This window comes from Eubalaena glacialis, chromosome 14 (assembly GCF_028564815.1).
Source record: "Eubalaena glacialis isolate mEubGla1 chromosome 14, mEubGla1.1.hap2.+ XY, whole genome shotgun sequence".
Taxonomy (NCBI): Eukaryota; Metazoa; Chordata; class Mammalia; order Artiodactyla; family Balaenidae; genus Eubalaena; species Eubalaena glacialis.
In genome coordinates this window covers 61538421-61682599 of record NC_083729.1, presented here as the reverse complement: position 1 = coordinate 61682599, position 144179 = coordinate 61538421, and the positions used below count along the sequence as shown (strand labels likewise).

Genomic DNA, 144179 nt, shown 5'->3' with positions numbered 1-144179 from the left:
ATACCAGAGAGGAGTGTACCAGAAGAAGCATGCCAGAGAAATCAAGTATAAGGGTAGAATAAAGACATTTCTGAGACACACAAGGACTTAGAAAATTTATCCTTTCTTAGAAAGTAACTGGACTAAGTGCTTCACAAAAGTGATTGAGTAAACCAAACCAGGATCCAAATAAAGGATCCAAACTAGGAGAGACGTGAAGGAAAGTCCCAGCTATGCACCAAATTGAGAGAACTTTATCTTCTCCCTTCAGTTCAAAATTCCATCTTGGCTATCATATTTTTAATTTTATAGAGCACTTTCCCCTTCTCTGATTGTTTCTTTCCATAGCATCCAATTCTTATTTCATGGGTGCAATCTCCTTTCTTATCTCTTTAAAGATCCTAATCTTTAGGTTGGTGCAAACCTAGAACCAGACCAGATCAGAGTATGAAGAATGAGATCTAACAAAAGGAAAGGCAAAAACCACATGGTCATCTCAATAGACACAGAAAACACATTTGACAAAATTCAACATCCATTCATGATAAAAACTCTCATCAAAGTGGGTATAGAGGGAACATATCTCAACATCATAAAGGTCATTTATGACAAACTCACAGCCAGCAAAATACTCAATGCTGAAGAGCTGAAAGCCTCCCTGCTGAATTCAAGAACAAAATAAAGATGCCCACTCTCACCGCTTTTATTTAACAAAGTATTGGAAGTCCCAGCTAGGGCCATCAGACAAAAAAAAAAAAAAAAGAAATAAAAGGTATCCAAATTGTAAGAGAAGAGGTAAAACTCACTATCTGCAGATGACATGATACTCTATAGAGAACCCTAAAGTCTCCACACAAAAACTACTAGAACTAATAAATGATTTCAGCAAGGTAGCAGGATACAAGATTAACATACAGAAATCTGATGCACTTCTATACACCAGTGATGAAATATCAGAAGGAGAAAGTAAAAAACAATCCCATTTAAAATCACATCAAGGGAAGAGATATGGTGATATATGTATATGTATAGCTGATTCACTTTGTTATAAAGCAGAAACTAACACACCATTGTAAAGCAATTATACTCCAATAAAGACATTAAAAAATAAATAAATTAATTAATTAAATAAAATCACATCAAAAAAAAAACAAAAACAACACTAGGAATAAACTTAACCAAGGAGGTAAAAGACCTTTACACTGAAAACTATAAAACACTGATAAAAGAAATTGAAGATGATTCAAAGAAATGGAAAAACATCTCATGCTTTTGAATTGAAAGAATTAATATTGTTAAAATGGCCATATAATCCAAAGAAATCTACAGATTTAATGCAATTCCTATCAAAATACCCATAACATTTTCCACAGAACTAGAATAAATAATCCTAAAATTTATATGGGGACTTCCCTGGTGGCACAGTGGTTAAGAATCTGCCTGCCAATGCAGGGGACACAGTTTTGAGCCCTGGTCCGGGAAGATCCCACATGCTGTGGAGCAACTAAGCCCATGAGCCTCAACTACTGAGCCTGCACTCTAGAGCCCACGAGCCACAACTACTGAGCCCGCATGCCACAACTACTGAAGCCCACACACCTAGAGCCATGCTTCGCAACAAGAGAAGCCACTGCAATGAGAAGCCCACTCACCTCAACGAAGAGTAGCCCCCCACTCGCCGCAACTAGAGAAAGCCCGTGTGCTGCAACAGAGATCCAACACAGCCAAAAATAAATAAATAAATAAATAAATTTATATAAAAAAATTTATATGGAATCACAAAATACTGAGAATTGTCAAAGCAAACCTGAGAAAAAAGAAAAAAGCTGGAGGCATAACCTTTCCAGACCTCAGACTACACACAACAAAGCTACAGTAATCAAAACAGCATGGTACTGGTACAAAAACAGAAACATAGATCAATGGAACAGAATAGAGAACCAAGAAATAAGCCCATGCTCAATTAATCTATGACAACTAAGGCAAGATTATACAACGGAGAAAAGAGAGTCTCTTTAACAAGTGGTGCTGGGAAAGCTGTACAGCTATACGTAAAACAATGAAATTAGAACATTTTCTCATATACAAAAATAAACTCAGAATGGTTTAAAGACCTAAATGTAAGACATGACACCATAAAACTCCTAGAAGAGAACATAGGTGAAACATTCTTTGACATAAATCACAGCAGTATTTTCACAGATCAGTCTCCCAAGGCAAAAGAAATAAAATAAAAAATAAAAAAATGGGACCTAATCAAACTTAAAAGCTTTTGCACAGCGAAAGAAACCATTAACAAAATGAAAAGATAACCTACGGAATGGGAGAAAATATTTGCAAATGATGCAACTAACAAGGGGTTAATATCCAAAATACATAAACACCTCATATAGCTCAATATCAAAAAAAACCAAACAATCCAATAAAAAAATGGGCAGAAGACCTAAATAGACATTTTTCCAAAGAAGATATACAGATGGCTGACAGGCACATGAAAAGATGCTCAACATTGCTAATTATTAGAGAAATGCACATCAAAACGACAATGAGGTATCACCTCACATGGGTCAAAATGACTACCATCAAAAAGTCTACAAAGAAATGCCAAAGAGAATGTGGAGAAAAGGGAACACTTGTATACTGTTCATGGGAATGTAAATTGGTGTATCCACTATGGAAAATGGTATGGAGGTCCTTTAAAACCTAAAAATAGAACTACCATAAGATCCAGCAGTTTCACTCCTGGGTATATATCTGGGAAAAAAAAGTGAACACTCTAACTCAGAAAGATACATGCACCCAATGTTCACAGTAGCATTATTTACAGTAGCCAAGATATGGAAGCAACCTAAGTGCCCATCAACAGCCTATTGGCTTAAGAAGATGTGATATATATATATTGGAATATTATTCAGCCGTAAAACAAAACGAAATTTTGCCATTTGCAGCAACATGGATGGACCTAGAGAAGATTATGCTTAGTGAAATAAGTCAGAGAAACACAAATACTATACATTATCACTTATATGTGGAAGTAATACAAATGAATCTATATACAAAACAGAAACAGACTCACAGACATAGAAAACAAATTTATGAGTATGGGATTAACAGATACAAACTACTATACATAAAATAGATAAAAACAAGGATTTACTGTATAGCACAGGGAATTATACCCAACAGTTTGTAATAAGATATAATGGAATGTAATCTGCTAAATAAATAAAAAACAGGAAAAAAAGAATGAGGTCTAGAGAAAGGAAGTCTTAAGGAAAAAATGAAATTGACAGATTCCTGCATTTGTTTAACACATCTGAGAAACTGGAAAAAATCAACCATACATTAATAGAAAATTAAATATACGAAAGAAACAATCTTAGTTTATCTTTTGGCTGAAAGGCTAATCATATTTACCTAGTCATAATAATATAAAACCTCACTACTGATTTAACTAAATATTGAGATAAAAATCTCAATTGAGAGGATGGAAGAAGTCAAAATAGAATACATAGAAAAGGAGCTAAATCCTCATCTTCATTTATTAGTTCTCAATTTATCAAAAAAGCCATTAAATCATTTAAATCAAGAAGTAGTTATCAAGTATACTTTTTAGAAAGACAGAGGTAAATACTACTAGGAAAAGTTGCAAGAGTTGAAAGTAGTTGCCTCCCAGGAAATAAACAAGCACTCAAGAGGAATGTGTCCCACATTTCTGTAGTAAAATTTTAAGAATCGATTTATTTTTTCAATGATATATATTATTACTTTGATGTTGAAGTAACATTTAAAACATAATTTATTGGCTAATTAAACTGGAAGGTTTTACAATTCCTTACATCAGTACTCAGAGCTGTTTCCTCTTCACTAAGCAAGAGAGTCTTGTACTCAATACCCCAACAACCATGAGGAAAACTCTTCTTTTATTTGTCTTTTCAATTTTTTCATCAAGGTGGGACTTCCCTGGTGGTCCAGTGGGTAAGACTCCATGCTCTCAATGCAGGGGGCCCAGGTTCGATTCCTGGTTGGGGAACTAGATCCCACATGCATGCCGCAGCTAAGGAGTCTGCATGCCGCAACTAAGAAGTCTGCATGCCTCAACTAAGTAGGCTGCATGCCGCAATTATGAGCCTGTGTGCTGCAACGAACATCCCGCGTGCCGCAACTAAGACCCGGTGCAGCCTAAATAAATAAATACATAAAATAAATGAACATTGTTAACAAAAAAACACAAAACAAAAAGAAGTTTTGATCAAGGTCCATTTTCTGTCTTTATTCTCTCTTTCTGTTCTGATCATTTTTTAGAAAAACACTTTTAGGGTCCTGAACCAAGATGGCGGAGTAGAAGGATGTGCTCTCACTCCCTCTTGCGAGAACACCAGAATCACAACTAGCTGCTGGACAATCATCGACAGGAAGACACTGGAACTCACCAAAAAAGATACCCCACATCCAAAGACAAAGGAGAAGCCACAATGAGACAGTAGGAGGGGTGCAATCACAGTAAAATCAAATCCCATAACTGCTGGGTGGGTGACTCACAGACTGGCGAACACTTATACCACAGAAGTCCACCCACTGGAATGAAGGTTCTGAGCCCCACATCAGGCTTCCGAACCTGGGGGAACAGCAATGGGAGGAGGAATTCCTAGAGAATCAGACTTTGAAGGCTAGCGGGATTTGATTGCAGGACTTTGACAGGACTGGGGGAAACAGAGACTCCACTCTTGGAGGGCACACACAAAGTAATGTGCGCATCGGCACCCAGGGGAAGGAGCAGTGACCCCAGGGAAGACTGAACCAGACCTACCTGCTAGTGTTGGAGGGTCTCCTGCAGAGGCAGGGGGTGGCTGTGGCTCACCGTGAGGACAAGAACAGTGGCAGAGGGGGTTGTGGGAAGTGCTCCTTGGCGTTAGACCACCCAGAGTTCGCCATTAGCCCCACCAAAGAGCCCAGGTAGGCTCCAGTGTTGGGTTGCCTCAGGCCAAACAACCAACAGGGAGGGAATCCAGCCCCACCCATCAGCAGTCAAGTGGATTAAAGTTTTACTGAGCTCTGCCCACCAGAACAACAGCCAGCTCTACCCACCACCAGTCCCTCCCATCAGGAAACTTGCACAAGCCTCTTAGATAGCCTCATCCACCAGAGGGCAGACAGCAGAAGCAAGAAGAACTACACTCCTGCAGCCTGTGGAACAGAAACCACTTTCACAGAAAGACAGACAAGATGAAAAGGCAGAGGGCTATGTACCAGATGAAAGAACAAGATAAAACCCCAGAAAAACAACTAAATGAAGTGGAGATAGGCAACCTTCCAGAAAAAGAATTCAGAATAATGATAGTGAAGATCATCCAGGACCTCGGAAAAAGAATGGAGGCAAAGATCGACAAGATGCAAGAAATGTTTAACAAAGACCTAGAAGAATTAAAGAACAAAGAGAGATGAACAATACAGTAACTGAAATGAAAACTACACTAGAAGGAATCAATAGCAGAATAACTGAGGCAGAAGAACGGATCAGTAACCTGGAAGACAGAATGGTGGAATTCACTGCTGCGGAACAGAGTAAAGAAAAAAGAATGATAAGAAATGAAGACAGCCTAAGAGACCTCTGGGACAACATTAAACACAACAACATTCGCATTATAGGGGTCCCAGAAGGAGAAGAGAGAGAAAAAGGACCAGAGAAAATATTTGAAGAGATTATAGCCAAAAACTTCCCTAACATGGGAAAGGAAATAGCCACCCAAGTCCAGGAAGTGCAGCAAGTCCCATACAGGATAAACCCAAGGAGAAACACGCCGAGACACATAGTAATCAAAGTGGCAAAAATTAAAGACAAAGAAAAATATTGAAAGCAGCAAGGGAAAATGACAAATAACATACAAGGGAACTCCCATAAGGTTAACAGCTGATTTCTCAGCAGAAACTCTACAAGCCAGAAGGGAGGGGCATGATATACTTAAAGTGATGAAAGGGAAGAACCTACAACCAAGATTACTCTCCCTGGCAAGGATCTCATTCAGATTCTATGGAGAAATCAAAAGCTTTACAGACAAGCAAAAGCTAAGAGAATTCAGCACCACCAAACCAGCTCTACAGCAAATGTTAAAGGATCTTCTCTAAGTGGGAAACACAAGAGAAGAAAAGAACCTACAAAAACAAACCCAAAACAATTAAGAAAATGGTCATAGGAACATACATATCGATAACTAACTTAAACGTGAATGGATTAAATGCTCCAACCAAAAGACACAGGCTCGCTGAATGGATACAAAAACGAGACCCATATATATGCTGTCTACAAGAGACCCACTTCAGACCTAGGGACACATACAGACTGAAAGTGAGGGGATGAAAAAAGATATTCCATGCAAATGGAAATAAAAGAAAGCTGGAGTAGCAATACTCATATCAGATAAAATAGACTTTAAAATAAAGAATGTTACAAGAGACAAGGAAGGACACTACATAATGATCAAGGGATCAATCCAAGAACAAGATATAACAATTATAAATATATATGCACCCAACATAGGGGCACCTCAATACATAAGGCAACTGCTAACAGCTATAAAAGAGGAAATTGACAATAATACAATAATAGTGGGGGACTTTAACACCTCACTTACATCAATGGACAGAGCATCCAAAATGAAAATTAACAAGGAAACAGAAGCTTTAAATGACACAAAAGACCAGATAGATTTAATTGATATTTATAGGACATTCCATCCAAAAACAGCAGATTACACTTTCTTCTCAAGTGTGCATGGAACATTCTCCAGGATAGATCACATCTTGGGTCACAAATCAAGCCTCAGTAAATTTAAGAAAATTGAAATCATATCAAGCATCTTTTCTGACCACAACGCTATGAGATTAGAAATGAATTACAGGGAAAAAAACATAAAAAACACAAACACATGGAGGCTAAACAATATGTTACTAAATAACCAAGAGATCACTGAAGAAATCAAAGAGGAAATCAAAAAATACCTAGAGACAAATGACAATGAAAACATGATGATCCAACACCTATGGGATGCAGCAAAAGCAGTTCTAAGAGAGAAGTTTATAGCTATACAAGCCTACCTCAAGAAACAGGAAACATCTCGAATAAACAACCTAACCTTGCACCTAAAGGAACTAGAGAAAGAAGAACAAACAAAACCCAAAGTTAGCAGAAGGAAAGAAGTCAGAAAGATCAGAGCAGAAATAAATGAAATAGAAACAAAGAAAACAATAGCAAAGATCAATAAAACTAAAAGCTGGTTCTTTGAGAAGATAAACAAAATTGATAACCCATTAGCCAGACTCATCAAGAAAAAGAGGGAGAGGACTCAAATCAATAAAATTAACAATGGAAAAGGAGAAGTTACAACAGACACCGCAGAAATACAAAGCATCCTAAGAGACTACTAAAAGCAACTCTATGCCAATAAAATGGAAAACCTGGAAGAAATGGAAAAATTCTTAGAAACGTATAACCTTCCAAGACTGAACCAGGAAGAAATAGAAAATATGAACAGACCAATCACAAGTAATGAAATTGAAACTGTGATTAAAAATCTTCCAACAAACAAAAGTCCAGGACCAGATGGCTTCACAGGTGAATTCTATCAAACATTAGGGAAGAGCTAACTTCTCAAACTCTTCCAAAAAATTGCAGAGGAAGGAACACTCCCAAACTCATTCTATGAGGCCACCATCACCCTGATACCAAAACCAGAAAAAGATATCACAAAAAAAGAAAATTACAGACCAATATCCCTGATGAATATAGATGCAAAAATCCTCAACAAAATACTAGCAAACAGAATCCAACAACACATTAAAAGGATCATACACCATGATCAAGTGGGATCTATCCCAGGGATGCAAGGATTCTTCAGTATATGCAAATCAATCAATGTGATACACCATATTAACAAATAGAAGAATAAAAACCATATGATCATCTCAATAGATGCAGAAAAAGCTTTTGACAAAATTCAACACCCATTTATGATAAAAAACTCTCCAGAAAGTGGGCATAGAGGGAACCTACCTCAACATAATAAAGGCCATATATGACAGACCCACAGCAAACATCATTCTCAATGGTGAAAAACTGAAAGCATTTCCTCTAAGATCAGGAACAAGACAAGGATGTCCACTCTCATCACTATTATTCAACATAGTTTTGGAAGTCCTAGCCACGGCAATCAGAGAAGAAAAAGAAATAAAGGAATACAAATCAGAAAAGAAGAAGTAAAACTGTCACTGTCTGCAGATGACATGATACTATACATAGAGAATCATAAAACTGCCACCAGAAAACTACTAGAGCTAATCAATGAATTTGGTAAAGTTGCAGGATACAAAATTAATGCACAGAAATCTCTTGCATTCCTATACACTACTGATGAAAAATCTGAAAGAGAAATTAAGGAAACACTCCCATTTACCATTGCAAAAAAAAGTATAAAATACATAGGAATAAACCTACCTAGGGAGACAAAAGACCTGTATGCAGAAAACTATAAGACACTAATGAAAGAAATTAAAGATGATACCAACAGATGGAGAGATATACCATGTTCTTGGATTGGAAGAATCAATGTGAAAATGACTATACTACCCAAAGCAATCTACAGATTCAATGCAATCCTTATCAAATTACCAATGGCATTTTTTACAGAATTAGAACAAAAAATCTTAAAATTTGCATGGAGACACCAAAGACCCCGGATAGCCAAAGCAGTCTTGAGGGAAAAAAACGGAGCTGGAGGAATCAGACTCCCTGACTTCAGACTGTACTACAAAGCTACAGTAATCAAGACAGTATGGTACTGGCACAAAAACAGAAACATAGATCAATGGAACAAGATAGAAAGCCCGGAGATAAACCCACACACCTATGGTCAACTAATCTATGACAAAGGAGGCAAGGACATAAAATGGAGAAAAGACAGTCTCTTCAATAAGTAGTGCTGGGAAAACTGGACAGCTACATGTAAAAGAATGAAATTAGAACACTCCCTAACACCATACACAAAAATAAACTCAAAATGGATTCGAGACCTAGCTGTAAGACTGGATACTATAAAACTCTTAGAGGAAAACATAGGAAGAACACTCTTTGACATAAATCACAGCAAGATCTTTTTTGATCCACCTCCTAGAGTAATGGAAATAAAAACAAAAATAAACAAATGGGACCTAATGAAACTTCAAAGCTTTTGCACAGCAAAGGAAACCATAAACAAGATGAAAAGACAACCCTCAGAATGGGAGAAAATATTTGCAAACGAATCAACAGACAAAGGATTAATGTCCAAAATATATAAATAGGTCATGCAGCTCAATATTAAAAAAACAAACACCCCAATCCAAAAATGGGCAGAAGACCTAAATAGACATTTCTCCAAAGAAGACATACAGACGGCCACGAAGCACATGAAAAGATGCTCAACATCACTAATTATTAGAGAAATGCAAATCAAAACTACAATGAGGTATCATCTCACACCAGTTAGAATGGGCGTCATCAGAAAATCTACAAACAACAAATGCTGGAGAGGGTGTGGAGAAAAGGGAACCCTCTTGCACTGTTGGTGGGAATGTAAATTGATACAGCCACTATGGAGAACAGTATGGAGGTTCCTTAAAAAACTAAAAATAGAATTACCATATGATCCAGCAATCCCAGTACTGGGCATATACCCAGAGAAAACCATAATTCAAAAAGACACATGAACCTCAATGTTCATTGCAGCACTATTTACAATAGCCAGGTCATGGAAGCAACCTAAATGCCCATCGACAGACGAATGGATAAAGATGTGGTACATATACACAATGGAATATTACTCAGCCATAAAAAGGAACGAAATTGGGTCATTTGTAGAGACGTGGATGGATCTAGAGACTGCCATACAGAGTGAAGTAAGTCAGAAAGAGAAAAACAAATATCGTATATTAACGCATGTATGTACCTAGAAAAATGGTACAGATGAACCGGTTTGCAGGGCAGAAATTGAGGCACAGAAGTAGAGAACAAACGTATGGACACCAAGGGGGAAAGTGGGGGGGTGGTGGGGGTGGTGGTGGGGTGAATTGGGAGATTGGGATTGACATGTATACACTGATGTGTATAAAATGGATGACTAATAAGAACCTGCTGTATAAAAACATAAATAAAATAAAATTCAAAAATTCCAAAAAAAAAATGAAAAACACTTTTATTGAGGATGCTCTGTATATACTGATACAAAAAGGTCTCTATGATACACTGTCAAGTAGAAAAAGCAATGGAAGAAAACTGCAAATATATCTAAGAAGGAGAAAATGTAAATCTATTTTGATATGGAACTGCATGAAATATCTCTGGAGGACAAGCAATAAACTGGTAATAATGACTACCCAGGGCAGGCAAATTGAAGGAATAGGAATTGAGGAGATGAAGAACAGGGGAAAGAGGGAGCCTTTCCATTGTATACTGTTTTTTAACTTTTTGATCTTTAACTCTGTGAAATGATTGCCTACCTGAAAATAATTTTTAAAAATTTAAGTTATACCTCTTTATCTTGGTGTAAAATTAAAATATAATAATTTTCAATATTTGGGGAAATAATGAAAATACAGAAAACAATACCCCCAAATCCCATCTCTCCAGAGATAAAACATTTTGATGTACATACAGTGCAATCTTATCACATATTTTGAACTTGCACACTTACTGCCAACCTGAGAGCCTACTTGCCAGTCTTTTAATCCTCACAACAGTAAATCTACTAACCTATAATAAGATTATAGAGGCTCAAATAAAATAAAAAGGAGTAAACCTTGTGGATAAGCAGGGACACTTGAAAACTCCCCATTCATCTCTAGGTAGTCAATGATTATTTCAGAGATAGAATGGTTTCAGTGCCTAGATATGTGAATATAGCCTTTCCTTTTTCCTTCTTGCAGTCTAGCACTATACTGTGCAGAAGAATTTCTCTCCAAGTGGCAAGCCTGAATCCAGTATTATCTTCACTACAATTCAATCTTTTTATACTTCTTTTACCCAAAATGGGATAATATTCATAAATTTAAAGAAGTTGTTCTTTTCTACCCTGATATTATGACCATTTTCTCATTTTGTCAAATTTCTTCCACAACATGATTTGTAATGGTTGTATAGATTTACAACATGATTTGTAATGGTTGTATAGATTTACATTGTATTAATATACAGTATGAATTATTATATTCTATGATTTAAATTATTTTACCATTTTCCTTTTTAGGGACAATTAGTTTTTTCAAAGTTCCATCATCATAAACAACATTGCAACAAACATCCAGTAACTAACCCTGTGTACATATCCATTCCTTAGAATAAGGAATTTATTCCTTAGAATAAATTCCCAGAAGTGGAATTGCTGGGCCAGATGTATCTAAAATATTAAAGAATTTTCATAAGTATGAGTGATATGCCTTCCAAAAACCTAATTAACTCTTAATGGGAAAGAAAATAAAAGGTACTTAGGGGAAATGACAAAGGATGCTTTACTAATTCGATCTGTGTAAATCCCCAAATCTCAAACTGCAAAATTTTGCTCATGTAACATGTCAAAAATTCAAAAAGAAGTTGACAGCCTTGACATCAAACCACAGCTCTTACATGAATGCTGCAAAGAAAATCTTGAGGCCTCAAAGAGAGATCTCTATGATAAACTCTTCTAGGAATGACATATCACTGAGAGATGACATAAAGACTTAAGTTCTCAAAATCTTCCAACTTACTGCCATTAAAAAACTCCAGCATTTAATGTTAGTTATTGTAATATTCAAAATTATTATAGTATTTTATCATCACATCCCCTTCTTTTTTTTAAATAAATTTATTTATTTTATTTTTGGCTGCATTAGGTCTTCATTGCTGTGCGCCGGCTTTCTCTAGTTGCAGCAAGCGGGGGCTACTCTTCGTTGCGGTGCGCGGGCTTCTCATTGCAGTGGCTTCTCTTGTTGCAGAGCATGGGCTCTAGGCACGTGGGCTTCAGTAGTTGTGGCTCGCGGGCTCTAGAGCGCAGGCTCAGTAGTTGTGGTGCATGGGCTTAGTTGCTCCAGCATGTGGGATCCTCCAGGACCAGGGATGGAACCCGTGTCCCCTGCATTGGCAGGCAGATTCTTAACCACTGCACCACCAAGGAAGTCCCAACATCCCTTTCTTTAAGGAGAAAATGCTGTAATAGTCTCTGCTGGTGCTGACATTTCAATGGAGAAAAATAACATTTTTTAATAAGCCCCTAGTCTCCCAAATTGCATATTCAACACTATTAACACCATTCCAAATTTGGAACCTGGGTATTTAGCTGTGGGTGCAACAGGCCTAAGTAAATTCGGAAAAAAGTAATCTTTCAAAATTGATGATTCAAACAATATACATTATTTTTTCTGTATTTGGCAAAATTTCTTCAACGATAGATAGTGGTATTACCATAAAATAATAAAGCTTAAACTTATTATTTAAGAAACAAGTGTCACTATTGCATTCCGATGACTACAACTGACATCAAAAACTATTTTTGGGTGAGATACAGCATAGTATACAATTCTAGAAATCATAATGAACATAATGTAACTTTTTTCAAAAAGAGCAATCCCCAACAAATTCTTTAAACCATTCTATTCTCATAGATCAGTACTAAATAAGTTTTCCTGGCCACCACAAAATGTCCCCAGAAGCCAAAGGTAAAGGTTCACTACACTTATAGCTCCCTCAACTCCCCTCCCTAAAATACACTTAAAGTTCAGATAAGAAGTCACTCAGAATCCGGACAACTATGGGCGGCCAAACACAATCCAAGTACTTTAAGCATATGCAAAAAAAAGATTTACAGAAAAGATAAATTAAGGGTTCTTTTTGATTTTACAAGAGAATCCACAGAAGCTTTCGCAATTTTAAAGGGTGTTTAAAGGGCTTACACTTTTCCTAATTACTGAATAAAAGAGAGAGGCATTTCTATTTTCCAACTCCCTAATAAGAACAAAAATTTCCGTATTCGACAATCTCCAACATGCCCTCATTTTTAAAAATCCACAATCTGAATCTCGGAAGGAGGCAGTCTAAATTCCAGCACCTTTTTCTCAAGCCAGCAATCCCTTTTCCTCATCCTTACGGGCTAAGAAATAAGCATTCCTTTTTGATTCAAACTAACCCACGGGGGCTTGGAAAAGGGCAAAGCCGACTGAAACAGTGCCACCAGAACTTGGACCCGGAAACCAGCGCCGAGAAGCATGACACGCGTTTGCAAAATGTGTTTCATTCTCTTCACTCCCGGCCCCCATCAACTCGCAACAAAAGCCACAGGGATTGGGAGAGGGCAGTACAGTACTGGTATTGGATTGTCAGAGCAATTCACTTAATTGCTCTAAGGACCAGAGACAGACTCAGGCCACAAAGGTGAAAAGAAAGAGCCGATGCTGCTACGAAGTGCCCCCCAGACTGAGACTTGAGCAGTGTCGTCGTAACAGGTGTGCAGCTCGGCTTCCTGGGGACCCTTGGAACACGCAGACCGCTGCGATCAACAGCTGGGCGGCCGTCCGCTCCTGGGGACAGACCCGAGTCCGCAGCCGAGGGGGGCTGCGGGGCGTGGCCGATTTCCCTCCGCTATCCAGTGGGAGCCGGGAGGGGGCGTACGCTCTTTTTACCCCATTCCAAAATCTGGAGCCTGGGTATGCGGTTGCGGGTGAAAACAAGCCTAAGCAAACTGGGGGGAAAATCCCTTAAAAATGATGGCTCCAAAAAAAAAAAAAAAGATTGATGACTCAAAACGGTACGCAGGGTTTCTTTCTTTTATTTTTCTGTACTTTGAGACGCATGGTTTCTTTCCTTTGTTTTTTTGTACTTTGAGAAATTCCTTTAATGAAAGAAACGTATTGCTCTAAAAAAAAGCTCAAAACGTGTTACTTAGAAAACAAAAGTGTCGGTTTTGCCTTTAAACGACTACCTTGATATCAAACACTATTTTTGGCTGAAATACAGCATATTATGCAATTCTACGGTGTAATTTTTTAAAAGAGAAATCTTTAGAAAGAGCTTGAGTTCATCCGAGCTATTTCATTGACTTCAAGCGAAACTTAGGCTCTCTGGCGACCCCTCCTCACCCCACCCCCACCCCAATACCCCGCAGTGCAACGATTATTTACATAATGGGGATCTCCTAAGACCCGCCCGGGCAGCGCCGCGTCCACGGAGCCTGTCCAGATCCGAGAAGAGCTACTGGGACAGCGAAGTCGAGTGACAAGTGCCCGAGAGGCGTTCCACTGCTAGCCGACCGGCTGGGCGCCTCCGCAAACACAACTTGCTTAGCGCTAAAGACGAGACGACTGGAGAGTGACAGTCACCGGGTGGAGTGGGGTGCGGGGTTCAAACCCCGCGACGCGACGATGCCTTGGCTCGGACCCTGCCGGCCTGCCCGCCCCTGCCTACCCACCCACTGCCAATTGCCCCTGAGCACAGAAAGGGGCGGAGAACCCAGGAAGCGCTCACCGCTTCAGCGAGTCCGCAACCGGCGGCGCCGCGGCTGTCGCGGAGACGTAGCTCGGCACCGCGGCCCCAGCTGCCGCCCGGGTTGTAGCCCCGGCAGGAACGCGGTGCCGGGGCATCGCCGGAGGCGCTCCTGCAGCATGCGCGCAGCTCTCCGCGCTCCGCGCACACCGCCCCTTCGGCCCCAGGGCGCAGGGAACCGCGCGGCGGGGCCGCTCACCCCCGAGGGCGGCCAATGGGCGCGGAGCGCAGGAAGCCAGGGGCGGGGCGGAGCGGACCAGGCTTCCCAGCGACGCCGCGGGCTCCGAGGTCCTCCCCCGCCGACCAAGAGGCGTCCAGGTCTCCACTTGACCCGGCTTGGAATAGTGGGTTTCAGATCTATGAATGTCTAAGAAGTGCGGGACACGTTTTTGATTTTGCGGGGTCTCTTTCTTTCCCTTTTTAGACAAACATTTCTTCGTGTGCTGTTTATAGAACACCTATCGAGGCCCAGCCCCAGTGCTTGCGGACGCATGACAATGGGAAACAGCCCCCACTTTAGAGGGTCTCCCAGTCAGTCGGGTGCAGAAGGAAACAGGTAACTAGGGGAGCCCGCATGGGGTGCATTCCAATATCAAAAGTCATGTTTTGCAATGGAGGAGAGGAGAGCATGGGGGAGATTTAGGCCAGGTGAGAGCTAAAGGGCATGATACCCTGGAATTCTAGTGGCCATGATTCACAGTGGAGAACAGTCCACGCATCATTTTCTTTTTCTTTATTCCTTAAAGACGACTAGATAGTATATGTGACAGTTAATTTTTCAATAGCGTCAAAAATATATGATATGCAATGAAAGGAAAGTTTCCATCATCCACTGCCCCTGGTTTTCTTACCTCTGAGGCTACCACTGTTAACAAATTTCCTGCGTATCTTTTCAGAGAGACTCTGTGATATATATATATATATATATATACACACATATATATATATTCATTACTCTTCCCTCAGTCTCCTCTCTCCCTCTCTCTCTCACACACACACATACACACACACACTGTACTCTACACAGTTTTGCCACCTTGCTTTTTCTTCACTTACCACTATATCTTGGACAACTTTCATTGTTTTTAATGACTGCACAGTATTCCATCAAATTGTTGTTTCAATTATGCTCCTACAGCAATTTATCAGGGCACCTGTTTCACCACATCTCTTTGTACAGTATTTATCAAACTTAATTTTTTGAAATTTCCTTTCTGTAAACATTCTGTTTGTATCCTTTGCCCATTTTTCTATTCAATAATGTTAGTCTTTTTTCTTAATTGTTGGAAATATATATATTTGGAGATAGGGCCTTTAGAGAGGTAAATAAGGTGACATGAGGTCATGAGGGTGGGGACCTAACCTACTATGCCTGGTGTCCTTGTAAAAAGAGGAGGAGACACCAGGGATATGCGTGTACACAGAAAAGGTCATGTGAGGACACAGCAAGAATGTGACCATTTCCAAGCCAAGGAGAGAGACTACAGGATAAACCAAACCTGCTGATACCTTGTTCTGGGACTTCCAGCCTCCAGAACTGTGAGAAAGTAAGTTTCTGTTGTTTCAGCCACCCTGTCTGTGATATTTTGTTTTGGCAGCCCTAGTAAACTAATACAGCAAGAATGCGGAGAAACTAGAACCGTTTTATTTATTTATTTATTTTATTTATTATTTTTTTTACACATACTGGATTTGATTTTTTTTTTTTTTTTTTTGGCTGCGTTGGGTCTTCGTTGCTGTGCATGGGCTTTCTCTAGTTGTGGTGAGCGGGGGCTACTCTTCACTGCGGTGCACAGGCTTCTCATTGCGGTGGCTTCTCTTGTTGTGGAGCACGGGCTCTAGGCGCACGGGCTACAGTAGTCTTGGTACGTGGGCTCAGTAGTTGTGGCTCACGGGTTCTAGAGCACAGGCTCAGTAGTTGTGGCGCATGGGCTTAGTTGCTCCGCAGCATGTGGGATCTTCCCAGACCAGGGCTCGAACCCGTGTCCCCTGCATTGGCAGGCGGATTCTTAACCACTGTACCACCAGGGAAGTTCCCTAGAACCCTTTTACACTGCTGGTGGGAATGTAAAATGGTGCATCCACTTTGGAAAACAGTCAAAGAGTTAAACATAGAGTTACCAGCAATTGCACTCCTACATATATACTCCCAAATAAATGTACGCACAAAAACTTGTACATGAATGTTTATAGCAACATTATTCATAGTAGACATAAAGTAGAGACAACCCACATGCCTGTCAATTGGTGAATGGATAAAGAAATATGATATATTCATGTAATGGAATATTATTCTTCAATAAATGAAGGAGTAATACATGCTACAACATGGAAACACCTTGAGAACATTATGTTAAGTGAAAGAAGCCAGTCACTAAGGACCACATATTATATGATTCCATTTATATGAAATATCCAAAAATAGGCAAATCTATAGAAACAGAAAGACTAGTGGTTGCCCAGGGCTGGAGGTGGATAAAGGGACTGGGGGTAATGACCAGAGGTACAGGGTTTCTTTGTGGGGTAATGAAATGTTCTAAAATTTATTGTGGTGATGGTTTCATAGCTCTATTTGAATATACTAAAATTCATTGAATTATATACTTTGAATGGATGAATTATACGGTATGTGAATTATATCTCAAAAAAAGTGTTAAAAACAGAACCAATACACAGACTTCACTAAACAAGAGGTCACAGTATGTGACCAAATATTTCATACATGAAGAAACTCAGAGAAGTTAACCTTGGGGAAATGATTAGCCTTACTGCAAGGCTAATTGAAAATACAAAGGAGAATATTGGCAGAGCTAAGAAAAATGGCTAAACTCCTAAACTGATAAAATTATTTACTAGGACAACTGTTTTTGAAAGTACTGAGGCAAAACACAAGACCTATGAAATTATTCATATTTGTTCCATAATCCACATTTGGGGATACCTCAAAATAATCCAAATGAGAAAAATCAATTTTTACTAAATGTTTATAGCAATACTATTCATGATGCAAAACAAAATAAAACTGGAAATAACTCAAATACATGATAATTGGAAGGATGTTTAGTAAAGTAGCAAACATGGACTGCATTAATGAATGGGAAAAAGTACATGCAAAATAATGAGAAAGTAGAATACAAATTAGTTTCTAAACTCTAATGACTGTACATAAATACATGTATACTGTTGAGTATAAAGAGGAGGAAATTTAGTAATAAATGGGACCAGAATTCTTCTTAGAAAAAAAAAAAACTGTGTTTGGGAAAATATCCTGATAAGCTGTTTCTGGTATAAGGTGAGACTCTGAAAACATGGGTGTGAGCAGAAGCCCTAGCAACACAAGAAAAGCTGCTCTGCCTGGAAACACGGGGGGAATTTATTTTTGCTCCTGTGAGAGAGTGAGAGAGGAGGGAGAAGAGATGGGCCAAGCAAGGGAGGGATGGGAGAGAGGATTTGAGAGGAGGAAAAGTCTGGGTTGCTGCATTGACTAAAGGTTGGTGGGAAGTCTCTGGTGACTGGGTGGGAAATGGGACTTTTAAAGGAATAGGAGTGTCTAATATATAAATTTTAAGTTGTTTTCTCAAATCTGAAAACCTCACTAAGGCTCTGTGTGAATGGAGTTTTGTAGAAACTGAGGAAGAGACTGAAGTTGAGGCAGTTGGAATAGTGAAAGGACAGCACCTTTGGATACAGAGGCTCAGGGCCAGGGAAGATAGAAGAAAGTGAGTCTCTCAGAAATTATCGGTAATCTTGGGAATGGCTCTACATGCCCAGATTGGATGTTTGGGAAGACCTTATTTAGATTACAGAGGGAAGGGAAGCTCTACCTGACGTGCCTTACATAAGGATGAGAAGATAACATGAAGTAAATGTAGGTGTTTTACGTTTAGGAGAGGCTTAGATGTATGAATTTAAAAAGAAAAAATTCTCGTCTGTTCTAACAATATTGAACCCTATCCACTGACTAAAACAGAATGAATGGATCATGGCTAAGCCCCTGCCACAGCAAAAATCCAGTGGAAGTGATGTTCAGGTACACTGTGGATAATGGCTGGGGGGAATGGAAATGAATAGGTAAGATGGAAAAATTAACATCCATTCTCTCTTGGCAGCAGGACTGGAAGGGATGTAGTTGGGCTGTCCAATTTTAGAAAAATTGTTCTGTGTGTTTGTTGAAGTGTTATTAGAGCAAAAACGTGATCAAATGTTCAAGAACTGGTCTGTGAGAAAAGTTCACAGAGAAAAGAATTAATATTGTAAATGACTCTCAGTGGGCACATCAAAGTTCTTAATTGCCCAACTCCAGAATTCATCGTTTCCACTGACTTAGCCAGAGGAGGGTTACTAACCAGCCCAAATTGACAGATAGATGGCAGGTCTGTGGCACAAGGCCTAGAGGTGATTTTGCCAAGGTTATAGAGCAAGCCAGAGGGTGAGCTGAAAATAGAACTGTACCTCACGCGCCCATGCAGGCTATTTGATAACTTGTGTACTGTCAGCAAAGAGTTAAGGAATGAATGTCCTGGAGGGGTTAGCATAGCTTTATGGCTAAAGGAGTCTTGCTCAGCAATTGCAAATGTAACTTGACAACGGTGAATGACCTACCTAATCCTATAAACAGTAACAACCTGAGCACTTAAGCAAAAGTTTCAGAAAAAAAAAAATATTTTCTCTCTGACGACGGCAAAATTTTTTAAATGCACAGCTCCACTATCAGGAAGCCGCTACTTGTACAATGCTTAAACTGCAGAGACCGTCACCTTTGATCCTCCTCCTCTCAAGACTAAACTTCCAAATAACTCTCAACACTGTAATACCAGCAAGCTTACAGGATCTCGCGGAAGTGTGTAAACGTTTTCATAAGCGTAGGATTTTCTGGAGACAGATAACTTTCTGTAAGTTTCCTTACTGAATTAGCAGAACTGGAAATTAGAATGGCACAGTCAGATAGTTAGCGCTCCAGGGCTTAGCCATTAAATTTATGTCTCTAGGTACTCAGGCCATGGAGGAATTGCTCAGCTAGCTGCTATGCTCATATTTTTAGGCAAACAACAAAAGCTAGTACCACTGGTTAGGTGACTGTTCTCTAGGGTAGATTCTTATATTGCACTGATCTAGTCAACAGAAAACTTCAAGAATTTATGTTTCATGAGTGTTGTTAATCCCATTCCCACTTTTCAGAAAGAGTTCTTTGTGATGATTGCTGTGTAAAGTGGGTTAATACTTTCGGTCCAGCTCTAAGTGCAAATGTCACAAACAGTCCCAGACTATGGATTTCTTGACTGCTAGTTTCTTCCCCTTCATATAAGAGGCTGCACTATTACTGCTTCTACTCAGTTCTTCTGTTGTGCCTTCTACAAGACCCTGACCAGAAGAAACATAAAATCAAAGTGTACAGTAGAAGAAAGGAAGTGATAGGTCCAGCAACTATTTCTCAGAGAGCTCTCACTTAACTGGTAAGCATGGCGGAAGCCAATCCCCTTTCAATAGCATAGCATCATATTTGAAAGCATCTTACAGAGGCTCCATAAAAAGCAGGAACAATGGAACTACATGGATAAAATATATATCAAAATATCCACCAATAAAATCAGGGTTATTAGAAATGTTACCTTTTGCAGGCAATATTTTATTAATATGTTAATAACTCAGTTATTGTGAGGTGAAGAAATAATCCAAACATTCAGATTTGCATGAAGTTTTTTGCTCCTTCAGCCTCTTTTAGCATAAATATTTTGGCTGCTACCATTTTTTCCCCTTTTAAGCAGCACAGTGACATAGGTTAGTACATTTCTTAGTTAAATACATATAAATACACAGGTTAAGTACATTTGGGGTGGGAAGTAGATGTAGCTTAATTCAGAATGCCTTTTGAGCATTCTTAGCCATTCTGTCTAAATTCTGGTAATATTCAGGATTTGCCTCTGTTCACCAAAACATAGGCTATGTTTCACAAAGAAGGTAAAAAATGTGAGAAACTCCAAGGGGTCAACAGTGTGTCTGGGATGCTCCTCTGCTCATTTCCACTCCCTCCCTTCCCACTTGGACCCATGCTCTGTTTTACAGTCCTGTTTTATTTTGAACCCTGGTTCAGCAATTTCTGTCTGCACAGTTCCAACATATGGACTATTTTAATTGATTCATGTGTTCATCCATCCATCTATTCACCAACAGTTTTTACACTTTAAGGAACATAAGCATTCCCTGCCCTTAATAAGGCTTCAGTTGAATAAGGGAGATAGCCAAGTGACAAGGTAAGAATATATGAAATGGACCGAGCAAGCAAGGGAACCTGTTGTTTGTTCTCGCTCCTCCCTGCTGTAGCAGGGACCTCAATAAAGCCTTGCCTGAATTTCTTGTCTGGCCTCCGGTCAATTTCTATTGATTGGGGAAGGCCAAGAACCCTGGTCGGTATCAGATTTATGGCGCCTAATGTGGGGCTGTTGTCACCTTTTGGGGAGAGGATCTGGGCATCTCCAGGACCACTGAATGCAGCTTCCCCAAGGGTGACAAGTGGCAACCTGAACCTCTTGTTTCAGCATCACTGCGTTTGGTAAGTCTGCCTTCCTGGCCCCTGGGGGCCTCAGTACCCTCATTCAGGCAATGCTTTTCCCCTCCCCTTTGTCCTTTTCCCTCTCCTGATATCTCTCTGCTTCTCCTCTCTCGATCCTCTTCTACTTCTGTCCTCTCCTACTCTGTCCTCTCCTTCCGGGAGAGTGGACATCGGGCGGCTACAGCATCACTCCTCTCAGCTTGTGAGACCATGCTCCCTCTGGCCAGCAATGGCTCATCTTGACGGGTGACAAGCAGAGGTGGGAGAGGCTCGCCTCATACCGTGCAGACCCTGGTCCAGCAGGCTCTCCCTGATAGGAGATTTATGAGAGTGATAGAGGTTTAAACCTCATATCTCGTAGTGGCTGGAAGTCCTATCGTCCCAGTAGCCTCACCTTTATTTTCCTGCTGTCTCTTTCTCTTTTTCAGTCTTATCTGTCCCTCCTCCCTTTACCTCTCCCTTGATCCTTTTTTTAAAATTTTTATTTTTATTTTTGGCTGCGTTGGGTCTTCGTTGCTGTGCGCGGGCTTTCTCTGGTTGCGGTGAGCAGGGCTACTCTTCGTTGCGGTGCGCGGGCTTCTCATTGCAGTGGCTTCTCTTGTTGCAGAACACAGGCTCTAGGCACGCGGGCTTCAGTAGTTATGGCATGTGGGCTCAGTAGTTGTGGCTCACGAGCTCTAGAGCACAGGCTCAGTATTTGTGGCGCACAGGCTTAGTTGCTCCGCGGCATGTGGGATCTTCCAGGACCAGGGCTCGAACCCGTGTCCCCTTCGTTGGCAGGCGGATTCTTAACCACTGAGCCACCAGGGAAGCCCTCCCTTGATCCTTATACCTGCACTGCCGTCCCCTTTATCCTGAAAGCTTCTTGTTTGTGCCTTTAAGTTTTTGTCATTGGTATCTTTGTTTTACGTAGTTTTGTCTGTCCACCTGCTTCTGCAAGTCTCTGCCAAAATTGTGGGCATGGTGGACTATTTAAACCTTGAAATATAAATGCAGCCCACACTGCCTGAAACTCCAACCTTGGGTTACTTGGTGGGATTTTAAAGAACAAACTAAAAACGACAGGAGCTTGCATTTTTTCCTCCTCTGCTTTTGCAATGTAACTATTGTGCCTGGGTTGGAAGAGCTTGCATCTCTCTCCTCTGCCTTTGCAGTGTAACTATTCTGCTTGGGCTCTCAGGAACTACCTGATTCTTCTGTAGTCCCCCAGACTGAAGAAAAAAAAAAAAAGAGCCATTTTAAATTCAAGCAGGAAAACTATGAGGTCTCTGGTTCTGTCTGTCTTCATAAAAAAATTAACTTGTAAATGAGCTGTATTTAATTTGCTTAAAGGAAATCAAGCACTTATATACATTCTCAGAAATATAAAAGAGGCTCACCAGAATACATTTCAGGTTCATGTGATCTGGGAAATACTCAATATTGAATTAATACCTGGTATTAAAGCTAACTTAAGCTTGTGGGTTTAATTAATACAGACCTGTATTTAGAGCCATCAACATTAAGTATAATACTTTTATTGTACCTAGGGTTACTGAAGTCAGTAAGTGCATATTGTTTTTGTTATGAAATTTGTCAATAGGGAAAATTACCTGATATGATTAACTTATTAAGTAAATGTAACTGGCATAAGAACTTTTTGGTAAACTCTATAGGAATAATTATGTTTTGGAAACGTCCATCTAAATCAGTCCCTCCAAATTTTGGTAACTTTAAATTAAGTTAAATGATAGGAAGTCATTGAATATCCAGACCATTTCAAATAAGATAAAATGTTGAGAACATTAATTGCTAAACAGGTCTAAATTTACCTACTTTTGTCTTCTTGTGAGAGGGAAACTAAAGCTCTTTGGTGACACCTTGAGATGTTCTCTACCAATCTATAGAACGCTAATGAAAAAGACAGTTCATGGTTGCTTAAGGAAAGTAGGATGTGTCAGAAAAGAAGTTATGAGGAATGGAAATATATTTTGTTGAAAGGAAAAAAAAGGTGATTTTGTCCTAAAGCTGGCTGTTTCTAAATGGAAAGAATGAGGGATAAAGTATGGCTACAGAAAGTTGCAGAAGGTTCGCAGAAAAGGAACATTGAGAGAAGAATTTTGTATGTGGTCAGGATTTTCTAAGGTTGGATTAAATTTAATTAGGTAAATGGATTTTATTAAGAGTAGGCTGATGCAAGACTGGATTTGCTTTCTCTCTCTCATAAGAGAACAAAGTTTTCCTGGAATGCCGCTTTTGATATCAGATTGTGTGAGTTTCTGTGCCTTTAAGTGATCTGTTTTTATTTTTGAAATCTTTTTTTTTTTTCACCGTAGCTCAAGGAATAATTGCTTCACAGTGACTTATGATTCTATCTGACCAGGTGTTTTAAAACTTTTTGAGATTTTTGACAGACTTCCCGAATATCAAATTCTAATTGAAATTCTTTTGACTTCCAGTTAAATTTGGGGAGCTTCAAGGGGCCCCTGGAATATCCCAAAGAGAGATCCTAACCTAATTGGGTTCATTTGGTATGTTAAATTATATGGGCAACATTGTCCAAACTCACTGTTGCCTATGTGAGATGGAATCTTCAGGCTCTCCCCAATTTTATCACAGCCACCAAAAAGATAAGGGAAAGGGTATTGGGTTCTTCTTGTGTCTAGTCTCTCAACTTGCTCTATGTCCAAAAAATCCCCTGTGGGAATACTCCCACCTCTAGGCCCTCAGGTCCTGACCCCCATGGCATTTTCCATTGCACTCAACTCCAATTCCTCCAGGAGTTCCTTTTTGCACCTCTAGGACCCTCTTCACTCCAGGCCTTGGCAGCCTATACCTTGTTACAGACTACCTATTGGGCTGGCCACTTCCAAACAGCCCATATCCAAGCAGCCCACATCCTAGGCTTTGTAGATGTTCAGTCTCGAGGAATACACCCCAACACAGGGAAAATTGTTACAGGACATAAGCTTTATAGACAACAGATCCCCCTCAAGGAGAGCCCTGGCAATGCACTAGCACTGGTTCAAATGCCCCCTATCAGGGACCCCTTGCACGAGGGCCTGATGACAAGAGACATCTGATTAGGCAATGGGAGAGTAGAGGATGCTCAAAATCCCATTAGGTAAGAAGGGAATTCGGGGGACACTCTGACCCCCTTCCAACAAAAGCCTCCTGGTAAAATGTCTCTGAGATGCCAGACTTCACTTCTAGGAGCGCTCTTGGTTGCAGGTTACTCAACATGGGAGGATCCTCTTCTAAGCCAGAAGAAACACCTCTGGAATGTATCCTTAAAAATTGGAAATTTTAAAAATAGATGGGCTGAAAAGGGAAAAACTTAAACTCTACTGTCACACTGCCTGGCCTGTATATAAGTTGGGGGGATGGAGAAAAATGGCCTGAAAATGGGCCTCTAAATTACAATACCATCTTGCAATTGGATCTTTACTGTCACAGATGGGAAAATGGACTGAGGTTCATTATGTCTAAGCCTTCATGGTCCTTTACCAAAACCCCGCTCTAGGCAGCTCCTGTAATCAAAAGCCTGGGGAATCAGAAAGCACTCTTGACATTTTAGATGATCTCCTTCTAACCTTCCCCAATTCTCAGGGGGGCAAACCAAGTTTCCCCTGCTTCTCTAGAGCCATCTCCTTCTCCAGAGCCTCCTACTTCCCCAGAGGCACCTACTTCTCCAGATCCCTCTGACGGGTCCCAAACTCCACCTCCCTGTGTCCCTTTATACCCTCTGTTACCCCAGGGAGGAGAGACTAGTCCCTCCAGGGTAACTTGTAATGGAACTTCCTATCACCCAGGATCGGGAAAATTATGCCCTCTTAGGGAAGTGGCAAATGGTGAAGAGACAATCGGAGTACATGTGCCCTTCTCTTTAACTGACTTAGCCCAATGCAAAAAGAGAGTGGGCAGGTTTTCTGAAGACCCCAGTAAGTTTGTTGAAGGGTTTGAGGCCCTAACTCTGGCCTTTGATTTAACTTGGAAGGATGTCCAAATAGTCCTATCTACTTGCTGTACCCCTGAGGAAAAACAGAGAATTTGGGCAGCAGCCCAGGGGCACGGGCTTGCCCAGCTTGCCAGGGACCAATCCCAACATTTTGTTATGGGTGGAGATGCAGTCCCAAATCAGAAGCCCTGTTGGAATTATAATTCCTGAGAGGGAACAGAAGTCAGGAAGCACATGATCCAATGTGTATTAGAAGAGATGAGAAAGTGTATCAGAAAGCCAGTTAACTACGAAAAGGTTAAAGGAGTGACCCAAGAAGAAAAAGAAAATCCAACCCTCTTTCAGGGGCAGCTTGTGAAGGCTTTTAGAAAATTTACTAACATTGATCCATCCACTCGCAAGGATCAATCCCTGCTGGGACAACATTTTATCAGTCAGTCCGCCCTTGATATTAGGCGGAAACTCCAAAAGTTACAATTAGGCTTACAAACCCCAATGCACCAACTCCTAGAGGGCCTTTGGGGTATTTAATAATCGAGATCAAGCTGAGGAGGAAGAGAGAACCTGATGTAAAAACAGGCAGGCCAGCGCTCAAGCTAAACTGATGGCCATAGCTGTCAGCCATGCCTTGCAACCTCAGGACGACCCAAGGGGGCCAAGGAAGTTTAACCAACCGCCTGGAGGTAAAACAGCAAGGGGGAATGCTTCAAATGTAAGTCAACCAGCCACTGGGCCCAAAAGTGCCAAAAGGAACCCCCTGGTCCATGCCCAGTCTGCAAACAAAAAGGTCATTGAAAGTGGGATTGTCCTCAGTCCTGAAGAGGAAAGAGGGCTCCCACTCCTAAGACAGCCATGCTGGACGACTGAGGCAGCCCGGGGATTCTGACGGTTCCCCACAACGAGATGTCTATCTCCATCGAGGAGCCCCGGGTGATCCTTGAGAAAGGTGGCAGGTAAGAAAACCAGTTTTTTAATTGATATGGGAGCCACTTACTCTGTCCTGATCTCTCACACTGGGCCTGTTTCCTCCAAAAGTTGTACTGTGACTGGTGTTGATGGAAAGCCTTCCACCCGTTTCTTCACTGGCTCACTTGTCAATTTGAACAGCATTTGATCTCACATGGCTTTTTAGTTGTGCCTGAGTGTCCTACCCCACTACTGGGAGAGATCTTCTGGGCTGCCTCGGAGCCATATTATGATTAGGAGGTCCTGAGCAACCCTTTTTCTTGATTCTGACTAAGACAAATCAGCTGGAAGAACAAGGTCCTATTAACAGCCATATTCTACACACAGTAAACCCTGCAGTTTGGGACAAAGGAATCCCTGGGAAGGTTATAAACGTCCAACCTGTAAAAATTAGCCTTAAGCCAGAAGTTGCTTATCCTAACAAGAGACTGTACCCCATAAAGTTGGAAGCAAAAAAAGGTTTGCAACCCCTCATAGATAAATTCTTAAAACATGGCCTCCCAGTGCCCTGTCTGTCTCAATGCAATACCCCTATTCTGCCCATTGTTAAGCCAAATGGGGAATATCGAATGGTACAAGACCTTAGAGCAGTAAATGAGGCAGTGGTCCCTATACATCCCCTTGTGGCCAATCCTTATAATATATTAGTCCAGATTCCTGGAGATGCCAAATGGTTTACTGTGCTTGATCTCAAGGATGCCTTCTTTTGCATCCCAGTTCATCCCTCATCTCAGTATCTATTTGCCTTGGAGTGGACTAACGCCCACACAGGCCAAATGCAACAATACACCTGGACAGTATTGCCTCAGCGGTTTCGAGATAGTCCACACTTGTTCGCCCAGGCCCTAGGAGAAGAACTAAGGGAAATACACCTAAAAGAAGGGGCCATTCTGTAGTACGTAGATGATATATTAACATGTAGCCCCTCCATGGAGCCTCAGATCAAAATACCACTGAAGTCCTTAATTTCCTTGAGACCCGGCGTGACAGGGTCTCCCAAATAAAGGCACAAATCTCAAAACAACAGGTTAAATATCTGGATATATTATAAGCCCTGGAAGTCGACACTTATCTCCAGATAGAAAACAAGCTATATTAGGCCTAAGCACCCCAAAGACAAAAAAACATCTTCGTACTTTCTTAGGTGTGGCAGGATTTTGCAGAATTTGGATTCCAGAATTCGGACTAATGGCTAAGCCTCTATATGAAGCCACTAAAGACCCAGATATAAAACCATTACTTTGGATTGGGGAACAAGAAGAGGCTTTCAATAATATCAAACAGGCCCTCACCAGAGCTCCTGCTCTGGGTGTCCCCAGTTTTAAAAAAGCCATTTATGTTGTACGTAGCTGAAAAACAGGAGACAGCCCGAGGGGTCCTTGTACAACAGCTAGGAGAAGCTCCTCAACATACAGGCTATTTTGCCAAACAACTAGATTCTGTGGCCCGAGGTTGGCCTGGCTGCCTCCAGGTGGGAACTGCCACCGTTTTATTAGTGGAAGAAGCTAACAAGCTTACCTTTGGACAGCCACTGGAAGTCCAGACCCCTCATCAAGTACAAGGGATTCTGGAGATTAAAGGCCACCACTGGCTAACTGGAGGCCGCCCTACTAGGTACCAGGCTTCACTCCTTGACTCCCCAGAACTAACATTCAAAACTTGCCACACCCTCAACCCAGCTATACTAATGCCGGCGGAAAAGCCCAGAGCTAACACATTCCTGCCTTGAAACCCTTGACCATGTTTATGCTGTAGGCCTGATCTAACAGACCAGGCCATAGAAAACCCTGAGGAAGAATGGTTTACTGATGGCATACTGTTATAGAAGCAAAACCTTTGCCACCTAATACTTCAGCCCAGAGGGCTGAGCTAATAGCCCTAACTCGAGCCTTAACCTTAGGGAAAAGAAAATATAAACATATGTACAGACTGGAAATATGCCTTCCTTGTTTTACACGCCCATGCAGCTATCTGGAAAGAAAAAGGACTTTTAAATCCAAAAAAGTCCCCTGTAAAATATGGGGCTAAGAGCTTACATCCCATAGAAGCGGCTCAAAAGCCAAAACTAGTAGCAGTCATTTACTACCACGGGCATCAAAAGGAAAATTCTCAAATTACTCAAGGGAACAACAGGGCAGATCGGGAGGTAAAGAAAGCAGCCCTGATGCCCATACCAAGTAGAAACCAACATTGAGAAAATTCGACAGCAAGCCACTTGGCTTCAGCAAACAAGTAACCACCAATTCTTGCTATTCAATATGGGCGGGGAAATTGAAAACTCGCTCTCTAGTTTGTTCTCTTGGATACCACAAGGTGTAAAAAACTTTCTGGCAGGAGGTTTTCATTTTCTTCTAACCCTTTTCTTTTCAGTCATACTGATTTATGCCATATTTCACCTAGTACTCCGCTGTCTTTCCTACTGTTGTAAACCTGTGAGTAAGACTTTTCGGTCCAAGAAGGAGACCTGACACCAACAGGTCCAGACCGTCCATTCTAAAAATTGAGAAACATGTGAAACTTTAGCCCCGAGGTTAACAAAAATATACACCAAGCAGAATGGCTTTTTGGCAGGGGCAACATCGCCCCCTGTCTGGTCAACAGTTAAGGAAGCCCTCCCAAAGTTACCCTGGTTGCTTCCCTTTCTAGGCCCTTTAATAGCTATTGTTGTTGTTCTCCTTTTTAGCCCCTGTTTGTTTAACCTTTTGATTAAGTTCATGTCTTTTAGACTCCAACAGTTTGAAGTAAGGCTCATGATGGCTCAGGGAGTTCAACCTAGGTCCCTACAGGTCCTTGGAACAGTCAGCAAGGGACTTCTACACCTCCAAGGTAGGCTAGGATCTGTGGCCCCTGTCCAGCAGGAAGAAGTTTCAGAAGAGACCTTCAGCCTTTACCCCTTAAGAATAAGTGTGATGGGAATAAAGACACAGACCTACTAGAGAACGGACTTGAGGATATGGGGAGGGGGAAGGGTAAGCTGTGACAAAGTGAGAGAGTGGCATGGACATATATACACTACCAAACATAAAATAGATAGCTAGTGGGAAGCAGCCGCGTAGCACAGGGAGATCAGCTCGGTGCTTTGTGTCCACCTAGAGGGGTGGGGTAGGGAGGGTGGGAGGGAGGGAGACGCAAGAGGGAAGAGATATGGGAACATATGTATATGTATAACTGATTCACTTTGTTATAAAGCAGAAACTAACACACCACTGTAAAGCAATTATACTCCAATAAAAATGTTAAAAAAAAAAAAAAAAGAATAAGGGTGTAGGGACTTCCCTGGTGGTCCAGTGGTTAAGATTCCACGCTCCCAATGCAGGGGGCCCGGGTTCGAACCCTGGTCAGGGAGCTAGATCCCCCATGCCGCAACTAAGACCCGGTGCAGCCAAATAATAAATAAATCAATAAATAAATATTTTTTAAAAAAAGAATAAGCGTGTAGAGCCTCTCAGCAGGGAGTGAGACAGGCTGGGACCCGGGACCCTTTGCTGCAGTGCTGCAATGCTTGCACGTGCTGTGCTCCAGCAACAGAATACAAAGAAACTGTATGGGACTAAAAACAACTGCATGCATGTGCAGTTGGAGCAAATTCTGGACAAAAGATACAAAGAGACCAAAAACCCAACTACCGCTTTTGAAGAGCCAGGAGAAAAAGCAGGGTGCTCGGCGTGCCCCCTGCACACAACACCACCTAAGAGGTGGGCAAAACACCTAAGCCACCCCTCTGGCCTGACCCCTGGACACACCCCTACCCTCACCCCATGTAAGGAATAAGCTCACCCCCCCACCCCACCCCCGCCTCAGGGAGCGAGCAAGCAAGGGAACCTGTTGTTTGTTCTCGCTCCCCGCTGCTGCAGCAGGGGCCCCAATAAAGACTTGCCTGAAAAGAAGAAAAAAAAAAGAATATGTGAAATAAGTGCTAGAGGTAAGCTGTGGGGTCAGAAAGACTTAAGTTCACATCCAGCTCTGCCATTTACTAACTGAGTGACCTTGATTATTGTTATTGAACCTCACTGAGTTTCAGGTGCATTATCTGGGAAAATGAGTGAGGCAGCTATCTTTGAAGATGGCCCTCAATGACCCTGCTATTCATGCCCCTGTGTATCTGCTTCTCTTGAATGAAGGCTGGACCTAGTGACTTGCTTCTAACAAATAGAATACTGCAAATTTTTTTTCCATGATGGGGATTCAAAAAACAGACTTTCACCTTACTGGATTTTTCTCTATTGCCTCCTTAGCTTACATGCTTTAATGAAGCCAAGCTTCCATGTCAGTGAGCCCCACGTGGCAGAGAACTAAGGGAGGCCTCCAGCCAAAAGCCAGTGAGGAACTAAATCCAGCCAACAACCATGTGAGTCAGCCTGGAAGCAAATCATTTCCCTCTTGAGGCTTGTGATGACCGTAGCCCCATTCGATACCTTGACTGCAGCCTGTGAAGCAGAGGATTCAGCTAAGCCAGCCCAGACTCCTGACCCACAGAAACTATGAGACAATAAATAAGAAAGAGACTGGGGAAGGAACATAAGCACCCTTGATTCTGGGCAGCTTCTGAGAAGGGCAGCTGAGGACCTATATCACCTTAAGCCCGTGAAATTTGGGTTATAGATGTCTTAAAGGACGAGCAGAGTTCTGACAGGCAAAGAAAAGTAAACAGACATTCTAAACTGAGAGAACAGCACAAGGAAAAATTCAGAGCTCTGAACATAAATCATTTCTTTAGGGGAAAGCAAGTCGTCTTGTGTGACAGGACAGGAGTACAAACTAGTTAATACTTCCTACTCTGATTCTGATTTAGTCCCTAGAGCAATGATTCTCAAACTTTTTGTGTCAGTTTCCCTTTACACTCAAAAAATTATTGGTGACCTTGGGGACTTCCCCAGCAGTCCAGTGGTTAAGACGCCGGCTTCCACTGCAGGGGGTGCGGGTTCGATCCCTGGTCGGGGAACTAAGATCCTGCATGCCGCACGGCGTGGCCAAAAAAAAAAAAAAAAAAAAATTATTGGCGACCTCAAAGAGCTTTTGTCTATGTGGATAATATCTTTTGAATATTTACTGTATTAGAAATTTAAATGGATAAATTTTTAAATGTTTAGTTTGAAATGATCTAAAATAACAATAAAAATGTTAACATAAGTAGCATATTTTTATGAAAATTAACTATATTTTCCACAACACGACAAAAATAAGAGAGAAGAGTGGCATGCTTATTTATTTTTGAATATCTTTTTAATGTCTGGCTTAATAGATGACAGCTGGGTTTTCATATTTGTTTCTGCATCAATCTGTTACAATATCACACATCACATGGCCTCTGGAAAACTGTGAGAGAATGAGAGTGAAAAAGGCAAATCATGTTTTTGTATTATGAAAATAGTTTTGATCTCCCAGACTCTTTGAAAGAGTTTGGGGGACCCACAGGGGTCCCTGGACCACACTTTGAAAATCACTACCCTAGAGCTTTTCCTGAGAGAAAAAGCCAGAATTTACAAATATAGGAATGATGATGATAATAGTAATATTACTGATAGCTAACATTTATTGGGTGCTTACTATGTGCTATTCTAAGCACTCACAAAAACCTAAGAAGTGGTTACAATGATACTTTCCAGATATGGAAACTAAGGGCAAAGAAGTTAAGTAACTTGCCCAAGTTTACATAGCTAGTAAATGGTGGTGAAGCTGGGATACAAATGCAGGCAGCCCTGGCTCCAAAGCCTATCCTAACCACTGCACAATCCTGCCTCTGTAACGGACAAAGGCCTGCAGTGAAATGACAAAGGGTTGAGTCATCCCACTCATCCACCCCTTCTCCCTCCTCTCCCTGCCATTTTCGATTTCAATGCTCTTTTCTCTTTCCCTGCCTGTTTAGGGAACTCTTGTTTCTTTTCATTCTGCAGTAAGTCCTTATCCATTGCCTGTTGTTCATTATTCCCACCACTCCACAGAAACTGCTCTCTCTTGAGGTACCATCGACCTTATAATTACCAGATTCAGTGGCCAATTTTCAGTCTTCATCCTCCTTGCTCTTTAAGATATGGGATATGATTGACCATTTTCTTTTATATTAAAATGTTCCCCTCTATTGGTTATTCTGACACCAGACACTTCTATTTCTTTTACCACTTATCCAATAAAGAATTTTTTAAAATATTCTTTACAAGGTCCTCTTTCTTGGCCTGAACTGTAAATATCTTCATTCCTCAGTGTTCGGTCCTAGGCCCTTCTTTCTTCTCATTGTATAACTTCTCCAACTGCCACATCATTCACCTCCATGGCTTTAATTACTAAATATATACTGTTGATACCCAAAGACATTATTTACAGCCCAGCCCTCTGTCATATGTCCAAATGATGCCTAGACATTCCTCAGACATCTCAAACTTAACCCATCCAAATCCTAACCATTATCTCTCCCTTCAAACTGGCTGCTTATCCTGTGGTCTCCAACCCGGGGAATTACACCACCATCTTCCGTGAGCCAAATGATCTAAAATGACAATAAAAATATATTAACATAAGTAGCATATTTCTATGAAAATTAACTATGTTTTCCGCAACACAACAAAAATAAGTGAGAAGAGTGGCATTCTTTTTTATCTTTGAAAATCTTCTTTTACCTCACCCTTAGGATTTGCCTCAGGGTCCAGTAAGTCCTGAAACATTTCTGAAATGTTCTAGCCCAGGCCCTCCTCTTCTCCCTCCTGGATAATGATACTGACCTCATTAGTCGTTCACTTCCTTCTAGTTCTGCTGCGGGCAGTTCATCCACAGCAGCCAGAGTTGCTGCCCAACGTGGCTCTAGGTACCATCACTCCATTGCAAGCTCTATTATTGGGGCTGGCTGGAGTTGTGCAGCACTGAGGCTTTGTATGCGATACTGTTGGAATGTGCCTTCTAAATCCCAGGCGTGACCATGTTACTCCATAGCCTGAAACCACTTCCATGATTCCCTGTTGCCTTCAGATTAAAGCCCAAACCCCGACAGTGTCCAGTTATTAAACTTACTGGTGTAAAACAATAACCATTTTGTTAGACTTGTGGATTCTGTGGGTCAGAGATTTTGGAAAGGAGGAACAGTTTGTCTCTGCTCCTTGATGTCTAGGGCCTCACCTGGAGGTGTCTCCATGGGCAGTGACTGGGCTCATTCATTCGCGTGTATGGTGCTTGGGCTGGGGGAGAAGATTAGGACTGATGACTAGAGCACCTAAGCCCAGCCTCGCCTCGTGCTTTGGTTTCCTCTTAGCTTGGCAGCCTCAGGGTAGGAAGATTTCTTACATCATTTCAGAGTTCCAAGAGCAAGTGCTTCCACAAGGTGGAAGGTACACAGCCATTTATGGCAGCCTCTGAATTCACACAGTGTCACTTCTACTACATTCTGCTGCTTATAAGCAAACTAGTCCAGATTCAAGGAGAGAGGACATAGACATCACCGCTCAACTGGAAGAATGTCAGGTCACAGTGTAGATGAGCGTGTGAGATGGGAGATATTGTGGCCGTCGGTAGAAAATACAATCTGCCACACAAACTACACCAAACGCCGCCCACAAGCCCAGTCACTTCATTGACTCATCTCATTCACCTCACACATCCGATCCAGCAGCGTATCCTGCCAGTTCTGCCTTAAAAATATATCCAGAATCTAGTTACTTCTCAGCATCTTCACTGCTGCCACCTGGTTCAGGCCACCATCATCCCTTGTCTTACTGGTCTCCCTTGCATGCCTCTTGCTCCTCCTGCAATTTATTTCCCACCCAGCAACTGAAGAAATCCTTTTAAAACGAGGTCAAATCACCTCAGAGTAAAAGCCAAAGTCCTTACAATGGCCTACAAGGTGCTACACGATCTACATTTCCACTTACCACCCTCACCTCATTGCTTACTACTCTCCCTCCCCTACTACTTTCCAGCCATGTGAGCCTTTTTTGCCTTCCTGAAATGTGCCAGGCATTTTTCCATCTCAGGACTTTTGTACTTTCTGTTCCTCCTAGTTAGAATGCTCTGCCCCCAATTATCCTTCACTTCGTTCAGATATTTACTCGTGTCACCTTTCGAGTGATAGCCTCCCCGCCCAGGGCCACTGCATATAGTTGGGCTCTGGCCAAAGGGACAAATAGGTCCTAAAATCCAGCCTCAGTACATGATACGCAGGAGGCACTCAATAAATATTTGTTGGATGAATGAACAAAAGAACAAACTATTAAATCAGACACATATGACTCCTAATTCAGTATATATCCTTAAGGAGGAAGGGCCATTTCTTAACTTCATCTAGAGCACCTTCTCATGGTGTCAGGGCCTCGCATTATTATGCAGAGCTCTGTTGGTTTCTCTCCCCTTATTTGGCTTACAGATTGTGCTCATTCTGGCTTGCTGAGAAAAGGAAGCCCGGTGCCTCTTTATGGCCCTTCCTCAGTTGCACAAAGCCTTGACTAAGGCTGTGGAGATTACTCTAATGCTCTTAATGATTGAATTATATTCTTAACTCAAAACTACATCTTCCTTGGTTTCTACAAGGGAGCAGGAAAAGGGGTTGTATTATCCTTGCTAAGAAACAAGATTATTCTAAACCATGCTATTGGGTCAACTGGTTAGCCATCTGGAAAAAAAAATTGTTGGATTTCCTACCTCTATTCCTAAATCAAATGGATAAATTCCAGGTTATTTTTGCACTTAAATGTAAAAAATTGAAACTAGTACAAAAAGAAAATACAGTGAATATATAGATGAGAGAGATGTTTCTAAGCATACAGCAAAAGTCATAAATCATAAAGGAGAATAGATACGTTTGACTTACACTGGAATTTAAAAAGCTTCTATGTGGGCATTTAGGAATAAATACAGGTGAGGTAGATTATAAAGTAAAATAAGAGAATGATTAGCACAAAATTCTATATGATGATTACCTTTGGGGAGAAAGTTACCCAGCAATTTTGTTTCTATAAATTATCCTTTGGAATGAACAATACAAATTTCTAAAGATATATTTGCAAGAGGGTTAATACCAGTATTTTTATATCGGAAATAACACACAAAAGTTCATTAATAGGGAACTGATTAAATAAGTTTATGACATACATACTAACACATATATTAAAGATGATATTAGTCTAGATACATTAACGTGAAAAGATGCCCACAATATTTTTTCAAATGAAAAAAGGAAATTAGAGAACATCATGTGTATAGTGGTCCCATCTGTGTGTGTGTGTGTGTGTGTATGTGTGTAAGTGTGCATGTAGTTAAACTAAGAGAGAGGCATGTGGAAGGAACTATTAATAGCGTTTATCCTTGGTATTTCTGGACACGTTTGGCTTCATTTTCTTAGTTTTCTGAATCATTGGATGTTTATTAACATAACATACAATTTTCTCAGTAACAGTTTTTAAAATTTGAAAAATATTAAAATAATATTTTCATTAATTTAAAAATAATTAAATATATCTCATTCCTGTCCACCCAGGATTTCCATATAGCCTGAGAAACGTAGCACTCCCTGCACTTTTCTCTTTCTCTACCTTGAACCCATGCTGCCCACCCCCACCCCCCCAAACACACACTTGTAAGTTTGGGCCACTGTGTTGCATCTAGTTTCTTCTGGTAGAACTACATAATTTCCTGCCCCATAACTAGAGCCATTCTGAAAACCCCAGTTGGCTGGACTCAGGGCATACTGCCCAATTTTTGCATCAGAAAGAATAATTGGGTGAAAGAAACAAATTATTCTAAAACATAGAGAATATTACTCAGCCATAAAAAGGAACGAAATTGGGTCATTTGTAGAGACGTTGATGGAACTAGAGACTGTCATACAGAGTGAAGTAAGTCAGAAAGAGAAAAACAAATATAGTATATTAATGCATATATGTGGAATCTAGAAAAATGGTACAGATGAACCAGTTTGCAAGGCAGAAATAGAGACGCAGATGTAGAGAACAAACGTATGGACACCAAGGGGGGAAAACGGGGCGGGGAGGGAGGTGGGGTGGTGGCAGGATGAACTGGGAGATTGGGATTGACATACATACACTAATATGTATAAAATAGATAACTAATAAGAACCTGCTGTATAAAAAAATAAAACAAAATAAAATTCAAAACAATAAAAATAAAACATAGAGAATAGCACAGAAGGGAGTCTAACCCTACTAAATGTTAAAATGTACAATAGAGCAGCTATAGTCAAAATAACACAGTATCCTTCTGTAAATTAGACTGTGATGAATGGAACAGAAGTATGTCAAAATTTAGTACATAACAAAAAGAGACACTGAAATAACTGAATAAGGATTACTTAATAAATGTTATCATGGTAAGTGGTGTATAGCCCAGAGTAACTTCCAGATGAATGAAAGAGTGAAATACAAAAAAGTAGTAAAATATATTAAAAAGCAATGAAATAAAAGAGAAATTAGCATCAGATCCTGGAAGGAAAATCCTTGTAAGCATTGATGCAATAAAATAAATCTGGCCAGCCAATCAACTCTATGAAATTAAAAAATTTTCACTCAATGCAAAATGATATTACTAAATTGCTGTACTTGAAATATATGTGTAGCAAATATGACTAATAAGGAGTTAATATGTACACCAATCATATCATTGGGTATATATTAAATACATCAAAACCTCAACACCTCTATAGGTAAATATTTTTAAAACTATATACAGTGAAAAGATGAAGGAAAGTTTTTTTTTAAATTTTTATTGGAGTAGCTATTATATAATTAGTGCTATGCTTGCCATTATGTGAGAGTACAAGATAATCACCACCATCAAGTAAGGGATCTCAGGGTGACAAGATTTATACACATGTAATACCTAAATAGCCATCCCAGGCTTAACACAATTTACAGGCCAAAATAAAACACACCTGGTAGCATGTACCGTAAAAATTTGAGGAATTTCAGGAATTCCTGTTCAGATGATGGAAAACCTCAAAGAAGAATCTTGGAAAGCATTAGCTTTTTTTTTTTTTTTTTTTTTTTTTTTTCAGCATTAGCATTAGCTGAAACAGGAAATTTTGCTCCTTTGGGCGAAGGGGCAGGTGGAAATTGTGGAGACCACAGTTTATTCCATTCCCATTTGTATGTCCTCTCTATGCCCCATAAAGTCTGAAACCTGTTGTTGTTCTTATTTATATTTTGGTCTTTTGCACTCACTGTGTGCTCTTCAAAGACAAGAACCAGGTCACATTCACCAGTGAGTCCCCAGCACCAAGTCTGTAGCTGGTATAGAATAAATGGTCAGTAGGTAGATGCTGAATGGAGGGATGAATGGATGAGGCAGCATCACCTAGATCTGAGCTCTTGGAGACCCACAGACCATTCCTGTTCTTACCTCCTTCCTACATTTCCTGTTTAACTTTCCTCTCTACCATATAAGTATGCTTAATATATATGTTGTTTGCCAGGATACAAGATGCAAATAAGTGCTGCGGAAGTAACAAATTAGAGTCACTTGTCCTACCTATTTCCCTAGGCCCTGAAGTCCTGGCTCTGCCAAGGGCTCCCTGCCCAGGGCCAGAAGCTGCTCTCTCTCTTGCCAGCTTGCTGTGCTGACAGCTCTAATTGATAAATGAACAGTCTGTGTTTCTATGTAGGCGAGAGGTTCTCAAAAGAGTATTTGGGCTCCTGCAACCCCAGGAAGGGAACACGATATTGTGTAATCAGAAACTACCACCTCAGCAGAAGAGGTCAGCCCTGGATTTTCTATTACAGGTGGGGTAAATTTGGAACCTGGAGGCATTCTTGGAATTTTGGTTCACAAAGTATTGTGGAACCCTTCTGATCATTGGGAATGTGGACGAGATTTGCTCTCAGAATGCAAGTTCCTATATAAACATAAAGGCTTGAGAAAGATAAATTGGGTAGTGGTGGTGTTTATGGGCTCATATTCACAACATGAATCTTTAAAGTTCATCCACAAATAGATACTTGTTGGACATGTGCATGTGAGGTAGAGAAATCAAGAATTCTAAAACATGACCATTAAAGAGGTGGCAATTTTATTGAGGAATAAATCAGGCAGTCACAACATGTAATTAAAAATGCCAGGCTAAAAATAAGGATCACGTAATAGATGCAAGCACTCAGGAGAAGAAAAAAATCATTACTCCCAATGTGCTTAAAGTAGATGAATTTGCAAATGAATATTTAGATCATTGAAATCAGGATAGACCTAGGAAACTTCTGGAGAAATTTGGAAACTATCAATATTTTATCAGCCAGCTCTAACCTCAAGTTTATTCTGCAAAATCTCTTTATGTTAAAGACCTTTGGCCAAAAGTTTCTGGTCAACACTAATAATTGATAACATGTTCACCCACATAGTCTTGATTTCTCATTAGTATAATCATTTATTACATAGTTGTATTTTAGTTTCTGATTGATCCATTTATAAAAGCTAATGTTTTAGCCTTCTTGTTTTTAACTTTTATTAAGAAAAATATTTAAACAGAAAAGTAGAAAGACTAGTATACCGAACAGTCATATTCTCATTACTTGAGTCCAAAACTAGTTAACATTTTGTCGTATTGACTTTACCAATATGTATATATGTGTGTATTGCTAAACCATTTCAAAGTTAATTTCAGTTATCATGAGAGTTTATCCTTAAATATTTCATCTTGTAGCTCTAAAAAATTAAGAATATTCTCCCTATTAACCACAATACCACCATTACACCAACAAAATGAACGATAATTCCCTAATGCTAACATCTAGTACACATTCATATGTTCCCAACTATTCCAAATGTATTCTACAGCTGTTTTAGCTTGTTTTTTAAATGCTCATTGAAATCATCATTACCATTAAATTACTACTTTTAGTATCACTTGTATTCTTAATTACATAATATCCCCTCCTATTTTGTGTTAGGCTTACACCTAACACAAAAGAACTCTGGGTATCTCAGCCCTCTTTACAAGTCCTGGCTAGACTCCTTTCCCCATTTTTGGCCTTTGTTCCTCACTTTCCTTTCACCTGGCTTCAAACTTTTAAATTTTGTCTGATTTTTGTCATCTCTCCGACCTGACACCATTGCCATCTTCAGTCTTGGCTTTGGCTCTCTTCTGGACTGCTTTTGGACCCTGCTTTGGATCTCTTTCTCTCAGCTGTTCTACTTTACTTGACCAAACCGGTGCCAACATTGGCCAAACTATGCCGCTGAGGTCTACTGGGGTCCCCATCTAGGGAGATGGGACACTTTTGCATTTAGCTTATGGCGGGTGGGTTAGAGGGGATTTCAAGCACCATGGAGGATCCGATGATCATAGTTCAGCCCATGCCAGTCTTGCCCTGTCTTTGCTGTTGCTGACCACTCTTCCATGGCCTCATTCCTGCTCCTATCTCTCCATCTGGCATCTTCAAATTGATGCTTCATTGAACTGTATGTTTGGTACTATGCTCCAGGCTCAACTACAAAAAGGGTTTTTCTGCATTCCAGTTGTACTTGGGCAGAGTCTTCCTTCTTAGAGTAGATAGAGAAGGGCCAGATCAGGACACACAGGTGCCCAGGGAAGCTAATGATTTGATGCTCCATTAAATCAATGCTTAAGGAATATTTGTTTGATGTTGCTTTAGAGGAAGAGTTATGCACTGTGTGGAGAGGCATGGAGAAGGACTATAGGTGTCACATACCACTTGCACATTTGACTCAACAAAACAAAGGTTTGCAGTTAACTGGCCCCACTCTTCTTAAAAAATAGTTGGAGAGAAGAGATGAGGCAATATTGCTGAGGTTGAAATGGAGGGAGGGGCAGGGAGAGAGGACAGTGACCCATATCACTTCATTCCAGCTGTTCCTGGGGCAATGTGTCCAAAGCCAGCTACTATTAGTCCCATGATGCCCACACTCTCTGCGTCCCTTGGCCTCTCTAGACAAGACCAACAACCAGAGCATCTCCTGAAGGACACATGCCTGCTATCCACCAACATTGCTTGGCCCCATGGAACCCCAGCTCCCCTGCCACTTGAATGCCAGAGATCCCAGATGTATACAACCTACAGGGAGGCTGAGGAGCTGCCCCGTTATCACCACCCTCCTTAGTAAAGTGCCCAGTTGAACTTGTGCCCAGCCTGAGTTCTTGCCAAGCAGCTGCATTCCCTCTTCTAGCCTGAAGCTGAAGCTCTTCTCACAAACCCTAACACCGATTTCCCAGCAAGACTCCAATGATCTTTGTAAAGAACTCCCACCAAGTCTACCAAGGCCTCAACATAATTTATCATCATATCTAGGGGCATTGATATTACTAATGCTCATTCACTCCTTTCCTACTCTGAAAGCACCACAGTTGACTCATTCAGAAGGCAAGGTGATTTGTTAGGTCCCTGAAAGTTGCTCTATAATCCAGATGCTGCAGGCTTTAATCTCTGCCCTGACCTTAGCCAGTCTGGTATTTCATAGACTCTTAGCTTATTACAAAGTTATGGGGGCAACTGTATCTCATGGGGGATGTCAGGTCTGGTAACCTCAACTCTGTGCCCATTTCTCATGGAAGACAACCCCAGTGAAGGTCAAATATTATCCCAGGAAATGGAATTCCAGCCTAAAATCAGCTTTTAGTCACGGTTTCCTAAGGGACCCACATCTGAGGCTAAGACACACATACCATCATAGCCTGTAGCAGCTGCCACACGCAGGGAGCTCTGTTCACACCAGGCAGGCCGCCTCTTTTTAATGCTCTGAGTTTTCAATCTCATACACTCTAGACAGCCAAAACTGCCTGTGTTCAAGGAGCATGTGTTCAGGTTGATGCTCTGTCACCGTGCTTCTTGGCTAGCTTTAACTAGCCCTGAATATAGCCTATAAAGTACAGAATCAAAAATGACATCCTGTGCATTACCACTATGTGAGACTTTCATCCTGAAGTCAAGGAATGTGTGGGAAGCGTGAGGAATTCATGCATCCTTTCCAACTCCCAGCGCTTCCTTTCATGCTTCTGACCAACCTCCTATCGTGGACATTTTCCATATTAACCCCTATCTGTGCCTCCACAGCCAATCTGTTAATCAGTGAGGTCATCTTCCTTCAGAGTCATTTGACTTCTGACCTAGCCGCCAGTTCGCCTCCCAGTTTAGAAGGGTACATCCTTGTCTACCTGAACACTGCCCACCAAACACAGTGATGACCAAACAGAGCATCTCATTCAAAGGCTCAAAGGAAACCTACTATCACCATCAGGGTGCCTCTGCAGAGCTCCTCGTCCCTGCAGGGTTTATGTTCAGCTCTCTAGTCAGAGCACTCCCACCATGTTTCCACATCCCCCTGCACTACCAACCTGCATAGTCATGATGCTTCAACTACTCTCATGTCCACTTGACCTGGAGCCTTCAAATCCACCAGACCAGCCTGTGGGTCAGAACTGAGAGAATAAGAAAGACAAGGATTGCTCACTTCAATTCGGTTCCTTCCCTAGGAATTAACTAGCATCCTCAATTTTACTTCCAACCTGTTTTCATCCCAGCTCTCCTCAGCTCTTGATTCTTGACTTTGCCATCATCTGAGGCTCTGTTCCTGCCCTTTGTGTCCACTGAATGAACCTGGTTTTCTGGGCTTGACCCATCAATTTATTAAAGACTCGGCCTTGTACTCACTGCTCTGGTACATCAGCCATGATAGGTAAGGTCAGACTGTGGTAACAAGCAATCCCAAGATCTCAGAGCCTTAATATAACAAAAGTTTGTCACTCATACTCTATGTCCAGTGTGAGGTGGCAGGGGGCTGTGCTCATCGTAGTTACTCAAAAGACCCAAGCTGATGGAGGCTCCATCTCAATACCTGTTACATGATCACTGTGGTAGGAAGAAGATGCTGGCTCGTCAGACGCCTGTTCAGAAATAACACATATTGCTTCCATTTACATTTCATTGGCCAAAGCAAATCACATGTCCATGCTTAACTTTAAAAGAGAAGGAAAAGTACAATCTACCATGAGTCTAGAAAAAAATACTGGAGTATTTGTTAATGATCTTAACGAGAGGCCCAGGACCTTTGCTATGGCCCATTTGGTTGTCACCCCTAGTCAAGGCCCATCCAGTGCCCCAGGCCCCTCTGTCTCTCTTTGTTCTTGGAAGAAATTTCCATTCTTTCACCCCTATTCACTCATCCTACATTGGCTCTACAACCTGGCTCCTGCTCTCTGCGTTTCCCCTGAGATGAGCTCCCAGGTATATGATCCCTACTTTTGCCTCTCATTCTGGTCTCTACCTTTTGGCTTCAGCCCACATAAAAATCAGAAAGACTTGTTCTGCCCACATGTCATGCCTGGAACCCACCAAAGCTAGACTAGTCCTTGTCTGTCCCCCTTCTGACAGTGGAGGTTTAGCTACTCAGAGGCCCAGACTTGCAGCTGGAGGACAAATACCAAAGCTGTGTCCAAGGAAGGGTGCCAGGGCTGAGGAACTTGGCCAAATCTAGCCATCATGCAAGGAGCCAGAGCCAAGAAGTAGGATCCTGAGACAAGGTCAGGGAGCCGGGGAACATGAGAGCAAAAACCAACAGGGTGAACACTGCAAATAGAAACTCCGTAAACAGGGTCCCATATTCACACACACCTTATGGGTTTCTAATTAAATCTCTTTAATCAAATTAATGCCTATGCATGTTTCACAAAATCAGTTGGTTTTCCAAGGCTTCCAATGAAAATCACCAGTCCCCTCCTCCATCCTTGAGGCAACTTTATCAACCTTTTAACCTTTTCTTTTGATGTATCCTCATGTATTAGTAATTTGGTTATATATTTAGTCTTGGGTTTTTTTTTTTTAGTTTTAGACTATCTATTTAGTCTATCTAATGCCTTTCCACTGTGAAATAAGGGGAATTAGCTCTCTTATGCCACTCACTACATACTTTCCCTCTCCCCGTCTTCCCAGTGTGAATCCATATTCAGTGCCAACATGATTCTGACTATGTAAATATTGTCATAGAGGCAACAGGGCATAATAAGAGTAAGAACTCTGGAGATAACAGTATCTGGATTTGAATCCTGCCTCTACCCCTAGCTGTGTGTGATAGGCTAAATAATGTCTCCTCAAAGATGCTGATGCTCTAATTTCCAGAACCTGTGAATATTTTACTTTACATGGTAAAAGGGACTTTGTAGCTGTGATTAAGTTAAGGATTTTGAGATGGAGCAATTATCCTGATTACCAGGTGGGCCCAGTGTAATCACCAGGGTCTTATTAAGAGGAAGGCAGAAGAATCAGAGTCAGAGAGAGAAGAGGTGAGGATGGAAGCAGAAGTCAGAGGGAGAGAAAATGCTACACTGCTGGCTTTGAAGATGGAGGAAGGGGCCACGAGCCAAGGAATGTAGGTGGCCTCCAGAAGATGGAAAAAACAAGGAAATGGGCTCTCCCTTAGAGCCTCCAGATAGAACGCAGGCCTGCAGACACCTTGATTTTAGCTCATTGAAACTTATTTTGGACTTCTAGACTCCAGAACTGTAAGATAATAAATGTGTATTGTTTTAAACAATTAAGTTTGTGGTAATTTGTTACAGCAACAATAGGAAATGAGCACACTGTGTGACAAGGTATTTAACCTCTTTGTCAAAGATTTCTTATTGGCAAAATGAGCTACTGTGAGGATTAAATGAGTTAATAAATGTAAAATATTTAGAATAGTGCCTGGCACATAGTAAGTGCTATGTGTGTATTTGCTATTATCGTTTGTAGCTAAGCCACCAAGAGTAGTATAATTATGTGCCTTTTCTTTTGTCTTTTTCTCACACTTATAATTCCCTCTTCTATGAATTTATCATTAACTAATCCGCAGCTATAAAATTGCCTGTTGATATGGCCATACATATAGCTGACATATCCATTCCATTTTTTTCTGGGAGACATCACTCCTGGAGTCCCAATTTCTCTTCTTCACTGCAAGCAGGTTGCTCTCTAGGCCTGTTGCACAGCTACTGCCCCTTCATTGTCCTTCTCGGGATTCCCTTCATTTTTCTCTTCTGTTAGGTCTCCCGCTTTCCTTGGTTCTGCGTCTTCCTCTTCCTTCTTCTTCTTATTATGTTTTTAATTAATTAATTAATTTATTTATTTATGGCTGTGTTGGGTCTTCATTGCTGTGTGCGGGCTTTCTCTAGTTGTGGTAAGTAGGGGCTACTCTTCGTTGCAGTGCGCAGGCTTCTCATTGTCATGGCTTCTCTTGTTGCGGAGCACAGTAACCTCTGTGGAAAACAGCAGTTCCTCCAAAAATTAAACATAGAATTATCATATGATCCAATAATTCTGCTTATGCGTATATACCCAAAAGAATTGAAAGAATGAAAGAACTTGAACAGATATTTGTACAATCATATTAGCGTTACTCACAATGCTCAAATTCTATTCGCAGATGAATGGATCAACAAAAGGTGGCATATATATATGCAATCAAATACTATTTAGTTTTAAAAAGGAATGAAATTCTGATGCATGCTATAATGCTATACAACATGGGTGAACCTTGAAGACATTATGCCTACTGAAATAAGCCAGACACAAAAGGACAAATATTGTATGATTCCACTTACACGAGGTATCCATAGTAGTCAAATTCATAGAGCAGAAAATAGAATGGTGATTTCCAGTAAGTGAGGGAAGGGGAGGATGGGAAGTTATTGGTCAATGGGTACAGAATTTCAGTTTGGGATGATGAAATCATTCTGAAGATGGACAGTGGCGATGGTTGCACAGCGATGTGAATATACTTAATGCCACTGAACTGTATACTTTTTAAATTTTTATTTATTTTATTTTTGGCTGCATTGGGTCTTCGTTGCTGCACGCGGGCTTTCTCTAGTTGCGGCGAGCAGGGGCTACTCTTTGTTGCGGTGCGTGGGCTTTTCATTGCGGTGGCTTCTCTTGTTGCGGAGCAGGGGCTCTAGGAACGAGGGCTTCAGTAGTTGCAGCACGTGGGCTCAGTAGTTGTGGTTCGTGGGCTCTAGAGTGCAGGCTCAGTAGTTGTGGTGCACGGGCTTAGTTGCTCTGCAGCATGTGGGATCTTCCTGGACTAGGGATTGAACCCATGTCCCCTCCGTTGGCAGGTGGATTCTTAACCACTGCGCCACCAGGGAAGTCCCTGAACTGTATACTTAAAATGGTTAAAATAGTAAAAATTTGTTATGTGTATTTTACCACAGTAAAAATAAAAGAAATACCCTTAAAGAATGAAGATTTATCACTAGGACAGCAGTGGGATGTGGGGAAGGGTTGGTGGACTCCTCTTGTCTCCCTCTCTCCAGATGACACCATCCCCTATAACTACATGACTGGTTATTGTCTCCTTTCTGTCCCTATGGACTCCTATCTAGTCTGTATACTACCACCAAATATCCACAAAGCTACCTCCCCCTTGTCTTTTGGCTTCCATAGTTTCTGATAAGAAGTCTGATATAGTTCTTGTCTCCCCCTCCCCACCTCCACCATGTGATGTAACTTTTTTCTCTATCTGCTTTTAAGACTTTATCATTAGTGATATCCAGTCACGAAGTTATAAGAGACAGTGTCAGTAGTATGGAGGGAAGCAACAAGAGCCCACCAACTCTTCCCCACATCCCATTGCTATCCTGGCAATAAATCTTCATCCTTGAAGAGTATTTCTGATTGTGCAAGGACACCATACTGACCCGAAGACTCTGTTTTTCAAAGCTGTGGATCATGTAAGTCCCTCTCTCACTATACACCTGAAGCCACCTTAGGAAAATAAGCAGTGGAGGGTATGGGGAAGTCATCCTGGAGACAGATTTTTTTTTCTAAAAGAGACGTGTTTCTTGTAAGATCTATTTATTTAATCAGATAAAGCTTAAAACCAGAGTACACAATCCTAAAAGGATACATACCTAATAACCCAAGTTGGAAATGCAAGAAGCAATATGACTAGTGATTCTAGAGTTGTGCAGCATAATGGCCCTGGGGATAGTACCCTCTTCTCTTTTCTTCACCTTATTCATGTCTCTGTTCAATGCTCCTTCCTCAAACAGCTCTTAAACTATTAAACCTAAAACAGCCATTCCCTTAACCATTTCTTAACCCTGCTTTATTTTTCTTTGTAGTGCTTAGTCAAAGCATATTTTATTGTTTAAAATTTTTTTTTAAATTTTATATTGGAGTATAATTGATTTACAATGTTGTGTTAGTTTCAGGTGTACAGCAAAGTGATTCAGTTATACATCATATACGTATATCTATTCTTTTTCAAATTCTTTTCCCATTTAGGTTATTACAGAATACTGAGTAGAATTCCCTGTACTATACAGTAGGTCCTTGTTGATCATATATTTTATATATAGTAGTGTGTACATGTTAATCCCAAACTCCTAATTTATCCCTCCCCCCCCCCGCCACCTTTCCCCTTTGGTAACCATAAGTTTGTTTTCTTAATCTGTGAGTCTGTTTGGTAAATAAGTTCATTTGTACCCTTTTTTTAGATTCCACATATAGTGATATCATATGATATTTGTCTTTGTCTGACTTACTTCACTCAGTATGATAATCTCTAGGTCTATCCATGTTGCTGCAAATGGCATTATTGCACTCTTTTTTATGGCTGAGTAACATTCCATTGTATATATGTGCCACATCTTCTTTATCCATTCATCTGTTGATGGACATTTAAGCTGCTTCCATGTCTTGGCTATTGTAAATAGTGCTGCAATGAACATTCAGGTGCATGTATCTTTTTGAATTATGTTTTTCTCAGGGTATATGCCCAGGAGTGGGATTACTGGTTCATATGGTAGCTCTATTTTTATTTTTTCAAGGAACCTCCATACTGTTCTCCATAGTGGCTGTACCAATTTACATTCCCACCAAGAGTGTAGGAGGGTTCCCTTTTCTCCACACCCTCTCCAGCATTTATTGTTTGTAGACTTTTTGATGATGGTCATTCTGACTGGGACATTTTATTATTTATTGGTTACTTGTTTATTGTCAGTTTCCTCAGCTAAAGAATAAGCACCCTGGGTGCATCTTCATTGTCTTGTTCATATCATATACCCAGAGCTTAGATCAGAGCCTGGAACATCATAGCATATGCTCAATAATGTTTGTTAAATGAATGAATTTATTTAATTATTTATGTATTTACTTAATTATTATATTTAATATATTACATATATTTATTTAATTACTGTATTATTTAATGAGCTTACTTAGCTGTTCTTGTCATTTTTATCATGTATCCACTCATTTTGCAGTCACTTACTAAGCTTCTACTTTGTGTTATGTACACAGTTAACATGAGAGGTGGGGAGAGACAAAGATGTGTAAGGATTTCCATAAAGAAATCCCCACTTCCTGAAGGATAAAATTCAAAGTCCTTCTCAAGCAAAGATTGGACACCGTAAATCCAAGGGGATAGTAAGGTTTTATACATTTTTTAACATTCAGGAAGCTAGATTTGTCTCTAGAAATGTGAAGAGTGCCTCTGCTTCCCTCCAGCCCCTCCAAGGAGCCCAACTCCCCAAATTTCGTCAACGGAGGGCCGCACCTTGTCCCAGTCAGCCTTGCTCAAAGCTCCTCCCTTGGTAATTGACAGCTGGGGGGAAAACCACTGAGGCCCGCCTCCACGCCCCTCCGTGCTAGGCTGAGTGGCGCAACCCAGTGGGAGTGGCTGCTGGCTCAGCCAATGGAAGAAAACGGGAGCAAGGGCCTGTGTAAACAAATCCAGAGGTGCTGCGCCTTGGGCTCCTCCCCCACGTGGGGGCCCGAAGGATCCTTGGCCCAATGCCTATACTGGATTAGCGTAGCGTCCTTTCAGCCAATCAGAGCTGGTGTCTCTCTCAAGGAGGTGCTCCACCCCGAGGGGAAGAACTCAGGGAGCGAAAAGACAGACATTAACACCAATCAGAAGCTGGAACTTCTGAGGGAGTGGGCGGGAACTGCTTCACATTTAGACCAATAAGCAGCACACGTGCCCTTCTAGGTGACTGAGCGGCATCCTCGTTGGTCCAATAGACGAATGGGGCGGTGCCCAACAACCAATGGCTTGGGTTCGGGGGCGGGGTGAGGACCAGTGTGCAGTAAGAGGTAACCTAGCGAGTGATAGCGGCGCTCCTCGGGTGCTGTGGCTCACGCTTTGGTACTACAGGCCGAGACTGTTCTGGCGACGTCGACCTCTGCGGCGACGGCTCAGGTTCTCGGAGGAGTAGCAGAGTACGGTCTGGAGGAGGGGCTTCTGGTCAGCCCAGGTGGGCTCGGGCGCCCGGGCTGCTGGGGAGGGGACCCGCGGGAAGCGCCGCTCTCCCGGCTCTGGGGGCACCCTGCGCCTCTCTTTCCGCTGCCGTCGGGGCTGTGAGGGGTGGGGCGCGCCTCCCCGAGCTCCTGTGAGGAGGGTAAGCCGGCGGGTCCCACGTCGTGGCCCTCGGCGAGAAGGGGCATCCGCCGGGGTCAGTCCCTGCCCTTCGGGGGCGCTAGGCGGTCTTTAGTCCCTTTTTCCCCGCACCGGCGCGCTATTCTTCCTCAGCCCCCAACTTCCCCGACCCCCACTCAGCCCCCTTCTAATACTCGGACTGAAGTCTCTGGCTTGCGAGTCCCTCTACTGCCCGTGTGCAACACTGCCAGGCACATTGACCAGTGCTGCCTCCTGCCGTCCTCCTCCCGGAGGTGGGAAGGGGGAGGAGTTGCGCATTTTCGCCCCTCCCCCATTCGCGGGTCCCCCTGCATTATTTGCGTTTCTTAAACTCTCTGTGCTTCCCGCGTTACTCTAACCTTCATTCTTGATACCTAATTTGAGTTAGGGACCTTGGCCACTTGTCTTCATCCTTCCCTTAAGCGAGTGAGCCCTTTACTCCCTCCCATCCCGTAAATTTCATCTTTATCTCTCATGGAAACTAACATTTTCTACATGCCCCTTCCAGGCTGCTGGAAGGTGAACGCAAGAGAGGCAGAATACACTGTACAGGGAGCTTTTCAAGGTTGGGGACTTTAATCGGTTTTGTTAATGATAACCCATTCTTCCCTTCCTGAAAATGGCATTGATCATTATATCCTTTCTAGAATCTGTCCCATTATAGTTGTTTTGGTGATAATTTTTGAAAATGCAAATGAGAAGGGTTTACTGGAAGCCAGAAAATTTAAAATGTATCATTATTATTTTTTAAGTAGGTAGAATTGGATTATACTTTAAACAACTTAACTGGGGTGTCCGAGAGTTTGCAGTGTAACTAAGGGCTTGACCACCCTACTTTGTCATGAAATATAGGACATGCTTTAGCTGTATGGCGCTATGTGATTTGATCACACCCAGCCTATGGATAATATAGCATTAAATCTGTTTAAAAACAGCACTCTCTATTCCCTTTTCACAGAGAATTTGTATTCACCTTCATAGTATATCAGTTTGGGTTTCAGTAGGGTTGGTTGTAGCCATATGTTTCTAGATAAAAGTATAAATTATGTTGTGCCTAAATAAAATATGCCAAGAATTTTATGGGGAAAAAGTAACATCATATTCAGTTTTGATTGAGACTTAGAGTTTTGAAAATATTAATTTAGATGTTGGACAGTGAGGATTTTGTTTGAGGAGATGGAGGAAATGGAAGTACTGGGAGAAGCCTGATAGGTCCTTTACCCTGTGTGCAGGGGGGGAAGAGGGAAGAAAGAAAACACACGTGTACAAAGCCTAGTAGATTCTAACTGTGCTTAGTTTCATGACTTTACATAAATCGCAGTTGTTTTTCCTAGTTCTTAGTGGGGAAATGTAAGCATTGAGTTTAACGTCACGTCCACTGTGTTTTGGCCAGAATTTTGCAAGCTTTTGTGAAAAATTCTTATTGTTTTCCTTATCCTATTTGTGACATATTTATCAATATGCCTCCTTGTATTTTACTATGTTAAGACTGTATCTTGTATATAAAGAAATAAGTCTAATAGAGTGAATTAAAAGGAGTCTTTACTCTAAAGAGGCAGCATTGTCTAAAGGACCATATGTTTGAGCCCCGTTAATACAGAAAATCACACTGAAAAGAGGAAGATCTTAAAACTAACAAATGTCCAGATGTCTAGAACAACAACAAAAAAATTATGACAGAATTATTAGCAGTCATCAACTAAAAGTCCTATGAGTTGGTCACTATTGTGAGTTGGTATAAGGCTGCAGTTGGAAACCAAAGTTCAGTCTTTTCAGGTGTGTTTGTGCTTAGTAATTACTCGTTTGCAAATTTAGAGCACTATAGTTATGATTTCTTCCAGAGACCTTGTCTTTAAGGAGCTCATAGTTTGATGGAAGAGAGACCTGTAAACCAAGAATTAAATGCAGAGGGAGAGCTTCTGCAGTATAAGGTGTGTACAGGGCAAAGAGAAGCACTGTGGCCTGGTGTTCTGTCCTCATCTCCTACTGCTCTAGACTTTCTAAAGTGCCATTTCCCAAACTACCTGTTTATTTCACATACCTGGGCCTTTCTCTGTAGGTACTGTTCTCTCTTCTTGAAAGCCTCTTCCATGTCTTATGTGCCTGGTGGGGTTGTATTTCAAAATCTTGAAGCCTCCCACTGCCTACCCTCCATCCAAATAATTATTTTCTGTATTTTTTTGTTACCTTGTTATAAGTAATTACAGTTGATTCTCATTCATGGTGATTATGATCTATAAAATCACGCAGAACACTAAATTAGTGAATATTGAACCATTGCTCCTAGGGGAAATATGTACATTTCTCACATAGATTTAATCTTAAATCCTAAATACAACTCATCCTGGTAGATTCTATTTCTTTATTTTACAAAAGAGAAAATGAGGTGCAGAAGTGTTAAGTGACTTGCCTGAGGCCAACCGCTAATAGGTGCCAGAGTTAGGATTCAGACCCTACTGGCCCATGAGCCAGAGCTTCCTGCACTACACTGCACTGCCCCCTACTGTCTGTGTCCTTAGTCATCCCCATGAGAGCTGAAACTAAAAAGCAGAGCACTGCCTAGTTCGACCTTAGCTGGGAACGTGCTCAGGAGTGACTCAAAATTTTTGACACTCTGTGCATGTGCATGAATGACTGTGAAAGCATCATCAGTACTGATTTGGGGGTTACAAATAAATTTTAGCAAATAAGCAAATTCACAAATACAGGATCCACAAATAATGAGTGTCAGCTGTACTTGTAAATAAGCCCTGGAATCTATTTCATGGTAACTTTCCCTGCAATCCACTGTAGAATGTGCCTTTAGCTTCTTTGAGAGTTCATTCTCTTATTCATTTGTTCAACAAATATTTATTAAGCATTTACTATAAGCCAGGCTCTGTTTTAGACTGTGGTGAACAAACTAGCGATTAGGCTGCTGCCTGGGACTTCTCTGCTGGTCCAGTGGCTAAGACTCACACTCCCAATGCAGGGGACCTGGGTTGGATCCCTGTTCAGGGAACTAGATCCCACATGCTACAACTAAAGATCCCACATGCCGCAACTAAAGATCCTGCGTGCTACAACTAAAGATTCCATGTGCCACAACTAAAGATCCCGCACCGGCAACGAAGATCCCGTGTGCTGCAACTAAGACCTGACGCAGCCAAATAAATAAATAAATATTTTTTTTTTAAAAAGCTGCTGCCCTTACAGATGTTAAATTTGAATAAGAAAGACAGACAGCTAACAGTCTGGAGCTCAGGAGAGAGGTCTAGTTTGGAATTAGAGATTAACTTGACCAAGGTGAAAACCTTTGTGGTCCCTCCCACTTCACATCCCCTAGCATACTGATTTCCAGAACATTTCTGTTCTACTCTGCATACACTCTTTTGAGCCTCTCTACTTGTTATTAGTTGATTTTGAGGCCATTTACCCATGTAACTGGCAGGATATTCTAGAAGAATCATACTGATCTGGTCTTTAATTTCTGCCTTTGCCACCTACCAACTGAGTGACTTTAGTCAAACTGTTGAACTTTTAAAGCCTGTTTCCTAATTTCAAAAGTGGTGATCTGATGTGCTAGGCCCTTGTGGGTTGCAAGGAAGAGACACACATATTACTTTTGATGGTGAGGGTTTAATGTAAACTAGAATGGGATATCATCTTAGCCACCATATTGTCCCTTGGCCCTAGTGCTTTCACAACCTTACAGAACAATAACTTAGCAGTATTTAGGATAGGATTTAAGCTCTGGAGACCTACCTTCTTTTACTTTGTTCACCCAACCTTTGTGTTTTCTAAGAGAGAGTATCTGATTGGATTGGTTTGTCACCTTCTAAAATGGAGAACCCCTGTTGAGCAGAATATTGAACCAGGCCATATCCTAGGTGATCTCCCTCAATTTCAACCTGTAGATTGTTCTTAGTTAGAGCTCTGAGTCTGGTCCAGGAGTTTGTGGCCAAAGAAGTAGCATTAGTTTCATGTATTATCTATGACACAGACTGTAGCATATACAAAAAGAACCCCTTGGAGACAGTTTCTTCAGAAAACAACTGAATATAGAGTGGTCCTTAGAGTTTTTCGTGGACTTCTGTCCAATTCAGATACCTATCTAACATGGTCATAGACAGTGTTTAATAAAGCACCTAACAAAGTACCTGACACACGTCAAATATTGTATAGATATTCCTTTTGGTATTGCATTTAACATTATTATAGTGTGGTTATTTGTTCACGTGGCTGTCTTCCTTACTAGACTGTGCTCCACGCGAGAGGCTTAACATCTTCATCCTCTATCTTTGGCACTTAGTTCAGTGCCTGATACATGGTAATAAATGTACAAATGTCTAACTTGAGGAATTCCCTCACTCTTCCTAAAAGGATGGAAGGATAGGAAAGCTTCCCAGAGAAGGCATTGTTTAAGCACATTCTTAAAGAATGAGTAGGAATGTTTTCCAGGTGAATAAAACCTTGAGGCAGCAATCCAAGTAGGGACTAGCAGGTGCAAAGGCAGAGATATAAAAAGATAATGCAGTTTACTGTATGCTCCTGGTAGATTAAAACAACAAACAAAAAGCAAACAAACAAAAATCACCTCAGGAAAAAACTATCAGTGGGCTCGGCCAGAAGACCTGTCACACCTGAATTAACTATGACCACAGCTGCTCAGTAATGGATGCAAATTTTAGGGAGAAAGTGTAATATTCTCAAGTTGTTGGCAGGGTATCAGTAACAGTTTAGAAATACAAATATTGACTTTTGGGAACTATTACACTGTAGTGAAATTGTTTACTTCATCATGAAGTTCATATGTGTCCTACACTGTTCAAGGTGCTGAAAATGTAATCAAACTTATTCTCAAGTGGCTCACAAGCTAACAAGGAGACAGATGGATGAACTGATTTATTATGTAAGTGAAGTAATAGAGATATGAATAAAATGCTATCTAAACCAGGAGAAAGGAGTATTTCGTGATATGGAACACTGGGGGAAGATTTCTCAAATGAGGTGGTTTTTTTTTTTTTAAGTCTTTATTGAATTTGTTACAATATTGCTTCTGTTTTATGTTTTGGTTTTTTGGCCACGAGGCATGTGGGATCTTAGCTCCCTGACCAGGGATTGAACCCACATCCCCTGCATTGGAAGGTGAAGTCTTAACCACTGGACCGCCAGGGAAGTCCCAAATGAGGTGGTATTTGAGCTGGGCCTTGGTAGGTAAAGAAGTAGGGGTGCACTATACTGAAAATAAGGACTTTATGAAGATAATTTGTGGTAGGAAAGATTTAAGAATTATCCATATTTGCCATATCTGTTTTGGGCGTTCAGGTAATAGTTACATTTATTCAAGCAGTTTCTCTGAGCATAAGATGTGAATAGTTACGCCATAGTAGAATTTTGTGTCAAAATAAACTGGGTTAAACAAAGGTTTCTGAAATGCAGGACATCTCTAGAGCCTTTATTATATTAATGTCTTTTGTGAAGCATGCCTCTCCAAAAGGGCTACGTTGTATTTAACCATGGCTTCTCTCCCCATCCCCACCCCTGCAGCATACCTAAACATCTTTTGGAACAGGATTACATGAGACATAGTTTGAGGAATGATGAATTAAAATATATTTTTACCAAACCAAGATTTATCGGTAGTCTCCATGTCCACTGTAAAATAGTGTATAATTCTATAATCTTATAGAAAAGAAGGAGAGACATTTGGAGAGAAAGAATACATTCTAGCCAAAATATCATCATCTTGGTCAATAAGTCCCAAACTTAAAAAAAATTGTTATATGATCACACCCTCCCTTGAAAAGTATGGCTTATTCATATTTTGAAATTCTCTAAGGTGATCAGAGACACCCTGGGGCGTGGCAGAACTAGAGCAGGAGTCCATGGTGGTGGCAAAGGCAGAGGTCATTTTGGAAGTGGTACTCTTCCACCTTGAGAGAATGCTTCTTTTATTATGCATTCATTTTAGGCCATGTTAGACATATTTTGCCAGATGGGTAATTTATTTAAGAGGATACTGAAAATCCACACCCTCTTCTGACTCTGGAATTTTTGGGGTTGTATGCCAGTGTTCTCTTTTCAATAAGATTTGGTTATATGAGCATTAATTAATGACCTTGCTGTATAATTTTAATTCATCTGTCAAATTCTGATGATGTGATTGACTCCCAAGGTATTGTTAAAATTAAGGAAGCAATGATCATGTTTTTGATAGCTCACTGAATTTGAAGTCAGAAGATCTATGTTTGAGATTTGTCACTGCCAACTTTCTATTTGAATGACCTTGGGCACAGCTGTCTAACCATCTGTGGCCTCCTTTTACATTTTTCTTCCTTTCCCATTTTGACAAAATGAAAGTACATAGGGTTAGTATAAGAATTAAATGATGCATATAAAAATACCTTATGAACTCTGAGGCACTATGCAAATAAAAGGCAGACTGAAGGAATGGAATGTATCCAACTTAATTTTCATTAACATTTTATTTTTAGTTTTTAATTTTGTATTATAGAAATAATACGTATTTACCATTGTAAAATTAGAAAGCATTGATAGGCAAAAGGAGGGAAAAGCTACAAAGCACTTCATAGATCTACCATACTGAGATGATTAACATTTCGATGGATATATTTGATGGATGTGTGTGTCTGCATTATTTAAAAGAAATGGGTTCATCTTGGGTGTTTTGTTTAGTCACTTTACTTTTATAAGTCCCCTAAGAGTACATTTGCTTGGTTCAAGGAATTGTTAAGTCTTTTGCTACATATTGCTGTATATAATGAGAACTATAATACGAAAAGGAGCTGACTACTCAGCCTGGTGAACGTAGGACCTTGTGGTAATCTAATATCCTGCACCACTTCAGGAGCTTCATGCAAGGCACATTCAGAAATGAACTTGATATATGTACATAGTTATGCTTGGCATTGTTTGTAATAGCATGAAAAGGATGACTCCAGTGTGTCAACAGGAGCTGGTTAAATAAACCTTGAAACATCCAAATCATGGACTATTGTATAGTTGTAAAAAGAATGAGGAAGAGAGAAAGAAGGGTACAATAAGAATATACATTGCTTATAATTGCAAAAGAAATTCTGAAATGATATATAAGAAACCAATGAAAGAAATAGGAGTGGGAATGGGATTTTGCCATATGCCCTCATATATATTTTATATATTAAAAAAAGTTTTGAGTCATGTTTTTGTATTACCTTTTCAAAAAATGAGTGAATGAATGAATGAAATGGAGTTAGGAAAAAGAGAGAAGAAAAAGGGATCTGAGGTGCTGCCCATCTCTTTGGTACCAGGTGAATACATAGCAACAGTAGAAAAGATTGGAAGAGAGGCCCCAGGAAGGAGTGGCAGCCTTGTTTTTCTTCTTTTACTCAGTTTTGTATATTTAAAAAATATTTTGAGAACAATGAAACGATTTGAAACTGTCAAATGGCAGTACCCATTGCTTCAATAGCTGCATTGCTTTCTTTTTCATATTCACTTATAGTATTTTTTCATATGCATACATATTATTTTTAATTGTATTTACACTTTTAATATTTCTAAACTTATCTAATTGTATTTTTTCCATGTTGCTATAGGAGGATCTTTAAAAAAAATGAAGGTAGGGCAGTTTTATCTAGTGCACATCCCCAAAGTGGTCTAATCTACCTCAAGGGGCAGGAAATTCAAGCCCTCTAGTTTATATGTGACATACATACATGAGGAAAAATAAGAAAAGGAAAAGATTTGAATATGTATCAATGAAAATAGCATTTCTCCTTGATTATAAAAGAAAGCACACTTTTTTTATAATAATACAGAAAACAAAATATAAAGAAAAATATCTTTAATTTTCTACCCCAAACATTCTATTTTTTGCTTTTTGGACCTTTTTTATGCATATAAACTTAAAAAAAAATAGAATTATATATATATTTCTCCCAACTATTGAGATGCTCATGTAGTTTTTTTTCCTTTGCCTGTTAATATGGTAAAATACATTTTCATATTTCTTAATTTTAGACCATCCTTGCATTTCTGGGCTGAACCCTATTTGATCAGAACTTTTTTGTTTTGCTTTATTTTTAAATACATTTTTAAATAAATTGCTTGACTTTATTTAATCCTGTTTTATTTGAAATTATATGTTTGTAACATGGAAATTGGCCTGTGATTTTCTTTTGTGTTATTTTTGTTCTGTTTAATGTGTTGAGCTACCTGTATACTAATCATTAGAAGGTTCTCTTCATTTGTCTGTGTTCTGAAGCAGTTGCATGGGGATTACCTTCTTTTTGAAAGTAGATACTTTGTGGACTATAGACTGGTCTTGCACACCCTTTAAAATGCATTAAGGGAATTCTCTAGCTGTCCACTGGTTAGGACTCCGTGCTTCCACTGCAGGGGACACAGGTTCTATCCCTGGTCGGGGAACTAAGATATCCTGAAAGCCGCGTGGCGCAGTCAAAAATAAATACGTAAAATAAAATGCATTAAAATCAGGGGAAGTGAAGTTTTAACATAGTGATTGCAGTGTAAACAGAAGCAAAACAGTGTAATTATCTAATGAGAACTTACTTTTGTTTGATAGTGGTGTTCTCAGTGTCTTTTTGCTACCAAGGCTAGTGCTGAGGTTACACTCACCATCTGAGGGTTTACCAGATGTAACTGTCTAGTTCTGAGGTGTTGCACATATACTAAATGTGCCTACCAGGGCTCTGCTTTATCCCCACAGAAAGCAAGAAGTAATGCAGTAAAAATCTACCTAGCTAGAAGATTTTGAAGAATGGGGTATTTTGGTTTAATTCTATTAACTTTGGAAGTATAAAGGTGAAAAAAATCCTGAAGTTTAACTCCCTGTTGAATGCAGTTCTAATATGTAGCAAATAATTCCACTTTTCTTCTTTAGTAAGTTTGATATCTTCAGACCTAGTTGATGTTTTATTATAGAATCACTAAAGTGTATTAGGCGCATATTTGAAGATCCTTTTTTAGAACTTTAGGTCTAAGAGGATGTAAATGGTATTGCATGAAATCAGGCTGGGTGGGAACTGATGCCTGGTTAGTATCTATTTCAGACTAAATCTCTGATTGCTGCTTGTGTTGTTATCTAACTCATTTAAAATAAAACACATTGGGTTGAGGGTGGGAGTTGTGAGGAGAGTATGTCTTTTAATCGGATGTCTTTATTTCATATCAAGATAGGATATACAGTACCCCTGCCTTTGGACCTATAGAAGGAAGCACGTTTTTCTACTTGCTGTAGACCAGTGGTGCTTCACAATCACATTGCTGGGCCCCACCGAGTTTCTGATTCCACAGGTCTGGGCTGGGGCCTGATAATTTGCATTTCTAACAAGTTCCCAGGTGATAATTGATGCTGCTAGGCCAGGGACTAAATTTTGTGACCAGTTGCTGTATACTAACTGTAAATTCTAGAAATCTGGTTCTAAAAGAAAGCTAAATTTGGTCTGGGAGTATAAGAAGCGCACAGGTTATGGGGCAGATCATGAAAGATTCAACTCTGCTGCTGCTCAGCATAGTGTTTGAGTTCAGGTAATGAGCAGTATACAGGGATATGACACAATTCTTGTTTCATGATTGGAAGTCCTAGCCAAATATCAAGTGAGAAATTTTGTTTCATTTACAGAGCTTAGAGACCAGGGGATTCTGGTCAAATAGGATTAAGTGATTAATCCCATGAGAATGGGGGTTATTTATATGTCCCTTTTGTCTTTCCCACTTAACCTTTAGCCTTGCTTTAGAAGGGCCTGATATTTTTTTTTAACTGGGAAAGAACTTTGAGTGCCTATTAAATTGAAAGTTTTTGTGTTTTTAAAGATATTAGCTATATTTAGTCTTAACATTTTTTAAACAGTAATTTAAGAGAATAAGAGAAACTATTTTTAAAAAAGAGAGAACTCACTGAAATTATTTTGTATGTTGGAGAATATCGTCTGCTTCATAAAACATCAAGCATACTATGGATTTTCTTTTTTTTTTTTTAGTGATTTGTCATTACATCATTTGAGGTAATACTAGTAATTCTTATAATCCCTCTGAAGATGAAAAATGAAGGCCAAGGGCTTCCCTGGTGGCGCAGTGGTTGAGAATCTGCCTGCCAATGCAGGGGACACAGGTTCGAGCCCTGGTCTGGGAAGATCCCACATGCCGCAGAGCTCCTAGGCCCGTGAGCCACAATTACTGAGCCTGCGCGTCTTGAACCTGTGCTCCGCAACAAGAGAGGCCGCGATAGTGAGAGGCCCGCGCACCGCGATGAAGAGTGGCCCCCACTTGCCGCAACTAGAGAAAGCCCTCGCACAGGAACGAAGACCTAACACAGCCATAAATAAATAAATAAATAAATAAAATTAAAAAAAAAAAAAAAAAATGAAGGCCAAAATCATAGACCTGGCACAGAAGCTGGATACAGGAGACAGCTATGTAGGAATAGATAGATGTACACACACATTTACACACACACACACACATAAAATACACATACATACACATATATATTTTTTAAATGGTTATTATTGTTATTATTTTAACTAAGACAAAGATACCTGTGCTGAACTTGGGCCTCAGCTCTGGAAGCCACACCTTTTCATGAAAGAGTTTTCCTTCAACAAGTTTCTCTCACTTGTCTGCTACCTAATTTCTGTTGTTCCACTGCTGACACCCTCGGTTTTAAAGTTGACCAGCTGGTTCAACATCGACTGTTGGAGGAATAACTGGTGTCATACACAGCAGGTTGGGCAGACTCCCTACTTGGAAACATTCCTGTTTTGCTCCCACCCCCACAGAGGAGAATTAGGAGGAGAAAAAGGAGAGGAGAACTAGATCTTACAGACCAGGCCAGTGGTTCTGAAGCTTGTTGCACAGCAGAAACAAGCCACTAGCGTCCTAATGCACAATATAGATTTGGGCTCCCCCCCCCAGACCTTCTGAATCATGATCTGCTAGAACGGAGCCTGGGGGCTGCATTTTTAACAACTTCCTGAAGTAATTTTATGTAGTCAGCTGGGCTGTATGCCTCAGACCAGACTAGTGCTGGTCCTAGGTGAATTTTCACCAGCCATGGTAAAAGTAAAAAAATTAGGACCACGTAGTGTTTTTCATAAAATTGCATTTATTAATACAAAGAATTGTTTTTTGCATTGAATTAAGGCCTTCCTATGTTTTTGGATGTTAAAATATCCCTTTATAAAATTATGTTGATAAGGATGTTTTCTATTACCCTTATTTAGTTAAAACAAATTGCAATCTTATGCTCTCCTCAAAATACTTGTGAAAATTTCCTAGTCTGTGAAATCCTAAAGATTGAGTATCTCTGATCTGATTTCCATTTTTGGAAATTGTTTTTAAAATACTTTGGAATACAGGTCCATAGAGGGTCCAAAATCTTTGGCTAGATAAGTTTTTTTTTTTAATTTAATTTTTTATTTATTTTTGGCTGCGTTGGGTCTTCGTTGCTGTGCTCAGGCTTTCTCTAGTTGCGGCGAGCGGGGGCTACTTTTAGTTGTGGTGTGCTGGCTTCTCTTGTTGCGCAGCGTGGGCTTCAGTAGTTGTGGCTCACGGGCTCTAGAGTGCAGGCTCAGTAGTTGTGGCGCATGGGCTTAGTTGCTCTGTGACATGTGGGATCTTCCTGGACCAGGGCTCGAACTTGTGTCCCCTGCATTGGCAGAGGATTCTTAACCACTGCGCCACCAGGGAAGCCCTAGATAAGTTTTAGAATTCAGAAATTTTCAGATTTTATAGAGATCCTTTCTCTGTATGTTATGTAATGCCTGAGGGGGTCTAATGCAGAACCCTTAGTCGCACACATTAATATTTCTGAGCAAAACAAGTATTCACACTAAGTAAGGTAAATTAAGGCTATATATAGCTTCACATCAGTTCAGGCCAAGTTTTACCGTCAATTGAGTTTTGACATGAAGTGTATGGAAAAGTTTTAGTTTTTAGAGCTTTTTGGATTTTGGAATTGTACATAAGGGATAAGATAGACCTATTTGAGGTCTGCTTTCTCATCCTAAAAGTGCCAGCAAGCTTCAAATTAAATGGAGCTTTGTATGTTTATGGTAGGGAATAATTTATTTTGATTTAACACACTAGTGTGTGATGTATCCTTATTTGTATTTTCCTTCCAAAGACCTAGTCCTTTTGTTGAGTAGCGTTTTTCTTCAGCCTGCTTCCCCTACTCCTATTTGTAGTATTTGAGAAAAATCAGAGTTTTATATCAGAGCCATTCTAGAACTAAAGTGGGAAGAGTTAGAGTGTAGGGTAGTGGCTAAGAACATGGGCTTTGGAGACAGAAAGACCTAACCTTAAGCCCCAGTTCTGGCACTCACTAGATTGTACCTTGCTTTAACAAATATCTGAATGTCAGAGAATTCATCTGAGAAACCAGGATAATAATAGCATCTATCTCAACAGGATTGCTGTGAAGGTTAAGAGAGAATGTTAGTGAAGTACTTGGAAGAGCTGTTATTCTATTTTCATCTTTTTCCCCTGGTATTTGGGTAGATTACTTGCTTCCTCTGTGTAACTTAATTGTCCCATGGTACCCTCTCTTTCCCTTAGAGCAGGGGTCCCCAACCCCCAGGCGGCAGACTGGTACCGGTCCGCGGCCTGTTAGGAACCGGGCGGCACAGCAGGACGTGAGCGGAAGGTGAGCGAGCAAAGCTTCATCTGCCGCTCCCCATTTGCTCGCATTACCGCCTGAACCATCCCCCCCACCACACGCCCCAGTCCGTGAAAAAATTGTCTTCCGCAAAACCCTGGTGCCAAAAAGGTTGGGGACCACTGCCTTAGAGGTTCTGGATAAGCTTGCTTCAAACCTTTTCCCAATTCATGATCTGCTTCTGTTCCATTCTTGCAACCTAAACATCAAATCCTGCCTCATCAATGATTTCCACACCAAAAAATCCACAAGCTCCTAAGCCTTATATGGGCCTAGTAGTTTTACCAAAATTTGAATGTCTTAAGGTAGAGTCCACATTACACAGTATGAGGGCTTTCACTACCTGAAATGTATCACTCTTATTTTTTTCATCTTTACTTTGTTCCAGTACTGTGCTCCCACTAACCAGGGAAACCTTTCCCTTTCTCCCATGAAACAGTTCTGCTCTTACCCTGGCCCCTCAAGGACTCACCTTCTACCCCAAATTAATTTTCAAGGAGTTTCTGCCACCCTGAATGGTACCTTTCCTAAAAAGACTTCCAGTGAATACAGTTTTCTCTACCTCATTACTCATGTATTTAGACTACTTAGCTCCTTTTTCCCCACTTTGCTGTGGAAGACAATTCTTTTCTCTAGAAATATATCAAATAAAATGAGCATGTGGTCCTTTTTGGTGACTTTTGTTGAGATCCATGGTATGGATTTCTTCCAGTTTACATAATCTTCCATGGCAAGATTTTATACCTAGCCTGCAGCTCGTGCAGAGAATGTTGTAGCCACCTGGTGTTATTAAACACTCAAATAGTAAATAAGAACATGTAAAGTATTTTTGAAGAATAGAATTAGGATTTTTTTTCCTCTCAAGAGTAATTTAACCTGTCAGAAACAGATTCCTGAGTGATATTGTCACTGGCTGTGGGGAATAATTGTTGATACTCAGTGAAGAATGCTCAGCCCAAATCCAGGCCCCTGAAGGCATGGACTTCCCTTCCTAGGAAATGAGATTTAGAATACAGCATTCTAGAAATGGCAGTTTGTCAACAAATTATTTATTGAAGACCTAGTGGGCACATAAAAGCATACTAGAAAGTGTAAAAGACTTGATTCTTGCCCTCGAGAAATGTCTAAGGTTATAAATAGACTGTTCCCAAAACAAATAACAAGTAATGCTCCCTCTAATGTAGGTGTAATCAAATGTGAAATGGTGATGCAGGTGGGGTAGACCTGAGGCAGAGATTGTATTTAGGTTTCTATAGTGGCATTTCTTTTTTTTTTTATTAAAAAATTTTTAAAAAATATTTATTTATTTGGTTGCATTGGGTCTTAGTTGCAGCAGGCGAGCTCCTTAGTTGTGGCTCAAGGGGTTCTTAGTTGTGGCTCACTGGCTCCTTTTTTGCAGCATGCATGTAGAATCTAGTTCCCGGACCAGGGATCAAACCCGGGCCCCCTGCATTGGGAGCGCGGAGTCTTAACCACTGTGCCACCAGGGAAGTCCCATGGCATTTCTAATACTATTACGCATTTAAAAAGCAAGCTAAACTGTCCTCAGATCAGTCTAAGACATTTGAAAGCCTTTGTTATTCAGAAAAGTTACACATATTTCATATGTAATAATTTGCCCATAGGAATGTTTTTTTTTTAAAGACACCAATTGTACTTGAACATTTGTTATTATTATTATTTTTTAATTTATTTGTTTATTTTTGGCTGTGTTGGATCTTCGTTTCTGAGCGAGGGCTTTCTCTAGTTGTGGCAATCGGGGGCCACTCTTCATCGCGGTGCGCGGGCCTCTCACTATCGCGGCCTCTCTTGTTGCGGAGCACAGGCTCCAGACGCGCAGGCTCAGTAGTTGTGGCTCACGGGCCTAGTTGCTCCGCGGCATGTGGGATCTTCCCAGACCAGGGCTCGAACCCGTGTCCCCTGCATTGGCAGGCAGATTCTCAACCACTGCGCCACCAGGGAAGCCCCATAGGAATGTTTTGATTAATGTTATCTGCTAAAGATTCAGTTTGCAATATTTTCTCTGTTAATAGTATATAATATCTTGTTGGAGCTGTGTATGGAGAAGTCAAGGTCCCTATGATAACCACCACTTGATGTTATCCTGGGAGGACAATTGATGGACTTCACCTGGGGAAGTAGATCTTGCCACTGACTGTAGTCAAGTGTTGATTCTACCTTTGAAAGTGTCTTTAAATGTTCTATGGAGAGCATTTTATGTCTGTTTTCTACATTTCCAGTAGGGTAATAGTAATATCACAGAACATTCTAGACATTGTTTCTAAAAGTTTGTGAGTTATTAGAATAAAAATGTAATGAATAGATAAATAAGGCAATTAATTAATTAGGGAAATGCTTGGTAGTTAAGACTTCTCAGAGCAGTTAATTTACTTGGCCATGGATTCTTTTTTTTGGGCCATGCCTGTGCGGCATGTGGGATCTTAGTTCCCTGACCAGGGATCAAACCTGTGCCCCCTGCAGTGGAAGCACAGAGCCCTAACCACTGGAAACCACCGTTTGTTTGTTTTTTTTATTTTTTGCAAAGGGCATTCACAAGACTGATGTTTTGTAAAACACCAATTTGCGAACTATTGTACTGATGTAAGAATTAGGGAAATTGGGATTTGTACTATTCCACGTAGTGTTTGCCAGTGTATTACAGGAATTGTTCTTAGTCTTTCTGTATATCAGAATCACCTATAGCAGTTAATAGGCAACAATACAAATTTGGGGCCCTGGCTCGGGACTAACAAGTCATATTGCTTAACAAGCGTATTAACATTCTATTTGCAAGCCCTTTTCTTGCATCCAGTGAAAGGATGGAACATTTGTGTATTGAGGTCAATATAGGAAAGCTTAGCAGAGTGATCACTTCCTTGTTTTCTGTTAAAGGTAATGCAGCTTCTCCGAGAACAAATGAAGTGGAAACAGAGGGGATAAGGTCATTCTAATTCGAGACTGACCTAGAACTTGTTTTTAAAATCTCCATATACATATCCTACCTGTTCTTCCTATACTTCCCCCACCCCCCAAAAAAGTTGAGCTACTCATTCTGCCTCCTTTGCACCTTGATCTTCCACCAAATGATGGAGAAAATTTGTTGGGTTTATTTACTCAGTAAAAGAAGACTTTGTAAAACAAGGAGACAGATAAATTACTTTAGTTCAAAATATAACATGGTATATGAAACTATGTTCTACATTGTGGAAAGAAAATCAAAATGGAGTCGGTATTGCTAAGAGAGCTCTTTAAAATGGAGCTGGGAGGCCATTAATGAAGTGTGACTTATATATGTCTCAGCCTGGATGGAATCTGACATTTTGACCTGATGAAGTCATCCAGAACATCTGCCAGAAACTCAGGATACTTATCTGACCTTTGCCCTAAAATAACTGTAACAGTCTATCTACTTACCGGACCCCTACCCTGAAACAACTTGTGCCTTAAGGACAAATATTTTCTGATTCGTGTCAGAGTCAGTCACAGTTCTCACCAGGCAACTTTTTTTCCAAAGTGAAGCCTATAATATTCTTTTATTAATCTACAGGTAACAAATGTAATGCAGACATCAATCTTATTGGAATAGTAGAGAAATCTCTGGAGCCAATAGAAGAGAACTGGGCGCTCCATTAAGTAGCAGTAACAGGGTAATTTAGCAGCAATCACCATTGAAGGCAAACATGTATGCAAAATTATGGAGGTGAGCTGTTAAATAGTAAAATCGGGACTTATTAATTACAATCAAATAAAAGTTAACACTGATTACTTACGATATACAAGGCACTGTTCTGAACACTTTATTTTTTTAAATTGAGGTGTAGTTGACTTACAATATATTAGTTTCAGGTATACAACATAGTGAATCAAAATTTTAATAGATTATACTCTATTTAAAGTTATTATAAAAGAGTTGCTATATTCCCTGTGTTGCTAAATATATTCTTGTAGCTTATTTATTTTATACAATTTTATACATAGTGGTTTGTACCTCTTAATCCTCTACCTCTGTCTTGCCCCTATGTCCTTCCCTCTCCCTAGTGGTAACCACTAGTTTCTTCTCTATATCTGTGAGTCTGTTTCTACTTTGTTGTAGTCATTTGTTTTATTTTTTAGATTCCACATATATAAGTAATAACATACAGTATTCATCTTTCTCTGTCTGATTTATTTCACTAAGCATAATGCCCTCCAGCTCCATCCATGTTGTTGCAAATGGCAAAATTTCATTCTTTTTTATGGCTGAATAGTATTCCACTATATATATCCATTATATGCAGATCCAAAAAAATATTTCTACAATTTATGTTAAAGAGTGTTCTGCCAGGACTTCCCTGGAAGTCCAGTTGTTAAGACTCCGCGTTTCCATCACAGGAGGCATGGGTTTGATCCCTGGTTGGGGAACTAATCCCACAGCCATGTGGCGCAGCCAAAAAAACAAAACAAAAACCAACAGCAACAACAAAGAGTGTTCTGCCTCTGCTTCCTCCTAGTAGTCTTATGGTTTCTGGTCTTACATATAGGTCTTTAATCCATTTTGAGTTTATTTTTGTATATGGTGTGAGAAAATGTCCTAATTTCATTCTTTTACATGTAGCTGTACAATTTTCCCAGCACCACTTATTGAAGAGACTGTCTTTTCCCCATTGTATATTCATGTCTCCTTTGTCATAGATTAATTGACTATAAGTGTGTGGGTTTATTTTTGGGCTCTCCGTTCTGTTCCATTGATCTATGTGTCTGTTTTTGTGCCTGTATCATACTGTTTTGATTACTGTGGCTTTGTAGTATAGTCTGAATTTATTATTTATTTATTCTGTGAAAAATGCTCTTGGTATTTTCATAGGGGTTGCATTGAATCTATGGATTGCCTTGGGTGATATGGTCATTTTAACAATATTAATTCTTCCGATCCGTGAACATGGAATGTGTTTCCATCTGTTTGTGTCATCTTTAACTTCTTTCACTGGTGTCTTATAGTTTTCCAAGTACAAACCTTTTACCTCTTTAGTTAGATTTATTCATAGGTATTTTATTCTTTTGGAAGCAATCATAAATGAGATTGCTTCCTTAATTTCTCTTTCTGATAGTTTGTTGTTAGTGTATGGAAATGCACCAGATTTCTGTATATTAATTTTGTATTCTCCAACTTTACCAAATTCATTGATGAGCTCTGGTAGTTTTTTGGTGACATCTTTAGGATTTTTTTATGTATAGTATCATGTCATCTGCAAATAGTGACAGTTTTACTTCTTCCTTTTCAGTTTGGATTCCTTTTATCTAATTGCTATGGCTAGAACTTCCAACACTATGTTGAATAAAAGTGGCAAGAGTGGGCATCCCTGTCTTGTTCCTGATCTTAGAGGAAATGCTTTCAGCTTTTCACCATTGAATATGATGTTAGCTGTGGGCTTATTATATATGGCCTTTATTATGTTGAGGTATGTTCCCTCTATACCCACTTTGTGGAGAGTTTTTTTAAACATGGATGTTGAATTTTGTCAAAAGCTTTTTCTGCATCTAGTGAGATGATCAGATGATTTTTATTCTTCAGTTTATTAATTAATATGGTGTACCACATTGATTGATTTGCAGATATTGAACCATCCTTGTATCCGTGGGATAGATCCCACTTGATCATGGTGTATGATCCCTTTAATGTATTGTTGGATTCAGTTTGCTAATATTTTATTGAGGATTTTTGCCTCTATGTTTATCAGTGATATTGGCCTGTAATTTTATTTTTTTGTGGTATCTTTGTTGGTTTCTTGGTATTAGGGTGGTGCTGGTTCATAGAATGAGTTTGGAAGCATTTCTTCCTCTGCAATTTTTTGGAATAGTTTGAGAAGGAAAGGTGTTAACTCTTCTCTAAATGTGTGGTAGAATTCACCTGTGAAGTCATCTAGTCCTGGACTTTTGTTTCTTGGGAGTTTTTTTGTTACTGATTTAATTTCAGTACTGGTAATTAGTCTGTTCATGTTTTCCATTTCTTCCTTGTTCAGTCTTGGGAGATTGTATATCTCTAGGAATTTGTCCATTTCTACTAGGTTGACCATTTTATTTGCATGCAGTTGCTTGTGGTAATCTCTTATGGTCCTTTATATTTCTGTGGTGTTGGTAGTAACTTCTCCTTTTTCATTTCTGATTTTATTTACTTGGGCCCTCTTTTTTTTCTTGATAAGTCTGGCTAAAGGTTTATCGATTTTATTTATCTTTTCAAAGAACCAGTTCTTAGTTTCCTTGATCTTTTCTTTTTTCTTTTTCTTTTTTTTTTTTTTTGTCTCTATTTCATTTATTTCTACTCTGATCTTTATGATGTCTTTCCTTCTACTAACTTTGGATTTTGTTCTTCTTTTTCTAGTTCCTTTAGTGTAAGTTTAGGTTGTTTATTTGAGATTTTTTTCTTATTTTCTGAGGTTGGCTTATATCATTATAAACTTACCTGTTCATGCTGCATCCCATAGATTTTGGATCATTGTGTTCTTGTTTTCATTTGTCTCCAGGTATTTTTAAAATTTTTCTTTGATTTCTTCAGTGATCAATTGGTTGTTTAGTAGCATATTATTTATCCTCCACATGTTTGTGTTTTTTGCAGTTTTTTTCTTGTAGTTGACTTTCTGGTCTCATAGCGTTGCGGTTGGAAAAATGCTTGATATAATTTTAATTTTCTTGATTTTACTGAGGCTTGTTTCGTGGCTTAGCATGTGATCTATCCTGGAGGATGTTCCCTGTGTACTTGAAAAGAATGTGTATTCTGCTGCTTTTGGATGGAATGTTCTATGTATATCTATTAATAAGTCCATTTGATCTAATGTGTCATTTATGGCCAATGTTTCCTTATTGGTTTTCTCTCTGGGTGATCTGTCCATTGATGTAACTGGGGTGGTAAAGTCCCCTACTGTTATTGCATTACTGTTGATTTCTCCCTTTATGTCTGTTAATATTTGCTTTATGTATTTAGGTGCGCCTATGTTGGGTGCATATATATTTATATTTGTTATATCTTCTTCTTGGATTGATCCCTTGATCACTGTGTAATATCCTTCTTTGTTTCTTGTTACAGTCTTTGTTTTAAAGTCTATTTTGTCTGATATAAGTATTGCTACCCCAGCTTTCTTATTTCCATTTGCATGGAATACCTTTTTCCATCCCTTTCCTTTCAGTCTTTGTGTCTCTTTAGATGTGAAGTGAGTCTCTTGTAGGCAGCGTAAGTAAAGGTCTTGTTTTTGTATCCATTCAGCCACTCTGTGTCTTTTGATTGGCGCCTATAGTCTCTTTACATTTAAAGTAATTATTGATAGGTATGTATTCATTGTCATTTTGTTAATTGCTTTTGTAGTTCTTTTTTATTCCTGTATTCTTTTTTTCTCTTCCCTTGTGATTTGATGACGATCTTTAGTGTTATATTTGGAGTCTTTCTCTTTCTTGTGTGTGTATCTATTATAGGTTTTTGGGTTGTGGTTACAATGAGGTTTATCTATAGCAATATATATTTATTTTAAGTTGTTGATCTCTTAATTTCAAACGCATTTTAACAACTCTCCATTTTTACTCCCTTCCCCTCACGATTACTGTTTTTGTCATCATATTTTACATCTTTTTGTTCTGTGAATCCTTTAACTGCTTATTGCAGATATAGATACTTTTACTACTTTTGTTTTTTAATCTTCCTGCTAGCTCTGTATGTGGTTAATTTACTACCATTACTGTATATTTAACTTTACCAGTGAGCTTTTTCCTTTCATAATTTTTATGCTTCTAGTTGTCTTTTCTTTTTTGCTTAGAGAAGTCCCTTTAACATTTCTTGTAAAGCTGGTTTGGTGGTGCTGAAATCTTTTCGCTTTTGCTTCTCTGTGAAACTTTTGATGTCTCCATCAAATGAAAGCCTTGCCAGGTGGCGTATTCTTGGGTGTAGGTTTTTCCCTTTCATCACTTTAAATATATTGTGCCACTCCTTTTTGGCCTGTAGAGTTTCTGCTGAAAAGTCAGCTGACATCCTTATGGGAGTTCCCTTGTATGTAACTCATTGCTTTTCCCTTGCTGCTTTTATTTTTTTTAATTTATTTATTTTATTATTTTATTTATTTATTTATTTTTGGCTGCCTTGGGTCTTTGTTGCTGCGCACAGGCTTTTCTCTGGTTGCAGTGAGTGGGGACTACTGTTCGTTGCGGTGTGTGGGCTTCTCATTGTGGTGGCTTCTCTTGTTGCAGAGCACAGGCTCTAGGCACGTGGGCTTCAGTAGTTGTGGCACGTGGGCTCAGTAGTTGTGATGCATGGGCTTAGTTGCTCCGTGGCATATGGGACCTTCCGAGACCAGGGCTTGAACCCGTGTCCCCTGCATTGGCAGGCGGATTCTTAAGCACTGTGCCACCAGGGAAGCCCTCCCTTGCTGCTTTTAATATTCTCTCTTTATCTTTAATTTTTCCCATTTTAATTACAATGTGTCTTGGTGTGGCCGTCTTTGGATTGATCCAGTTTGGAACTGTTTCCTGGAGCTGGATGTCTGTTTCTTTTTCCAGGTTAGGGAAGTTTTCAGCGATTATGCCTTCAAATATGTTTTCTGCCCTTCTCACAAGGCAACCTTTAACAATCTCGTGCCTTTTTGTGTTTATGAGCCCCTGACTCCTTCTTTTCCTTGGAATACTCTTTCGGGGTTTCCCAAATTTGTGACTCCTGAATTGCAATTCTGAAGTCCCAAATGAACGGTTTTCTTATTTGCAGCCTCCTGCATTATTTCTTTGTTGACAACATGTATTTAAAAGGCTTTACAAAATTATTTCCTGTATTGCTTATGTAGCTTTAAAATGTGTGTGTATGTTTATATGTATACACACACACACACACACACACATACATGACTGTGAAAAATTAGAAGAGGAAACAAAAACAAAGTCCCAAAGTTAGAGTTTGGTAGGTTTATCCAGCAACTGTTTGGACAGGGAGACTTATACTTCTGCCATCAGGGAAGTGAAAATCTCCTGCCATGGAGTTAGAATGTTTTGTGGAGTAAGGCTTTGTAATGGATAAACTCTCTCTCCCAATGCTCTTCCTTCAGCTCTGACTTTATGCTCACCCTGCAACTGTCTATTACTAATTAAGAATCCCAGGCATTTAGATTTTGACTCATGGGAATGAATTAGCTATTCAAAAGAATAAACAAGTAAAGTTGAAATAGCAACAAATCAAATAACAAAAAACATTTTTATAGATTTTTAAACCTTACAAACATTTTCATGTTCATTATCTAATTTAATCCTCAGATCAACTCCATGAGATAGTTATTGTTTTCCCATTAGAAATTACCACATATTAAATCCTTAGTGATTGCTCAAGAAAAGCTGAAATCTTGAGTGTTACATCTATTAATGCCAAGGTTGGGTTTTTTCCATGGGAACATTGGATGCTAAAATCCACAGGGATTTTCAGCTCAAGATGGTAGACTAGGAAACATATTTACTTTCTGTTCCTCCTGAAACCATATTTAAATAAAAGTGTAGAAATACCAAAATTAATAAACCAATAAAAGCCAAGAGATTGTGGAAGTCATCAACCACAGAAAGATTTCAACACATTTCAAGAAGGCAAACAATGAAAAGGAGGAGCAATGAATAAAATAATAAAGAAAAGACTACCCTAAGTAGGGTCTGCACAAAGCCAGTCAGCTTTTGCTGAGCTCTGGTTATAGTAAAGGGCAGAGGAAAGAAGAGGGGCTGAAAACAAGGAGACAAAAGTCATTTTAGGAAAAAAAGTTCATTTAATGAGCTCCAGGGAGCACTCAGCCTGCTGCCATACTAACTCATGAATTACAATGGATTGCTGGTAAGCAAGACAAGAAAATAGGGAACAAACAAAACAAACAAAAATCAAGAGATTGTTTCTTACTGAACTCTTCTCAAATGAGATCAAGGAATTATGGTTAAATGCCACAGCTGTAAATCATTTCTGCTCCTGGCGAGGTTAGAAAGGGCTTATAATATTTACCCCTTTTTTTTCAGACAGAATTTAGGTCTGAGCAAAACCTTTTGTGTCCTCCAACCTCAAAGATTATTGGGGATGGAAGTCCAGATTTGCTTTGACGTACCATAAAAAGAATCTCATGAGCAGAGGGTCAAACTAATTTTGTAATATATGAATTATGCCCAGTGTTAATTTAAATAGATTTTAAACTAAAATATATAAATAAATTTTTACTGATCTATATGATTCTGGGTTCTAAAACTTCTACATGTCACATGCCTGATACATAACACACAATGTCAGCCTCAGGAGAGAGAAAACACTCCAATGAAGCAAGCCAAAGAAACAAGATTCAAACAAGGTAAAGTGATGTGTAGACCAGGATTTTTCAGTTCTTGCCTGTCATGCTGAAGCTTCCAGCTCCTGAATAACAACACATGTTTCCCTTGTCCTAGACACCCAAGAGTATGTCTCCTCTCTTGGGCATAAGAATCTCTAGAGTTACATATGTGTAGTAAAGAGTGGACCCAGCTGGCATACTCACAATGACCAAATTGTGTTGATTGTACTTTAAACCAATACATCGCTCTACGATGAAGTTGCAATAAATGATATATTTGCTTTCTAGACATGAATGAGATGCCTTACTGGATATACTCCAGGAAGGCCAGAGAAACTGGCTTCTAATCCATATGGAATAATTCACTGGTGAATTTCTTTCAGGATAGCCCATGATTTATCTAGAATATAATCTTTACATATCTGGATCCTTCAAACTAGACCAAAGGGAAAATCTGGGCTGCAAGCCTCAATTAGAAATGTGGGATGTTGCTTCTTTCTAGACAAAACAAATGAATATTCTTTTCATACCGCCATTTTCAAATATACCTTGGAAAAGCCTTGTCATTTAAAGTATTTTACAGTTGTCATACACTTAGATTGGTAAGAAAGGACTCATAAGACAGTATAAGTAAACCAAATGACTGTACTAAACCCAGAAAATTGTTGAAAGAAAAGTGGTTAGCATGTTCTAATGGGATTCTAAATATAACTCATATTTCCTGTTGGCTTAGAGTATTTGTTGCAAAGAATGAAGTGCAGTGATAATGATTATCCTACTTGGTCATACTGGGTCAGCTTCATTCTCTTCACAGATTCATATATGACTCAAGCATCTGCCTATTAATTTACCCCAGTTGCCAATATTTTAAATTGCCATGAGCCAAATATCTCTTCTGTACAGTTGATCCATTTATTTAAATGGCTGCCTTTTAATTTCCATCTTTCTTTTCTTGCTGCTACCCATCTTTATATGTAGTCATTAGAAAACAAAATGTGGCCACACTTTTTGGTGGAAAGATTTCATGTTAAAAGTGAACATTTTGAAAGCTTTTTTGATTGGTGAAAGAAATGAGTTTGGAATAATGCCACCAGAGACTGAGTGGGAATTGCCCTTTTCAGAGGTGCCATTCTTAGGAGCTAAAAATTAGGTGTTTAAAAGTTTATCTTGAGGGAATAACATGTAATATAGTTTGAAATAAAGGTATAATAACCTTATGAAGAAGAGCATTATAACTGATACCGTTGTGAAGGGGGTGAAATTGTTAAATGAATGACTTTGATAAAGCTTTCATGCACAAAATGTATTCACTAGGTTTCTACATAGTGATCTGCTTTTACTTTGTAATTTGTTCTTAAAAGACTTTTAAAAAAAAATAAAGTCCATCCTTACACTTAGGTTTATATAGATCAATCTTCTTTTTTAATTTTTAATTTTTTTTGTAATTTCCATGTTACTGCCTACTGGTAACTGTATGTTATGCATTCAGACATCTCTACTATGTAAGCGTTAAATAATTGCTCTTTTCATCAAAAAAAAAAAAAGGTGGGATGGTGCTATGCTGACAACTGGTGGTCCCTGACCCGTATCTTCTGAGACTAGAACCCAGTGTGGTGGATGACCAATTCATGAGTTGAACAAAAGAAGACCTCCTACAGGGCAGTGTATGTGTTCATTACAGGTATGGCACTTAGGGCTAAGTACCATAAGGACTACAAGAAAAAAAAAAAGAAGTAACAGATGAAGCATTTATGATAAGGAGGCACCACAGTCCAGAGCACGAGCTCTGGAATCACACAGGCTTGGTTCAAATCCCAGCTAAGCCACTACCATCTGTATACGCTGAAGAACAGTCGAAGGTTTAAATGTTTTACCAAATTTTGAAAAAGAAGTGAAGAAAGAACCTATCTGCCAGGAAGGGACATCGTGGGGTGCAGCATCCAGTCGGGTCAAGGCTCTGTATCCCCTGCTCAGAAACCTTCACCGCCTGGCTCATGGTGATGCTGGCAGCTGAGCAGCCCTGGAGAAGGCGCTCCTGTCTCCAGGCCTGGCGAAGCTGGGGAGGTCCCCAGAGGAGGCGGACCACACCCTGGCAAGATCTGGGCGACTCCTGCATTCAGCTCTGAGCAGGCTCTGGCCTCTGGGCCCCGTTGGGGGGAAGGGCTGGCCGATACATACCCAGGCACTGAGGGGCCTGCAGAGCCAGTGCCTAGGCAGGGTGAGCTCTGGGGGAGAAGGCTTCCACAGTCCTGGACAGTCTCCACATGGTGGCCCAGCCGGTACCAAACACCTGCCACCCACAACGAGAAGTCCCAGCCACTAGAAAGTCCAGAAGGGGTCGGACTCTGGGGCCCCGCCCTTTGCCCTTGGGCTGGGTTTCTCCACAGGCTGGGCTTGCGTGCGCCCCCTACCACACCCCCCGCCTTGCCCGCCCTTTCTCTGTGACAGGTAAAATGGACATGTCACAAGGCCAGGCTGAGCCATCCAGCATCCAGTACATGCTAGACCTCAAGAGAAGTTAGAAGCTAGGGAGAAACTCTCCAAGTTTCACACTCTATTCTCGGATTGCTTGGCGCACAACCACTTCTACATGGGCAACTTACTTTGTAAATTTCATACATGGCTCCACCGCCGCTGGCCCCGCTGCGGGCCCTGGTGGGCTGTCACCCGCTAGTTTTGCCCTCCCAGGAGGCTGCCATATCTGACCGGGACCGCCCTGCTGCTCCAGCACTTGCCTTCTGCCCTGGTCGCAGGCTGTCCCACCAGGACCGAGTGCCTTTATCGTCTGGCTTTTACATCGCGCCAAAAAGGCAGTATCCCATCCAGCAGGCCAGGTACTCCCATCTGGGGATGCTTCCCTTGGTGAACTGGAGGGACTCGCCAAAGAAGCCCGTGCTGTCTGCTTGTAATTCCATCAGGTTCGGCCACTCAGCCATCAAGATTCCTCCACTGGGGTGCAAATTTACCCTCCTGCATTCACCACCTGAGCAGGTAGTCAAGGTTAGGAAGCCATCCAGATGGTTAGGTACCATCCAGTCACCTCCCACTTCCTTGCCCAAAGGAGAGTGAGGTGAAGGTCCAAGAAGAGCCCCAAAGAGGCATGGCAAAGATGGAGGATCACACAGAGACGGAAGGAGAGGACGATCGGAAGAGGGGCCACTGTAGCAATGAGGATATACCATTGACATCTAGGCCCCAGGAGACCAGTGGAGTCCTCACTTCCCTCAAGTGCGATCCTGAGCCTCTGGACCTCCTTCCCAAGCACCCAGAAGACAACTTGAGTGAGAATGCCCAAATGTCTCCAGTGAGCTCCTCCTCAGAAAGCCATGTCATCTGCTCAGATGGAGATCCTGGAGATGTCCTGCCTCCTTGGAAGCCTGAATCCCATGCCGTGGTGTCCTCTGCCCCAACCACATGCTGCTCCCTGCTGCTGGAGAGGCCAAGAAAAGAAGTGCTGGGTGAAGACCACCGGCCCAGCTCACCAGGCTCACTGATGTCTGGGAAGGAGCTGCAGCGTGAAAAATCTTCAGACATCTCATCAAGAAGGTCCCCTTCCCTGGTATCTACCAGCAGTAGGCACTGCAAGGGGAAGATTCCCCTGCCGCTTTTTCTGCTGCTGCTGGGACTGAGGTCGCCCCTGCCAGGGCTGAGGTCGCCCCTGCCACTGACAAGGGATCGAGGTGAGTGGCCCCCTCCTCCTAAGCTTCCGTACTTAGCTCTTGCCGAAAACCCAGGCACCTGGGAGAAGAACACTGAGTGTCAGTGGAACAAGATCCTGAATAATAAAAGGAAGGTCCAGCCACCGTCCCATGAAAAGGAACCCCCAACACCCATTTTTGTAGATTCTACCCCTCCTTTACTACTTAGCTACTCCTCTCCCAGTCCCTACCATCAATCCCCCTGTTTTAACTGGGCAGCCCATGACTTCTATGGCAATCCCTTCCACCAGCATGGTCACGGCATCTGGAAGTTTGACCTTCCAGCCTACTGTAGATCCTGATGTCACTGACATGGACACTACTGCCCCTTCCCAAGCTGTCATTTTTAGGTCTCCCCCAGGTTTCAGGGTGGAGCAGAGGCACCCTGCAGGGGTACCAGTGTCCATCACCCCACCTGTGCCCATGGTCCCCTGCACCACCTCAATTTTTAACCATCCCTTTGGCCCCCAAACCAACCCTCAGCCCATATTTGGGACCTCTTATGGGCAGCAGAGAGCCTCTCTCCCTGGTGCTCCTGTTTTCCCTAGCCCCCCATTTATGGCTTCGGCTCCTGTTTTCCCCAGCCCCCCATTTATGGCTTCGGCCGTTATCGGTGCTTCAGCAGGCAGCACCTCTGACACCGAAGCTATGGACACCACACCGCCTTCTTAGGCTGTCATTTTCCAGTCTGCCCCTGTCTCCAGGTAGAACCAATACCCATTTCACACAGCTGTTCCTATTGTGGAGAACACACCACCCAGTGGTAGCAGTGCCTCAGCCCATGCCTTGACTCATTTACCTGCAACATCGGCCAACAGACAGACCAACACTTCAAGCTTCTCTTGGACCCAGGTCTCCCATCTCAGGTCACATTTGGGGCCAACGATGGGCAGAGACCTAACGATTATTTTCTATTGGGAAACCCAGTAGCCCCAGCACAAGATAAAGTCCTAACCTCTCCTGCAGCCTAGCCACTGCGAGTCAGCATCATGCAGTCAGCTTTGCCAGCTTCCCTATTTGCCACCACCAGCAACACGCAGCCGGCCTTTGGTGACAACCCAGGCATTCTCCCCAGGGCTGTATCCATTACTACTGGCTTTGGAGTTGCCACCAGGATGCCCAGTACTGGGGACAGTAGCTCGCTCTTTGCCGACACCACACCGGGCCCACTGTTCATGGGACCTGCAGCCCCTACGGCCGGTGGGAGCCTTGGGGTCGGTGTGTCAGCCCCAGGCCTCACTCATTCAGAGGCATCCAGACCACTTAACTTTGGGGCAGGACTAATTGGGGCACCCAGCAGCGCTTCTGTTCCTACTTTGGGCCAGACAACCTGCGATCTACCTGACCACAGCAAGGCTGCTGCAGTAGGAGGGGCAGGCACCATCCCAGCATTTGGGAGCATACCTGATTCCACCTTAAATCCAAATACCTGGGACCTACCTGGGCTGAATACAGGTGGTATGGTGATGGCAGGGGATAACACCATCCCCACGACTGGAGGCCACTTTCCATCACTGCACCCAGGGCCCATCTGGATGTAGAAAATCTACATTTAAAAGCTCCATCACCAAGGAGAAGAAATTTGTGTCAAGGGACGTGTCAGTTTCCACCTTCCATCAGAGCACACCACATCTGTTGGAGTTGCAAGTGTGGGTACCACCCGTGGGTTTCAACACACTTCTAGTTCTACTTTATTTCCAAACACAAGGGGCCCACCTGCCCACAATCCAGGTGGTGGTCATATAGGAGGGAACAACATCGTGCCCATGATTGAAGGACCTGGTATTCCCGCTTACAACTGGGACCCACCTGGCCAATACACAGGTGGTACGGATGGCGGGAACAACATCTCACAGGTGCTGGGAGGCCCTGTGTCAATAACTGCCATCAGACATGGAATCCATCTGTGCAGAGAATGGGGTGGGCGATGGGGGACAGCACCACACCTGCTGTGACTGGATACATTTCTGGTGCCGCATTCATACAAAGCACCTGGGGCCCCCCCAGCCAAAACCCAGGTGGTGCCATGGGGGCTAGCACCATCCATATTTAGAGAGGAACCTCTACTCTCAGAACACTGGGACCCCCAAGTCAGGACACCCCTCTGACTTAGACGAGCCAGCATTGTGTTTGGAGGCTCCTGGTCAGGGCAGCTGTGCCTGTGTTCATAGGAGTCTGGCAGCCTCATAACCTGACCAGGGCTTCATAGGCGCCATCAGCTAATTCCTTTCTTCTATGAAGAAGCTCAACAAATGAAGAGCAGATCTTATTCTGCAAACTGTGTGTAACCATGAATGGACTTTGCCTCACTGGAAAGCGGCTCAGCCCCTTTAAGTGAAACTTAACCTCCTCTCCTCCTACAGCAAGCCGGAGGACCACACCTCAGGGGTGTGCAAGTGTGTGTGTGTGTGTGTGTGTGTGTGTGTGTGTGCTGGAGGGTGAGGAGCATATGAGCCCACTTCAGAACTACACCAGACTTGAGAAGTTCCAGTTAGGAGAATGGAAGAGAGCTGCCTGTATCATCCACTGTGCCATCCCTGGCTTGACTGTTAACTTGGCGGACCCAAGCTCCTGGCCAGTTTTCCCTAGACTTGGAACTGGCAGGATGCCCACTGCTGTTTTCAGATGCTTCCTCTTCCCCCATGCGTTTGCCCCAATGGGCCCTTCTCTTTCCCAGCTTTATGTACATATATATATGTCAATAAAATCTTGTTCGTATTAATCTGCTTCTGTTTATGTGTCTTTACTCACTGACTCAGCTGTAGAGGAAAAACTGACATATATGAGTGTTGATGTGTGAGCCAGACTTAAGGCCCCAAAATTTTGTGTCCCAGTGACTGGGATGTGGAATTAGGCACACATTATGGCTCCATGTGCTGACTCCTGAAATCTGTTTTGAGTGTAAGGAGTGACAATCAGGAGGAACTTAGGTCCAGAGGAGGGAGAGATGGGGTGACTCACCCTGGTTTCTCTATATGTGTCTCTGTCCCCTCACCACTCCGACCACACTGGAGGCTAGATAATCCCTGATGTGTGATAAGGAACCACACTTTATGATTTTAGTTTTTGAAAATGTGTAAATGTCTTTCGGGGCAACTTTTTATTCAATTGAGACTTAGGCCAATCATCGTCATACATTCCCACTCCACCCAGAGAGGATAGATTTGGCATCCAGGTTCGTGTGTCTGGAGCAACAAAGGAAGAGTTCATTCCTGCTCTGTAATTATTGAAAATTTAAGTTTACCTCAAATTTACCATGCTGCTTAAAATAGCAGAAAAGATCCTCTTTAATAACTGGCTTGGCTCTGAGCTAAACCGCTGAAATATCAAATCACAAGAGTTATAATTGTGCCCAGTTCTGGCTGACCCTAGAGTTCTGCTGGGCCTCCACTAGGTTTAATAATGGCAAAATTCCTGTGTCTATGCAGCCTATCTTCCAGTTGGAGGGGAGAACAGAAACCCATGTAAATTATCTGGTAGGTTAGCCAGTAATAAATGCTATGGAGATTAAGCAGTATATGGTGAGTTGAGATTGTGGGCAGAGAGAAGCAAGGCTTTCAACTTAAATGGTAGACAGGATAAGTCTTACTGGGAAGGTGGAATTTGAACAGTCTAGAGGGAGGCAGATGAGTCAGACATCTGAGGGAAAAGCATTCCAGATCATGGGAATAACCTCTGCAAGGCCCAGAGGAAAGATGCCAGTGTCCTCAGGGAAGAGTTAGTAAATAATGTGGCTGGAATAGAGTCAGCAAGTGGGAGGGAGGGAAGGAGGAAAGGAGGACAGAGAAGATGTGTGTTGAATTCCCTGCATCACCATTTATTGATTGTGTGATCACAAACAGTTAATTCAACCTTCAAGTGTTTCAGTGAACTCAGTGCTTTTTCTATGGCCTATTTACCTCTCAAGAGTTTTGGAAGGATAAAATAATGTAAGGACGTATCCCTTCCTACCTTCCGATGGCCTACACTATCAGTTATTCCTTCTTTCTCCTTTATTTGTAGCCTCTCTGTCTCTACTAGACTCTTTCTGTGAACGTTTAAACATTTTCTGGACTGTCCAGTCTTTAAAGTTTCCAGGGACCTCTCACCCCTCCAGTTCCTGTTCATTCCTATTCCTTTCCTTGGCAGCTGGCCTCCTTGGGAGAGTATCTAATACTTGCTGTCACTGCAATTCATACCTCATCCATTTGACTTTCTCCCTCATTTCTCTTTATGGCTACTGCTTTCATTAAGGTCATCAGAGACCTCCATGGTCCTAAATTCTGTGGACACTCTTCAGCCTTCCTTTTGACCTTGCATCAGCCTTCAACACACCTGCGTTACTGGGTGTGTCAGTCCCCTGTGTCTACTGTAACAGATTACCACAAACTGGTGGCTTAAAACAACATAAATTTATTCTCTTGCAGTTCTGGAGGCCAGAAGTCAAAAACCAAGGTGTTGGGAGGGCTGGACTCTCTCTCTGGAGGCTGTCAGGGAGAATCTGTTCTTTGCCTCTTCAACTTCTGGTGCCTATAGGCATTCCTTGGCTTGTGGCCACATCATTCCAATCTCTGCCTCCCTGGTCACACTGCCACCTTCTCTCTGTCTCAAATCTCCCTCTGCTTTTCTCTTATAAGGACACATCATTGGATTTAGGGCCCACTGGGATAGTCCTGAATGATCTACTTATCTCAAGGTCCTTAATTTAGTTGCATCCGCAAAGACCCCTATTCTAAACAATGTAGCCTTCACAGGTTCTAGGGATTAGGGTCTGAACATATCTTTTTGGGAGCTACCATTCAACTCACTACACTGGGGTTCTGTCCTCCCTTGATTTCTGTGATGGCACACTCTTCTGGTTTCCTTCTCTGTCTCCTTTTCTATATTAACTCCTCCTATAACTGACTTTTTAAAATGTTCACACTTGTCAGGCCTGGGTCTTGGACCCTCTTCTCATCTCACTTTGCCCTTTTTCTCTAGGCAATATCTTCTAGTCCCATGACTTCTGTTACCATTTATAAACAACTAGTCCAAATGTCTATATTTAGCCATACCTCACCTACTGATGCATATAAACAACCTACTTATGTCACCATTTGAGTGTTTCAGAGGCATTACACATTTAATGTGTCCAAAATAGAACTCATCACCCTTTATACCTCGACTCCCCATCACCACCCAAGAAAAATTTGCCCTTCCCACAGAGTTCCTTAGTTCAGTGAGTAACATTACCACCCACCCAGTTGCTTGTGCCAAAGTTAGCCTTGATATTTCCCTCACCCTGTCTCCCCACATCCAGTTCCTCACCAGAACAACCTAAAATAGTTTTGGAATCTACCTACTCTCTTCTTACTGCCATTATCTTAGTCCAAGTAGCTACCTCTTTTTTTTTCATCTGGATTAGTGAATTAGCTGCCTTACTGGTCTCCCATTATCCACTCTCAGTCTCTCCAATCCATTTTCCATGTGGCAGCCTGAGTGATCTCAAAATATGAATTGAGTCATGTCACTATGCTACTGAGAACACTTTTTAATGTCTTTCATTGCTTTTAGGATGATATCCAAAATCCTTCATGTAGCCTCTGATGTCCTGCATGATCTGGCCCCATCTGCCTCTGCAACCTCATTTCCCTTCCTTGTCAATTCTCCCCCTGGTTCTCCTTTGACCTTCCAACTATATACATACCTACCTTCTTGTAGTTCCTGAAAGTTCCCTCCTGCCTCTGAGTCTTTGCACATGCTTTACCCTCTCCTCCCTATTGCTAGCTAACTTAAGTTCTTCAGGTATCTGTCTAAATGTTGCTTGTTCAGGGAAACCTTTCCTAACCATCCCCCACTCCTGGACTAGATTGGGTCTTCCTGTTGTCTTCTCTTACTCCCTTTTACTTCTCCTTTTAATTTAATAGTAATTATTCTTAATTATTTGCTTGTCTCTCTCCTGAGAGAATGTAAATACCACCAGGGAAAGGACTGTGTACCCTGTCAAAGCAGCAGTCAAGCACAGTGCCGGGGTAGATAGGCACACAGATATTAGTGAGTGAGTGCATCTAATTACCTGAGTTGCTAAGATGTAACTAGGAAAAGACAAAACCTGAATCTAGTGGCAGCATGTTTGAAGTAAAATAGTAAACTTGTTGTCCATAATGTTTAATTTTTATTAACCAGTATTAACCAGACTGAATGAAGTTAACAAAACTGTAGGAAACAGAATAGTAGAGACTAGTTTTTATATCAGCTACTCAATTGACTTTTTCCCAGTAATTGAGTCAAAAGTTCCAAGTGTTCTTGACAGTCAGACTGTTATCCTGGGCACGATCTAGGTTTATAGCTTCTGAAAAAATCTCATTTAGGTTAAAAAAATAGTCAGTTTTTGGTGTGAACATGTTGTATCTGAAAGTTGTGGTTTTTCAAAGTGCTGAACTGATGAAGTATGTATTCTAGAAATATCCTAGATACATTAAAAGCCCTGACGTTCTTTGTGGCTGAGACCCAAGGCCTCTGTTTCAAGCCAAGTATCTTAAACACAAACCCTTGACCTTGGTAAAGTGCTAAATCAAATGCTTGGCAGGAGCTTAGCACTCCTGTTTTGACTATGAACAGGACTACATGCTTTCCCATCTTCAGCCAAATGACAATCGTTATTTTCCATTTTCAGCATGTTTGCCGTGTCTGTAAGAGGGAAAGTGAGATAGAGGGGGAAGAAGTTTCAAATAGTTCTTAGATTTCATAATGCAGTATAGACACAGACCAGACACCAACTCCTTTATGTACTGCTGAGGTCTAATTCTTGAAGAACTTCTCAAGTAATGACCTACTTTAGACTGCACATTTGACTTCTTGATAGATAAGTGGAAAGATGTGGCAACTGGTGGTCTATGTGGCAGAGATAGTTGTCAGTGTTTACTGAATACCTGTGTTAGTTATTTATTATTATATAACAACTTACCCCAAAGATAAGCAGGTTAAAACAACAAACATTTATTATCTCACAGTTCCTGTGGGTCAGGAATCTGGGAACAGCTTACCTGGGTGCCTCTATCTCCGAGTCTCTCATGAAGTTACAGTCAAGCTGTCAACTGGAATGGCTGTCTCACCTGAGGGCTTGACTGGGGGAAGATGAACTTCTAAAGTCAATCACATGGTTGTTAGTAAGATTGAATTCCTTTTCACATGCGCCTCTCCATAGTGTAGCTGACAACGTAGCAGCTATTCTGATTTGTGATCTGCTTATGTAACCAAGCATTTCCCCCCATCTCTGGAAGCTTTGCGGGTATTTTCTTTGTCTCCACTACACTAGAATTTCACAATGATATGCCTTGGTGTGGGAGGATCAAGTGAAATAATGAATGTAAAAAGTCAAAATAAGATGATTAGAGAAACACTGTGCTGTTGGAGGGCACGCATGATGGATGGTGAGCTGGAGAGGGGCTGGAAACAGAAAGAGAATGTTAACATGCAACTTCGGAAGCAGGAAAGTCAGGGAAGTTACAGGCAATGGTGGTATCTTACCTGGTGTCTTCCTCAAGTTGGAAGGCATTCCCCAAGTGTCTTACCTAGGAGTTACCATTCTCCAGCAAAATCTCCCCATTCCCACCCCACTTCTAAAGTCGAGGGGCACATTAAGCACCAATTCACTGTCACCCAGAAGGCCCACAAACAAGTGTTGTTATTGAACTAACCCAGCAACCCAGTTTGCTTAACCCCTGAACCAGTACCTTCTTTGGTCTTACTTTAGCACTGTCTGGGTGGTTTTTTAAAAGTGAGGTTGGACAGATTATGTGCCTTAAGTTACAGCATAGATATGAAAGTGCTTTATAAATTGTTAAACACTGCACAAATTAAGTTGTTGGATTGCTGCTATTTAGAGAAACCAAACTTCCCAATTGTGTGGAAAACACAGGTGGAATGGTATAAAATACGAATCAATACTTTATAACCTACTGTGGAGAGAACCACTTTCCTAGTATTGACAGTCTCATATCTCAGTGTTTTCAACTTCTCTAAAATGTTTGTGTTAAATTGGATAATCTCCATGTTGCGTTTGTGGTAATTTTCCATTCCCTTTCTCATGAAGGTGTATCCTGCAGTTTGTTCTCTGTGCTCTGCCTTGCTCTTGAATTAGCAGGGTTATTCTGTTCTTTCTTCCTCTGTCTTCACTTTTTCCTTATGGTCATGTGCACTCAGGATTTATTTTTTGGGCAAAGGCAGATGTTTTAGAAAACTGAACTCTGATTCTCTGTGGGTGATTTCCATAATGTGGGGAGAAATCAGTGTTGGTGGTAAACAACTGCCAAATGAATCTTTGGAAATACTATATACTGAATGTAATCTGCTACCCAGCAAGGTTCAAGACCTTTAAGAGTCTCTGATTTGGAACTTCCCTGGTGGCGCAGTGGTTAAGAATCCACCTGCCAATGCAGGGTACACAGGTTTGATCCCTGGTCTGGGAAGATCCCACATGCTGCGGAGCAACTAAGCCCGTGCGCCACAACTGCTGAGCCCATGTGCCACAACTACTGAAGCCCACGCGCCCTAGAGCCCACACGCTGTAACTACTGAGCCCACGTGCCACAACTACTGAAGCCCATGCTCTCTAGGGCCCGCGTGCCGCAACTACTGAGCCTGCATGCTGCAACTACTGAAGCTGGTGCGCCTAGAGCCCGTGTTCTGCAACAAGAGAAGCCACCGCAATGAGAAGCCTACGCACCGTAAAGAAGAGTAACCCCCCCTGCGGCAACTAGAGAAAGCCCATGCACGGCAACGAAGACCCAACGCAGCCAAAAAAAAAAAAAAAGGTCTCTGACTAGGAATACCTACTTATGCAGTTGCCCTGGCATTTAGAGCAGACTTGATTCTGTCATTGTTATGCTGCAAATGGAAGTGGTGAAAGTCAAAAGCTGGTTTCCTCCCTTTTATAGCCTTATGGAATTATTATTCTGGAGCAATATTTGGAATAATCATTGATTTCTTTTGTCTCTATCTGAAATATGTTAAACTGATATATTTCATACTAGGTGCCCTATTTAAACCAACAGTGAATTAAATGGGTTCTGTCTTAAATTCTTTTTGAGCTATCACTGAGCTGTTTTTCCATCTATTCTTATTACTCTTCACAATTCTACTTTGTCTTTTAAGAAGATGAGATTTTCTAATGTTCATAACAGGTTAGAAAATTGCAAAAATTTTAAAGGGGAGTAAGCAATAATTTTTTTAGTGTACCCAGAAGCAGAGAAGGACTTTTTCATGAGTGTTGCCAAGATAGAAATGAGTGAGGAAATAATTTGTTAAAACTTAAAAATGCCCCAGGGATGGTTGGGAGGGGATTGAGTTGAGACTAGAAGGAGACAGGCTAGAAAGAGAAAGTTGCCTAAACACGATGATCCGCCTAAACACGATGATCCACAGTAGATATGGAGTTCCTAATACTGAGGTAGGTTACAAAATATAGAAACCTACATCTTGTGTTTCAGGAGTTTATAATGGGAAAGAGAAAAATTAAACATATGAAACAGAACAATTAAGTAGTGTTAACACCATGCTCATTACATACAAGAGCTTAGGGGAGGTGGTATAGAGTGAGTAAAGACTGCAGTGGTTTTTAAAGAATCGTTAAGATTTAAATAAAGTACAGAAAAAAGACATATTTCAGATGATAGCGAACACATCAAAATGGATTTGGAAGCCAAAGTAAACAATTTTTAAAAATATGTACGTATTTGAAAAGCCATAGACAGACACTCACACAAACTGCAGACAAAAATTAAAGCCAGTAAAAACTGCCACCAAAAAATTAAGCGAAAAATAATTTTTATTTATAAATTAGTTTATGAAAAATAAAAATGATGACAAATGTAATAAAAATTCTTACAAAAGGTAAGGAAATGATATATATACCCTGAGAGAAAAATGGGTGAAGTACTTTAGCAGAAAAATTACGATATAAGAAATATAAATGGCTAGTAAGCTTATCTCAAAATACTTAGCCTCAGTAAAAATCAAAGAAATGTAAATGTAAACAATAACTTGCAAGTTTTCTTATATGAAATTGGCAATGGTTTAAAAAATAATAATACTCATGAGTGCAGAGAAGGCATTTACATAATACCAGTGGGAATTAAAATTCTTATGGCAGCATGGCAATAGATCAAGAGCCTTAAAAAAAACAAACGTTCTTTCCTATACAGCAGTTCTATTTCTAGGAGTTATCCTAAGGAAATCATTAGAAAAAATGAACACAAGAAGTTCATCCAACCTTTATAATACAGAAATACAGGAAATACACCAAATGACAGTGTGGCTGTATTAACATAGAAATGAGAAAAAGCAAATGATGGCGCATCATGCTGTTACTGTACAAATGGATCCTTGGAGAATGGGTGTGTGTATATGTACACACGTAGGGGAAGTCAGGAAGCTTATATCCACCACATTGTTAATCATTTTTAACTCTAGATGGTTAGACAACTGGTGACCTTAACTTTTCTCCTTTTCGCTTTTCAATGCAATTAACATGTATTATTTTTGAAATATGTTTTAAAGAAAAACACAGCTTAAGAATCAGAATAAGGGGCAATTGTTTACAGTGTTTATTAAGAATGCATTTTCTCTACCTAGTTAAATGTTAATAAGGAAGCTGTGTGATCTTGGTTACGTTCTAGAACCTACAGAAATTTGGCTTGAAAAAATACCCCCCACCCCTGGCCCCCAACCCACTTGCTTACAAAGGCTAACTGAGCCTAGATGTTTTTTTCTTTTAACTCTTAAAGCACCGTACATCTGTATAGTTGGTAAGAGGATATGGCTAGTTTTGTAACAGTTATAGACTAGCAGTTTCTATTCATCTATAGTTAATAACTTTGATTTAGAACTTCAAAAGCATCTGGAAGGATCTTTTCATTTCCTTGATCCTTGTATCATTTTATCCTTTCTTTTGCTCCTGTTTAGGTTCTATCATAATGAATGGATCCAGTGTGGCGAATACATCACCCAATATAAAATCCAAAGAGGACCAGGGGTTAAATGGGCATGATGAGAAGGAAAACCCATTTGCAGAGTACATGTGGATGGAGAATGAAGAGGATTTCAACAGACAGGTAAAGAAGTGAAAGGCTAATGAGATGTGTAATTCAACAGCTATAGTATTTTACCGTCAGTCTGTTACAAGAGAAATGGGTTCATTGGCTTTAGAACAACTTGAAAATATGTAGAAGCCTGGTCTGGGCTGACCAAGAAGCAACTTCAGCTGCTGAGACCAGATTGAAGATACCTTGGAAGACGATATTGAAATTTTTCTTCCATGCTAATTAAAAGAGGATCGAATACCGTGGTGTTCTGGTGTAGACTTCTGGGAAACAGCAGCTGTGTGCAGACAGGCCAGCTTGGCATGCCCCACATAGGAACTCAGAGACTGGCAGAATGCAAGTCTGAGATAGAGAGTGTATTAGGTGGGGGAAGGCTAGACTGCTTCCACAAAGATCCAGCAATAATTCATTGTCTTATATCTCTGTGGCGTTAACAGCCCAAGGTAAGCATTCCAGGTAGACAGGTGACTTCTGCAACTACACGGTGCCCTCCATGATGTTGCTCTGCCACGCCCAGGGTATTTTATTAGATGCAGGATAACTGGAAGTCAAGCCACAAGGAAAGGCAGAGAGCCAAATGTCAAGGCAAAGATCTCTTTTTAACCAAGTGATGCCAAAATGCTCACATCCCTTCTGGGGACATTACATGATTAATAGTTACATGGCCATATCCAGCATGAGAGACAGGAAATGTGATTTTAACTGAACAGCCTGGTGCTTTGGGGAGAAGGAAACAAGTTTAGGGGGGCAGCCAGGAGTTACCACCCCATGTGGCCCATTGTGGTATGATCTGTGTGAATAGTACATAGGCCATGCTTCCTGTCACACCCCTGGGCCCAGGTAACCATTTTCGTGGGTTGTGCCTGTGAATAAGGGTAGATTTAATACCAGGGAGCATGTTACGCTCTTGGGGAGAGGAAGGGCACAACTTGAGCAGTCATGTTAAATCTTGTAGCTTGGAAATATTTTCTCGTTGTTATTTTAAGTACTTGATATTTAAAAAAAGAAAAGTGTGGCTAATTGTAATGTTGAAATAGTATGTTTAAGTCTTGCTACCAGTGACTTTTCCTTTGAATTCATGAGGTTAACTATATTGGCTGGCTTGGGTGATTATTTTTGCTTGACCAGCCCTCTGGTGGTGGCTCAAGTGAACTGTGAATCTGTCACCAGGCTTCCTGCAGGAAAGTGATGGCCAAACAAGAAGCGGGAAGCCTGTAAAAATCACACTTAATCTCCAGAGTGAAGCATACACTTTATTAAGAGTTAACGGTGTCTGCAAAAAAGTGTAGAATATCCTAGCTATATATTGCTTTAGATTAAGACAGTCTTTAAGAAACATGCAGTTGGGGACTTCCCTGGTGGCGCAGTGGTTGCTAATCCTCCTGCCAGTGCAGGGGACACAGGTTTGAGCCCCGGTCTGGGAAGATCCCTCATGCTGCAGAGCAACTAAGCCCGTGCGCCACAACTACTGAACCTGCGGTCTAGAGCCCGTGAGCCACAACTACTGAGCCCGCATGCCACAACTACTGAAGCCCGTGTACCTAGAGTCCATGCTCCGCAACAAGAGCCACTGCAATGAGAAGCCCGCACTTCACAATGAAGAGTAGCCCCACTCACCTCAACTAGGGAAAGCCCACGCGCAGCAACGAAGACCCAACTCAGCCAAAAATAAAAATATATATATATATAAATTAATTAATTAAAAAAAAGAAATATGCAGTTGTGTAAATAGTCATATTATTTCTTCTTGTTTTGAAAGAATACTACATTGATGACATCATTTTCTATTGGTATGCAAAATAGTGTTCTTTATATCTTTCTACGGTTATGAAAGTATTTTTTCTCATGTAGGGGCCTCAATACCAGAAAAGTGGGCCAGAAGCTGGGAGTTGGTTTTGATTTAATCTCCACTATCCAGGTAGTGGTCTAGTTACATAGTTCCTGTACCCTTTTCATAGCTGAAAGATGGGAAATTTAAGAAGAATCGCTTCTCAACAAGATTGAGAAAAGAATTTCAAGCTTTAAAATGATTTTCTGTAAGTGTCATATGAGTGGAAAATATCTGTATCACATATTAGAAGATCTGTGAATACCTGGAATTTCTGCTATTTTGACTATTTCCTCAGCCTTATTTTTGATGGAATTTGGTTGAAAAATTAAAAATTATATTTTCTCTAGGCTGTCATTAGAAGCATCATAATTCTTAGTAGATCTCATACAAGATCATTCTTTTTTTTAATTAATTAATTTATTTATATTTATTTTTGGCTGCGTTGGGTCTTCGTTTCTGTGCGTGTGCTATCTCTAGTTGCGGCGAGCGGGGGCTACTCTTCGTTGCGGTGTGCGGGCTTCTCACTGTGGTGGCTTCTCTTGTCGCGGAGCACGGGCTCTAGGCGCGCGGGCTTCAGTAATGGTGGCCCACAGGCTTACTAGTTGTGGCGCACGGGCTTAGTTGCTCCGTGGCATGTGGGATCTTCCCGGACCAGGGCTCGAACCCGTGACCCCTGAATTGGCAGGTGGATTCTTAACCACTGCGCCACCAGGGAAGTCCGCAAGATCATTCTTAACTGCAGAGTAACAACCTCTGAAAGAAAGAGGTAGAGAAAAAACTGGAAGGTGTGAGCCCCACTGGGGCAGTACGTCTGAGCTCTTCCCCTTTGCTTGCTAGGTGGAAGAGGAGCTGCAGGAGCAAGAATTCTTGGACCGCTGCTTCCAGGAGATGCTGGATGAGGAAGACCAGGATTGGTTTATTCCATCGCGAGACCTGCCTCAGGCCGTGGGACAGTTGCAACAACAGTTAAATGGACTGTCAGTCAGTGATGGTCATGATTCTGAAGATATTTTGGTAAGAGCATATGTAGTTCCACATGTGACATAGTGAAAAGAATATAGGATTTAGAGTCACAGACTCTCTTTTTTGGCCCTACAACCTTGGGCAAGCTCTGGAGCCCTCTGAGCCACTGATTCTTCATTCATCACCTGGGCATTAATAAGGGGGTGCGTTGAAGATGTATTGCACCTCTTAAAGCACTGTGCAAACGTCATAGTTGCAGCATCACCAACTTCATTTTCTCCCATGGGCTTTTCAAAGCGGAACTGAGATTAAGGATAAAAATTTGAACATGGAAGAGGTTTGGTTTCAAATTATCATTTGCTGCTGTCCTTTTCTTTTGCTATCCCTCAAATCTGTATTTATAATTTTGAATGATGCTGTTATAAAAATTGCCTGTTCACTTTGGAAGGAATATACTCCTAAGAGACCATCTTCCACTTATAATTAGAAGCCCAGATAAATGAATTCCTTGCATTCCATGTTGACCTAATGTCAGAATTCTGTAAGTGATATTGTTCTCACACAACTCACTTTCTGAATGATTGTGCCCTGAAGTTTGATGAGATTTTAGATATTGACAAGAGAGTAGATAACCAGAGAGTACAGAAAGATGAAAAAAAGAAAAAAAATAGGGATTGTGGTAACCAAACTAGTTTGATGGAGTACTCTGATTTTCATCAAGTTAAGGTACTAATAAATTGAAAAATTATTTTTGGAGTCAAATGTAAATGAAATTTAAATGAAAGCATCATGAAGGGAACAGGAGTCTAAAGCAGGAAGGAGAAAATGAGGTTAGCAGGGCTTAGTACATCAGAACATTGAGAGCAGCCCAGCAAGGAACAACTCAACAACAGCTTGAGTTGCAAGGAATTCTATTTTTTCTCTCCTTGAGGCTGAGAGGAAGGTACTGGTAATAACGGAAGCAAGGAGAAAATACGTTTTAAAGTGCAGCTTGCCTTGGGATTTATTATCTCTTGGTTCTTATTTCAGAGCAAAAGTAACCTGAACCCGGATGCCAAGGAATTTATTCCAGGAGTGAAGTACTGAGCTGACAGAAAGCTTTGAGGAGAACTTGTACGTCCCCACATCTGGGGACAGCGCTGCACAAAAAAGGCGGAGCTGAAGAGGGGGGCGGGGCGGGCAAGGGGTGCACAGCGGGGAAAGGGGAGAGTGGTTTAACTCGACACTGTGATTGGAGTAACTAATGTGCTCAGTCTTTCTCTACAAGCCTCTGAGTATTTCTCTTTTGTTCTACTGACTTTCATTCGGAGCAATTTCCTATTATTATTAGCTTTTTGATTTAGGGAAATTGCAATTCCCGCCCCCGCCCCGTCCTTCATCAGGAATGTTCTGCTGTATGTGTTTAAACAAAATAAGCTGACCAAGAAAATCTGGGTGTTTAAGAATGCCCTTCCCGCTCTGCTGTATACTTACCAAGGGCAATGAACACCTGGATCACTACTTATTCAGTCTATTAAGCTGGATGGGAAGAGGGGCGAGAGGAAGAAGCAGGTGTTGTAAACCAGAATGCACAGCTCCCTGATCCCTGGGAGTTTCCTGTGATGAGCTGGGATTACCAGTGGCCTGCTGAGCCCATGTCTCCCTGCCTGAACCCCATTCAAGAAAACACAGGCTTAAAGTACTGGAAACCAACAGAGGCAACTTTCATCAACCATGTGGTTGATGAAAGTTGTAAAGTAGAAGGAGAGGACTGGGCTGGTGATCGTCACCTGAGTCATTCAGTTACTGTTGGCCTACTCTTAAGCCTCTGTTTACAGCTACCATCAGACTCAAAATTTACAAGGTAAAAGAGCACTAGAGTGGATTTGCCATTTCGTCTCATGGTGTCTAGTCCCCTGTCTCCTCTCCACCCCAACCCCACTCTGTTTTTAAGAAAAGATATTGTTACCAAAGGTGTATGAGAGGCATGCGGTGCTGGCCATCAGCGTCAGCCAGGAGAAGTCATCCTTGAATCCTGTTAGTTATGTCTTAAATTTATTTTGACAATTTTTTTCCAGCCCCATGAAGACTTGGTCCACCTGGTACCTTACTTTCCTTAGAAAGGTTTGTGCACTTTCACAAGTCAATGTATTTTTCAGGACACTAGCAAGAAGCTCAGTTCACAATTTGGATGCTTCTTCCCACCTTACAGAATTATGCAGAAGAACTCCAAAAAAGCCTAGGACAGCGAGTCCCGTTTGACCCTGCAACTGTGTGACCCACCAGGACAGTTTCGGCAGTTATAAAATTTTGCTGTTCCCACATACCCAGGTTTTTGAGTTTTCTCGGTTGGACTTTCTGGGTATGTTCCTTTCCTGCCCACAAGTCACAGGGATTTTTGTTGTCATTGTTGATACTCATAAGGAACTAAACTTGGCCCAGGAGCTGCCTTTGTGTGCTAGAGAAGTCGGTGGGAGAGTCAGGTCTAAAAGAGAGCATGTCCAGTCCTGGCCGTTCTCCCAGGACGGGCAAGGACTTGCAGGGGCCTGAGGAGGACAGTGGCTTCTGTATGACTGCCACTGTCTTGTGTGATAGGCCTATCAGGAAAAGATCATGTAGCTTGAAATCAAGTCTGTGTAAATTCAGTATGTGGATGTGGGACAGAGGTTGGAAGGAAAGGACTAGTGTTTGGAAAATTTAAGAATTTCTCCTTTTTCTTATGAGGTCCCTTGTTGACTTTTTGAACAGCCACAGGTTAATGTCAGATTGAAAATATGAACCCACATCTTTTCCTTGTTTGAGTCTTTAGGGTGGCATCATTTGAAAAATGCCCTTCCTTGTTAGGTCACATGTCACAGGAGAGTGGTTTAGGGAGCTCGTACTGTCAGATGTGCTCATGAATTCCCAAAGTCTCTACCTCGAGAGAATGGAACTCTTAACTCGTTTTCAGGGAGGGCTACGAATAAAGAAATGTCTCAATTCCAGCTTCAGCTTTCAGCTGGAATTGTTGCCTCTAATAAGGAGAGGACCTTGGAAGTGCAGAAATAGAGGTCTCTTTCTTCCAGGGCTGCTTTTCCTCCTTCAATCTGCATTAACTTGTGCAAGCTCAGAATTCTGAAGGCTGCTGGAAATGTGTTGGGATTGCAGAAAGAGCCATTGTCTAGACCGTGGTGTCTCCATCACAAAGAGTACCATGGATTCTTGTGTGGCTTCTGGTCTGGGAAGTCCTACAGGGATCCAGATCGAGCCGTTTCTTCATCCTGAAGCAGGCTTGCCCTTCTGACACCAGGATAGGCTAAGGTATTAGGTGTAGTTCAAAGGGCTTGTTTTCTCATCTGCTGTGGGGTTTCATGTAGGATGTCAGCGTGGTTCCACAAGGCATATTTGGTCAGGACTAAGAAAGCTTCCTTCCAGCCAAGCAGTGGAACCTGAGGGCTGGCCATTCCGGTCCCACTCAGACACAGTGCGCTGACTCAGGATCAGGAAGCAGCTAGCAGTGTGACCCCCTACACAAATGTGTAGGTTTGTGCTTCCAGCGGTTCCTCTTGCAGCGCGACCTTTTTCTCCATCTATTTTATGTTGTGAGGTGGGAGCACAATTGTCACCCAGACCACAGGCCCAGCTATAGTCAGAGTTTGCCAACTCCTTAACAGGAAATGCGTGTGGGTCTTACTGGATCTTCACTGGGGAAAGGCTGGGAACCTCTATCTCAGACTTCTCCTCATAGGAGAGGTTCTGGGTGCAAGCCAAACTAGACACCTTTACCTTTTAAGGATGAGGCTGGTATTATAAGTGATGATTTTGATATTGAATTTAAGCCACTACTCTAAGTTTTTTTAATTGGCAACTGGAAGTTTAAGTATAGAAGCAGAATATGTATTTTCAACAATTGCCAATTCTGGCTGGTCCCAGTGTTTGTTAGTTTATTAGTGACTGATTTTGTGATTATTGGACTCTAAAACTCCAAAATGAAAATGATTTTATCTCTTGCTCTTCAAGGGGTGAAAAACAAAAGAAATGCCTTTTATTTTCTCCTGCCCTTTGAACTGCAGCAGAAAACTTGATAGATACAGCCTAGGCCTGAACACCTGCACCTTTGGGTCTTTGGAGCAGTTTCTGACTGCAGCAGTTGACTTTTGGGGATCACATAAGGTCAGACCCAAAAAGATTGCAAGGAAAAGGCTGGACCTTTGCAGCGCCTTTAGTTTCCAAAGTCATAACAGCTGGGGTCTCTTTAATTAAGGTTACAATGCTAATTATAACTTTAAAATGTTTTTAGAGGTAATCAGCATTTTTCAAATTGTGTATTGCTATAATGTCAAAGTTCTGTCTTGATTTTGAAGATGCTGGGAAGTAAGGAGGTGAGTCAAACACTCTGACTTCAGAGTAGAAATTAATATATGTCGGGAAAGTTGTGTGAAGAAGTAGCCAAAGGAAACAGCTTGACTGAATCTTCTTGCATTGGTGCTGCTGCAAAGCCCATGTATAAACATCAGGAGCCCAGGAATCTACACTCCTGAGATGGGAGGGGGCAAGTGTTCTTCAATAAGGGTCCTGGCATCACGGGTTAATAATGTTGCTTGGTTAGGTTATGTTGATGTATGGGTTCAGGCAGAGACCTGACAAATTTGACCAAGATTTAGAGATGTGCACCTTTTGGGAAAGACTGTGTATTCCTAGCCACTCTCCTCCAGGATAAAGGTGGACCTCATTAGTTTGGGAAGTTGATGGAGAAAACAGGAGGATTGACTGGGATCTGGTGAGCATCAGGAACCTTGGTCTGCTCCTGCCTCTGCCCACGGTTACCCATGGGAATCGTGTCCCCTCGCAGAGATCATTAGTTCTCCTGGTCCCTGTGTAGTACGCAGAGTACTTTTCTGCAGCCAGTGCTCTGCTGCCTTGTGAATTTCATCACAATTTTGTAAGGTTTTCTTTTTTTTTTTCCCCTTTGTTTTTAATCTTCTGTCTTTATTTCTCCCATCTTGAATCTGCAATTAGTGACAAAGGACAGGGGAATAGGAGGCTGACCCAAGGAGACACTCAAGTTTCCTGCTTGTTACTTGGCCTCTGCCCTCACTGCCCAGCCCCCCACTGCTGTCCCCAGTCGAGATTTTAGGGGGGGGGGTCATACAAATAGGACAGCTGAGTACACTGATCTCTATGGGGCGTTAGCCAAGTGATTCACCACCCTACCCCCAGGGGACAGAAGAGAAATCTACAAAGGGACAGATGCACCATCTTTATTTTAAAAGAAAAAGCCCCTTTAGATTTTGTTACTAGGAGTCCCATTTGTGAGGTCTGCTGAGTTTTCTTCCCCAATCCTCCCTTCTTACTGGCTACCTTTTAATATTATAAATAGTAAAGAAACATTCTAGGCTATGTACTATAAGAGTACAATGTTTTCACGCTGTAACTCAACACTAATTGATAATCCTGTCCTGTTGATTGTGAGCCTTCAGAAATGTTTAATGCTTGACGGGTGGTTTGCGAGACAGGGACTTTTTTTTTTAAACAACTTTATTGAGGCATATTTTACATAACATAAAATTCACCCATTTCAAGTGTACAATTCAGTGATTCTAATAACTTTCCTGAGTGGCACAGCCATACAGTTCTCAGTTTTAGACCATTTTCATCCCCCTCAATAAGATCCTTCATGCCTATTTACATGATAATACCTGTTCCTAGCTCTAGGGAATCACTAATCTTTCTGTCGCTATAAATTTGCCTTTTCTGGACATCATCTCAATGAAATCACACAAAATGTGGTCTCTTGTATCTGGCTTTTTTCATTTACATATACTTTCGAGGTTCATCCATGGCATAACTTGTGTTAGTAGTTTGTTCCTTTTTTATTGCTAAATAATATTCCATCGATGGATATATGTTTTGTCAGCAGGGGGTCTTTTAAACTTGGATTTCAACCTCCTGTGGTCTCAATGGACCCCTGAGACCATAGGGCTCCTGGCGGGGCTGCTGCGCATGTCAAAGGGACTGCCTATCAGAACCAGCTTCGTCATCAGAAGCTCCGCGAGGAGCCTGAACTGCTGCAGAAATTTTTTATAATTTTGCAACTTCCTTTTTACATGAAACTTCTGTGCTGTCTACACATCGGGCTTCTGAAGCATCTGATGATTAGCTTAATAAGTTAATGAGCATGTGTTTGAGTGGACAAGAAAGTGAAACCATCAATACTGTGTTGAATGTTTTTTCCTCCCCGACAAAATGGAGGAATCGCTGAACTTGCTCAATAGCGTCGTCTCCATTACAAAGATGAACTTGTGTTAAAGATCGTGCTGCCTTTGTTAGACCGATTTGGAAGGAAAGAGGACAGCCAGCAGAGGCGGTCAGGCGGAGAAAGGGAGTGGACTTTGCGGTACATCCCAGCGGGTCTGTGCACGGCCCACGCATCTGCTGTTGTGGACGGTGAAGCGCCGAGCGTGCCAGGGCAGCTTAGCACCTCCAGCAGGCCCAGGCCTGGACTTCGGACCTTTATCCCTATTTCTCAAGTGTTTTAAAAGCTGTTTTTGTTCCTTTTTTTCCCCTAAATACACATCACATGGTAGTTATTAATACTTTGGGGGAGGGGCAGGGCTTTAAAATTGAAGAAAATACTTTTCATAAAAATATCAAAAATGGAAAAAAAGTTACTTTTTAAAAAATTTGCTATACAAACCAAATGGCAGCTGTTGAAAACCTCATTAAAATGAGAATAAAATGCATTTGCTGGCAGTGGTACCCTTTTTCCTACAGTTGGGTCATTATATTACAAGGGGACGTATGTGTGGGGTGTGTTTGATTTTGTCTCAATATGGATCACAGTTTTAGTTGCGTGATTTTCCATTCTAAACGGTGTTACAAAGTAGCACAAGCATTGTCTTGGAAGTCACAGACCTGAGTGAATCCCACCTCCACCACTTTGTTTGTGCCTTTGGCCTGAACCTGTTTATTCGTAAAGGTGTGACACCTTCCTCCTGGGGCTATTGTGAAAATTAGACCAAATTTAATTTCAAAATACTGCCTGGCATATGATAGGCACTTAATACATGGTAGTGACAGTGGCAATAATGTGTGTGGCTTTGCACAGAGGCGGTAACAGGAAATCCTTGGGTTTGAAGGGCAATTGGATAGCTGATATTTTCCTGTTCCTGGGCAAAACTGACTCATCTAGAAAACAAGTAAAGGGCTTCTGTATCTGCCTTTCAACTACTGAACAAGTTTGAGAACCTGCTAGGTACCAAGCATTGTCCTAGGTACCAGGGCTGCTGGAGTTAACAAGCAGACATCATCCTTGCTCTTGTGGAGGTTAGTTTGGTAACACTTACTCGGTTTACACCTAGCTTGACTCTCCCAATGATTCTCTGAGGGGCTTTATTTTATGGTAAAAAGATCATGGGACCAGACCATAGCCAATGGGCTTTGTTGAGTGCTGTCTTTTCTTTGCCTCCTTCCTACAGTCAGGTTTAAAAAAATCTGAGCTGACTTGCCTATTTACAGCTTTTTGAGATAGTTATGTCTATACAGGGCCTGAACTATTCACAGCCTTAAAGATGTGAACGGTGTATTCATTCATTTAAAATTTTCATTAAACTAAGTACATTAAAGAGAAGTGCAGATATTGTAAACAGTACAGTCCATAAATTTTTACCAACTTTCTGTTGGTATAAGGTGTAAAGGTATACTCATTTTTAATCCTTATATTGAAAATCCTTAGAGCACTCATCACAGGTAGAAGACATTCAGTGAACATTTGCTGGATGGATGGCACAGGTGAGGCTGTGCTGTCCACGAGATCACACAGGTAGATTAAGGCAGTGCCAGCCTCTTCAAGTCCAGTTCTTGTTCCCAGCTCTCGTTTGGCTGTTGTAAGCTCAGATGCGATGAATACATACACATTCAATGCCTTGGCAGTGCGGAATCCCATTAATTGCTCCTGATATCTTATTAGTGAAGGAGATTATAAGTTTAAAATTAAAGGGGGAGAATCTCATCAAAAATCACTTATGACCCTCTGCACTGCAACCTCTGTGTAACAGAGCCTAACTGGAGAATAAGCTACCCCATCACATCTCCTTTGGCCAAAGGAAAAAGGAACACAAAGTGACCTTGTGCAGTTTAACATTGCCTTCATTTTTTCAACTAATATTTAGTGAATACTTATGAGCTGGCACTAGGAAGTCCATCAAGCTGTGCTCCTTGCTGTGCTCTAAGCCCTCCACTGTCCATCTGGAATAGCAGAGCCTGGGCAATGGTAAGGAAGTGATGGCTGTACCCTGAAGAACATAAATATGTCTTTTTTTTTTTAAAGTTGCCATTTAATGTTGCTTTTAACTTTTTTTTTAAAATTAATTAATTAATTAATTTATGGCTGTGTTGGGTCTTCATTTCTGTGCGAGGGCTTTCTCTAGTTGCGGCAAGTGAGGACCACTTCATCGCGGTGCGTGGGCCTCTCATTATCGCGGCCTCTCTTGCTGCGGAGCACAGGCTCCAGGCGCGCAGGCTCAGTAATTGTGGCTCACGGGCCTAGTTGCTTCGCGGCACGTGGGATCTTCCCAGACCAGGGCTCGAACCCGTGTCCCCTGCATTGGCAGGCAGATTCTCAACCAGTGCGCCACCAGGGAAGCCCAAATATGTCTCTTTTTAAACTCTTCACCAATAGTTTTAGATTATAAATCCGAAATACTGCTTGATCCTGGTCCTGAGATCATGTGAAAAGACTTCTCCGAAGTTCACCACTCATCAGTAAGTGCTATTAGGACTGTGAGATGGAGCAAAGGCACTCTGCTGTGTCCCTGACTCCTTGCAAGCTTTTTAGCTGATGATGTACTGGTGACTTGCTGAGAGCTGACCCCAGTGGTCTGGACCATACCTAGATGTGAAGAGGGCTGGCTGTCCCTTCAGAAGGGACTTGTCTTGAGTTCTTATTGTTGTGTTGAGCTAGAGTTGATGGGACAAGAGCCACTACCGTTGTGTTCTAGACAGTGAAATAAGTGTCATCCGACTTGGGAAACAAGTATTCAAGACCCCGTTGAGAGCCTAATCAGAGCTCCAAAATTACTGGGTAGAGCTCCCTCAAGTGCAGATCCTGGACCTCTGCAGCAGAAATTACCCAAGGTATTTGGTAGAAATGAAAACTCCCCATCTCATCTCATCCTTGACCTACTGAATCAGACACCTTATGGAAGGGGGAAAAAAATAGAAACCTGAGTTTAAAACAAGCTCGTGAATTACTGATGCACAGAAGTTTGAGAACTGACGTTTAGGACATGATCCATGCCTCTAACAGCTTACACTCCAGACACCTGGAGAGGCAGCCACTGTGGATCAAGACTCTGGCTTCAGTCTTCGCCAAGCAGCACGGGCAGAACAGGAAGCTCTGGGCTTGTCTTGACCAATCAAACGGCAGTATCCAGAGGACAGGAAATCATGTCTGCCCCTCACTGACGTTCATCATTCCCGCTGCCACACAACAAAGTGTCATCCTGTAACCAGAGCCAGGCCAGCAGTCACCAGGAACAGGCAGGCCACCTAGTTGTATCTAGCTGGCCTTCTTGGATCTCAGCCATCCTCACAACTTCTTAAGAACTCATTCATGCAGAAGAACTGCAAAATGTGCTGTTTACCTGTAAGTACCAAATCCAGTGAGGTAAAAATTCTCCCAGATTAGAACTGTCCCCTGTCCCCTAAATCCTACTGGGACTATCAAGAGAGGGTGTGATATATCTAAGGTTATTGCTGGTGATGTTTTCCATGGACAACACTTAGTTCCACTAAAAATGGTCAGGCAGCGATCTTGACCCTTACCTTTGACTGGAGAAAACTGAGATCACAGGTTAACTGGCAGCCACATGGCGTAAGTATCTAATGTGGTGGGCAGGGGCAGCGGCAGCACACAGGTTATCTGCCTAACCGTGTGGCGAGCAGATTGCAGACCACAGGCCAAGCATCTGGGGGTGGGGCTTTAAACCCTGGGCTAAGACCATCTCTGAGCCCTCTGGGATACCTGCTGGCAGGTGAGCTGAGGATGTATATAGCAAACGTGCTTGATAACACAGTCCAACTGGGGAGTGGGTAAAGTGCGTTTATTTTCTTCTATATGTTTCTTTTTCAAAAAAAAAGAAAAGGAAAAGGAGAAAAAGCCTCCTGCCTTCCAGCACCCAATGTCCACTGGGCTTGGAGGGGGTGGAGCCAGGGCCAGCCCCCTAGGAGAAGGTGTAGGAGTAGAAGGCAATGGCATTGACGCTGTAGTCCATGGGGAGGAGGTGCCCGATGTGCCTGGCCCCTAGGCTGGCCCCGCCCAGGGCAGAGGAGTGCCGTAGCTTCAACAGGGTGAAGCTGGAGAAGGAGTTCTGAGCCTGGATCTCTCTGCCCTGGGTCAGCGCCAAAAGGAAACCTGGAGGAAAGAACGTAGAGGATGGAGGTGAGAGACCAGGGAGAAGGTGGGGACAGAGGGAGGGAAAGAAGAGGCCCAGGCCCTGAGGCATCCTGTGGAGGTCCCACATGCCAAATCCCTAACAGATGGTTGCACCAGGGTGCATGAGTCCAGTAACGACTGTGGGACACTGGAGCCAGAGGCCTCCAGCCCCCGATGCCTCCCGGGGGTTCCTAGGTAGTATCAGGGATCCTGGAGCTACTTCAGAGTATCTAATGGAAACCACACAGCCACCTGAAACAAGCTGCAAGGTTGCAGAAGGCACATTTCTTTCCTTCTAGCTAGGATTATGGTGACTGGGATGTCACCACATGCTGGTCAGAAGCTCCAATTTCAAGTTAGATTTGTCTTTAATTTTTAAAAGGTGGTGCCTATTTAATAAATCCTTTGGAAGAGAATGTCTTTCTAAGAGTTCAAGGAAGCTGGATGGGACACTGTAAAAGGGCTCCCTGGAAGAGTGAAGGTTGAGGGTCTTGGTCTGAGACATCAGTGGCCTGTCCAGGCCTCAGGGCCCAGGTCCCGAGTCCTCCCCAGGGAAGGCTGTTTTCCCAGGCCACCCCCTTTCCAGCCCCATCTCTTGCCCTTGCCTGTCTCAACCTGCCCCCCACCCTATACTCACCTTCCTTCAGCAGCTCCCAGCTCTTCCACACAGAGCCCACACACAGGATGGGGAGGCCAATCTCCCCTTGGAACAAGACCTGGAGGAGAGCAGAAATGGATATTGGGGGCAAGCAAGCCTCTGCAGTGCCAGAGGGGGCAGTTTCTTAAGACTAGCCCAACCTATCCCAGTCACTCTCCCTCTAGCCGAGAACCAGAAGGTGGACTCAACAGAAAAAAAAGGGAGAAAAAGAGAGAGATTCATAAAGGCAAGGTAGAGAACGGAAGGGAAAAAAGAGTTAAGCAGCAACACAGAGGAAGAAAAGAGAAGGGAGGGAAATGGACAGAAGCAGGACTGAAAGAAAGGGGACAGCACATACACCACAGTAAACCAATTTGCTATATATAAACACAGATGAGGGAAGGCACCGACCCAAAGAACTTCTTTGTGTTATAGACTTCCTGCAGAGTTTTTCTCATACCCTAAGTTCCTTTAAAATCGTATCCAGTTTACGCAGTTTGGTGGGACAGTCTCATTCCAATGGGAAAGGGCCGAGTCTGGCCCAGCAGCTCCCCAGCCTCCATTTCCCCCCTTCAACTCACCGGGTCAATCTCAGGCAACACTGCCACAACGTGTCTGCCCAGCATCTCCCCAGCCTTCCTGAAGATGTAACGGGACAGGGGATCTCCCTGCTGAGCACCTGGGGTAGGGAGGAAGGAATGGAGCGGGTGAATACCCAGGGAGGCTCCGGTCCTCAGTTACTCTCCTTCTCTCTCTGTCGTGGGGCAGCAACAGTGCGAGTACGATGGCTAGCAGAGGTCTCAATCAGGAACAGATGCTCACCTCACGGCGTGGGGGTAAGCCAGCCTCCAGAGCTGCCTCTCGTCCTTACCCACCGGCCCCCACCAGCTACTTCCACCCTAGGAAGGGTGTCCTGGCTCACTCCAGGCACTCAAGAAGGGCAGCCCCGCTGGGGAAAACACTGGTATCTGGTCTGTACTCCAACTTACACTGAGTTATTCAGTCTGTCCCGAAGGTCTCTCTGCTCTGGGGACCCCGGACCCTACTTGAACAGCTGGCTGGTACTCCTCTCGGGGCCGCCCACCCCCCTCCAACAGCCTGCTGTTAGTCAGCCCAGCCCCTTCCTAGCTCTGCTCTGAAAGGGCCTCAGACCAGCAGGATCTAAGAGGGCCCTACAATGCCCTGAGGCTTCAGGAATCCAAATTAAGGGAGCATGGACCGTACACTGGGGCAAGAGCAACGTGCAGACAGACAAGCCCTGTGGTTCAGCTTCTCCTGATACCCAACCAAATACGCCTAACCTCTCCGTGATTCCCTAGTCCTCTGGGTATCACTCGTTAAAAAAGAAAGTTATAGATCTGCCCAAAGGACAACTGCTTCATAAATTTCTCAGAAACAGACATACAGCCTGCACAAGCCGTGACAGCTGTCAAGAGGAGAAACAGGCAATATAAAACGACTGTCAGTACAACCTGCGTGTCCTTCTGTCTCCACCTCAAGGCCCACCAGGACCAAGGCCCACGGTGGCAGAAAACTGACGGCACTTGGTCAAAGGGAAATTGGCTTCCAATCCCCATCTGAATCCTACTCCACCCTCCAATTAGGGAGGTCTTTGCAGAACAAAGTCAGATAAAACCCTACCCCATCTCCAGTACCTTCTGCAACTTTCCGGCAAAACCCAGCAAACCTGCATTTATCAAAGTCCCTATACAGGTGGGTGAGGATTCCTAGCCGATCTGGCACCTGAGAGACAGAGAAAGGGCACAAGATAGTCATCAGAAGCAAAGGAAAATTCCCAGTCTGCCCACCCAGTCGGCCTTCCTGATGTCTCTACTGTTTGAAAAGCTGGAATAATATTTGTTTAAGCTCTAGACTGCAAGGATTTGAGACTTCTCATTTGAGAAAAGTTATCTGTTTTCGCCAGCATGGCCTCTACTGCTCTTCAGAGGTCAGCCTAGACGCAGCACAGAGCACAGATCTGCGCTCACCGAAGACTCTTCCGCAGTTCCTGGAGGTGCTCTTGAAAAGATTTCTTTGGTCGAAGGAATCTAACCACTACTGCTCATTGCACCTCTCCCCTAAGAGTCACAATGCAGATCACAGGCTCTGAGAAGTCAAAATTGATTTGTTTCTCCCACACTTATTTCACCACATAAAGTGCATCTTCTACCTCAACTACCTTACACACCTGTAACGCCTTTGAAGGTCCCGAGGAACCAGAGATTCCCTAGAATACGTTACTAAAATGGAAGAGGGGGTGGGGGGCTAAAATCTGAGCATCTGTGGCAATGTATTAAGCATGCCATACATACTTTGTCATTTAATCTTTCTAATGTCTTAATAATAATGACTAAACAATAAGAGAGGGAGCAGTAGACGCATTAGTGGTGTTCAGAACCGATCTGCTGAGTCAGCTCGCCCAAGTGGCCCTCAGCCAGAGGGATGTCTCCCAAAGGAACTTACTTGCCTTCTCCCCTCTCAGCCTCCACCTCTGGTGCAGCTAAAGGCAGCTGTTTCCTAACCCACTTCAAATGAGCACAGTCCCAGACAAGGAGGGCAGTCAATCCCTGATGCCCTGGGTGGGAAGCTGTACCCTCCCAAGAACTCTCCCTGCCCCTCTTTAACAGGCTCTCCTCCCTGACCCATACAGCCAGAGGCAGCGCACTGTCCAACATACCTGTTCAGACTTCACCTGCTGTCCCTGTGTCCGTGTGCACTGTCTCCTGATCTCACCCTGCACCTCTCACTTCAGCCTAAATGGCATCTGCCTTCACCTCGCCGCAGAGTCTAGCTACCCAAGGATGAAGTCTAGCCTGTCCCCAACCTACCCTCTCCTCGTGCGGGGAATGCATGCCCACCTCATTCTGAATCCGGTCCTCACAGACGACTTCCCCATCCTCCAGCTCTGACAAACAATTCACCCCGACTTCCCCGGGCCCACCCAGTCCCTCTCCTGAATTCACTCCTGCTCGGTCTCCCACTGCCCTATCCCTGGTGTGCGTGTTTACCGGGGCAGGGGAAGTACCTGGAAATAGTTGAACATGGCCTGTTTGACATAGCCAATGTCATGAGGAGCCGCCTCTAGGTTGTCGATGGAGTCAAACACTATTTTCACTGCTTGGTGTGCAATCCAGTAGGCTGCAGAGAGCAGAAAGGGCTAAGAAGATGGGGCAATCTCCCGGAGTTCACAGGGGAGGAAACTCAGACCTAGGCAGGGTTGAGTATTACAGAGAATTAGGTGCCCCAATTCCCAGCCTGGGGTCCTCTAATTAAACCATATCTGACTGATCCACGTAAGGGCAAGCTGGAAGGGGAAGACTGAACAGGTGAAGCTGTGTCACATCAGCTCCCATCCCCACATAAAGACCAGGTCAGTCAGCTGCTGCCACCCAAACCACTAGAGTCACTGCCAGGAGCTGGACCCTAAGGGCCCTTATGAAAATGTCCACCTGCTACCTATAAAGAGGTGATGGCGGGAGGAGCTTCTATACCCCCTTCCCACTAGCAGACTGGTACGGCATTTCCTGACATCTATGGCCTTAACCTTCACAGTGTCAATTCCCTCCTAAGGACTCCAAAAGTCAACACAGGTAGGCAATGGCTATTATGCTGAGGCATGAATCTGAGTCCCGGGTGCAAATCACTGCTGAAGAGCACGGCCAGCCACTAGTCCAGCATTTGCATCTCTAGATCTCTTAGTCATTATCTTGGACTCAGATTCAGGCGCTCTCCCCAGAGAGCCCCAGGGGGTCAGCAGGCGGAGGGGAGGGGAGAGGAAGGTGGGGAGCTGCAGGAAGTGAACGGTCCAGGACCCTGAGCCAGGCCCAGTCGGCGTGAGCTCACCTGAGCCCTCGTCTCCCATCATGTGGCCCCAGCCACCGCAGCCGCTCTCAGAGCCATCGGGGTTGATAAGCCTGCAGTTGGAACCTGTCCCAGAGATGAGCACGATCCCACCTGGGGAAAGGGCACAGGAGGCTCAGTACGGCCGAGGCCCTGCACAGAGCACACAGCTTCTGACTGAGGAAAGAAAGGACAGAAACCAGCCCCAAGCAAAGGGATCACCACCCAGTTTTGCAGAGAAAACCGAGCCCAGCTAGTTTCCTGCCTGAAGGTGGAGGGCCTGGGTCTCAGAGAAACTCCAATCACATAGTGCCCTTCTCTAGGGAACAGAGAGGCACATGAGTCTGTGTCTCCTTGCCCAGCCAGCCTTCTAGTGACTACCTGCTTTACTGAGTCCCTACTATGTGCCAGGGATTGTGTCAGACCCTATTCACACAGTGATCCTCATTCAGTACCCTAAACCACCTTATGAATACAATTACCCCCATTTTATAGATAAGGAAATTGAAACTCAGAGCGTTCCATAACTTCTCCAAGATGGTATAGCTGGCAAAACAGGAGCTGAGATTCAAATGCCAATCTCACGATACCATCACTTTTTATACTCCCGTCACAGAGTTCCTCCCATTGTCTTTTCAGCACTTGCTGCTTTCTCCAGCCAGCTTCATCACTGCACTGCCCAGGGGCTCCCTCCTCTCCAACGGAGTCTTACGTTTGACTCCTTTCTTGCTTCCCATCAAGACACCCTTCCTGCCCTCCCTCCTTCTGTCCAGTCCCTGCTCTGGCAAACTTCAGCTAATGAAGGGAGTAGGGGCCGTGATGAAGGCTGCCTCCCAGGTGTTTACTAGTCAAGTTCTGCCAGCTAAATCTAAGGGGCTTCCCCAAGAAAACCGGTTCTCAACCTCACCCCTCCCTCCACCTCCTCACCATCCGGCGTAGCTGTGGCGACGGAGCCGGCGGCGTCAGTGGTGATTAAGTAGCTTTCACTCAGGTAGGGAAATCGGTCCCTCAGCTCCTCCATCAGGATCCTCACCGCGTCCTCCTGATCCCCACCGCTCAGGGATAGGCCCTAGGCCACGCGGGAGGTGAACGAGCAAGCAGGGCCCCAGACCCAGCTCCTTTCTCAACCCCCTCCCCTCCTAATGTCTGCTCCCTGCTTTCTACCGCTGGGTATACCCTGCTCATGCAGCCCCAGTCCGCCTTCCGCCACGCACAGTGCCTCATTGAAGGCTGCGGCTGCAAGAAGAACCTGGACTGAGCCCTGACAAGACGAGGGATTCAACAATGCCAGGTCAGGAGCTGGGGAGGACAACAGTGCCCTTAACAGAAAAATCAGGCAGAGGAGCAAGTCGAGGAGAGATAAGCTTGGTTCGGAATGCATGGGGTTTGGCTGTGTCTGCAGGACATCTCACTGAGGATATGTCCAGGAAGTAGCCGGAGCTACAGCAACTTGGGAGAAAGCTCTGAGCCAGGAATAACAGGTAACATTTAATCAGCCCTTATGGGTCAGGCTCTGTGCAAACCACTTTGGGATGTATCATGCCATTTTACCATCCCAGCAACTCTGAGGTAGCTACTGTTATCCGCATTTTCCAAACGAGGAAACTGAGGCTTTGAGCAGATAAGTAACCTGCTTAGGGTCACACAGCACAGATGCTGAGTAACAAAGCTCGGATTCAAACCGAGGTCTCATGGCTCTTCAAAGCCCTGTGCTCTTCCAATCCTTGTGGCTTGTAGGTGACAGTGCAGCCACAAGAGTGGATGTGATCAGGTGAGTTTCTAGACCAGAGACTAAGCCCTCAAGGCCTTTCCCTTTGCAGTCATCGGACTCATCTAGTTCAAACTCGCTGTCTCAGTGTTGCTGTGACCTAATTCCCAAACTCTACCCAGACTCACCAGGCTTCGTAGAGGAACAAGAGGATCCACCCCTGCTTTCCGTTTGGCCCTGTTCACCATCTCGTTGATCCTCTCCACACACTTGTCTGTCCCGATCAGCTGGCCCCAGTCAAGGGAAGGAGGAGTTACAAAGGCCTGCCTGACCTCTGTCGCCCCTACAGGCTGCCAAGTGAGCCCCCAGCCCCCACCTTAACAGGAGTTACAGAGAATAAAACCACAGTCAAGCCCACTGGTCCCCTCAGTGTGGCCTTTACCCAGTGGTTTGTGCTGAGTCCATCCGCTTCTGCCAGGATCTGCCCATCCTCTGAGAGTAAAAGGACCTTGGATCGTGTGCCTCCCCTACAGAACACAAGGGGGCACTCAGTCTTGCTCAGAAAAACCTGCAGATACAGCTAAACTTGTGCAGTCCGTGTCAGAGGCAGAGCCCAGAGTGAGGGGGACAGCTTCAGCAAGCCCAATCACCATTCCCAAACCCTCCTCTGTGGCTGGGTGTTTGCTGGGCTCTTGGACTTCCAAAACATAGTTCCTGCTCAGCTTCCCTTGGGGGTATCCTACTGATCCTGCAAGACCCTACTCATATATCACCTCGTCCTTGAAACCTCCGATGTGTGGCCCACCACTATAGCTCCATTAGTTCAGCCATGTCAGTGCCCCCATGGACTCCTCTGTATTAGACGTGCGTTAAGCTGTTTTCCTGTCTGCCTCTCACTAGACTACAAGTTCCACTTGGTCAAGCTCTGGATCATTTATTTACCCTCATGCCTGGCACAGGTAACACTCAGTAAACGTGACTAAAAAGAATGGCACGTCTCTCTGCTTCTCTCACAATAGCTAAAGCCTGCCTTTAGCAGCTCCAGCTGCCAAGATTTTCAAGACACCCTTGTGAGAAATGCTGGCCAGATGACAGGAAGAGTTAATACCTGCTTAAACAACTAAATGGTCAAATGCTTATTACTGGGATAAATGGTAGTTTGGAGGGAGGTCTGTGGTGGTGCGATGTATGTTTCTTTATTGATCAGTACTTTTAGGAATATCAGAAAAGGACACTGAAGACCTCTGATCAAACTCAAAGATGACAAGAAGTTTCAAGGGGTAGTTAATGCATGAGGTGGCAGATTATCGTCCCAAAGAACCTCTTGACAAACTGGAAAAATGGGTCATATGTTACACGTGAATATAACAGGGATGAACACAAATTTCTGTAGTTTTTTTTTAAAAACAGTGCAATAAGTACAGGGCAGGGGAGACCAATCATAACAATGCATGTGAAAAAAAAGACTTTGGGGTCCATTAGTCAGCAGTGAAATGTGACTGCCATTGAAGTAATGCAATCTCAGATTCAAAAGTAAGTGTCCTAGCTCACACCCTCTATTGTGCCCTGATTTGACACACCCAGATTCACAGAATGTTGACTGGCAGGGGACTTGGCGATCATTCGGTTCATCCCTCTTATCGCTTCACACACGTTGTAACTGAAGCCCAGACAGGGCAAAACTCTTGCCCATAGTCACACCGAGGGGAAGAGCTATTACAAAAAGACCTGCAGACAAGCTTCCGAACAGGAAATAAGCAAGAATAACAGAGGGTTGGCTCTAGAGTGAGTAGCCTGGAGTGCCGACAAGAATGGAGGAGTTTCAGCCTCCCCCAGCTTTAGGTCCCAGATACCTTCCGGCAAAGGTCACCGTCCCGGATTCCACCACACTCCCGCTCCCCACCCCCAGTCCAGCAACTTCACACCTGACACCTGTTCTGCAAAACTCTCTCCGGAGTGGGAATGGAAAAAAGAAGCTTCTCCAGCGGAGCACTGTGGAGTGGGTCTTTCGTGGGAGAAAGGGCTGTGGTTCCGCCGCTAAACACAAAGGACCCCCCCCCGGGGTGTGGCCGTGGCACACAGTGCCTACAAAGCACACGACCGCGCGCGCAAGGGCACCGTCGCGCGGGCACACACTCCTACACAAGACCCCGCAGCCCTAAGTGGCCGGACCCTGACTGAGGTGGGAGGTCACCAGCCTGCCGACCTGGCCACGGCCTTCCTTCCGCCCCGCCCTCGGGCCACAGAGTGGCCCAGGCCGCCCCTTCCGGACTCCCTCCTCCGGACCGCACTCACCCCTCTACACCCCCATAGAGCGCGGCCATGCTGCTGCTACCGCCACCGCGGATCCCGCCGTTTGTTTCCCTCCTGTCGGCAATCCCTGCCCTCCAGCCCGCTGGGCACCGCCCCGCGTCACGTGAACGTCCGTGCGGTCCAGCCGACTCCCAGTGCGCGTGCGCGGGGCGTGGCACCGTGGCCCGCCGCAAGCCTCAGGGCTGCTGGTCTGGCTATGGCACCGGGCTGGGTGAGTGCGGTCCTCAGCGGCTCCTCCAGATCGCCTCCCGGCCTCCTGTGCCCTGCTTCTGGAGATGGATACGGGATCCGAAGCTGAGGAGCCAGGAAGGGGTGTTTGGGCCGGACCCCCTAGACCCGTTGCCCTGCTCTCCCCTCAGTGCCCGGAAGTTGCTGGCAGCTCCGCCTCGCGCGTGCGCAATGCGTGTGAGCCACGTAGACTGTGGGTGAAACAGGACAGTGAGGTACACCTGGCCAGGCCCCCACTGGGGTGTGGGATCGGGGAGCTCCACGAAGCCAGGGGACCACTGGGAGTCTTTAAAAATTGCACTGTTCAACCCAACACCTGCCTGGCAATGGCAGAGTCACACCGTGGGCACACGAGCACCCACGCAGACTTTACACTGGACTTGTGTGAATACATGTAACCAGGAGTAACCAGAAGCAGGCTGGGAAAGGAGAAAGCTCCCCAGGCTGTCCTTGTAAGCCTAGAGATGAAAGAGTTCAGCTTTCACTACTTTCCAAAGAAAGTTGGGTTCTTTGTGGAGGGTATTTGGGGGCTGTAGACTGCCAGGCAAACTAGCAGATACAGTTTGTGAAATAAAATTCATATATTATGGCAAGACAAAAATTTAAACATGAAAAGTTTTATCTGCTCTTTGGCCTCCTCTCTCCCCCCTATTGTGCATTGTGTATCTGCATTATGGATCGACCAAGCCTCCCCAAACTCTTGCAGGAAGGGGGACCCCTTCCGGGGCCCGAGAGTGGGCTCTTGTCTAATGCTCAGAAATGAATTGTTCGAGGAGACACACGTGCTGACAAAGCAAGAGACTTTATTGGGAAGGGGCACCCAGGTGGAGAGCAGGAGGGTAAGGGAACCCAGGAGGGCTGCTCTGCCACGTGGCTTGTGGTCTCGGGTTTTATGGTGATGGCATTGGCTTCCAGGTTGTCTCTGGCCCATCATTCTGACTCAGGGTCCTTCGTGGTGGTGCACGCGTCGCTCCTCCAAGATGGATTCCAGTGAGGAGGATTCTGGGAGGTTGGTAGGACATATGGACTGGAGTCTCTTTTTGACCTTTACCAAATTCTTTGGTTTGGTGGTGGCTTGTTAGTTCCATGTTCCTTACCAGGACCTCCTGCCATAAAACTACTTGTGGAAATGGTTACTGTGGAGCCTGGCCAGGGTGGGTGGTTTCGGTCAGTCGTTCCCCTAACAAAACCTCCATCGGCAGAATTACCTGCTTAATCATAAAGAGCAACGTTCTCCTAACATCGGTAAGACAACTCCTTAAAGATAACATTCCTTCTTGATAAGGGGTCACATGGCACTTAGATCTGGATTATGTAAACTGTCAATAATACATCATTTAACGTACAGCCATCTTTCTCAAAAAACTTGTATTACTGTGCTTTGACTTCTAACAGGTGGAACAGTGCTGAGAGCTTTCTGAGATGCTCTTCTTGGGCTATAATCCTCAAATTTGGCTGGAATAAAACTTTCCATTTCTTTCTTAGATCAACTTTTACTTTTTTGTTGACAGGTTTTACAAGCCTTTTGTTGCCCTCCAGCCACCACTGCACTCTCCTTCCTTACACGGGGTCGTGACAGGGAAAGGGAGGACGAAGGGGGAAGATGCCAGGTCTGGGAGTCAAGCTGGGGCTCCTGCGTGCCTCTGCGGGCTCCTCTAGGTGGTTCTGGGCCCGTAAAGGGCAGCAGCTCGTGCTAGAAGGACAGTCAGCTGCCCTTGGTGTCTCTTCGGGAACATCAGTCTAGGGAGGGGTCCTTCGCAGGGCCATTCTCAAGCTGGCCTGTCCCCACTGCCCACCCTCATCTACCTGCCCAATAAAAATTAGTTAAGATCTATGTAGTACTTTACGGTTTTCAAAACTCTTTTGATAGTTAAATCCTGTGTTAGCCTGAGTAGGTGGCTGTTTATCATCTCTATTCTGTAGAGAAGCAGCAGCAGCAATTATGTGTAATTCACCCAAGGTCATCCACCAGTAAATGGTGAAAATTCTTATCTTCACACCTTTCTCGTTTGCTTCATTTTCTAACAAGAAATACAAAGGGAAACTTTAATATTGTCATACACATAGATCCCAAGACTCATTGCACTAGTGCATGGAAAGGTACAGTCTTTTCAAAATCCACCTATATCTCCTTTCCTTCAAAAATCCTGCCAGTTTTGGGACTTCCCTGGTGGCGCAGTGGATGGGACTTCCATCTTCTTAAAGAGAAACCCTGCACTAGGAGCCTCTTTCCCTGCTAGCCAGCTGGGTCTGGTTATGCTTTGGTGTGAACATTTGGTGTATATGTACTTTTTAAACTAGAAGAGAGGAGTCTTTTCATTTCTTACATATTTGGGACACTGAAACACTTCAGTTTAACCCCCAAGAATAATTAAAAAGTAAAGCACTGCATCATAGGGAATATTGGAGAGAGGAGTAGGATTTTTTTTTTTAATGCCCACGTATATCATTTACATCCATAGCACATCAGACCTGGAAGGTGCTTAATCCAACAAACACATATTTTTAGAATAATGGAAGTAATAGATTCTGGTGAAATTAAACTGGCAGGATTTTAAAAAAAATATTTATTTAGGGGCTTCCCTGGTGGCGCGGTGGTTGAGAGTCTGCCTGCCAATGCAGGGGACACGGGTTCAAGCCCTGGTCTGGGAAGATCCCACGTGCCGCGGAGCAACTAGGCCCGTGAGCCACAACTACTGAGCCTGCGCGTCTGGAGCCTGTGCTCCGCAACAAGAAAGGCCGCAATAGTGAGAGGCCCGCGCACCACGATGAAGAGTGGCACCCGCTTGCCACAGCTGGAGAAAGCCCTCGCACAGAAACGAAGACCCAACACAGACAAAAATAAATAAATTAATTAATTAATTTAAAAAAAATTATTTATTTTTATTTATTTATTTGGTTGCACCGGGTCTTAGTTGCGGCAGGTGGACTCCTTAGTTGCAGCTCACCGGCTCCTTAGTTGAGGCACGTGGGCTCCCTAGCTGCAGCTCGCAGGCTCCTTAGTTGTGGCATGTGAACTCTCAGCCGCAGCAGCATGTGGGATCTAGTTCCCTGACCAGAGATCGAACCTGGGCCCCCTGCACTGGGAGCGCGGAGTCCCATCCACTGTGCCACCAGGGAAGTCCCAAAACTGGCAGGATTTTTGAAGGAAAGGAGATGTAGGTGGATTTTGAAAAGACTGTACCTTTCCATGCACTAGTGCAATGAGTCTTGGGATCTATGTGTATGACAATATTAAAGTTTCCCTTTGTATTTCTTGTTAGAAAAGGAAGCAAAAGAGAAAGGTGTGAAGATAAGAATTTTCACCATTTACTGGTGGATGACCTTGGGTGAATTACACATAATTGCTGCTGCTGCTTCTCTACAAAATGGAGATGATAAACAGCCACCTACTCAGGCTAACACAGGATTTAACTATCAAAAGAGTTTTAAAAACCGTAAAGTACTACATAGATCTTAACTAATTTTTATTGGCATTACTAATCAGTGTCTGCTGTCCAACACAGTAGCCACATGTGACTATCAAGCACTTGAAATGTGGCTGGTCCAAAATGAGATGCACAGAGTGTAAAATACAGGATGGCAAAGATTTCGTACCAAGACAGAATGTAAAATATCTCCAATAACTTTTATACAAGTTACATGTTGAAATGATATTATTTTGGAGATAGTGGGTTAAAATTATATATTATTAAAATCAATTTTACCAGTCTGTTTTATCTTTTTTAATATAGTTACTAGATATTTTAAAATTATACATGTGGCTCACACATTTCTATTGCACAGTGCTATTTTATATCCTGTCTCCTAGACATCTGGGCCAGAATATTTCAGTCATTAAGTGCCTGTTTATGAACTATGCTTGATTTAAAGAAGAAAACTGCATTGAATAAACGACTGTACATTTGTGCTGTACATTAAAGCTCTATATAAAGCTCTTTTAGGTACATTTATCTCATTTGATCATTCTAACAACCCCATGAAAATATCAGATTTCTAACCACATATTACAAGTGAGGAAACTCTGAAATCAAAGTTATTAGCCTAGGTTCACACAAATAAGAGACGTTGCTTAAAATGGGTGTGGGTAGTTCCCGTAATGGGAAGGAAATAAAGAGGTTGCAAGGCAGACAAGTGTTAACCACTGTATAGCTTGTAAAAGTTTAATGCCCCTTTGTACTGGACTTGCAGCATCCTGACGGCTGCTCCTGTGAAGCTCACGAGGTTGGTAAAGTCCTCTAAGTATCTGCAAGCCACAGTTTCATTTTCTGTCTTCTCTAGTTTGTCCCCATGACTCCAGAGAGGCCCTATTTCCTGGGGGGTGGAGGGGTCAGGTAAGACGGACAGGAGGGAAAAATATCTCCCCTCCCAAATCCACTTAACGATTTTGGGACAGAGGATTTGGTGACCCAAGATCCTCAACAGGTTGTGTTGACTTGGTTCATGAAAGCACAACCACATCTGTTTTTACTCAGCACTGTATTTCCAGGGCTAACCTCACTATCGGGCACAAGATAGGAGGTCCGTGAATGGTTTTGAGAGTACTTATAAACTATAAAGCACTGTACCACAAACATGAGAGCTAGTAAATGCTACTGTGAACTAAAGAAGGAAGCAAGCAGATTCTACGGCAGAGACAATTTGCAGAACAGACTGGGGAAGAGAAAGACGTTTGGAGAAAATAGAAATGAAACTGAATTGGGGAAGTGGGAGCTGGACAAGTGGTCAGGGGGCCTCAAAGGGATCTAGCCCTCATCTGTCCTGCATTGGGAGATTGCCAGTACATGTGTGACCTCAGCACTATACTTTAGGATAATTAATCTGGCAGGATCCTTGTAGCAGGACAAATGGGAGGGAAGATCCTGGAGCAGGGAGACATTTAGAAGGCTGGGGGAATGGCCCAGGCAAGAGATGAACAAGGAAGTGATAAGGGACAGGGCAGAGGTCATGGGAAGGGATTGAAATTGGGGTGCGGATCATACGGACCTCGTCCTCTGTTGATCTAGGATGAGGGCAGGGACAGAGGCTGGAGTTGGCTTTCTTACAGTGAAAGAGAGAGGGATGAGGGGCTGCCTTGCTAAGGGTGGAGGTGGGACTCTGAGGCTGGTTGGTGTAAGGCAAGAGCTCTTCCAGACCTGCAGGTCGCCCAGGAACAATCCAGAAGGGGCGGGGTGTACACAGAAGCAGGTGTGGTTGACTGGCTATACTCAGTCTGCCCTTCAAGTCTCCTCTGCCTTGATCTGAAGTGGTTCTGAAAGGGGGCCTTTGGGCCAAGGCAGCTACCCCAGAAAATCATGTTGGTTTTCTCACTCTTACTGGGCATGTGGGTGTTTATGTATGTGTTTATATGCATGTTTTGGCTTGTGTCATCTATATGTAGATGTGTATACATTTATTTATATATTTGAACTTGTCTTTGTATATGTTTCTAAGTGACTAAATGTGTCTACAAGTGCATGATTTGAGATAATATCTTTTTTTTTTTTTTGGCCACCCCTAGAGGCATGTGTGATCTTAGTTCCCCAACCAGGGATGGAACCTGTGCCCCTGCAGTGGAAGCGTGGAGTCTTAACAACTGGATCGCCAGGGAGGACCCTGAGATAATATCTTTATGCACTTTTGTACAGAATTAGAATTAGCATTTCAATTCTTTTTTTTATAAATTTATTTATTTATTTATTTTTGGCTGCATTGGTTCTTCATTGCTGTACGCGGGTTCTCTCTAGTCGCGGCGAGCGGGGGCCACTTGGCTACTCTTCATTGCGGTGCTCCGACTTCTCACTGCTGTGGTTTCTCTTGTAGCAGAGCACAGGCTCTAGGCGCACTGGCTTCAGTAGTTGTGGCACGCGGGCTCAGTAGTTGTGGCGTACGGGCTTAGTTGCTCCGTGGCAGGTGGGATCCTCCCGGACCGGGGCTCAAACCCATGTCCCCTGCATTGGGAGGCAGATTCCCAACCACTGAGCCACCAGGGAAGTACCAGCATTTCAATTCTTAAAGGAACCTGAGCAACCTGCATATCTAGGCACCTTTGAGCAGATGCACAGATGTACAAGCGTAACTTTGCAGGTTGTGCTGGAGCTGGCCTGCACTAGCTCACGGAGAGCTAATTGTGCACATCTTTCTAACTTCTGTTCAGTGGTATGGGATTGGTAGCTCTAAATTACCACGGTGTGAGTATTTATACCACAGAAATCAGCAACTGGTACCAATCACATCGTTGTTATTTTTGCTTCCCAGAAAGCTGGCTGTTAAACATTTACCAGCACACACTGGATAGATGTTTGTCATGTGTGAGAATGTCGGTGGTCTGTGTATATCAGTGCAGAAGTACGTATACGAAAGCGTGTCTTGTGTAATGGGTCCAATTTTTTTATAGACCACAGACTCAGGGGTGCAAAAATGCAACTAAGTATTTTCCCACAACTAAAAGCAATTTCTGTCTCAACCCTCCACTCTTAATCTAGTCACTTACAGGGGAACTCGGGCATTTCAGGCTCAATTTAGATTGAACACTCGTCCCCCTCTTGGTTCCCCATGTTTGTGTCTGAGGGCCAGGTGTAAAGGGCACTGCAGCAGCAGTGAGGAGGGGCGGCCCCAGGCATCTGCTGAGATGGTGCAGTTTTCCCATCCGGGCCTTTGCTTATTTGCATCCAGGCCCCTGACATCTCCTGAGATTCCCTCGGCCCTGTGAAGCATCCAGTTTCCCAGTGCACACTGCCAGTTTTGAAACCTGTAGTCTTGGCAGGTGTCAGGGCAGATTATGTTTCCCTCTTCCTGGACTCCCTCCAGTCTGCCGCCTCCAGGAATCACAAAAGAAGAGAAGCAGTGTCACATCCCCTCACAGCGCAGTACCCTATAAGATAAATCTTATAGAGGCTGAAATTCCCAGAGGTCAGGGGCCAAGCTGGGATTTCAACTCAATTCTCTCCGACTCCAAAGATTTTTCCACTCTACCAGACTTCCCCAGTTCTCCATGGATTCGGGGCACTTGGTACAAGCTTTTGATCATGATGGGTTAGGCCACTGGTACTTAAATAATCATAGAATTCCCAATTCCATTGTTTGACCCTGTAGCAGCTGGTACCGCTCCCGACACTGCGGTACAACGGGAATGCCAGAAATAAGTGTGTGTGGAGGGAGGGGTGTGAGCTGAACCTCCTCTAGGGAGTCTGTCACATGTAAAGTCAGTGGCGTAAGTTTCACCAACTTCTGCTCCCCAGCCTGTCCCGCTCCTTTATCAGGATTTATTTTTGGTGCCTAGCTGGAGCCCTGGACACAGAACTTTCTGAGCTACTAACAGTCTATGTCCTAAGAAAGAGGGGCCAAAGACTCAAGGTGGGGTGGGTTATGTGGGCCAGAACGGAGGCCGGATTCTCCCAGAATCCTCCTCTGGAAGTGGTCCCCCTGCAAGGGAGGATGGACAGACATGTAGAGGAAGAGCCTCATCTCTCCCAGGCTCCTGTCTTGCCCCTTAGCAAGTGTGAAGAAACCAGAGCTCCCCTTTTATAAAATTTATTCTTTTTTAAAAAATAAATAATTGTTTTTACTGAGATAATTGTAGAGTCACATGAAGTTGTAAGGAATACTGCAGAGAGGTCCCATTTTCCCCCAAAGGTAACATCTGGCACAACTATAGTACAATATCACAACCCACATGTTGACAGATGCCATCCGTCAGTCTTTCCAATTTCTCCTATTTTACCTGTACCCATTTTCACAAGTATTTGTGTGTGTGTTTAGTTGTGCAGTTTTATCACATGTATAGGTTCGTGTATCTACCACCTCAGTCATGAGACAGAACAGTTCCATCTGCAAAGGATGCCTCAAGTCACCCTTTGATACCTGCCCTCCCACCCCCCACCCCCGCCCCTGACTCCTGGCAACCAATAATTTGTTCTCCATTTTCAAAATCTTGTCATTTCAAGAAGGGGATGTAAATGGAACCAGACAGTGTGCAACCTTTTCTCACGCAGCATAATCCCCTGGAGGTTCATCCAAGCTGTGGCATGTCCCATAGTTCCTTTTCATTGCTGAGTAGTATTCCATGGTGTGGATATTGTATATTTCTTTTTTGTTGTTGTTGTTATATATATAATTTTTAAATTTATTTATTATTTTATTCGTTGATTTTTGGCTGCATTGGGTCTTCATTGCTGCACACGGGCTTTCCCTATTTGTGGCGAGCAGGGGCTACTCTTCGTTTTGGTGCGCAGGCTTCTCATTGTGGTGGCTTCTCTTGTTGCGGAGCATGGGCTCTAGGCGCTTGGGCTTCAGTAGTTGTGGCATGTGGGCTCAGTGGTTGTGGCTCGCGGGCTCTAGAGCGCAGGCTCAGTATTTGTGGCGCACGGGCTTTGTTGCTTCGCATCATGTGGGATCTTCCCGGACCAGGGCTCGAACCCGTGTCCCCTGCATTGGCAGGCAGATTCTTAACCACTGCGCCACCAGGGAAGCCCTGTTATATATTTTTTAATTGAAGTATAGTTGATTTACAATGTCATGTTGGTTTCAGGTGATTCTACAGCAAAGTGATTCAGTTATATATATATATATACACACACATATATATATATTTTCAGATTCTTTTCAATTATAGGTTATTACAAGGTACTAAATATAGTTCCTTGTGCTATACAGTAGATCCTTGCTGTTTATCTATTTTATATATAGTGGTGTGTATCTGTTGATCCCAAACTCCTAATTTATCCCCCCTCCTTTCCCTTTTGGTAACCATAAATTTGTTTTCAATGTCTGTGAGTCAATTTCTGTTGTGTAAATAAGTGTATTTGTATCATTTTTTAAGATTCCACATATAAGTGATGTCATATGATATTTGTCTTTCTCTGTCTGACTTACTTCACTTAGTATGATAGTATCTATGTCCATTCATGTTGCTGCAAATGGCATTATTTCTTTTTTATGGTTGAGTAATATTCCATTGTATATATACACCACATCTTCTTTATCCTTTCATCTGTTGATGGACACTTAGGTTGCTTCCATGTCTTGGCTATTGTAAATAGTGCTGCTGTATTTCCTTTTAGTTAAATATTTCACTCATACAAAAATCTATGCAATGTACATAAAGGTTATAAAGTCATGGATCCTTATCTGCAAACTCTTGAGCCTCACAGAAGAACCTGGGAAATGAGGAGAAACTCTGTTTTGGTACCAACCCTCAAGCCCTTGCATGTGAGAATCCCTCCTTGGGTCTAGAGGGACTGTCTGCAGGGAGAGGGAGCTGATGAGAGCCTCAGGATGAAAAGAGGAGGCAAACCGGGCCTGGGGCCAGACTAGTGCCTGTCTAGAGTAGGACCTCCCTTTATGCTCAGACCTGTGGTGGGGAGAGGCTAGAGCAGACATCTGCTGGTGGGGGCTGGGCAGAGACTCTTCTCAGTGCAAGTCACCACCTGTTCCAGCACCATCTGTTACCAGGGACAAGATGAGCACAGAGGCAGTGCCAGGATCAGACAGACCTCTGCCAGGAGGGTTCCCTGGAGGAGGTGGGAAATCAGGAGAGACACCTCTGAAGCTTTATCCTCAGCTCCTGGAGCTGATCCTGGCTAGGACTTCCTTAGCAAGCACTAAGTCTCTGCTTTGGGTATATGCAGGCAGCTGGAGTCTTGGACTGGTCAGGGCCCCAGGGAGATCCCAGCTGAGAGGAGGGACCTGGAGCCTGTGGGAGACAAAGTGTGTGAGGAAAGCAGAGGCTGGGAGACTTGCTCAGGGCACCGCTGTCCCGACTGGCTCGGCCACTCCCTACCATATGCCCCAAAGACTCTCCTTCCAGGCTGAGTGCCTTCCTCCCAGAATCCTGAGGGCTTGCAAACCACTTCCCAACTTATCCATCCCAGTGGCACAATTCCATCTTTGTGTGCTCCCCTCCAACCTGACTCTCTCTGGACCCTCCTAAGGGTGGACCCTAACTGAAACTCAGGAGTGGGGAGGTGAGGGAGGGGCTGGGAGGGGCAACCAGGACACTGGCTTCTGAGCCTTTCCAGGTGCCTCGTTCAGGGTTTGGCCAGGCCTGGGGGAGGACAGACATGGGTCTCCCAGACGGGCTGGGGAGGCAAGGAGTCAACCCCTGGAGAGTTCAATAAGCCAGTGATACCGAAAATCGGCCTCTGTACAGCGGCACGGTATTGAATCTCGGAGACAGAGTTTGGGTGAAGTAGAAAAGAACAGCTTTATTGCTTTGTCAGGCAAAGGGGGCCACAGTGGGCTAATGCCCACAAAACTGTGTGTCCTGAGACTTCCCTGGTGGTCCAGTGGTTAAGACTCCATGCTCCCAATGCAGGGGGCCCGGATTTGATCCCTGGTCAGGGAACTAGATCCCCCCTGCTGCAACTAAGGGCTCTCATGCCTCAACTGAAGATCCTGCATGCCTCAACGAAGACCCGGTGCAGCCAAATAAATAAATAAATATTAACAAAACAAAGCTGTGTGTCCTGACGGGGGATGGGGAGGTGTTGTGAGGAGTTTTGTTTTGCTTTTTGGCCGTGCTGCGCGGCATAGGGGATCTTAGTTCCCCCACCAGGGATTGAACCCGCACCCCCTGCAGTGGAAACACAAAATCCTAACCACTGGACCACCAGGGAATTCCTGGTGTTGTGAGGAGTTTTATAGTCAAGGGGATGGGTTACTGATAAGGATCAGGGTACTTGCAGGGCCTGCATTTCTTCAATCCAGAGATCATCCAGAGTCAGGTGGTTTTAAAGATACTGTTATATATATCCCTTGAGGGGGAACCAGGACCCTGCCCCAAGGCTGCACTATTGTTTGTTGACTGCCCCTCCCTTGTCTCTGCATCCCCTCCCTTCCCTGATTAGCAACCATTTAAAATTGCCCTTTGGAACTCAGGGAAGGTCATGGAGGCCCAACGAAGCCTATTTCCTACGAACAAGAAACGGGGGACACAGAAAGACTTTTGTGCCCAGGAGCCCCACATGGTCCTGCTCGGTTTCACCAGGAAGTCACAGGGAGTTGGTCAAGGAGTCCAGTGAGTAACGTGGACTCCGTGTGCAAACAGAAGGCCAGAGAAGACAGGGGTTAGAATGCACTGGAGCACCCAGGAAGGCTTCCTGGAGGAGGGATGTTAAGTAGGTCTTGAAAGCCTGGGCAGAGAGAAAGGGCAGGAAGAGCACTGTGAGTGGGGGGAGGAGCTTCTGTGCAGGGCAGGGGGCCAGGAGGAGCAAGGTCCTTTAGGGTTCCAGAGCCATGACTCAGGGTGTCACGTGCGGGGGCAAGGGGTAGACCCAGGCAGCTTTCCTTTTCTTCTGCACCTGCCCAGGAGACCCGGCCAGTGTGACCGGCAGGGTGGGAGACTGGAGAGATGGAAGAGGAAAAGCTGGCTGGTAGCTTTGAGACAAGAAGAGGGCAGGGCACAACCTTTAAAAGAATGACATAGCTGTTGGGCTTCCTTGGTGGCGCAGTGGTTGAGAATCTGCCTGCCAATGCAGGGGACACGGGTTCGAGCCCTGGTCTGGGAAGATCCCACATGCCGCGGAGCAACTGGGCCCATGAGCCACAACTACTGAGCCTGCGCGCAGTCTGGAGCCTGTGCTCCGCAACAAGAGAGGCCGCGACAGTGAGAGGCCCGCGCACCGCGATGAAGAGTGGCCCCTGCTCGCCGCAACTAGAGAAAGCCCTCTCACAGAATCGAAGACCCAACACACCCAAAAATAAATAAATAATTAATTAAAAAAAAAAAAAGAATGACATAGCTGTTGAGGAGACGACATAAACGGGTTAGAACCAACTAGGTCCAAGATGGTGGACAAGTCGACTTCCGCTAGATCTTGAACCTTAGTATACGCTCATTGTAATACATCAGCACACTAAATGACATATCCACAGGCGCTATGACAGTTCCGAGGCCGACCATAAAAGGCCAAAAAGTGGGCGGTGACCCAATTCCTGGAAATCTCCACCCCTTCCCCTAAATAGTTGGAATAATCCTCTCACTCATTAGCCTATGAAATTACCCAGCCTATAAAAACTAACCACTTCAGATTCGGGGGGCCTCTCTCGCCTTCTGAGATGGCTCACACTCGGTCTGTGGAGTGTGTATCTCCCTGAATGAAACTTCTTGTACTTTATGGCTCACTCTTGAATTCTTTCCTGCAAGAAGCCAAAAACTCACACGTGGCGGCCGTCCCAGGGACTCGCCTGAGACCTGGGACACGACTGTCTTCTCTCCCCTGACACTCTTTCCTGCAACAGCTTAATCAGTTAAAACAGTCCCTTTCATGGTGCCCTGCAGGTCTCAAAAGGGATCCTTGGAGCCAGTCCCCCCTATTGCAGTACCTGCTAAGAAATAGGGAGACCAATGGTCTGGTTTGCTCAGGACTGACGGAGTTCCTGTGACATGGGACTTTCAGCTTTAACAATGGGATGAATTGGTTGCTCTATCAAAAAATCACTTCTGGGGCTTCCCTGGTGGCGCAGTGGTTGAGAATCTGCCTGCCAATGCAGGGGACGCGGGTTCGAGCCCTGGTCTGGGAAGATGCCACATGCCGCGGAGCAACTCGGCCCGGGAGCCACAATTACTGAGCCTGCGCGTCTGGAGCCCGTGCTCGGCAACGAGAGGCCGCGATAGTGAGAGGCCCGCGCACCGCGATTAAGAGTGGCCCCCGCACCGCGATGAAGAGTGGCCCCCGCTTGCCACAACTAGAGAAAGCCCTCGCACAGAAACGAAGACCCAACACAGCCATACATACATACATACATACATACATAAAAAGAATGTAAGCAGACAAGAATAGTATTAAAAAAAAAAAAAATCACTTCTGGAGAGGAGTCCTAGGGCAACTCTGTCAGTCGCCCCAATGACCCATGACAGGTTATATGGCTCAAGTGTCTTTAGGAGAAGTGTTTGGTTTTCAGTTCTATAAAATTGTCTTCCAATAATTTAGGAGCAGAATTTACCTGTCACTGCCGATAACAGAAAGAGCTATTGTTCCACAGATCAGTTCTGCATTGTTTCCCAAATGGTGTTTCCTGGAGAGATGTTAATTGGTGCTTCCAGAACAAAGGGTTCCTGTGGTCCCTGGGCTGAGTCCTCTTCAATCTTCCTGCGCCACCCTTCTGGGAGAGTCCGGCTGCCCATCAGTACATTAAGGCTCAGAAAAGCCCCAAAGGAGAGAAACCCGTTTTGTCCTGTTTAATGGCTCAATAAACAAGGTTGCACCAAGGGAGTCTTGTCTCACAGGAGGTATTAAGTCCCTAATATATCTGCCCCCGCCAACACACGCGCGCGCGCACACACACACACACACAGATTTTCTCTCTCTTTTTGAAAAAAAATTTATTTATTTTATTTATTTTTGGCTGCATTGGGTCTTCGTTGCTGTGCATGCGCTTTCTCTAGTTACGGCGAGCGGGGGCTACCCTTCCTTGCTGTAGGGCCTCTCACTGCAGTGGCTTCTCGTTGCAGAGCACGGGCTCTAGATGTACGGGCTTTGGTAGTTGTGGCTCGTGGGTCAAGACCGCAGGCTCAGTAGTTGTGGCGCACGGGCTTAGTTGCTCCGCGGCATGTGGGATCTTCCCGGACCAGGGCTCGAACCCATGTCCCCTGCATTGGCAGGCAGATTCTTAACCACTGAGCCACCAGGGAAGTCCCCAGATTTTCTCTGAATTCCAGCTTGAAAAACTCTGGAAGAGGGACTTCCCTGGAAGTCCTGTAACAGGTCACTGTTAACAGGTCATCCTACATAGATATTTGGGCTCAGGGCCTTCCTCATACCCTTGTCATCACACCTCACCCCTTGGGCAAATGCCCCCCTCTCCAGGGCAGTCCTGTGTGCTGAGCCATCTCTGCTCTCTCCCAAGAGTGAGAGGGGCAGGGGCCACCATCAGAGGGGCTCGCTGGCCCAGCCGGTCCCACGTGGCCGGGCATGTGCGGTTCAGTGACTGTCTGAGGCCTAAGCAGAGGGGACAGCAGCGCCTTTCCTGAGACAAGTGGGAAGAAGGTATCAGCCATGGCTGACCGAGCGGTGACCCAGGGCCCAACACAGAGCCAATTAGCAGCCACCACAGTGGTAGTGGGCTTGCCTCGGCTTCCATGAGAAGCCCCACGTGCAACTGGCATGTCAGGCCGAGTTAGCACCAGGAGGGCTGAGTGGAATCTGGCTGGAGGCTGCCTGCATGGGGGAACGTGGGTGATAACACTTCTCCTGGGCTCAGAGGAGCTGGGCCAAGTGAGATGCATGAGGACGTGTGCCTCTGCCTGTGTGTGTACACGTGCGTGGTGCGTGTGACACATTCGTCATCCAGGACTCGTGTGTCAGTGTGCGTGTGTACACCTGCTCATGTTCCTTCAGCATGTTTAGTGCGTGCTTTGTGTGCCTACCTGGCAAAAGCTGGGAATTCTAGGACTGAGCTGGCCAAAGTCCCTGCCCTCACGGGGCCTACATTTTAGTGGGAGAGACAGAAAAGAACCAAGTAAACATCTACTGTATTGACGTGTAGTGGAAAGTGCTACGAGGAAAGGCAAAACAGGAAATGGGATGGGGGTTCCTATTTTACACTGCGATCAGGGAGGGCCCCTCTGTGGAGGCGACCTTGACCTACGTGAGGAGGAGGCATCTTATGAATATCTGGAGGAGGACCTTAGACAGAGGGCAGAGAGCAGGGCCAGAGTGAGGGAGCTGGAATTCCACCACATGGCCAGTGGGCGTGGTATGGATGGGAGGAAAAGGGAGACCGCACAGCTGGGATGACATCTGAGGGACCAGGCCTGGGGACCACCCTCAGTGAGAACCTACCTGCCCGACTCGGCTTTGAGGGGCAGCTCTGACCCCCTCCCTAAGCCCGATCCCACTGTCCAGCACAGCGAGGGACCATCCCCAGGTAGGCCCCTCAGCTCTACCGATGTGTCTGCATGGTGACCAGCAACAAGAGAAGCCACTGCCCGGGGAAAGAGGACAGGACTCTCACAGCCAGGCTCGAAACTGGCCTTGAAGCTGCATCCTAGTGACCAGAGGCAAGGCTGCTGGTGGGTGCCCTGATGTGTGGAAGCCACTGGCAGATGGCATGATGGGACTGCGAAGAGGCTGCTGGGGACACTGGAGACCCTGGGCCAGGCTCTCTCAGGCCAGACTTTCCCTTGGGAGGCCTGGCAGGGTGCAGCAACCAGGGCTGGGCCTTGGGAAACTAGAGGCCTCACTGCCCCTCACACAGCCTCCCCGTGGGAAGGGCAGGCTCTAGCCCCCAGCAGAGGTGCCAGAAGCTGCTTTCAGACCTTGTCCTCCATTTCCCAAACCCCGCAGCCCTGGCCAGAGAGCTTCGCAGGCCCGGGAGGCGAAGCTTAGCGGGCCCCGCTGCAGATGGCCCCCGGGAGAGGTTGGGTGGATGAAAGGAAAGGGAGGTGGTTGGGTGGGAAAACTGTTGTCACCACATCAAACCAGCCAAAGGCTTCCTTCCAGGGGGGCAGATGGATTGGGGTGTCTCAGATGACGGCAGGCCTGGGGCCTGTGTCCATGTGCCTTGCTGGGAAGCTGCGTCTGCGGGTCTGTTTGTATGTGTGTGTACGGGTGCGTATCGGGTGTCTGGGCCAGTCTGGGTCCTTCCTGGTTGTTTGTCTGTGGGCGAGTCCCCATGCCTCTGTGCCCGTGAGCACCTCCGTGGCCCCCGCACGTGCCAGGTGCGTGGAGGCCTCTCTGGGTACGTACCTTTCTGGGTGTGAGTGTGTGAGGTGTCTTGCCGTGCGTCGCCTGTCAGCCTCTGAAGCTGTAACACCCTGCTCCCTAGCATATGACCCCGAAGCTATCGGGGAGAAGCCGCCTCCTCCATTCTCGTCAAGGCGGTGGCCTGGGCGGTGGGAGACGAGCAGCTCTTGGGGGATGCGGGAGTGCTGGGCTGGTGGGCACAGACCCGCACCTAGCTCTGCCTTTGCTGTCACTGTCACTGTCACCCGCTGCTGCATGGCTGGCCAGACCGGCAGCCCCCAAACCAGTCCCACACTGATCGTGGCCTCTTACTGACCTCTGGCTTGTGGTTTCAGACTCTCGTCACTGCCACTGCCGACCCTGAAGGGGCACGGAGTGTGGCGGCGAGGAGAGGAGGTGGGTTGGTTGGACGACAGCTGGTGGGCGGGGCTCAGAGATTTCAGATTTGGGAGGCAATTCAGAGGGAATCTAGCCCCCCTCCCCAGTGTATCCACGCAGCGGCACAGTTCCATCTTTGTGTGCTCCCCTCCAACCTGACTCTCTCTGGACCCTCCTAAGGGTGGACCCTCACTGAAACTCAGGAGTGAGGAGGTGAGAGGGAGGGGCTGGGGGTGGCAACCAGGGCCCTGGCTTCTGAGCCTGTCCACGTGCTTTGCCCGGGGTTTGGCCAGACTGGGGGAGGGCAGGCGTGGGTCTCACACGCTGGCTGGGGAGGCAAAATGTCAGCTCCTGGAAAAGTCACCAGGAGGCAGTAAATGAGCCCGGTGAGGACCGTGGACTCTGGATGCAAACAGGAGGCCAGAGAAGATGGGGGCTAGAATGGGCTGGAGCACTCTGGAAGACTTCCTGGAGGAGGAATATTAAATGGGTCTTGAAAAACTGGTAGGGACTGGATGGGCAGAGAGAAGGGGCAGGAAGAGCACTGTGAGTGGGGGGAGGAGGGTCTGTGCAGGGCAGGCAGCCAGGAGGAGCAGGATCCTTTAGGGTTCCAGGGCCATGATTCAGTGTCGTGTAGGGCTGGGGGACAGGGCCGGGAAAGCTTCAGGGATTGCCCTTTGCTGAGTAGGGGCTGGAAGGAAGGGGAGGGAGAAGAAGGGCAGGCTGGGCACGGCTGGCCACACAGGCAGGCCCCTCCACAGCCAACGTCACTGCTGTTTTACCTGAGGGGGGTGGATACTCCAGACTCTAGTGCCCTGTGTACTTCTCTCCCCCAGGGCAGTGGTTCCCATCCTGGCTGCCCTGTGGAAGCCCTGTGCAACCAGTGGGGTGTCCGGTGCAAAGGGGGCATTTGAAAAACTGCCGCAGCCGGGGCCCCAGCCCAGAGTCTGATTCCACTTGGTCTGAAGTCATTATGCTGCGCAGCAGGACCAAGAACCCCCTGACTCAGGGTTAAACTCAGGGTTTAACCCTGACTCAGGGTTAAACAATGGGGGGGGGTGATGCAGCTGACATTGGAGAAGGCAGGGGCCCAAATTTCGCATCAGCATCTTTTGAGCCCTGGTAACCTCTTCCCCTGGGGCAGTTAGGACTCTTGAGTTGCAAGAAACAGAAACTTCGATAAGAGGAAGCTGGGATGGGAAGGGCTTGGAACTGGGATGCAGAAAGACTAAGCCACACCCCACAGACCATATCTTCTCACACATCAGCCCGGGGCCTTCTCACCACAGCCTAGCTTACTTTGTTGTCACCCACATAGTGGGCTCTCAGGTTGACATCTTATTGGCTAAGTGCCACGTGCTACACACAGGCTGGCCCAGCTTTCTCTCAGGCCGCCTTTCCACTTCTGGGAAAGAGAATCTGGCTGTCCTTCAGGATCCACCCCTAGTGTGATCTGTAGTGTGATCTGGCTAAATATTGCTGCAGGGGCCAGCCCTGTAGGCAGGATGGTTCTTGCGTGCCAGGCCCTGTGCTGGGCACTGGGGACAAGGAAATGAGCCCACGCTCATCGCCGTCTCAGGAAACATTTGAGCTGGGTCTTGAAGAATGAGTAGGAGTTTGCCAGGTGGAAAGGTGGGACAGGGTGTAACGGGTGAGGCTGGGGAGTCTGCGTCTCAGGCAAGAGCACCACAGAAAGAGAAGGAACCTCCAACTCTCTTAACTCTGTGTGAACAGAGAGAGAGAACGCCTGCGCAAGGAGGGACCCTTAATGGGGCACCACGCTAAGGTGCAGTTTGGGTTTGATATGCATCGTATTTCTCCTGCCTACTGCTACCATCCAATCCCCCAATGGTTGGGCTGAAGTTGATAGCAGAGAGCTTTGTTTTGTTTTGTTTGAAAAGCAGGACACATCGCTGCCCTAAGCAAAATAGATGTTCTGTTAGGAAGGAAAAAGGAAAAGAGGGCGATCCGGCAGCAGCCCTTCAGCCTACACATCCTCGTTCCCTTGTATGGTAAGCACCTGACTCTGCCCATCACAGGAGGTGATGCAAAAAGCCTGCAGAAGCGGAGGAGGCTGGCATAGGAGGCGAAAGTGTTCCATATGAGAACGACTGTAAGGAGAGGGCTGGGGGGAGTGTGTGTGTGTGTGTGTGTGAAATATCTGAAGAGTGGATATTCGGAGGCAGTGTATCTGTTGGGGAAGGCATTCTCCTGTGTGCAGTCTTTCTACCCTAACTGGGCCTAAGGACAGGCCTTGGGCCTGGAACATTTCCTCCCCAAGAGATAATGAGCCCACACAGCCTGTGCCGGGCTTATCACCTCGTGTGGGAATATCTTTCCCTGTTTCAAGCTCAGCGTGTGCTCCTTTGTCCCGCTTATACCTGTACATCAGTGCCCCTCCGGCACACCCCCAGCTTTCAGTATTCCAAACTCCAGGAAGGAGGGGTTGGGATGCTTCTGCTTCAGCACAAGAGGGGTGCACAGAGGCCAGCTGCCCTGCGATGGCTGCACCTGCCATCAGGGCCACCTGCTGGCCATGAGGAACCAAGGCCCACGGCTGAAGCTGCTCTTGCTCTGTCTTCACATGAGTAAAGAAAGCATTGGGCCGTTCAATGCCTGACTGTGCTGTGTTTTCCTTGGCGACTCCAACACCAAGATGCAGTGAGCAGAAAAGTTTGGACTTCTGTTCCAGTGGCTGACGCTGTGATGATCTTTGTGATGATCCACAAAGTTGGAGTCCTCCTCTGGCACTGGTGACTGGTACAAGATGTTCCGTGGTTAAGCATGTGGGTACCGGTGCCAGGAAGACGGGGGGACTGGGGGTGACCAACTCAGCCCAGTTAGCCCATGACTTTCCTGGTTGTGGCCCAGAAAGTCCTGTATCCTGGGCAGAGCAGCATGGTTGGCCACCCAATCTGGGGCTCCCTAGCTGTGTGAACTTGATCAAGTTACCTAACCTCTCTGTGCCCCGGGTTCCTCCTCCGTAAAATGGGTATAAAAATAATACCTACTTTAAAGACTTTTTGTAAGGATTAAACAAGAGAGTTTGTATAAAGGACCTAGCTCGATGCCTGGCACAAAGACGTGTGCAACAAATCTTAGCCATTAATAACAATATCGTATCAGGTGTATAGCCTTTTTCTGGGTAGTCCCAAAGGGGAAAACTGGACCACTCTCTTCAGTACAAAGAAATATTTCCTCACAGATCATGGGGTAGTGAATTTTCAAGGTGTTCAAATAAAGGCAGATGTTGGGCCTGCTTTGTGAAGTGGGAGGTAGAACTTCCTCCTGGCCCTGACCCTTCTTAGTCCTTTGATATGTTCATCTCAGCCTCCTCTTCTTTCCCCCCAGGAGGGGAGTTAGCTCATCAGAGAGAGCTGTCCCTTTTCTTCTAATCAGGATTTCCTGTCACGGGGGACCACTCAGAGCTGCTTGAATCAAGACAGGGAGACACTCCAGCGATCTGTGTCGGTAAAGGCGGAGTGAATGTGAATGGCTGGCTGCTGTCCCGGCTCTTGGGGCCACCTCTTCTCCTTGGAGAGGAGCTCCCAGCTCTGGCTGGACCTCCATCAGAGGAGGTCCCACAACCCTGCTCAGGGGCTCTTCTGTGTGTGTGTGTATGTGTGTGTGTGTGTGTGTGTGTGTGTTTGTATGAGAGAGAGAGAGAGAGAGAGAGAGAGGGAGAGGGAGACATCTGCAAGGGTATCAGTTGATATGTGCCAAATCCCATAGTGCTTGCCTTCCCCTGCCTTGTTCTTTCCTGTCATTCTCCAGCCTCACACCCTCACACACACACACACACACACACACACACACACACACACACACACACACCCTTCCCCACCCCCAACGGGGTCCGCTCAGCTCGCAGGCCCGGCAGCTTAGCTGAAGACAATGCTGAGGCAATTAATAGAGCCTTTTGAGGACTTGTCACTAGAAAGCTCTTTAACTCAGCCACCTGAATTGGGGCCCCAGGCATGTGACAGGGATGGGGGAGGGGTGCCAGGAACACCAGGGCAGCTGCCTGGGTGGGGGCAGAGGCATAGCAGAGAAACAGGGTCAGGAGGCCTGTGGATTATGGGCACATACGAGTGACCATTGTTTTTCACCGTTTCTGGTTCGTCTCTTCCTAGAATTTTCCTCTGGCTGACCTGCTGCAGAACCAAGGCCTGAGAGGTGAGCTGCCAAACGAGAAACCTGCTGACTACATGCACCGTCACAGGAAAGGTGTTCCTCTACGGTGTGGGCTCCTTAGAGAGGGGACATTGTACGTGTTAGGGATAGAGTGGGAGGGGGGCGGCAGGTACCTACCCCAACACTGTGCTTCTGTTGGCGCCGGGGCGCTGGCCGGGAAAGGGGCAAGAGCTACACAGCGGGGCGAGAGGAAGAGGGAAGAGGGGCCTGGATCTCCAGGCCTGTCCCTGCCTGTCTCTGACTCCATGGTGTCTCTCACACAACCATCATTGTCTGTAGGCAATCCAGGCAGGGGCAGCAGAGGCCCGGATGCTGACGCAGACCCTGTCTCCAACTGTGTGCAGTGTAAGTGTGCACGTGTGCGCTCGCTCTCTCTTGAACCGGCCCTGGCTTTGGTCCCCTTCAGGTCCTCTGGCCGCCACTAGAGGGCGGCAGCGAACACAGCCAGGTCAGGGGCACTTGAGCTGCAGGGTCCCACACTGCCCAGCCTCTTCATTCCACGCTTCCCTGCCCTTCCGAGCACCTAGGGATGCTCAGGCCCCAGCCAGATAACCACTGAGACCACAGAACCAACTAAAGCCAGTCCCCAGCCTTGGGTGCAGTGAAGGTGTAAGTGTGTGAGAATGTGAGAAGGTTAGCTAGTGAAGATGCTGAAGGGGACCAGAGGTGAACAGAGGTGGCCAAAGCCAGAACCCTGATGTCTATTCATTAGCTCCTATAAGGCTAAAGGTAGAGGGATACAAGGAAGAGCCAGGGGACCAGGCAGCCTGCGGGGAGATAAAGCAGGGCCCAGCCCACGACCAGGCAGGCAGAATCACCCTGACAGCAGGTTAATTAAAGAGACCAGAGAAAACAACGTGGGTCTGGAGCCAGACTGTCCAGATTCAAACCCCAGCTCCTCCAAGTACTAGCTGTGTGACCTTAGATAAGGTATTGAACCTCTTTGAGCCTTGGTTTCTCATCTGTGAAATGGAGACAGTAATAGCATTATGTCTTATGCTAGATGTGAGCGTTAAATGGGTTAAAACATACAAATCACTCAGAACAGTGTCTGGCGCAGAGTAAGAACACTATATGTGCACTAGAGTGCACTTATGGAAACTATAAAAAGAAACAAAAGGCAATGATTGTTTTATGAGGAAGAGATCCACATGATGTTGAAAGAGCTAGTTTCCCTAGAACATCGTCATGAGATGTATGGGAACTGATCCCCACACACGCGGAAATCAAATGGTAACATATGAGCTTGTGAATCAGTAAAAGTTAAAGGAGTATGTGTAACATTGGTATAAGTGTATGAGGTCTGTCAATATGTAAATCAACAAACCTTTGAATCTACAAATCTTTTCACTCTTGAGTTCCTTGAAATGAGCATGGGAGCCCTTCTGCTTCACCCCATCCCTCCTTCAAGAGAGGTTGTTTTTTTTCATCCTGGTGACCTCCTGCCTAAGCACAGGTCCCAAAGAGCCTTCATGAGCCCTGCCCCACCTTCTTGGGAAATCATGGTTTCTTCCTGCTGTCCAGAGGAAACATGAATCCTCAGCCTTGGTCCCCGGGGCCAGTTTTGGCTCTGAGACTGTGGGGAAGTAAAAATGCCCAGCTCTGGAATAACAGTCCTGGGTCAGCCATCTGAATGCCCTTAACATTTTCCAGCCTCAAGTTTCCCTTATCTACAATTCTGGGGAGGAGTGGGAGAATACTTTTATATTTTCCTCCCTCCTTGGGAGGATAGCGTTTAGGAGAAACTAAGACGAATTGAGAATTTATTGTGCTTCTACTCACTGATGCTTCTGTGTCTCAAATACAAACTCCCCAACAGAAAAGACCTAACCATGAAGCTCCCCTATTGGGCCAATCAGGGGTGGCCAGGTCACGTGATCCAAGGTTAGCTGACTTACCTGTAAGGCGCCACATGCTTTTCTCACAAAGGGACTGATTAACACGACAGACAATTTGAGACATCCTAGCAGGTCCAGCATACTACAAACATTTAAATTTTAAACTTAATTCATGAATAGGTAATACATTTACATATATTTACATAGTTCAATGCTTTAAGGATATAAAAAGGGATATGGAGGAAATGCCCTCTCTTACTCTTGAACCCCACTCTTTCTCTTCCTAGGAGGCAAGCAAAGTTACCATTTTTTAATGGACTCTTCCAGAGATATTCCATATAAAGATATATCTATGCAGATTCTTTTGCTTTTTTCAAAAGAGGATCCTCCTCTATGGGTACATAAAGAACATCCTCGATTGTTTTTATGGCTCTGCTTTATAATGTACCAAAACATACTTGTCCAGTTTCTTAATAATGAACATTTAGGTTGTTTTCAGTCTCTCCTGGTGCTGTAATGAAGAGCCTTGTAAATAAGCACACAGTCTTTTTTTTTTTTTGGCCACATCGCATGGCGGCACAAGGAACTTCCCCTTCTCTGACCAGGGATTGAACCTGCACCCACTGCACCCCCTGCAGTGGAAGTGTGGAGTCTTAACCACTGGACCACTAGGGAAGTCCAAACCACTGGACCACTAGGGAAGTCCAAGCACACAGTCATTTAAGGTCCCACTTCTCCTTATACACAGCCCTCAGAAATTCTTAACCAGGGGTGTGGGGACCCCTAAGAAGTCAGCAGGTATAAAATTCAGGGAGACAAACTGAAGGACTCTAGAAAGTTGGAAGGGAAAAAGTTTCCCTCTTTATTTACACTAAGGTCTAACTGAAATTTAACATTTCCTTCCATTATGAATGCAGGCAACAAACTCACAGTAGTTGGCAGTATCTGTGACTTTCTCTTCTTATATGATTGAAGATATTTTGAAAATATTTACACTCATCCCTCCTTTGTCACTGTGGTAGTAAAGGAAAACTGTTTCTTTACTCACCACACTTCTGACACCAAATGTGTGGGTTTTTTCCCCACATCAATCAATTTTCCGACTCTCTGGGCACCAACTGGGTGTCCTATAATTTTATTCAATTCTGAGACTATCTACCTGGAGTTATCGTCAGACTCCACAGCTTTCAGACCCTAGTCCCACAACACTGCCTTCAATTCAGATTCCAGCCACAGTCATGGGTCCCTGTGGTACCACACTTCTGTCTGACTTGGCTACAAAATTGGGGGTTCCCACATACCTCCCCTCAGGTTCGATAATTTGCTACAATGGCTCACCAAACTCGGAAATATTTAGTTTACCAGTTTATCATAAAGGATATTATAAAGGACATAGATGAACAGCCAGAGAAGAGGTGAGGTCTGGAAGGGTTGAGCTCAGGAACGTCTGTCCTCGTGGAGCTGGGGTGCACCACCCTCCCAGCATGTGGATGTATTCACCATTCCGAACCCTATGGTTTTGAGATTTTCATGGAGGCTTCCTCATGATTATTAACTCAATCTCCAGTCCCTCTCCCCTACCTGGAGGATGGAGGGTAGGATTGAAAGTTCCAAGCTTCTAGGGCATTCCCTGGCGGTCCAGTGATTAGGACTCCTAGCTCTCACTGCTGATGGCCCGGGTTCGATCCCTCGTCGGGGAACTAAAATCCCACAAGTCACGCAGTGTGGCCAAAAGAGAAACAGTTCCAAGCTTCCAATCTGGTGACCAGCCCCCTTACTGAAGCTAACCAGGAGCCCACCAAGAGTCACCTCATTAGAACAGAAGATGCTCCTATCACCCAGGAAATTCCGAGGAATTTAGGAGTTCTGTGTCAGGAACTGGGGGCAGAGACCAAATATATGTTTCTTATTATGTCACTGGGAGGTAGTTATTAGACTTTCTGTTAGATTGGGTTATGTTATGCATTAATAAAGCATATATATTATTATATCACACAGTTTTCTAAAAAATTTTTTGATATCTGTATTTCAGTGTAATTTCTTTGCTTTGTAATCTTATGTATTTTTTAATCGTGGTAAACTATACATAACATAAAATTTACCATTTGAACCATTTAAAATGTACAGATTAGTGGCATTAGGTACATTCACAATGTCGTGCAATCATCACTACCAGCCATCTCCAGAACTTTTCCATCTTCCCAAACTGAAACTGTGTACCCATCAAACAATAACTCCCTATTGCCCTCTGTCCCACCCTCCCCCAACCAACCACCATTCTACTTTCTGTCTCTATGCATTTGACTATTCTAGATACCTCAGATGAGTGGACTCGTACAATATTTGTCCTTTTGCGTCTGTCTTCTTTCACTTAGCATAATGTCCTCAAGGTTCACCCACGTTGTAGCATGCGTCAGAATTTCATGTCTTTCAAGGCTGAATAATATTCCATTGCATGCAAGTACCATTTTGTTTATCCATTCATCTGTTGTTTTGAGTTGTTTCCGCCTTTTGACTATTGTGAATAATGCTGCTATGAACATGCGTGTGCAAATATTTCTTTGAATCCCTCCTTTCAGTACTTTTGGGTATACACCCAGGAGTGGAATTTCTTGATAGCATGGTAATTCTATGTTTAATTTTTTTGAGGAATATGTATTTATTTTTATACATGAAAAATATTCTGAGATAAGAAACATACCAGGGGCCCGTTATACGTTATTTTGGCATGCCTGTCTCAGCCACCAGATAGGGGACTTCTTGACAAGGGCTGCCCTGCTCCTTGGGGCCCCTCAGTTAGCTCTTCCAGAGGTGTAGTAAATGCATTCAGCGCCTAATGGGCGAAGTCAACAGAGAGGGAGAGTTAGGCTTGAGGATGACTAATCAAAGGTGCCCCAATTCCTACCTGTGCCTCTTCCTAGATGTACAATAACCTGAGGCAAAGTAACCTTCCTAGGCCCTGGCTTTCCATCCATAAAATGATCTACATCATCGGATTAATTTCCATCATGAACCTACAGCCTAGCTTTTAGCACAGTGCCTGGCACACGTTAGGCACTCAACAGTTTTGTTCCTGTTACCTGCGGGAGCAAAAGAAAGCCCTGGGCAACCTGCCTGGAGGCTTCTGGCCCGAGGTTGCTGGGGAGGGGTCGGGCGGCCCTCCCCTACCCTGGACCACCCTCCAGGCTGGCGCAGGAGTGCACAGGGAGGGGCCGGAGGCTACGTTCCAAGCTCCGGTACTAGCGCCGCGTCCCCGCGCCTCAGGACCGTCCCGCCTCCCCGGGGATGCATCGTCTACCGTCCCCTCCTTGCAGCCTCGGGAGCCCAGCAGTCCGCGGGCGCGCGCCAGTCTGGGCAGCAGCGGTTGGCCCTCCGCGCCGGCGGGCGGCGCTAGTCCGGACCCGGCTGGGGGCGGTGCTCGGGTCGGGCTGCTCTCGGCGGCGGCGCACGACCGTCCGAGGGGCGGGGACGCGGCGGCGGTGGCGGTGGCTCCGTGTTGCCGGAGTCCGAGCGCGCAGGCCCGTCCCGGCGGGCGGGCGGCCGGGGCGGGGGCGCCATGTGGTTCATGTATGTGCTGAGCTGGCTGTCGCTCTTCATCCAGGTGGCCTTCATCACGCTGGCCGTCGGTGAGAGTGCGCGACCCCGGCCCGCGCGGGCTCCAGCTTCGGCATCTGTGCTCGCCGGCGGTCGCATCACGAGGGCGCCGGAGAGAGCCGGGAGACCCCCGCCCGGTCCTTCCGGCCTTCGCATCCCCCTTCCTGCCCCGCCTGGTCCTGCCCCTCCTCCTGACCCCAATAGCCTAGCCTGACCTCGGGTCCTTCCAGGAGTCACAGAGTCCGCCCCAGCGGTGCCCGGGAGTGGCTGACTCAAGTGCCCCTTGCCCGCGCACGGCCAACCGCTGCCGCGCCCTCCGTCGCGGGGCCGGCCGCACCGAACTTTTCCCAGACACCTACCCCCGCCCTTTCGCCTCGGGCCCTTGGTGCTTCGCACTCTGACTTTGACGGGCTTTCCCTTTTTGGCTAGTTCGTACTCTTGATCTCAGCTGAGACTTCACCTCCTCCGGGAAACCCTCCTTATGGGGTTTGACTTGTCCTACTGGGATAGTCTGACTCCCCTTCCCACTCAACACCCCCCACCCCCTCAAAGCTGGGCAGGGAAGGGACCTCGTCTGCCTCGTACTGTACTCAGCTCTCAGCCCAGCACCTGGCGCATACTAAATGCCAACGGATATTTATTGAATGAGTGAAAGAAATTTCCTTTTATGGGCCAGAGGTTAGGTTTGTGCTGAGGCATCAAATACAGGTTTCCATTCACTTTTATGAAATTTCTCCTTAGTTGCCCTGACAAAGTTTTACTTCCGACTTGGGAGGGTAACACACGGATTGTTTGGTATGTTCCTTACCTAATGGAGTCATGAAAGGTTGAGTGGAATCCAGCTGCAGAGAGAGGGGTGATCAGGATGGTGGGAGTGACCCTGGCTAATGTTCTCCCTGCTTGCTTCCCCCCGCCAGCGGCCGGACTCTATTACCTGGCAGAATTGATAGAAGAATACACAGTGGCCACCAGCAGGATCATAAAATACATGATCTGGGTAAGTGGCAGTTTTCCCCAGGATCCCCCTCACTTTTGCCCTGCCTCAAAAGGAGGAAGTGGGGAAAGTTTGGCCTGGGTGATGAGACCTCTGTCCTTGCTGTTTCCTGAGGGTACCACCCCCTACCTCCCTGCCCTGTGCCTTGTCCCCTGGGTCTGCTCTCCTGGGCCTAGGTCTTCCCTGCCACCTTCCCCAAGTGGCATCGCTTCACTGCGGGCCTCGTTCTTGGTTCCTTAAGGCGAGAGCTGAGTGCCCATCCTCTGTTGACAGGACTGTGGCTTTGCCTTTGTTTGACCGCCTTCAGTGGTCTTAGCCCCTTGCTCTGCTTACAGCATTTAGAACTGAGAGGAACCTTAAGGACAGTTTTGAGTACTTGTTCATTGCCCTCTTTCTAACTGGATCAAGTGACTTGTTCTAAGAGGGAGACCCCTTCCCTGCCCCAGGCCCTGCCCTGCTCAGGGCTTGTGGAAGGCTTCTCTTCCTGAAGACACAATCCTTGCCATTGATGTCCAAGCCACAGGAGTGACTGCTGGTGGATAGATTTCTGCAGCTGCAGGAAAGGCTGGGGAGGGGCTGGGGGCAGCCACTTCTACTTTGGGCATGGCCTGGGGTAGGGAGTTAGTGGTGGAGACAAGACCATAGCTCTCAGCTCTGGGTTTAGAGGCCCAGCTCATGGGTGTTGGTACAGGAATTAGACCTTCATTCAACCGACTGCCTGCCTTTTGTTGAGCACTGACAGCTATAAGTCCTTCAGAACAATGTTTTTCAAACTGCAGGAAGGATTCATTATTGGGTTGTGCAATCAATTCAGTAGATCATTATCAGCATTAAAAAAAAAAAGGAATGGGAAAGACTAGAATTGAAATCTGAACTTTGATCATGTATATGTACATGTGTTGGGGTCACAGTGTAAACTATTTTACTTACTGTGGGTTGCTGTCAAACAAACTTTGAGATTAAAAAGTGCTGCCCTTTGGGAGCTGAGAGACTAGCTAGGGAGGTCAGAACTGTGGCTGTGAAACAAGGAGAGACTGAAACATGAGCAGAGTGTTGCCCTGAGTAGGCTGAGGGTTAGTGAGTCCAGAAAGGCTGCCTGGAAGAAGCTCCCCGCACTGTGTGCCTCTGGTTGTTTTCAGTTCTCCACAGCTGTGCTGATTGGCCTCTACGTTTTTGAGCGCTTCCCCACCTACATGATTGGTGTGGGCCTCTTCACCAACCTTGTCTACTTTGGCCTCCTCCAGACCTTCCCCTTCATCATGCTGACCTCGCCTAACTTCATCCTGTCGTGCGGTGAGAGGGGACATAGTTGGGGAGGCAGCTGAGGTGGTTGGATGTGCCTAGCTCAGTCTAGGGCACTGAAGGGGATATAAAGAAAAGAGGCAAACCACTGAGGTCCTCCAGGAGGCCAGGCTGATTGGAGGTTGGGGTTCTCACACATGAGCAGCCTAGAGCCCACGTTGGCTCTAGTGACTAGAATTTGGGGGACTGGGATACTCAGAAAGGGAGGGCGTTCCTAGGGAGGTAAGTTTGACAAAGGGTTTGAGAAAGGAAAAGAGGTGGGTTGGCTGAGCAGTTATAGCCCCTAAGAAACCACTTGGCCAGGAAAAGCCCAAAGCCTTTCCCTGGCCTGCAGGCAGCTCCCCATCCAGTCCTCTGGCCCAAAGTCATGATTAAGACGAGCCTCCTGGGGCTCTGGGGCTCCCTGCAGACAGCTGCCTTGGGGTTGACAGACCCCAGTGTTTGGAGGACCCTGGCCTTCCTGCCTTTGCTCTGCCACCAGTTTCTGACCCCGGGGAGTCATTTCCCTTCTCTGGCCTTAGCTTCTCCATCTGTTCAATGATGTTTAGGAGACTCATTTGGCACATAGATGCTATAGTTATTCTCGGAAAAGGTTGTAGACAGTATCTGGTTACCGGGATTGCCTTTTCTCCCTTTAATCATTACTGGTAATCATAGCCTTTGGTCAAGATATCAGATTGATTGGGGTTTCTTAGAGCTGTTTTTCTATTTCTGTGAGAGAATCTGGAAAGAGACTGTTATTCACAAGGAGGGCACAGTGTTAAAGCCAGGACTGAGTGCCTTGGTGTGATTCCACCAAAGGATTTGTTCTGTGGGGATTGGTGTGAGGAGTCGTTCCCTGGAGACCAGGCTCCTCTTGCATCTTCCCGGGGGGGAGGGTGCTCCCCAATCCCCCCACTCCTTGGGGAGCTCCCTTGGCTTCCCTTTGTCACTCCCCTGACTTGCCCTCTAGATGCCTGGGAGAGTTTTTCTGAAGATCTGTGGGTGTCAGGTACCATCCTATCTTCCAGTACGCCCTCGCCCTAGAGCGTGGCTAGGAACGGCAGAGCTGTGGTTCTCTGCCTTAGAAGGGGAGAGGCAAGAGAGGAGAAAAGAGGAAAGATTCGTGGCAGTGGGCTGTGAGGTGTATGTGAGGGGTGTTGGGTGTGAGGGGATGCCTTGTTCTGGTGCCTGCCCTTCACCTCACCGTGGGAACCGGCAGGAATGCCTGTCTCTGAGCAGCGAGTCCCCAGGATCTCTCTCTGAATTTGGCTGCATGCTAAGGAGGTGGTGGGATCCAGAACATACCAGTTCACACCAGTGAACCTTATCCTGAGGACGGACCCCTCCCCCAGAATTTTGAGGAACCCTAAGATTGCACTGCAAACCGTCTAGCAAACATCCCGTCTGGAGTGGACTCCTTGGGAGCGTGTGCTCTGCACGCCCGTGACATCCTCCCACACAGCCCTGCGGAGCTCTCTTCAGGACTCACGGCCGCTAAAGACCAGGTCAATTGGCACCGTGCTTTGGAGTGTGTAGCACTGGAGTCTCATTTTTATAATATTCAAAGAGTGTTTTACCTACTTCTAATTGGATTCATGAGTGCCCTCTGCAGCGGGCAGGTGGGGGCTAGTTCTTGCATTCTAGCAGATGGGAAACTGGCTTCTGGAGAGTAGTGCGCTTGGCACGGAGCCACACTCTGAGCTGGGTGTGAAGTCAGGACTAAGACTCGGCTTCCAACCTCCAGGGCCTTGTGAAGGTTGAAAGTCTGCTTTATGTTATCCGCCCCACAATAAATGACTCTTCATTCCCTCAACAGGGCTAGTGGTGGTGAATCATTACCTAGCGTTCCAGTTTTTTGCAGAGGAATATTATCCCTTCTCAGAGGTAAGAAGTATTCAGTACGTCATCAAACTACTAACCGGGACAGAGCGAGTAAAAGGGACTTGCGTGATTTCTTTGTGAACTTGGCTATGATTTGAAACTGAGTTTATTCAGGGATGACACATCTTTTTAAAAAATGGTATAGATGATTTTAGAAAGCAGTGAGGATGAGGAGCAGGACCCCTTTGGCTGAGGTGGGGAGGACACTGCTGTCTCCCAGTGAGTCCTCTGGGGCTCCCAGCATCCCAGCCTAACATCCTAAGGTCAGGAGGGGGTGGTGGGCTGGCCTGGTCTGATGCAGACCTCACAGGGCAGGGGGGGGCCGCAACCCCGAGCCTTGCTACTTCAGCTTGAACCCCTGGGAAAGAACAAGGTCACTTCTCTAGGGAACATGGGTCATTCATGGTTTTGCCCTCCATCTGCCTCCTTCGGTTCAGAGGAGTTGCTTGTCCTAGTGACCACGATTTGGGGATTGTGGCCACGCGGTCATCTTTGGTCTCCACCTTTCCCCACTGAATTTTCTCCATATCTGGGGTTGTCCTGTCTCTGCTTCCCGGGCCCTGGTCCCCTTCAGAGATCAAGTGTGGGGCACGCTTGACCGCCTCTCTAAGATACATGGTGAGCACACCTGGCCCAGCCTTGGCATCTCCAGGGGCACCCTCATCTCAGTGTCTCTGTTGCCAGGTCCTGGCCTATTTCACTTTCTGTCTGTGGATAATCCCGTTTGCGTTCTTTGTGTCACTGTCGGCTGGGGAGAACGTCCTGCCCTCCACCATGCAGCCCGGAGGTGAGAAGGGGTTTGTAAGGTGGGAGGCATGGTGGGAGGACGCCAGCAAGGCCTGAGTTGCTGGGGGAGCTGGAGCCCGCCCTGTGATGGAGACACTTGGACTCTGGGTGGGCAGAGCTGTGTTCTCTCTCTCTCTCTCTCACACACACACACCCCCCCCACACACCCCCCCCACACACACACACAAACACACACACACACACACTCATCTCCCTGCCTGTGTCTCCACAGATGACGTGGTCTCCAATTACTTCACCAAAGGCAAGCGGGGCAAACGCTTAGGGATCCTGGTTGTCTTCTCCTTCGTCAAAGAGGCCATTCTACCCAGTCGGCAGAAGATGTACTGAACTTCTGCGGAGGGGATGCTGGGGCGAGATCAGGAGAGTCAGGCCCCTGGGCCTCTGCACTAGGTGGGGGCCGGGAGCTGGAAGGCACCTTCCCCCAGCCCTGGCCCTCCTTCCCTCGACTCCCCCGGAAGTCCCCATCCCCACCGTCCTCAGGAGGCTCAGCTTGGCTCAGATCTGATGCTGCCAGAGGCTGAGACCTCAGAGGGCGCCAGGGAGGATGCGGTGCCTGCTTAGCCAGGAGGCCGTGGTCCACCTGGATGTGGAGAAGCGGAGCTCCTGTGGCCCTCCCGCCCCCTCCTGTGATGGGTCAGGAGTTCTGGCTCAGCCAGGGCAGGCAGGGCAGGGGCCGTGAAGCTGGAGAGCAGACAGTGATAACTGCTATGAGCAGATGGCCATGGGGAGGGGCCGTGGCTTAGCACTTGCAAGAGAAAATTTTTGCTGTTGAACTGTGATTTCTGTCCAAGTGCTGATTCCCGTTTGAATAAAGATTCTAGGTGGCCCTGTTTGCCTTAATACCCTGAAAGTTCATCTTCCTTTCTTCCTGCTGACCTTCCGCCTGGACTGGCTTTTCTGCGCCAGGGGCTCCTTTTCTGGGTTTGGGTCTTGCCTTTCCGAAGGGACTGTTCTTGTGGCCCTTAGTGGGAAGGGGACAGAGATGAGGAGCCGAGCCTGGAGTGGGAGGCGAGGGGGGTGGGGTGGGGAGTGGGGATGGATGCAGCCTTTCTTAATCCCCTTCTCTCTCCTTCCATCTCTTCTTTCCCCAAGGCTCTGTGACTGTCAGACTGAGGGCAGGGAGGGGATGGTGTGGGACTGGGTTAGATTTTTCAGGAGAACATGTACAGTATCCTATTTATAAGTCTTCCCCTAGGGAAGAGGAGTGGTTTCTGGCTGAATTCTATCTCAGGCTCGAGGAGAAACATTAAAAATCGGGTTTCTGGCAGCCTGGGCTACAGCCTGTTTTGTAAGAAACAGGGCTGGTGAGAGAAGCTGTTTGTCATCTAAGAGCACACAAGGGCTGGCCCTCTCTTCTGAGTGGTCTTGACTCCTGGGGAGGTGATCAGTCTTCTAAAAAGGCAGGCCAGGTCCTGGGCACAGGCCAGCATTTGTTGACCTTGCATTCCAACTACAGTGCCTTGCAAGTACTCAGCAGTATATATGCGAATGAAGTCCCCACGAGAGCCATTACCGGACATGTCCTATACCTCAAAGCAAAGCAGACAGGTGCAGAGATGGACTGCACACATGTGGTACCTTTCAGCCACAGGGAAGACCTCTGTGCTTGAAAATCTTACCTCTACATCCAGCCTCAAGTCCCACCACAGCCCTTCATTTCCTTGGGTTTAGCATTCCCATTCTCTTAAAAATACCAGCCTTCCCCTTTCCTGGGGAGGAGCCGCACACTTTGGCCTTCTCTCAGTGGCACGGAGATTGCCAGGCCCTTTTGTCCTATGCAGACAAGGGAGGACAAGCTGGAGGACACTGGAGGCCAGTGTCCTGACTGCAGGCCAGCAGCTGGCCTTGCTCTCCCTTGCTGTCCATTTCTTTGTTTCTCACCCCAATGGTGTGGCTTTGCCCTCCATTCACTCCACTGCCAGTGTTCTGGGGGTTGCCAGTGGCCTTGTGCTAAGTCCAGCGGACCCTCTTCATATCTCCTCTTTCTGGATCTGTGCAGCATCGGGCAGGGCTCATCACCCCCAGCGTCCCGAGCACTTCCGTGGCTGGTTCTCCCTCTCTGGCTGCTCCTCTCCGGGTCCTGTGCAGGCCCCTCCACTCACCCCCTGCGCAGTGGGGTTTCTCAGGGTTCGGTCGTGGGTTCCCTGGAGGAGCCCATCCGTGCTGATGGCTTCAAGGAATTGAGAGCTGACAGCCAGCCCCAGCATTTCTCTCGGTCCTCTGAACCACAGTTCTGCTGCCTTTGGGCACACAGACAACTCTCATGGCCCAGATAGCACTTGGTGCCGTCCTTTGCAACCTGCCTTTTTTGGGTACCTGCCTTGGCCCCAAGATCACTCAGGAGCCCGACCAGAAACCTGCTTTCTCTTTCTGCCCTGACATCCAGTCTCTAACAACTGTCAAGTTTACCTTCTTAACATCTCTTGATTTGAGCCACTCCCACTGTCAGCAGCTTTCACCTGGATTATTGTGACAGCCTCCTTCTGCTTCTCTATCCCGCAGCCAGAGTTGTCTTTCTAATGCATGGTTGATCCCATCACTCCCTGGCTTACAACCTTCCATGGCTCCCCTCTGTCCTCAGGATAAAGTCCAGACCCCTTAGCATGGCTTGTGAGGCTCGTGGTGTCCCGGTTCTTGCTCGCCTCTCTGGCCTCATCACTTGCCACCTTGTATTCTGATTTTCGGCCTCCTGTATCCAGAGATGCCACTTTAATTCCCTTTCTTCTGCTCACCTGAGTACCTTCTCTGTCAGTTCTCAACTTAGATTTCACTTCCTCCAAGGAACTTTGAATGTCCCCTCTCCCTCCAGCACACCACACAGATCACTCTGGGCTTACTTGCCTGCTTACTGGTTTATCTCCCCATTAGACTGTAAGCTCCTTGAGGGCAGGGATTGTCCTTTAATTTTTGTATCAACCGTGCCTAGCTTGGCACCTGGCACATAGAAAGTACTCAATAAATGTTTGTTTAATGAATGATTTGTAGTGGTGTGTACAGGGGATAGCAGGGGACCCAGGATAGCTTCCTGAAGAAAGTACACGTGCTTTCAGTCTCAAACTGAAGCCATACGTCCTCCCTCCCTTCTCCAGAAAGGCTGCCTGTGCCTCCCTGTACTGCAGAAACCCCAGTGGCAGCTGGGAATGAAGGATGGCAGCCCATAGTGGCAGGGAAGCCAATGGCAGGGTGACACATTAGCTCTCTTCCTCCCTGTTCTGGATCTGGAGATGCAGAGTGAGGCTTAGAACCTGCAGCAGGAAGGACTTAATATGAACAAGAGGCAGAATTTCCCAGTGGTCCCTCATCCTGGAATCCTTGTCCCTGGTGAGCTGTTGGGTGTGAGGAGGGGAAATGGGGACACCAAGGTGTCACTTTTACAATGGTAGGGCCCAGGATAGAGAAGGATCCCCACTCTGAGCCTTGGGCTACTGCCCTAACTTGGATCTCCTGGGGGGTCCAAGGGATTCCTTTGTGGAGAGAAGGGAGACCTGGGAGCTGGGTTTTGTCGGGGAGGGGGCTCCGATCCTTGAGCTTGGGGGTGGGCAGCCTGTGGGCACTCCCCCTTCCTCCCCATCCATACAGAATCACCACACCTCAGCCTTCACTGGGCAGCCTCCAGCCGGGAGGCTACCAAAATAAGTTTAAGTGTGGGGTGGTTTGGGGGAGGGCAGAGTGGGGAGCCCTTGATGGGCTCGCACAGCTGCCAGGAAGCCTTCGTCAAATGTCTCTCGCAGGTTCATGCTCAGAGTGTCGGTCCAGAAGGTGCCATCACCCAGGCGCCGCTTCCGGGGCACCTCTCTCATGGTGACAGAACAGAAGCCCTGGGGCACCTTCATCCTGCACGGCTGCACCGACGGGTACAGCTCGCGGATTATCACCTCTAAAGGCAGCCGGGGCACAGGCACCACCTGGTTGCCGGCCACCGTGCGCAGGAGCGCACCACCGTGCCCGTCGGACCTCACCTCGAGGAAGCAGCGGAAGTCGTGCTCCGGCCTGGGGTCGGGATGCGCACCCAGGCGGATGCCCTGCGGGTAGCCGATCTGGGCGGTGGGGGACCTGACAGGGTTGTTGCTGAGATTCCACACCTTGGGCCGCCTGACCATGGGCTGCTTGCAGGTGGGTATAGGCATCATGGAGGGCTGACTGGGCTGCAGCGTCTGTCGCAGGCGCGCCTCTCGGGAGGGGTAGACGCTCTTGGGAGGCCACAGTGCCCGGTGCTTGGGGATCTTGGAGAGCACAGTGGCCTGGGGTGGAGGACGGGGCTCTCCCTGGGTGTTGCGGATCAGGGATTGGCCTTGGGGCAGCAGCTTGCAATGGAGCCACTTCTTGAAGTCAGCGTCTCTCAGAATTTGCTGCTCTTTCTGCAATCTCAGAAGGCACAAGATAGTTCTGGAGGGCTACTCCCCCTGTGCTTCTGTGGAAGGAGGCCCTGTGGCTGCAGCCCTGGAAACCTCAGGTTTCTGACTGAGTAGATACCTTCCTGCCTCCAGGGAGCCCAGAGTCTGATGAGAGAAACCCCTGCCTGTGGGAGCCCTTGTTCTGATGGGGAGACAGCCACTGCCTGGAGGGGGCCCCTGGGCTCATGGGACAGACAGAGCCTTTCCCATAGGAGAGACCTCCAATCTGATGGAGATACAGCCTCTGCCCTAGGTGAGGTCTCGAACTTGAGGTGGGAGACACAGTCCCTGCCCTATGGAAAAACTTGAGTCTTAATGGGGGAGACCAGCCTCCACCCCCACTAAAGGAGTTCCCAGTCTGATGGTGGAGACATGTCCTGCCCTAAGAGAGTCTCTGGGTTGATGGGAAAAAAGGCAAATGAGTGATGCAGACTTATCCTTGACCCTGGAAGGAGAAAGCAGAAAAGTTTGGAAGGCTAGGAACTGGATGGAGCTAATCTGGGCAGGCTTCTTGGAAGTGGTGGGCCTTGAGTGGTCAGTGTAGGGAGAGAGACAGTTTTGGCTGGCTCTCCAGGCTGGGTGGTGATGCTCTCTGTCCTTGCCTCCACTAGAGCTGAACCTTCAACTCGTTGTCACAGAACCGACCCCTTTCCCCCTCCCCGTCTCAGTGTCTCACTTCCCAGACTGTTGCTAAGCAGTCAGGTGGTTTGGAGATTGACCCAGCTTCAGATTTAGGCTCCGATTAGGCTAAGCCAATCATAATAATTCCATCAGCCTCGCCCCAGACCTAAGTCAGTCAACACATGGCTTTCTTTTAGCTCTAGGGATTGGAACAAGAATGGACACATGATCCAGTTGAGGCCAATAAGAGATAAGGGGAGATCTTCAAGGGGCTTCTGGGAAATCTTAGAGCCACAGGAACAGATGGGCTTTGCCTCCTCTGGATACATACATGACTATGAAGGCTGGGTGACACTGACAACAGAGGGTAGGACAGGGAAATTTGGCGAGGAATGCAGCTGGGACAGAGCTGGAGTACCAGATTTTGCCAGCCCCGAAGCCCTCCCAACTCCTGGATCCACTTAGGATTCCCAGCATCTTCTTTTGGGGTTTTCTGGTTCTTACATCCTATGTAGTTATACCTGCTTAAAATCCTTTATTCTCCTTTTCTGTCCCAGCTGAGGTCTGACATTGATCTGGGCCCCTGCCGG

The 144179-nt window shown here is 44.5% G+C and overlaps 4 protein-coding genes across 4 annotated transcripts in view; 2 read left to right on the top strand and 2 right to left on the bottom strand.

The window, feature by feature from the left end:
• Window positions 1–47976: 47976 nt before the first annotated feature.
• Window positions 47977–89983, top strand: PAIP2B (poly(A) binding protein interacting protein 2B). Its single transcript, XM_061211323.1, has 4 exons — window positions 47977–48151; window positions 85890–86038; window positions 88695–88871; window positions 89850–89983. Exons 2-4 carry the CDS (start codon window positions 85901–85903, stop codon window positions 89904–89906), a joined length of 372 nt encoding a protein of 123 aa, XP_061067306.1. The 5' UTR covers window positions 47977–48151; window positions 85890–85900; the 3' UTR covers window positions 89907–89983.
• Window positions 89984–98864: 8881 nt separating this feature from the next.
• NAGK (N-acetylglucosamine kinase) lies at window positions 98865–108073 on the bottom strand. The gene is made up of 10 exons (XM_061210775.1): window positions 107694–108073; window positions 105841–105925; window positions 105587–105685; window positions 104618–104759; window positions 103694–103804; window positions 102876–102988; window positions 101506–101593; window positions 100432–100529; window positions 99851–99929; window positions 98865–99192 (listed from the first exon to the last, which is right to left on the bottom strand). Exons 1-10 carry the CDS (start codon window positions 107720–107722, stop codon window positions 99002–99004), a joined length of 1035 nt encoding a protein of 344 aa, XP_061066758.1. The 5' UTR covers window positions 107723–108073; the 3' UTR covers window positions 98865–99001.
• Window positions 108074–133478: 25405 nt separating this feature from the next.
• TEX261 (testis expressed 261) lies at window positions 133479–139414 on the top strand. The gene is made up of 6 exons (XM_061211140.1): window positions 133479–133640; window positions 134526–134605; window positions 135742–135895; window positions 137703–137770; window positions 138452–138554; window positions 138786–139414. Exons 1-6 carry the CDS (start codon window positions 133571–133573, stop codon window positions 138899–138901), a joined length of 591 nt encoding a protein of 196 aa, XP_061067123.1. The 5' UTR covers window positions 133479–133570; the 3' UTR covers window positions 138902–139414.
• Window positions 139415–142212: 2798 nt separating this feature from the next.
• ANKRD53 (ankyrin repeat domain 53) overlaps window positions 142213–144179 on the bottom strand; it is a 6650-nt gene continuing 4683 nt past the window's right edge. The window contains exon 7 of the mRNA XM_061210890.1: window positions 142213–142932. Coding sequence (XP_061066873.1) covers window positions 142213–142932 — 720 coding nt within the window. The remainder of the gene's footprint in view (window positions 142933–144179) is intronic.

Excerpts from the sequence above, each read along its gene's own strand:
- NAGK (XM_061210775.1), bottom strand. The coding sequence starts at position 107,722 with ATGGCCGCGCTCTATGGGGGTGTAGAGGG. Across the intron at positions 100,530-101,505 it reads TTGCCGGAAAGTTGCAGAAG|GTGCTCAGCAGGGAGATCCC; the intron begins GTACTGGAGATG and ends TCCCTACCCCAG. Across the intron at positions 99,193-99,850 it reads CTGGGAGCTGCTGAAGGAAG|GTTTCCTTTTGGCGCTGACC; the intron begins GTGAGTATAGGG and ends TCTTTCCTCCAG.
- TEX261 (XM_061211140.1), top strand. The coding sequence starts at position 133,571 with ATGTGGTTCATGTATGTGCTGAGCTGGCTGTCGCTCTTCATCCAGGTG. Across the intron at positions 135,896-137,702 it reads TAACTTCATCCTGTCGTGCG|GGCTAGTGGTGGTGAATCAT; the intron begins GTGAGAGGGGAC and ends TTCCCTCAACAG. Across the intron at positions 138,555-138,785 it reads CTCCACCATGCAGCCCGGAG|ATGACGTGGTCTCCAATTAC; the intron begins GTGAGAAGGGGT and ends GTGTCTCCACAG.
- PAIP2B (XM_061211323.1), top strand. The coding sequence starts at position 85,901 with ATGAATGGATCCAGTGTGGCGAATACATCACCCAATATAAAATCCAAA. Across the intron at positions 86,039-88,694 it reads AAGAGGATTTCAACAGACAG|GTGGAAGAGGAGCTGCAGGA; the intron begins GTAAAGAAGTGA and ends TTTGCTTGCTAG. Across the intron at positions 88,872-89,849 it reads ATGATTCTGAAGATATTTTG|AGCAAAAGTAACCTGAACCC; the intron begins GTAAGAGCATAT and ends TTCTTATTTCAG.